Here is a 144179-nt window from a genome sequence, read left to right on the forward strand (position 1 = left end):
AAATAATGATGACAGTGAAAGGGGGTTGACAGGAAGCACATGAGGAGCGGATATGAGTTGTGCACAACCCAGACTAATTTCACTTTTTTTTTATTAATCACATGCAGGATAAACACCATACTCTTGCATATGTAGCTCACATTATAATATGATATTTGCACACTCACTTCTGCTGCTTGACTTCAGGCAGTGAGGATCATTATTATGAAATTAACATTAGTAGATGTGGATATTGTCTCGCAGCTACCTTAACATCTTCCATCCACAGATCAGCTCGCAGAGGATAACTGAAGGATGCACATCAGAGGGGATGTAGAAGTAAAATAAGTGGGTATATACATATACCTGTACATACCCTGCACTACACCACTGACCACATGTATAAAGTGATAAATGAGACTGCTTTCTAATGGTACAGCCTTTAAGAAGTGGTTGTAAGTTGTAACTAAAGTCTTAATTAATGGTAATAAGTGTTTTGGGAACGATTTTTATAAATGTTTTATGCATTAAATGATAAAAATTGCATTTTTTTAATGTTTCTTGTCAACAAAACACACAAAGAAATGACTTCCTTACCCTGCATATATAGTTTGATATTTAAAAAGAGGCTCAATAGTTTCCATAAACAGCTGGGCACTGTGGTTTATGGCAAACGTTTGTCAAACTAGAGTTAATAGTGTGTTTTTGGGGGACCGTTTGCAGCTGTGAACATGATGCACTCACAAGCATTTACAGCAGCAGGATAGTGCATTTTGGACTGATTCAAATCAAATTACAATGCTCATGTTCATCATAATGAAGGGACAGGTCACCCAGTGCAACGGTGTGGCTTACTGATGTGTTTTTAATCGTTTTTAGACAATAATAGAGGCACAGAGGAATAGGATTTATCAGGCTTTGAGTACACAGGCGATGCTTGTTAGTGGGATGAAAAAATTGTTGGTTTCTGTGTTTTCATGGGGTTTGTTGACAATAAGAAAAATATAGAATATCACAACTTTTTCTTAAATAAGAGAACAATTTGACTTGACTTGGTTGGACAGTTTGATCATCTATCAGCTGGAAACAGCCGGCTGAGAATCTGGATTCAGCAACTTATTTACACCGGTGCTATTAATGGGTTAGTGACAAACCCTAAAATGACCAAGATCTTCAACATTTATAAAAGCATTATTACAAAATAGAAATGATAAACACCAGCCAACAGAATTTGTAACAACCTGGAAACCCAAAATAAGTTCTTATAAGAGTTCAGATAAAGGTGCTTTATTCGAAACGTGGTTTATGACTTTGAGAGGGGAGGGTGCAGACCAGCGTGAGCTTCACTGCAAGCTTATCAAAAACCTTTTATTCATTTTTGAATAAAGAGCACGATAGCCAAAAAAAAAACACTCACTTAAACAAAGTGTGGTGCACTGTGACATATTTTTGTCATATATTTTCTGGACTTTACATTGTATCCTGACAGTAGAACATGAGACAGATAATCAACAATCAACTAGCTTTCTTATTCTCCAACCCAAAGCGTCTTTATGTCGTTTTGTTCAGGCCGGGTAGATTCTTGCAAACGCCATCAGGAGCACTAGGAGGAGCCAGAGGAACCTGTTTTTTTCTCAGATTATCTGTCTCATGTACTACTGTCAGGATATAGTGAAAGTTTCAGCAAATATGTGAAAAGTGACCTACTGCAGCTTTAATAAAGGACCAGTGTGTAGGATTTGAACTAACTGAACACCGCTGGCGTCTGTATTTGACAACCTGGGAGTGAGAATGGGCTGTGAAATGTGTAGGAGAAACTACGGTGGCTGAAAATCTAGAGCCAGTGTTTGGTTTGTCTGTTCTGGGCTACTGTAGAAACATGGCGGTTAAACATTGTGGACTCCATGGAAGGCGACCCCCTTCGTCTGTAGTTAAAAACTGCTCATTATAAGGTAACAAAAACACAATAATTCCTATATTCAGGTATTATACGCTAAAGAATACATACCAATGAATATTATATTACATTTCTGCCAACAGATCATCCTAAATGCTACACACTGGACCTTTAATTGTTTTTACACAGTGGTACCAGCATTATTACAAATAGCCTCCTGCATTATACTGCAGTGCACGTGCAGTTCACTGGCCCTCTGAATCTGCAAAGCTTATCAGCTTGCAAATTGTTCAGCTGTTCAGAAGGTAAAGAAGAGTTAAATGCAAACCAAATGTGATGTGGAAATATTCCTCCATCTATGTATTCCTGCGCAGTCCCCATCCCCCTATACACTCACACACAAACACATATATACTGTCTCTCTTTATCTTGCAAACACAACAACAAAAAGGGCTCACACAGCAATGTGTTATTAGTTCTTTTATGAAAACAGTATTTTCTCCTGCACACATAAACCACCGACTGCCATTCACACAACATAGGCTATAAGATTTTCAAACTGCAAAGTCATTCTTCACTCACCATTTGTCACATGCCATTGAAATCCATCCTGATCATATATGCTGTAATTACAGTAATCCACGTGCAGCACCTTTCATTACGGCACGGTTTTATTATCAGGGAACCTCCTTGTAAGACTATTAAATGATTCACTCGAGCTTTCAGTAATTACTGGTTGTATTAGATTGTTGCAAATACAATTTTCTACATCCAAATGTTAAGGACAAGAACTGGCAACACACATGATTTATGCAGAGTTGTCAAGGAGCCTACAAGCTAATATCTTAAAAAAAAAAACACTATTTGACTGACAAGCACAAGTAAACATCAGTAGGTAAGTTAATACTGTTAATATTTCAAGTTAATTCGTATGTTGTGGAAATATACTGTTATTTGTCTCAGAAAATAAAATCTTTTTCTGGAGAGAAATTAAAAGTGCCAAGTATCTGGAGTATCAGGTAAGACTAACTTCTCATTTTGTTCAGTCTGCATGGACAAGACAACCTATGACAATCATTTACACATTATTTCATCTGTATTGCATCACATTTAGTGCTGAAAACAATCATTTCTAAAACATATTTCATCATTTTGTAATCACAGACAGTCATGTTTAAATTCCTACTTACAGCACCTATGAGTCAGCCTCAGTTAAGTAAGTGTGTTTTTTTTATTATTAAGCATTTTTAAGTATTTATCATCATACTTTATTTTCTAGATGAAAAATGTAAATGGATTAAATAAACACAACGGTTCCCAACCTGGGGATCGGGACCCGAAGCGTCGTCAAAGCTTCGCTGGGGGGTCGCGAGGCCTTCTTGATTTTAAGAGGTGTAAAAAAACAACTTTAAAAATATATGCTTTAAATTTAAAATGTCAGTTAAGTACTTTTGGATTACCTCAACACTAAAGAAAACTAAAAAGACAAGAGAAAAGAAATGTCAGTAAGATGATATTCATTAATTTTATGAGACAACAGAACAATGTGACCTCAGAAAAGAAAATGGGGAAGCCACAAATGTCCTTTGCTAAGTGTAAAAACTTTTCATTAAGCAAATCCAGGCAGCAGCCTATAGATCATTTTCACATCTGAAAAGCACAACTTGCACTGTAATGTGATGTATCTTAAAAGAGTAATCCTGCTATATATACACACATATATATAAAACAGACTAAAAATATCAAGAAAACCGGAAATAATCTGCTCAAAATTCATCCAAATCGCTCATTTTACATTAACATCCTGCAGTTATTGTGTTCACTATTTGTGTTACTTGCACTGTTGTTCTGTTCTGTTATTGTTATGCATTGAATATTATACTAATTATCCATAAAATGTGTCAGGGCTTTACTCAGTGATAGAAAAAGGGGGTCCCTTAAGGAAAAAGGTTGGGAACCACTGAAATAACACATCTTAACACTGTGACAGATTAAAGGATAACCTACACATGAGAGTTAATAACAATAAATTGAATTTTGTAACAAATCCCATATCAGTGTGGATCACGAACCACAATCCTTCGTTTCCAGAGCACTCAGCACTGACAAGACCAAATACTCCCACAGTAACACGGATTCATTATCCAGCCCGAGGCAATTCATTTGCTAAGAGGCAGCGCGCTTCTTCATCTCTGATAAACGACATCTTTCTTCCTGCATTGGGAAGTGGCTCAGTGTAAATTGGACCACTTGAGGTCTGAACTGGGACCGTCTGCCAGCAGCAGAAGCAGCAGTCTCTCCCTCTCTCTCTCTCTCTCTCTCTCTCACTCTCTCTTTCTCCTCACATTTAGAGCTCCCTTTCCAAAGCCCTTTGTTATCAGAAAATGCAGCTTTCCGTCTAGTTCAGATGCACGTCATGCCTTGCTTTTGGCCATGGCTATACGCTCGGACACAGTTTTGATGGGAACTCCTTTGCGGACTTTGACGTGGATGAAGAGTGTGGCGGGGGACAGACTGGAACCATCTGCCTTCAGTAAATGAACATGTCGATAACCTGAGAAGAAATAATATATTACACATGTTACAAACAACATGCCACAGTGGCGACTGCTCTATAATATGCACAGGGAATCTTTAAAAGCACCTGTTCGTAAGCTTGTGAAAGGTATAGTGAACTGCCCCACAAAGTCATTTTTGGCAGTGTGATCGTGGTCCTCCACTACAAACCGCACCAGGGCCAGATCGGGGACCTGCAGCTGGAAGCTCAGAGTGCAGTCCCATCGTGGGTTAAAGCCTGTAGAGGGCGCACAAGAGCTGTAAATACATCATCCAGTCCTGCACCTTTCAAACAAATTAATCATGGCCTTGGAAAGGCTCCTGCTAAAATATGTCAAAGAGCTGAGCTGCTTATTGCTGCCATCTATTGCCTCATTACATCATTATAAAATCAGACAATAATTCAAAAAACTGCATAACATGATTTTACAGCATTAACATGTTTGCATAAAGCTCTCTGCTTAAAACATTCATACTGGTGATAATATAAAGTTGATGCTTTAATGAAGTCTCAGAGTTACCATTATTGTCGATGCGGTGGGTTTTGTCTCTTCTATTATCAATAGCCACCCCATGAATTTCCACCCACACTTGTGGGTCCACAATGGAGCTGGCCTTCTCTGTATTGATTTTTGGCAGCTGCTGCGCAGATATTATCTGTAAGGCAAGACCTAATCAGTCAATTTTGATCAAATTCTGATAGGGAATCTATTAAAATTATATTCAAATCAAGTCAAAACGATCAAAACATCGCAAATATCCCTCAAAGGGCCTCATAGTCTGTACAGCATACAACAGCCTTTATCTTTAGGACCTTATTTCAGATAAGAAAAGCAACAACAAAAAAAAAACAACAAACAACCTTTAACAGGAAGAAATCTCAGGAACGGTGAGAGAGGAAGGATTCCTCTTGCAGAATGAACAGACATACAAAAGATGTTGTAAAGTAAACAGAAACAACAATAGTATGTAAAAACAAAGAGACAATATTAGAGTAATAAAGTGTAAACATACATGAAGAGTATTGATCTAAATAAACAAAATATGTCAAAATTGCATTGCATTGCATCCTAAATATCAGTTATGACTCATTTGGGACAAATTTGACACCGTTACTCAATAGGTTACTACTCACTCGTATAGTCAGCTGGGTGGGGACGTGACCGGGGCCTCCTCCCGTGTTCTCTGGGTTAAAGTTGGACGTGGGACTGCACAGGAAGCTCGGTTTGAGGACGTATCCACAGCGACCGTTGGGGAGGAAGCGACCCTGGTTCAGGTCCATCTGCTCCCCGGGTGTCTGGAAGTTCAGAGCCACTGCACAGCGCAGAGAGAGGAGTCAGTTACATGGCAAGCCTGATCGCACACGTGCAAACGGAAAACATTTCAGCATCAGTGAGTGCTGAATTACATTCGGTAAATCAGTAAAAAGCCGGTGACATCGATGTGTTGTGGTGTGGCAGTAATGTGCAGAAGTGAGAGTCAGTAAAACATCTTTTTGGCTCTTAGTGACCACATAATGTTTTTCAAATGAATTGCCTTAATTTGCTCTCCATCAGAACAGCATCCTAGCCTCTAGTCTGGAGTACTAACCCATCTGGCAGCCACCGTTCCACATTTCCTGAGGATCATAGTTGGATGATTGGAGGCGCTGGCCAGAGGGGTAGATCCGGCTCAGCTGCTTGCTGTTGTGTCTCACAAAAAGCTTTCCTGCAAATGAAAAGATAGAAAACGACATGCCATGATACACCGGAGGCTGATGATATTTTTCTGTAGAATCAGCTGCAGCAAAAGCAATGTTGCAGAATCTTGTTGACTTTCTATCATCTATCGTCAACATGCAATTATTTCCTCTGTTGTACCTGAGTCTTTGATGAGCTTGAGGGCCTCATTCTCAGAGAAGGAGGATAGTTCATTTGGGAGTTTTCCAGATGCATTTTCAAACCCACGGAAGGGAACACTTCTGCAGTACACCACCAGATCTGAGAGCGCTGGGCTCAGTTTAGAACAGACCTGGGAAGCACGAACATCAAAGATAATTGGCAGATTACCTAAAAAGTTCACTTTAACAGCGTCTCAGGCTTGATGAAAGTCTTCCTGAACTGACCATTGCAGGATCTTTCTTGGGTGTGTTCTTGGTGCTGCCTGCTATTTCATCTTCAGAGCTTGAGGAGAAACTCGCACAGCTGTCATTCTTGCCCAACTGGCTCAGGTGAGAAATCTGCTTCTTCCCTTTTACCAGAATACGGCCCTTCAGCTCCTGCAGCGAAGATCATTGGAACAAATTGCTTCATTAGAAAACCAGACAGCCAGAGTTCTTAGAAAAAGGATCCAGCTGTGTGCTTTGTACCTCAGGAGAAGGCAGGTCTTTTAGCGGCTGGCCACTGAGGGGCTTGGTGAGCAGTTTGTTGCCCAGGATGGCGCGGAGGTGTTTGGCCATGACAGCCTGCTGCTCCACAGAACAGTGGTTCTCCAAGGACAGGATTAGAGGGTATGGGGACGCCTGCAGGGACAAACACAGGAAAACCCGTACGCCAAGCCCATAAAATGCAATTAGAGCACATAATAGCAGCACATGAACCCAACACTGCAATGCTATAGTATGTCAAAACCAAAATACCGCTGGGCTGCCTCTGAGCCAAGTATGCAACCACAAGAAGCAAGAAGTCAGGGATCTGGATTTGTTTACTGACTGACTACTCACTTATTTCATTAGCGGTAACGGGAAGCAGCAAGCACGCAGTCACAGCTGAGGATTTACACCATGAAATCAAGTTCCTCTTACCTTGAAGGCGTACTGGGCGATGGTTTCAATGACCTCCTTGAAAGGCACTTTGGAGGTGAGCGTGTGGCCGTGGTAGATGACAGGTTCCCCTTTATCTCCATCCCAGCAGTCCAGCTCCACACAGCGACAGCCCTGATTCAGAGCCCTGTCAGAGAGAGACACGTACCACAGGACGGGTCACAGAGAGCACTGAAAATCCAAATAGCTGTTGGATGGGTCAATGTCTGAATACCTGATGTATGGCTCAGTGCTGCTGGCACTGGTAACTTGATCCTTGGTAAGGTAAGTGTTGTGCGACGAGGAGATGAAGTAGTGGGCCAAAGGGCGGCTCATGTCCTGGTAGACTCTGGTATGGTCGGGATTAACCACATCGTTCTCCTGCGACAGCATGTACATGGTGAAACCATTCTGGGTCATGAACTGGTTCTTCTGAGCTGCAATAAATAGAAACGTGTTTCCGTCGAGTTGGTTTACCAGCAAAACTGGTGAGAATTTAATTAAAAGGGAACGGTTTACACTAAATTACAGCCTCCTTCTGTCACAGTCTAGAGGAGTCTTTTATTAATTATGTTGACAGCATTGGTTTTTAAGCTGTGATGTTTCTCTACTGGCAGTCAAACTGTGTTGAAAACATTTCACCCATTTAGCTCCTTTATCTTGGAAACCTAATAATGTTTTACAAATATGGACTTTTGTGTACAAGATAATTACAGATAATTAAAATAACCAGTAATATTAATCTAATTCTAACTAATTTAGTTATAATGACATTGTGAGACTATGTAACAATGGCAGCTAAAGTTAGCGAGGTCAAATGTAGGTAAATACTGCTGTATAAAGGATCATTACTGAGTTAGTTTACCGACTTTATGACCCGTTTTTGTGCTACTGTAGCTTAGCATTTGAACTACATGCTAAACAGTAGTTTAGTCTAATTGTCATTTGTAGCCGCTTACAGCAAGCTTTAAATAGACTGTTTTTTAAATGTCATATTGTTATACATACATATCATTGTAACACTGTGAATATTGTTTTTTAATATTTACTGAAAGCAGACGTAATGAATAAGCCCTTTTTGGCCCTTTAAAGCCTTTAATGAATGCTTTTAGGGGCCTACCCCAGTCATTGAGCTCATAGGTGAGTATGAGAGTCTGGGCGTGATTCAATGAGGCGTCTTCTCCTTGGTCTCCCAGGAAGTCTCGCAGCTCAGCGGTAGCGAGCACACAACCATTGCTTGAATAGTGTCTGAACACCGCGTCCAGCTCAGGCCGTCGCAGCAGCTCCCTGCAGAACTCCTCGATCTCTATGTGATCCAGGCGATTATCACCGGATCGGTCACACCTCTGGGATGCAGGGGATCGGGATGGGTTAAAACACACACACACACACACACACACACACACACACACACACAGAGAGAGAAAGGTAGACTTAATCAAACACAGTATGCTTTTCTTTTGGGAGTGCTTCGAATTCCCTGTGGACAAAGCATCTCGGTAACAATACAACCCAGCTGTGCACACTTACATTATAAAATATGGTTCTCTGAGGAGGGCCGGTATTGGAGATTGCAGCAGGAAGGAGCATAAAAACCAACAATTCTGCTGTAATAGAGATCCGAGGGACATAGCAGGCAGTAATCCGCCACAATAAAAAAATAACTGGCTCTTGATTTGTTATGGGAGGGGATAAAATGTGAAGGGGAGGGGGGCTGGTGGTTGGCTTGCCACTGGCTTGGTAATTGAACACAGACTGTACAGAACTGAGCTCATATAAATTACATCTAGTGACCATAAGCTGAGGGTACAGGTGCTCAGAAACTCATGTAACGTACACATGGTGACCCTGACCTTGAATAAAGAGCGGGCGTACTGCTCACTCAGGTCAATGTTGATCATCTGAAGCAGCCGCTTGACCTCATCGTAGCTCATCTTGCCGTCCTGGTTCTGATCCGCTCGCCTCAGGTATCCTCGGATCCAAGTGTGGAGGGTTAAGGAATAAACCCGGACTAAAAAGCTAAACAGTTAAGGCGGTCTTTGGATTCAAAATCTTACACTTAACTGGATTATGCTTCCTGATGTGGTGAGACATCATTTTCTACGCTCTGTGCTGTCATACTGCAGCTTTTTATTGGTTATTGAACCACTTGGCACATATCGTTTGCCCTGGAGGGGGGCACTTATAATGAGATGCCATATATGCAGGCAGAATGCAATTATTGTACGTCCCTTTGGAGAAAAAAAAGCATCTGCCAAATTAATATATAGCTGCATGAAAGAGTCGATAGCAACAAGAGACTTATTTTAGTTTGTTGTTACCTGCCTGTAACACAGAAAGCCCACACATTTAAGATACACATCACCTAGGCTACAGTATGAAACATAATAAACTACAAAATAGCATGTACAAGATAATTGTGCTGCTGTATTCATATGTTCACAAAACGAAAATGATATCAACAGCAGCACTACCTGGGATTGTAATTAACAGTGACAGTCGGACTATATTTAGACAGGGCTTTTTTATCTGGTCATTACTGCTCACCTTAGCAATGCTGTGGACGTGGGATGGCACATGTGACAGCAGAGTCAGTCACCATAGCAGTGCTGCCTCAGCCACACTATATTTATACATTTATACATATATAGGATATTGGTCCAGTTTTTCGTTCTGAGTCATGTTGGCCACGTGATCCTTTAAAGTGCGGAGCCCTCGCACCCAGCGCTTAGCTTCGTCCTCACAGGGACACAGCAGGTCCAGGCTCTTCCTGGCTCCTCTGAAGATCACTGTGAAGCACTGGTTCTCCTGCACCGACCCAGACAGACGCCTCAGCGCCTCGGACTGGCAGCCCTCACGCACACACTCCACTTCTGTCACTGCGACTGGGAGAGGAGAAGACTTCAATAAAAAAAGCTCTTGTGTTGTTGAGTAAACACAGCCATGGAGCAAAGCGGCTAAAGGTCAAACCTCATGTGTTTTTAGGGATTCATAAATCTCACCAAGCAGAGTGACTGAGCGACGTGATTGTAAAATATAACATACTTCTCAAAAGAATAATAATAATTAACTATAATAATAATAAAAATGTGTAAAGGAGGTAGAACAAGGTCTTTTAATGGGTTTTTATAGCAGTTAATATGTAAAGGTGCCGGCTGCATGGGATCATTTGGAAGGCTGATTTATGGGATATGTAATAAAAACTAGAATAAAGAGTCTACAGCATGCTTTCAATTAAAATGTAGATGTTAAGCAGGTATAATGTCAACCATGTATTTTAGACTTTAAAGAATAAATGCCCTATATTTTGACTTTGTCCACAGAGTCTCTCTTCTGTTTAAAAAACTCTTCTGTGTCAGTATGGAAAATATGATGCAGGCAATGCCTCTGCTGTGGTTAAAAGAGCGAATGTTGTCCCCTTAAAACCACCGTCTTCTCAGCCTCTCTTTCGTCCTGTTTTATTGACTCGTCAATTAATTTTGCTCACAGTGCTAACATGTAGATGTTAAGCAGGTATAATGTTTACCATGCTGGCCGTACAAGATGAACCATACGGATAACCATGCACACCCATCTTAACTTAGTCTGTTAATAGGCTAACATTTGCTAATTAGAAGTCATGAATACGTAGTAATTATAGTGTTTGCGAATTTAACAGGACCAGTAAAAACCTCTGCTGGTGGCTAGACAGGAAAAGTCAGGGAATTACCAAAATAAGTTAAATTCATCTTCTGGAAACCACATTTAGATATATATTTTTCCGTTTCTGCCAATAGATACTCTGAAATGGCACACATTTTTCTCTTAAATGTAACTTTTGTGTCAGTTACTGAACAGTTAAATCCTTTCTGCTAAAGGAAAATCATTCTTTGGTTGAATTGTTCACTACTCTGCAAATATATGTACATCCTCTAATAGGCGTTTTTAACTGTGCTGTGATTTTGTCTGAGGAGTCACGAGCCAAAAAGATTGAGATTTACAACTTAGTGTGATTTGTTTATCTCAGATTTGCAGAGCTGTGGTGAGTCCGGGCAACACTCGCTGCCCAGAAAATACAAAGCCAAACACACAAACGCACACTGGCTGCTAGCTGATCCCAACACAAATACTTTATTCAGCACAGGAGCTCATCTATTTCCACTCTGGGACGCCTGCAGTGTGGCGATCACTCAGCTGGGTTATAAGCAGTGTCTTGCCCCGACAATAGCCTTATTCTCTTCCTGGAGGTCATAAAGCCTCCGCGTCCACCTCCTCAGAATTACTCCACATTCCTCCTTTGTGGTTATCTGAGACACGGCAAAAGTGACAAGCGTGTGTGTGGTTCAGTAAAGGAACAGCAGAAGTCTTAAGTGTTATATTCTATGCCAAGTGTCATCATTGTAAGGAGCGTTACACGCTGCAACTAGACCACTCCGAGGCTATTTCTGGCGCGGCTGCAGCTCAATCAAGACGGCCTTCACCATCGGCTGACCCATAAACCCAGCCGGCCCACCCACTGGCGGGGGGTTAACATTATATTGCATTCTCACATCAGGACAGAGAGCACAAACAGAGGAGAGGCAGGAGAGCTAAAGGTCAAGCAACAAGGAAGAGAATAAAACAGGGTGAGAGAGATTGATCACATGCGAGTCAGCTGACTTCTTTTAACCTTTGCTGTAGCTCTCTTGCAGAAGATTTTCATTGCAAGAGAAAAGAAACTTTTAAGATTAAATTTTGCCTTTGCACTTTGACTTTCTCCCCACAGAGTCTAATCTCCTCTGTTTATCTTTGCTGTGTCAATATGGAAAATATGAGGCAGGTGAAACACTTCCGCCGAGGTTAAACGAGCTAATGTTGTCCTCTGAAAACCACAAACACACACCCAGATGTGGCTGCTGTTTACATTCCTCCAGATGCAAATTAAAGCCGAGATGGTGTTTTTATTGTAACTGTTGATTTTAATCTTAAACATTTCTCAGAACTGTTTCACCTAAATTCTACCAGCATGTCCACATCCTCAACAGGGGAACAAATACACGGGACCATGTTTAGACTAATATATCTGGCAGCTACAAGAGCCCTCCCCCCGTCCCCAATCTGGTCTATCAGACCCATATTTCTGTGCTTCTCATGTCTACTTTCACCCAGCAGATAAATAGGGTGAAACCATCAGTAAAAAAGGTTATGAGTGCACAGATTGAGCTACAGTAGCTCTACAGGACGACTGTGAGCTTTTAAAGAGGCTGCAACCTGAGAAATGCACACCTTCAATTACATCATACATCAACAAACGTGTTGATGACGCGGTGACAATAAAATCCTTCCCCAAACAGAAAGCTGGGATGGCCAAAATACTGCAGGTTATAAGGTAGCATACAGCACCGCCAGAGCAAGACTGAAAGCTGGCATCAAGGAGGCAAAGCAAAGACACCAGCAGAGACTGGAGAGAGAGCTCAACACCAACAACACCAAAGATATGTGGCAGGTAATCCACAACGCCGCAGGCTACAAAAGCAGGAGTGCCCCCATCATGTGTGAAGCCCTGCCACGTGTGAGCTGAACATATTTTATTCTCACTTTGATCTCCTCAACAAAGAGTGAGGTGTAAAGTCGACAGAGGACCGTCCGCTGTCAGTATCCACGGTGGATGTGAGAAAACTCCTGCTGAGAGTGAATATGAGTAAAAAGCTCAAAAACATGGGCCAATTAGCTAGTTGCTGACATTTTTGACATATCACTGTCACAGGACAGTGTCCCCACCTTCAGGACAACCACCATTATCCTTATTTATCCTAAGAAGCAGTGCCGGCCCGTGGCATAGGCAGTATAGGCAAATGCTAAGGGCGCCGTCCATCTAGGGGGCGCCACGATGGGGGAAGAAAAAAAACTTTCAATATTTTTATACTAAAACTAGTTGGTGCTATTATTTCTTAGTATGAAAAAAGCCCACATTAATTTAACTGTATAGCAAAGCCTATTAAACAATAATAATTAATTCATAATTAATTAATTTAATTTATTTTATCACTTGTTTACAGTTTTTATTTTGTAGGTAGTTACATTTTATACTTTGTGTGGGCTATTTACATTTCTTGTATTATTTATTTCTAATTTATTATTGTCTTGTTAACTGTTTTGATTGAGCAACTTGTTTCTCTAAAAAATAAAATAAAATGTCAAAGACAAAGCTATTTTCTTGCGTGAGTATATGTATGTATATAACTGGCAGTGGAATTTATTGCAATGCAAGGGGGGCACCACCTAAAATCTTGCCTAGGGTGTCAAATTGGTTAGGGCCAGGCCTGTACTAAGAAGTCTGCAATATTTAGTCTAAACGACTACCGCCCTGTGGCACTCACCCGTATTCTCAGAAGTGCTTTGAGAAACTGGTTCTGCAGCTTGTAAAGAGCAACACTTAGTCTTGAGTTATTTCAGTTCCGCATTCAGCACAATCTACTCCATGAAACTGATTAGTAAACTCAGGACTCTGGGCCTGAGTACCACACTCTGTGACTGGATATTGGACTTCCTCACAAGCAGACCCCAGAGAGTTCAGACAGGTGGTTACACCTCCTCCAACTCTCAACACCGGCGCCCCTCCTCAAGGCTGTGTGCTCAGCCCCCTCCCGTTCACACTGTACACCCCAGACTGCAAACATGGAGACAACTCCGTGGTGAAGTTTGCAGGTGACACAACCACCATTGGCTGGTTGTCAAACAATGATGAGACTTCATATCGGGAGGAAATCAACAATCTTGCAGAGTGATGCAGAGAAAATGACATCAAGGAGCTAATTGTTGATTTTAGGGGGAAAAAAGGAGGCAAAGACGCACACCAATGAACAGTTTAGGTTGCTGAGAATTAGCATCACAGAGAACCTGTCATGGTCATCTCACATTTCCACCTTAGAAAGCTCAGAAACGACTGTGTTCCTTAAGGAAACTTAAGAAGGCGAACTTCCTGTGCCTTCTTAGTCCTTCTTAACTTTTTAGGGGGGGAAAAAAACTTTTGGGGGGTGTACAGAGCCCAAAGGATACTAAAAGACAGCACCAACCCCAGCCACAGCCGACATCATCATGTCTTTTTTTGGAAGTCTTACTATTTAGTCACCTATATACTGTATAAAGAAATTTGTTTTTATGAGTAGCATAAAGGAACTATAACTTAATCTTGTATAATGTGTTGAAAAATGATGATGAACTAAATCTAGGTGGCGTTTTTTTGGGGCTATATGCAGCTCATGGGGAAGACTGTAAACTGGTTTATTAAGTCTCCCCAACTCCTCTGCATGTTTCAGTGAAAATATTAGCTGTTTAACAGAAAATTCTCCTAAAAAAGATGCCATTACTGATAATAAATCAATGATAATACACCAAAAAGACATAGTTCGCAGGGCACTGCGCTGGGAAAGACCCTGCGCTCTGACCTCACTGATGAAATGCATATGTGTGGGGGACTGTATGTATAGAAGTGATACCTTGCGTATATTGACAGTGAAGTAATCCTTCATTAAAGACCTCAAAGGTCTACGTCAGGAATTGGTTTTACACATAATTACTATTCAGCCAGGTTGCAGAGCCCATAATTGGTCTACTCACTCACCAAGGGAACATTCAACCCCTCTAATAAGGCAAAGTGGAGGCGAGGGCATGAGACAGCGCCAAGATAAAACAGCTCAACAACTCTGAACAATAAGCTGGCTGAATGAGCACGTTGACTCACATCCCAGTCTGCACTGGACTGGTGGAAGGCCCCGGCTGGTCTGTTTCTACATTACCCCCTGTAGATACGTTTCCCTCCAGGCAAAGCTCTTTCCTAATCTGATATCGCTTAAGTTTCCTCTCTTTCATAGCAGAAGACCAATTCTTATTCATGAGCACTCTCACTTTCAGAGCTCCTTTTCCTCCACTCCTCACTTCTCAGAACTAACTCCCTTTTCCACTTGGTCATTTGCCTCTTTTCCACCTTAAATCCTCTCTCTCTCTCTATGATTAGTCTGCTCAAGCCAGCCCACACACACACACACACACACACACACTGTGCTCTCCTTACCGCTCTCCCTGGCCATAAAGCCCAGGTTGCAGCAATACTTACATGTCTGCTGGGCTTTGGCTTTGCGGGAGCTCTTGGTGGACTCACACCACACGGTGAGTCCGTCCTCCAGCAGCCGCAGGTTTCGGCTCTTCTGCCACCTCGAAGAGCGAACTTTCACCATGTTGGAGCCTTGCATCATCAGGCGTATGTCGTCATTGTCCAACCCTGGAGCACACACACACACACACACACACACACACACACACACACACACACACACACACACACACACACACACACACACACACACACACACACACAAAACAAAGCAATGAAGTTTTAATGTAAAAACAAACTGTGATTCAGTTTGAGATTGGCTCACACTTTGTGCTGTTTCATTTGGACAACAGTGTATCAAAGAGTAAAGGTGTGCAAACATCATAAAAAATGTCACAAGAAAACAAACTTGATAATTGAATTTTGTAGTTATATTGTATCCTAGTTGATTTAGGTTGCTACGTCCATAGGGGCAATGTGAGGTTGTAATTAGCCACAGCACTGCTTTAAGTGTTTGGTTTGTCTATTCTGGGCTACTGTAGAAACATGGAAGGTGACCTGCAGTGTCTGTAGATATAAACATGTAACGACTCCTATATATTCAGTTGATTTTACACTAATGAAAACATACCTATATTAAATGTTAAACACTGGACCTTTAAAGGATTATTACAATTATTCCTGGGGGGGGGACCACAAATGAGAACTTCATGGTGGTACTACAGGAAACATCAGGTTGGATTCTCTTTTGGAATTCAGGATTATTACAATTATTCCTTTTTGTGATGGTGTTTCGGCTCTCTTCTCTCTGGCTGAGAGATGTGATAAGCATATGTGTTTGTTTATCTATGAGGATCACTTCCGTGCTAGAACGGTCCTTTCACTGCAAGTTCCTCCAGTTTGTACCGAGCTCAGAAGATCTGCTTTTATTTTTTATGCTTTTCCTACATGGAAATCTTTACAAAGCACCCTAAGGATCAATACTCTTGTACCCCTCTGTTTGCACTTGTTTAACTTGTTTTATATCTTGTGTGTTTTAAATTACTTGTTTTCTTTCATCTGTACTTTATTAGTCGTTTAATTGATTAATTGCTTTCTTATTTTTTTTATTTTCATATATTTTTAGTCATTTTAAAATGTTACTCGACTTCACGGTAAATGATTTTCAAGTTTAAATAAAGGTATATATAAGTCTACTTGCAGCCGGTACCTCACTACAACCCTTTGCCATCCATTGATATATACTGTACATGCACTATCATTATCTCAGCAGCGAGTACCATAGAAAACTGTATACGTCCCTTCAGGAATTCTGTAGTTTTATAGAGATTATTCATTCCTGTGAGTCAGGATAACAACATTAGAGGCCAGGGAGTGACGTATCTACCTCCTCTAAGTGCCACTTGACCCCACTTGATCATTGTTCTTTTTCTTTTTTAAGAGCTCGGCGGTGGATGTTGCTTTTAAAAATGAATAACTCTTGTATAACAGCAACATTTATACCTGACCTTGATGATGGTGTTTGTCAAGCCAACCTCACAAATATACAGTCAACACTTTTGCTTACACCCCAAACCCAAGCTCCTGTTTCCTATACAAACTTTGGAGGAAATGACCAGACGTTCATTCAGGTCATATAGAAGGTTCAGTGTGCTGAGTCAAGCTCTCATGGATCGTCATGGAAATGTGACTTGATGTTTCAAGAAAGTAATGCTTCTCTGTGTGTTTTCATCCAGTCTAGACTTTGCTCAGAATAAAGCTGAGAAAAAATTGAATGTTGAGATGTGAATCAGTCATGATAAACTGTAGATTTATTTCTCTCTTGGGGCAGTACCAAGCCAACAGACAGCAGAAAAGGAGCATGGAAAGTTTGCTTGGCTGTACCATTCACACTAAGCCTCCCTAGCTATGGAAATGTAATCAAGAAGCTAAAAAAACCAATGCAGAGCCTCAGAGATCGGATTGTTATTTGTTGGGAGCACTGAAAGGATCCGGGCGTGTTCTAGGAGAAAATAAGAGATGAAAGCAGGAAGCCTGAGTGATCTATAGACGTGGTGAACAGACAATAAAGCTTTAAGTTGAGAGTTAATTTAAAGTCATGTGACATCGCTGAATCACAGAGATTAAAACTTGCAAAAACATAAAAAAAAGAAGAAGAAAGAAACGTTTTATGATCAATCAAAAAGCCAAATGTTGGCACTAGAAACGGATCTTCTGAATTTACAATCGCAAGATCATTTTTATATGAGCTGGATTTGATTAAATAAGAACTCAAGTAGAGATGAAACAATTTAAGAGTTTGGACTGTAGAATTTAAAGATGGATGTCCTATTGGGCCTCGAAGAAAGTGTGATGTGACGTTTTACAGACCAAACATTTAAATGATTAACCCCCCCGCAAAAAAAAAAAAACAACTGCCAAAATAACCGACGATGAACACAATCGCAGCTCTAAACTGAAGCTGAATGTGATTTTGGACTGCAGGGTTGAAGCTGAAGGGACACGTAGAGTGTTTGAACATGACTCTCGTTCCAAAAGTTCAAACATGACGAGACTCAGGGAGGGGTCAGGGTGCAATCTGGTACTGTGGAGTGGACATATTTGCAACTTTTTGTGAATATTTCAACAGTTGTTTGCTTTGTAGTGGTTTTTTTCCATCCAAATTTCATGTGTAATGAAGCAGCTGTTGCTTAATTAGTTCATTATTTGAACATATTTTAGGTTCTTTAAGACAAATTTACTGACATATCTTGGTTTTTTAGGGGGTATTTTTGCCATTATTTGATAAGAAATCAAGAGGAGACAGAGAGAGTGGAGACAATGGGTATCAAAGGCTGACATTCACCCAGGAAATAGTATAAAAATATTCAGACATTCTGGCTCCAAACTGGTTTGCATTACGTAAATTTACATTTTGTAAAACCAGTGTAAAATCTTTCCCAATATTTCCTGCTCAAATCAGATTAAAGTTTTGAGTTAGGAAAACGTAGTGTTTTGTAACTTATTGTGACAAAGTAATGCAGCTACAGCTTTACAGTTCAAGTGCTGAAGGACATTCAGTTACGCCTCATTGCTTTTCTTGCAGGGGATGAATGGGACCTCTCACAGAGCTCTTTTCTAATTATTCTTCATGGCTTAGTCTCTTCTGCTCACCCCTAAAGATTTGTCCAGACTCGGTTGGCATACTTTCTTTCTCCTCCCTTTAAATCACAGTCCTCATACTGTCAGTACCAAATGGCTGAAGTTCCTCAAAGGGCCCCCAAAGCTACAGCACAACAGACACTGCTCTCAGCTCCCTACCCCCTCCTGACTAGAAACAAACTGGAGCGTTGGATTCTTCCCCATTAGGGTCGAACACAAAGAAATTCCCCTACCAGCCCTGAATCCATAACAACACTGTTTTTCCAAGCTGTTGCCACATGCAAGGCATTCCCACAAGCAGAGCACATGGACCTGATTAACTGCAGGTCATTGACCACACTAAGCTGCCCAAACAGACTTAAACTTTTGTTGCCTCTCCAGCCTCAACCACATTTCCTGTTTTGCTACCTGCATGGTTTTAATATCCAAACCCGCAACACAACAAGTGAGCACAAGTCTGCAAGTGTGGACCAATCCACAGTTTACATTTCACTTGCACATTTTGATACACTATACCGCCCCTGAATGCCTATTCATAAGGGTATAAATAGAGGGATGGGCATGGGTGATTCTTCAGGCGAGAGACATGAATCGTGTTTTCTTTTCATCGTCTCCTGCTGAAAATCCGGTTGACATCCACTTCATCAGACGGTCAAAGCCCTGCATGCCGACCTGCTAAGCGACCAGGCTGATGTGATTCTAATGCAAGCATGTCAACACGACACAGAAGGACAAGCAGACGAGCAGAAAGCAATATAAAACGAGATCAAGATCCTAAATCATGTCACGTTAAATGAATCATGCTCACAGTGACAATGTTATGTTCGCAGCTCTAATGTTTAGCTTAGCATGTTAGCATGCATTTGCTAATTGGGTGTAAACACAGCATTAGTTTTGCAGGTATTTGGTCATAAAAACAAACACAGTATTGGACAGATCCAGATTTTGACCCTAATGATGATGTTATATTTAAATCTAAGGGATTACAATTCATCCTGTGGGACCTGGTGAGACATCTTACCTAAAAATACGAATGTGAACCTATTTGTGGCACTCGGGGAAACGTAAGAGGATCAACAAACTCATTAGGATTCATCATCTGTTAAATGTTGACCTGCTGGCGGATCAGTGTTTCTTCCATTTTACACCACAGTACCAACCTCAGACAATATTAGCCTCTCCATAAACCACCATTATGACGACATTCAGCAGCGTAGACCGACTCAATTCAGCTGCAGACAGTTTGTGTATGGAGGCAGCTTTATTCCTAATAAGAAGATTATCTATTGTTAATTGTTGTTGAATCCTGAAATGAACCGGTTCCAGAGCTACACTGGGGAAAAAGGAGGCTACTCCTGGTCCATACTTCTCTTCCCAATAGTTCCCGTTTGCAGCCACGATTGCACCAACCATTAACCATTCATTTTTACCTCTGCTTACTATCTTACTATCACATTTCAGCTCCTAACTAGTCATGGATGTAAGCGTGGGCCTACGTGCATGAATGCGACTACGTAGCAGGCCGATCTTGGAACAAGAAATTACAGGATATTGATAGCTTTATATGTTTTTAATTAAGAGATTAAGAGATTCCTCTGCATACTTCTAGAGGCAGCCATAGTTTGAGAACCGGATGTGATTTAAAGTCAGGTGGTCATCGAATTATAAGGATTCATCATCTGGGAACATGAATGTGTGTATACCAAATTTTATCAATCCATCCAACATACTGTATATGTGAACAATTGGCAAAAAAAAAAAAGAGGCTGGATCAGCCGTATACAAAAACAATAAACATTCAAAATCAATCCCATAAGGGACTATTTTCCTTGAGGGTGTATCGACACTGTGAGCGGCCTCCAAACCGAGAGGAGGCTCAGAAAGAAAATAACCACATCAGCGGGGCAGTAAAAGATGGTCTGCATGAGTCCTCTTCACTCAGGCCCACATACCAGCTACTCCTGGGACATGGTTCACGTTTCTCTCAGCATAACAACTGTCACGAGAAACAGCTAGAGATAGATAGACAAGTCAGGGTGTTGTTGATATGATATGGGCGGAGGGTCAATTCAATTTTCTCCGTTCTGTCCCGCAGCTGTCCCCACGAGACGGTTGTCAGGCAGCAAGTAGGGCACTCCTCTGCATCTATTAATCCGAGGTTTTTATCAATAAGATACCCCAACGTCACAGTAAAGACACTGATCTGAGGAAAGTGTGACAAAAAGAAATGACTTTGGAGCTGTGACTCTCAGTGGCGTCGTCTTGATCTAACAGATTCCCTCCAGAAAAAAAAAAAAAAAAAAGGATTAGCAACAAACTGAGTGTTATTTTGAAATGCAATATTACTGCCAATGTGTTTTGGACGGCGCACGGTTGAATTTGAAAGCAAAGCCGCCTCTTTGTGTCGAGCTGAAAATGAAAAGCATTCAGTTCTCACATTAATTTACTCACTAATGAGAAAGATGTGGCCACACAGCGAGGAGGTGAATCTCGTGTGCAGCTTACAGAGTCGTTATAACTACCACGACTTTAATATCTGGATTGTGAAATAATTACGATTTGTTAACGTTTAACCCGGCGACAGAGAGCTTGGAAGATTCAAAAATATTCAGGAGGAAACCAGATTATGGAAAGTTAATCCCGTTTTCTTTTTGGATTATTGTTATAGTTGTTAACTTTTTAAATTACAGAGTATATGTTTTGTCAATTATTTATGAATTTAGTTATATAGGTCAATCCACCTTTTTCTTTTCATTTGATCACATTATAACCCAACATGTAGACGTAGTAGTAAAATGGTAACCTTTCTTTTTGCCACAAAACAAACCAAAAGGTTTATTTACAGAAAGAGAAAGGGCAGTACTTTCACACTGATCAAAGACACAGATGTGAGGGCCCTCTTGGTTGGCCCTGTTTTGTTCATTCTTGTAAGAATTGAGGAGTGGAAGATACAACACACCTACATAGTGACACTGACACACCCTCTTGTATTCACACTTCCTGCTGCCTTTAAGCTCTGTGCTCCAATAAAAGTTGAGCTAGCCTCGGTCCACTTGCTCCTTTTCCTGTGCTTACGTATGCTATGTGCAAGGCTAATCTATGTGGAAAAGACAACCACATTTTAAAGATAAATGCAACATAAAGCTCGCAGCCACTTTTGTGGAAACTAATGGGGATCCAATTTAGGAATTAAAGCTCGCTAATGTTAGCAATGGTGCCTTCCTTTTGTACTGGGAAGTCATAATTTCCGAGTTCCTAGTTGGAAATTTCAACTGAAAGCTGGATTTCTAACTTGGAAAGTCGGAAGAACTTCACCAACCCTGACCTCAAAATTAAAGACGGCTGCTTGTAAGCTGAATTTGGGCCATCCAATCCGTTTTATTCTGAAGATATTTCAGGCTGACTGCACACACATATACATCCAACCCATAGGTGCAACCTGTGAACCCATTGCTCCCATCTGAACCCATAAAGTCAATAGAAGTCCTGGATTTCTGTTTGTGAATCCTGATCCATGTGCATATGCAGGCTAAACTGTCTGTTCTCACAAGAAGTTAATTGCTGTCTCAGAGCTCCAGCGTTAACAACACTGCAGACAACCTTGGACCGCCTCTGAAATCAAAATCCACAACCCCTCCTCCCACCGGGGGGTGTCTGTGGCGATGAATATATTTATCCACAGTTGCACTTCCAACATACTGGTGGATTTATCTCAAAGCTGACAAATCTCAGGCCACGTTTACCTCTTTATCCGCAGAGAAAAGCCTTAAAGAAAGTGAACACACCAGAAGGTCCTGTGACACCACATGACACGAAACCCCTAAACTCACTCACAAAATGATTATGTGGTGTTTTCCATTTGATGTAAGGGACGGATTAAAGCGGCATGGTGGGGAGGGGTTGAAGGCCACCTGATTTATGTGGACACATGGCGGTAAGGGGTCGGAGGGGGAGGGTGGGCGACACTCACTGGTTTCATTATTCAGTATTAGTGGTGCATTCAAATATAGCGTTGGTGGCTGTGTATTACAATTTCAGACACAGAGATACGGTTTCATAACTCAAACATCAGCAATGCTTGAACAAGCGTCTGCATAGTGTCAGAGTTTCAACACAGTCTGCTGTGTCAAAGTCTGGACGCCTGCGCGCACACACACACACACACACACACACACACACACACACACACACACACACACACACACACACACTGCAGTAAAATCATGACAAATCAGGAGCTCAGTGTTCAAGAATTAAATGATTGTATCAGGATATCTGCAGTTATCAGAAGGCCAAAATAAACACTGGTGATATGTTGGAAGAACAGGAAAGGGATCATAAGGTTATTTTTTATTTTATGAATTTATTGGGATAATTTAATAAACTTTGTTGCGGGGAAATTACGGAAAACGATTGCCGCCACGCCAGAAAAAGGAAAATGCATCAGTATTCTGTTATAATGTGGAAAGTTTATTGTTAAAATCAGGGGTAGAGTCCAAACCTAGAGGGGTATGGGGGCATTTTTTTAAGTCAGTTTTCAGTATTAACTATTTCTGAAGCCAGTTGAGATAATAAAATGGCTAAAAGTCTGTACATAATTTCTGAAAAACAACATAGTTTCCCAGGAAATAAAATCCCCCCTGTAGTGCGTATCTCCTTTATCCTTGTGTAACCTAAACACAACACACTTTGAGGCTCACTAACTTCCACTCCTGCCACCTAAAAAGAGGCACAAATTGTCTGATATGAGTATTTCTAAGTTGTGTAGGGTGGGAATCTGGTAGGTAGAGTTCACAGAATGAGTGTTGAGCTTTTGTTATGTCTTTCATTGAGACTATAAGTCTATAAGTTAGTAAAAGTTAGCAAGTTAGCTTACTTAACGAGGTGAAACGACTGAATAAAATTAAAATATAGAAATATTTCCCAGTAATAGAGCGTTTGTTCCATTTTCTGGAATGACACAAACTTTAAGTTATTTTAAAAACCCTAAAATCTGGAGATGTTTTATCACATTATAACAAGAAACTTGTATAACTTATATTACTTTAATTGTTATAACAAAATATGTTACTATGTTATAGGTGAAACTTTTCTAGTTATAACAATAAGTTATCACCAGATGTTGGGGTGCTGGGGGGGCTGAAGACCCCCAGTTAGACTTTCTCCTTTCTTACTAGGATGTATATGCGTAGTGGTTTGTTTTTTTTAGCCGTTATATCGAAACAATCTCATTTTCAACCCCAATTAAAGTAAAGCAGGTGACATATTTCCCACGCCAACACACACTGAGGTGTTTCAGGGTCCCACTGAATCAAAGTAACCAAATACACAGAGCGTTGAATCCCGCCAGCTACAGCGAGACCACATCAGGTCCCTGCAAACTGCTTCCACTGTACAGTGACACATATATCAGCACAACAGGATGTGTGCTTTGGTTATAGAATCTAAATTATGAAATATATCTGGTAACTAGAGGTTGCGCTACTTATTTGAGATTTAATTTGTCACATAGCATTTAGTATGGCATCTTTAAATCGACTGAGTTTCCCCCAAAATCTGACTTATAAAGTTATAACATGAAACATTTCACATTATAACCAGATAAATATACATTGTATTATATTATTTCTGGCATGGCAGCAAAACACTGCCATAGAAAATACTATTAAACCGTATTTTATGTCTTTAAAACACAGTTCTCAGTATAATTGTTTACTTCTTAAGTCTTGATGTAATCCTGAATTTTCCTCTACATTAGTCGCCGCAAGCACATTTTACATTTGCTTAGTATAAATAGGTCAAATGGCATGCAGACCATCAACAGAGGTCCAGATTTCCAGACACCCAGTGTCTTTTCTGACAGGTGGCCTTGTCGCTGCTCAGCAGGTGTCTATTTTGGGGCGAGGTGTGACCGTGAGTTGGGAGGGCTTGTGTGAAGTATATCAGTGTTGGAAGTGAGAGAGAGAGGGAGAGGGAGTAAGCTGGGATGGTGAGGGAGTCTGAATCACACCAGTGGGTTAGAGAGCGCTTCAGCTCTTCATAAACACATGATCACTTCAATAACACCCCCACACACACACACACACAGTGTCAGTGAGCTGTCATTATCTGCTGATTAACGGCTCTGTCATTCTAAATAAAAGCTATTAAACATCTGTCTTATGCTGTTTTCTCTGATGAAATTACTTTGGGATTGAACCTAGACAACTAGATCACAAGCACGTGGTCAGAGAGTAAATACAGAACTGAGTAACAGTCAGAAATGTAATTTAATACTCATTACTCTTCTCAAAAGTCAGTTACTTACAGTTATTACTCATTACAGTGCTTACTTACACTACTAGTTGTATAAGCTTTTCCTCTACTCCCCATAAAATTGGTAATTGTGTCCTTTTCCCCAAAAAATTCTGACTTTTACATCAATTAAAATCCAGTTTAGTTTGTCTTTAATCAAAGTATTGTGAATATTTCCACCTTCCGAGTTAGTTTCAGTAACAACATTAAGGCTGCAACTAACTATTTTTAGGGGCTGTTCTGGAAAAGTAACTGCTGAGCAAACACACGTTTCCAGACTTTTAATTATTCCATCAGTCAGTCAGCAAGTAATTAATTATTATTATTATTATTTATAGCATAAAATAAATAAAATATCATGATAAAAGCATCTTTATGACAACAACAGTGCAACAGATGTCACTTTAACTCCTAAATACAGTGAAAAATCACTGCACACTCACTATCATATCCACAGTGTCATGAGGAGGTAACACCAGTGGAGGAACATTAAAGATATCCTCACTATACAGTCACACATGCGCACATTTAAGTCCTCTCACTGATTTAATCCCAGAAAGTTTGGAGGTTGTTCCCTTACCGAGCCTCCTGCCGGGGTCCTTCGTTTTCTCTGCCGCCTTCCTCCGCCCTCCTCTGGGGCTGCTGGCCGCTGACTTACCGCTGCCTAACATGATTCAAAACTTACGGAAACTCCAGCGACTGTACAGCTTTAACGCCTCCGTAAGTTCTGGGAGTAACAGAGTCTGAGGGTGCAGGTGTGCTGCAAGATTTGTGCTTCCCTCCTCCCCCCACAACCCCCAAAAAAAGGGAGACAGGCCCCGAGCAGAGAGACAGAGAGAGAGAGAGACAGCCGAGCGCAAAAAGTTATTCCTTTTCCACATGTAAGAGAGTCCCTCCTTCCCTCCCTCCCCGGCGCTCCTCTCCATGCCTGTGCGTAACATGACTCCAAACAAGGCGCACACTTTACGCACCACCTCCTCCTCCTCCTCCTCCTCCTCCTCCTGCCCCAAGCACAGTAAGAAAACTGATTTACTAGAATAAGGGATGGTCAATTCCGCTAAACTTTTAAACTTGACTGACCTTTAATTGAAATACAAAGAAAGCAATTAAAGTGTCCGGGAATAAGTTCAAACACGAATCAGGACAACAGTAGAATACATAAATGATGATCAATGTTTATTTATACCCATTATTAAGCTATAAACACTCAACTTTAATGACTTTAAATACACTCCTTTAACTTGAAACATCAAAAATATTATAAAAAATGACAGAAATTCTTTCATATTTCGGCTTTTAAAAGTTCTGGGACAACATTTAAGGTGAAAAAAGGCCAAGTTTAATATGATAAAAGAATGTTTTATCAAAAATAGTCCCAATGCATTTCCAATCAGTTAGAGTGCAGCGCCCCCTGTTGACCGTGCAAAGACACTGCGCACATCTCAACAAAAACAGTTCTGTTTAAAGTCAGAATTCATCTTCTACAGTACCAGGTGTATGTGCTGGATTTAATGAGGATGTGCTGCAAGAAAAGAGATTTATTTATGTATTAATTCATTCAGTGAGTGTATGTAGAGACGGGGGGTAACCCACAGCGCCGGAGCACTGGCTGGGAAAACTTAATTAAGTGTTTTGTAATGGAGTTATAACAGAGAGGGACGGCAGGGACGGCCTGAAAGTCTGCTGCTGTCGGGGAAAAAAGCATAAAATGTGGTCTTCCCTGATCCACGGCACCTCCTGGAGCACACACACACACACACAAGCAGGTTTAGTCTGGATGGGTGGAAGGTACTTAAAGTGATATGTTTCTACTCATTCAGTCTTTTAATGCAGCTGATGTTTTGCCATATTGCACAAATTCAATAAATCTGGACCTGCTGTCTCTTCGTGAAGATGCACATCAGCCATTTCTTTAATTTTTACACATCAAGGCCAATGCATAACAATTTCTATCTTTCATCTTCTCTCAACTGCAGCAACATCCATGTTAGACAGGGTGAGAGATTAAGTCATGCCCACTAATCCTCCCAAGCTGTGATCTATGCAGGAGCAGCTTTGGGTTTTTTTTTCCTGTGTAGCAGCGCCGCTCCTTGATTCGAGAATATGGGAACCCCTTGGTATGATTTCTCAATCTCCGTGGTCATTAGGTTTCATATTAACTGGAACGCATCGTCCGCTTCCTCGCAGGATTCCCGGCTCGGCCTGCTTATTTGTTTGCCAGAGCTGAAACTCTGCCTGCTTCTATTAGTAGAAACAGTAGGCCTGTGTTGTTTGTGTGGCCACTGGACTCCCAGTCTTTTTGCAGGCAGTGTTAGGAGAGACCCAGTCACCCACCGTAAGAGGTCACAGACAGAATAACCCAGTTTTCTGCCTTTTAATAGAAGTGAAATGATTTGAGGAAACTGGGAAAATTGTGTGTTTGCATGATATAGTGAAACATGCAAAAAGATTTTTTTAAAAGTCTGACCTTTTTACAGGGAGAGATATTAAGTGTTCAAACGCTCCTTTAAAATACTGTATGCATGTAAAGACTATACAAAAGAACAGAACCCTATTAAAAAAACCAATATTTGGACATTTATACTCCATATTAATGTTGCAATATGTCTTTTTTTTATATCAAACAATAAGTAATTTCATAAAAGACAGTTAGATGTAAAAGTGAATGGACAATGTGTGAGTTTATTGTTAGTTTTAAGCGTTTAAAACCCAGTTTAAAGTCAACCAGCAGTAAAATAAAGGAAGGCTTCAGTGCTGCCTTGTAAGATCGGGTACCGTCTACTTCCCGAAACTAACACAGTTCATCGAGGGGTTTATGTCGCGGATTATTGCGAACAAACGCCGTTTCTCCTGTCCTGTTTGTGTATTTCCCACAGCCTGTTGTCTGTATCGATCCGACGCAGTGTCACAGTGTAAATGTGTAAATTAATAATAAATCTGTAGTGGGAAGCTCTCACGGGAAAACCATACGCTCCAGCAATTACACCCATCCCCATATCAACACACTGGCCTAGTTAGCAGACGGCTAACGTTAGCTACTCCTGTTACCTGGCAGTATTGGCCTTTATATTTACTTTATTGCGTGTCCGCTGCAGCTATATCGATAAATATAAATATAAATATATATATTGATAAACGGTAACATTTAATCTAACATCTCATCGACCGTTGATGGTTTATAAGTTAGCGTTAGCACTAGCCTTTATTTAGCTTTATGTAGCTTTACAATATGGCGTTCAGTTACTCTTAAAAGAACTAGAAAACCGTTTGTTTTGTAAACTTAACGTTTATTTATCACTTTATTTTCGTGTGGCTTCACACTTTATACAGTGATAGTGTTATTTTTGTTTTTGTATTTTAGTTTTGGGAGCGTCACCAACCACGTAGCGGCCGTTTGCTAACCAACGTTAACGGCTTTGGCTAACGTTAGCTCGCTAGCTTATCCTTAGCTGTGACACACAAAACGGTGTAAAAAAAAAAAAAAAAAAAAAGATCGTGTATGTGTGTGTATGTGGTGGGGGGGGGGGAGGTTAAAAATTACGCTCAAATCGTAAATCTACACCACTCCGTCCAACTCGGTAGCGTGATTATCGAGCTAAGTGCGAGATCGCCTGACCCACCCTTCGACAGCGCGGGGCTCGGAGCTGTGCCCGCAGCGGCAGCCTGACTTCAACTGCCGTTTGTTTACGCTGATCCCAGAGTTCCCCCGAGCCCCTTGCCCGTTGCAACGTATCCCTCCGCACCACACACGGAGCACTCATAACGGAACGTTTAATGGGCCAACCGGCGACTAACCGACGTCTTTTTGTGCTGCTAAACCCGTGAAAGTATTTAATTTTCAGAATGGGCTGTTTTTACTTATTTTCTTGTGTGAACATTCAAAGCGGACTAGTTTCCGTGAGAGGGTTTCTTCATTTTGTTTAAAATACGGGAGGTTTTTATTGTTGTGTTTTTAACTCGGCGGCAGGCTGTGTGGTCAGCAAATAAAAATAAACCCTATTGTCTTACGTATAAAACGTGTTTAATGTGTTCTACTTGTAATATAATGTAATTCGAAAGTATTTACAATAACTTATATTTTCTAACTTTTAACCGTTACCCCTTATTTGCACATAGTAGCGTCCATAAAAATGCTCCGGACTGCTTTCTTGGTGTGGATTACGTACTTCTGATTGACTACTGGCGCGTCCAATCAGAAAATACTTTAAGCTTAGCAACAGCAAAGTTACCCTCTTGTCCAATCAGGAGAGAGAGGTGTGGACTCTACCGCGCTCACGATTGTACCATTTGATTGGCTAAACCGCCCGTCAGTTATGACGGACTTGTGGGCGATGTAGTTCGGTGCGGAGGCGTCCGCCAGCGCTTCGCCGAAATCAGAACGCCATGTCCCAGAATTCAACAGGAGTTACAAGCAGCAGCATGCGCACGGCTGGAGGCGGAGCTGCTATATAAACACGAGCTCCCTCTTCTTGAGTAGCACACTGGACACTGTTGTGACGGTGGAGCGTCGTCTCCGGGTGAACGTGAACGGTGACAGCATCGAAACAGTTAATGGTAGTTAGCGACAGTTGCTCTGACAAACCCTTGGAGGAGTAACAAGTGTTTACTTTCGGTTGGCGAGAGTTAGTCTTCTTTTAAAACGTCCAAACTCAGAACTTTCTCCCGTGATATCGGCTCGTTCTGGAGAAGTATATTTTTGTTCAAATTAACGTCTTTTAACGAACTTTTTGTAGCTGAGTTTTTTTTTTCCCCGAGGGCGTGAACAATGATCTGAAATGCGCTAAAAAAAAAAAAAAAAAAGAAAGAAAGAAAGATAAAGCAGAGCCTTATTGGAGCGGATCATCGGGATGACAGAGCCAGCGGAGCGGACCCATCATCACCTGAAAACTTCAGGCAGCCCATCAGGTGGGATCGGCGGAGACGCTATGGAGCATCTCCCAGCCAGCAACCGTGGTGGACCGGAGAACGGCGACAGGGGGCGACAGAGAGAGCAGCAGCAGCGGCAGAGGCAGCAGCGGCGGGCGGAGAACTGTGTGGATATCAACACAGACAAGTTATGGCAAACGAAAGGCGGACAGAGGGGGGTGTGCCCTGCCTTAGCAGCCGGAAACGAGCTCCCAAAGTGCCCGATTGCAGCTCAGCCTCATCCGAGAGCCGATGTCCACGCAAGGGGGGACGGTCATCACACCTCGCAGGGGGGGAAAAACGGCGACGGTGGATCGCCGGGGGAGGAGACGTTAAACCAGGTGCAAGAGGAGAGTTTGCTCATCGACTCCGACACCGGGTTGGATGCGCGTCTGGGCAAGAAGAGGCACCGGCGCAGCAAGACCTCCAAGAAGAAGCGCAACTGGAAGCCTTATTACAAACTTTCCTGGGAGGAGAGGAAAGCCCTGGAGGAGAAAGAGACAGCCAGGGCTTCCCGGGTGAGAGAGGAGATGTTCGCCAAAGGGCTCCCGGTGGCCCCTTACAACACCACCCAGTTCCTGATGGACGAGCACGACCGGGAGGAGCCCGACCTCAACACCGAGACCGGGGTCAGGCGACCCTCCGGGGTCGGTGGCCGCATGGAGGACACGGGCAGCGAGGAGGAGCTGTGCGACAACGAGGTGACCGACGATGATGACGGCAGCGGCGGAGGCAGCGACGGCATCGGGAGGCCCGGCAACGCAGGTGGGGAGTTTCTCCAGAGAGACTTTTCCGAGACCTACGAGATGTACCACGTCGAGAGCCTGCAGAATATGACCAAGCAGGAGCTGGTCCAGGAGTACCTGGAGCTGGAGAAGTGCATGTCCCGGCTGGAGGAGGAGAACAACCGGCTGAGGCGCGCCGTGGAGCCCGGGGGTCCGACCGTGGAGGGCTCCCTGGTGCGGCTCGGAGAGCTGGAGAGGGAGCTGGAGAGACTCAAGGCTCAAAACACGGAGCTCCTCCTGCAGAACCAGCCCAGTAAGGACAGGGGCCAGGTCGCTACCAATTAAAACAAACCTTTTGAAGGTAAAAATGGGACTGCTGCATTTTTTTTTTTAAATTGTCATCAGTTTTCTGTAATCAGTTTGTCATCTGGACAATGAAGTCCTCGCATTGCAATGCAATACTTGACGTTTCTTTTTTTTCTATTTGGACTGTAAAGGGTTGTCCTGTTCAAGTTATTATTATTTTTTTATTTTTTTTTCCCCAAGAAGAAAAATGTAAATATTTCAAAAATCAGATTCTTTTTATAAAGAGAATGTATTTGACAACACGACACTTTGTTTTTGTTTACCGGGTCAACATCGTAGGTATCCATTGATATATATATCGTACTGTTCCATATTTGAATTTTAAAAACAAACATGGTATGTTGCATTACCCCCCCCCCCCCAGAAAATATCAACTACAAATTACAGCTAATTGGCCCAGCTTGCAAAAGACCGTTGTTTTGTTTTTGTTTTTGCAGAAATAAACTACCAGAGTGAACATTTTAACAGTTGTGTGTTAACATAAGTTCAAATAAAATTTTGAAATTCTGCTGTCATGTGTTGTAAGTGCTGCAAGACACAGGAAGCGGCTCATCTGGAGTGCAACTGCTGTTTGTGTGTCAGCATAAATAATCACAAAGGGGAGTTTTTCTTCTCCTCTTGTAAAGGATCCTGAACTGGGCCGAAATGGGCTCTGATAGGAGGAATACACGGGGCTGTAGCCAGAGAGGGGGGAGGAGGGGGGATGCTCTTTATGAAGGTTAACACACACTGAGTTATATCTGTTCATTCCTCCTCTTCTGAAACACTTTGAGTGATTATGTAAAAAAATATTCAAAGAAGGCTGCAAAAGTTTTACTAAAGATTTTATATTTGCATAAGATTTGAATAGATTCCCAAGAAGTTACAGTTAATTTCTTTGACCGAATGCAATGATATTAAACTATTAATATGAGTTAAAATGTGAAGAGCCTCGGTGGTTTTAGATGAAGTTTCTCTCATGTTCAGAGGCAATAATCTGTGCCACTCGGCCTGGAGAGACCTTATTCATCTGCGGCCTCTAGAGGGCGTCAGCCAGCTCCATGAGCCCTCATCTTCCTCCTACAAGGTTGTGTGTGTGTGTGTGTGTGTGTGTGTGTGTGTGTGTGTGTGTGTGTCTCAAAAACAAACATGCACATTTGTTGTTGTTTTTTTTAAACATAGTTTCTGTTTATTTACATCATATAACCTTTTGCTTTAAAGCACACAGCCATAAGGGGGGGGGGGGGACTTTCTTCTTTTTTAAGTCCAGTCATTTTTCATATTAGTTATACTCAAAAAAAAAAAAAAAAAGCAAATTCCAAAATGTACACAATACAATATGTTACATATTAAAGATAGTATGTACAAAAAGTGTTTTTTAAAATACAACAATGAGACATCAGGTCAAGACAACAGGCGCCAATGATGGGAGTCGCTGGCTGTTTTTTGGGGGAGAAAGTGTGAGTCTGTTTTGACCTTAATGTAAGTTTTTAGGGTTAGGGCTTTGTGAGGTGTACCATATTCACACACTGTGGATCACTTAGGCAGAGAGAGAGAAAGAGAGAGAGAGAGAGAGAGAGAGAGAGATGACCTCCGCTGTTAACGCCTGTGTTGAAGGCAAAGAGAGAGGTGCATAGACATGTCCTTGGCTTTGAAAATGTGCTCTCAGTTAGGCCGCTTGTATTTTAAAATGTACACATCTTTGGGTCAGCGCCTTAAGTTAGTTCACACTGTCGACCACAGCAGAGGAGGGAGGGAGGGAGGGAGGGAGGGAGGAGACCCAGAAACAACAGAAGGAAACGGAGAGATAAGAACTGACATGGCACCGGAGAAAAAAAAAAAAAACATTCCAGAAAATCAGGCACTTGTAGAAACAAAAAATCTTGAGGTAAGACAAGATTATAACTTATTTATTATTATTATTATTATTATTATTTCTTCACTGGGTTATTTGGTCAGGAAAACAATGTGACACCTCCTTTTTTTGTGATACAGGCCATCATTTCCTTTAATGTACCATTTCTCCCAGCAGTCAGGGAGGATTCATTAGAGCCTGACCTTATGGAAAACTCCCCCCCTCCCCCACACCTCCCTTAAGGTTATTAAATGTGTAGACAGGTGAACCCTCAGAGGTGGAGGAGGAGATGAAAACACACCTCCACAGACTGGGGTGAACATGTAGCTGTCTGTGAAACACTTTTTCTCCGTCTCTTTTTATAAGAGAGGGGGGGGGGGATGCACTTTGTGTTGTGATCTCTGTAAGGGGGGGAGGGGGGCAACGCTCAGTAATCTGAGGCAATAATGACAAAACAAACGAGGTCAGGGCTGAGCTTGCCCCTCCGATATAAAGGAATAATTACCAGATGACACTCCCTTGCTACATGTAGTCACCAGATAGTTTGCGTAACGAGCCGATGCAACGTCGCTGGAAGTTTTGTCACCAGATAAAACTTATTCGTAAGACCTCGAAGAGATAAAGGTTTTCTGCACAGTGCTGAGAATCAGAGAGAAAAAGGCCATCTATGAGAGAGTAAGGAACAGGTATAGTCGTGTTTTATCTCGTCTCCTTTTTGAACAGGTACACCAAAAAGAGGTGAAAATCACAATAAAAGTACTTTTTTTTTTTTACTTTAATACAAAATATATATAATATATATATATTGAATATAAAACAAAAAAAAATTAATATATTAAGGGAAACATTTTCAAGTAACATCTTGAAAGAAATGACTGTGCACTTTTTTTTTGTACGCACACTTTTTGTAAACCATAAAAAAAGGAACTAAAAAAAAAGTAAAAACAAAATATGATAACATAATATTTATATTTACAAGGTTAACTTAACAAAAGGCTTTGTACAAATGTTACAAAAAATTGTTCAACACAAACACCTGCACGCTCGGACATGATCACAAATATTGTTGCGCAAAACACACATGAACATTATTGACAAGTACAGAGAGAGACGACTGTTTTTATTGAACGTGTTTGTGACCGACTGAATCCGTCGTTTGGAGTATAAATGAGAGTATTACAGTGTCTGTTGGTCTGAGGAGTGAAAAATTAGGAAGACTGATATAAAAAACAGTTGGGATCCCTCTTGAAATTGAAGCTGACCATTAACTTTGTGTAATTATAAGCGTCTCTTCTGTTAGTTAAACCCCCACTTTGATTAGAAGCACCAAGTATCTCAGGAACCAGAGGGAGATCCTTTTGTAGGGATTCAACCCGTCTAATTAACGCCGCCTGCGAGCCAGGCAGGAAAGGTAGCGGACCCGAAGGGGGGGAGAGAGGGGGGGAAGGATGCTCGGTTTCATTAATTCTTGGCTGTAACGTTGATTGTGATGAGGTCTGTTTGTGTCTCTGTATTATTTCTATAAAAGCACACATACAGGAAGAGAAAAATAAAACAACAACAAAAGCTTTGGCAACACTGGAATGCCCCCTGCCATGCAAATGGAGCTTATCGGGAAAAAAAACAGTAAAAAGGGGGGCTGGGCTGCTCTTTAAAGTTCATTGGTACACTGTGTTGCACCTGGCAACTAACCACGACCCTGTTTTTCACGCTGCTGCCGGTCTACTGACCTGCAGGGAGTCAGCAGCTCAGCCTGGACCCCCTTCCCTCCAACCCCCCAAACCGCCTTCAGAATCAGCCACTTTTCCTCAGAGTGAAGGGTGGAGGTCAGCTGACAGGGCTCACAGGTACTGGTGGAATCTAGAGGTGGGTGCTTGACGCGTAGCCGGTCCTTGCTCGAGTCCGTCTGCATCCCGAGGCAGCCCTGGTGTTTTGACCTGGTTTTGAGTGAAGGGAGACAGGGAGAAGTCATTGACAGTCATTGGGGGTCTCTTGTCGGACGTCTCAGTCGGGGAGGCCACCACGGTGTGCCTGCGCCAGGCCCGTCTCTTCCTCCTCGTCTCGGGCGACAGCGGTTTCCGCAGCCCCACGCTGCGCAGGTCGTCGGCCGAGCCCAGCAGGCGAGCGCGGACTTGCTCCGCCAGAGACCTGCCCCCTGGGCCGGTCGGGGTGAAGGAGGCGGCCTCGCTGGGCGGCAGGGCGGGCTTGGGCCGGGCCGGGCGCAGGCTCTCCTGGCTGCTGCCTGAGGAGGGGTTGGTTCTGGAGGTGTCCCTCCTCGCTCTGGGTGCGCTGTCCGGCCCAGAACTAGCCCCATCGCCCTGAGCCGCGGCCCCGGACAGCTCCAACAGGTCCAGGGAGCGAGCCTTGGCCTTCTCCGACTTCAGCTTCTTCCTGGCCAGAGTGTCACACTGGATCAACTTGTGGGAGTTGAAGGAAGGCCGCGAATGCAGTTTATGAGTGGTGGAGGAGGAGGAGAAGGAGGAGGATGAGGGCGTGGTGGAGCGCGCTCCTCCTTCACTCCTGTCCGCAGAGTCCGGCGTGTTTGTGAGGGCTGTGGGCGGGGCGAGAAGGTTCGTGGGCGAGAGAACGGGGGGCTTGTAGTGCGTGTAGAGGAAGCTGCGCGGGGCTGCTGGCGGCTGTGTGCTCGCTGGTGTTTTCGGGTGTTTATCGGGTCTCTCCTGGGTGAGGGAGCGCGAGGCGAAGCCGCTCTCGTTGTCCGTCTCGCTCACCAGCTCGCTGTGCTCGTCGTCGGCGTCGTCCCCCCTCCCCTCTGACCCCAGGCTCCGCCCTAACGTGGAGAGGGTCGAGTAACCGGAAACAATGGAGCGAGCATCCTCTGGAGCTCTCCACTGCGGCCCCTTCGCCTCCACCCGCGCCTCCTCCTCCTGCAACAACACGGCTGCCTGCCTTCCTCCTGCCTCCTCTTCCTCTTTACAGCACGGCCGACTGGGAATGACCGCCACCGCCTCCTCTTCTACCTCCTCTTTCGCTCCGCTTTCTGCAACTTCCTCGTCTTCCTCTTCCTCTTCTTCTTCCTCGTCGTCGTCCTCCTCTCCTTCTGCTCGAGGGGCAGTGTCTCCTACCGGCGACTCTGCCTCCTCTTCCTCCTCCGCCCCTAGATGTCCGGCTTTGATCGGCTCGTGCTCCGAGTCGTCGTCGGTGCTGCTGCCCACACGGCGGCCGTTATGGCGCTTCCTGCGTTTGCGACCCGTGACGGCTGACATGATGGACAGCGTCAGGAAGTCCTTGGGCGTGAGGTCTTTCTTTGACCCCCACGACCCCTGAAAAATAAACAAAACGTCACGTCATACACGGCGCTTTATACGTTTTCCACATAAGCTGAACTACCGCTGGTATCTGTGCGGTGGGAGAACAACCTGGCATCGTGTGAGGAGACGCTTACCTTTGATTTAGCTGAGTCACTGTTGGTTGAGTCTGGGGAGAAGAGGATACAAACATCAGCGGGTCAGAACCATCGGCGTTAACAAAAGGCCAGAACAGTCACGGTGGAGGACACAGAGGAAAGTTGGTGTGATCATCATTTCTTTGAAGGACACACACACAATAAATCACAGGAAACTGCTCGGCCCTTTAAACCCTGATGTCACTGCGGGTGTTTTCCCATCGGCTGCAAAGGGGGAAAACACCTGCTGTGACATCACCGATTGGGGCGTGGCCAGAGCGCAACAATGCTTGAATGCTCTCTTTGTATTGAACAGCAGTTTTATGTCCTCTTTCTGATTAATATTAAAAAAGAAATGACGAGACAAATCTTAAAGGAACTTGTCCTCCTCTGTGCCCTCCGACCTCACAAACTGAAAAACAACACAGATGTTTACACACTGGAGTATGTGGAGGAGAAACAATGATTGGGTGAAGCAGGGGTTTTTTTGGGGGGGAAGAACAGCATTAGGAAAAACCACGGCACACACCGATGACATCACCGAAAAACACTGATGACATCAATCAGTGAAAGAAGCGTTTGGAGGCGTGAAGAGCAGAAAATGAATTTCAAACACAAACACAAACACACACCAATGCGGGGGGGGTGATCTGTTTCCGTCTTTCACCGAGTGTATGAATCTAAAGCTTTTTTTGGTTTGGGGGGCATTGGGGGGGGTGGCCCGCCTCTCGAGGGGCTCTAGATGGAATAGTTTCTCACGTACCAACAACAGTGATAGTAAAACCAGTTTATTTTGTGTGCTGCCTCCAGGTGTTGGCTCTGGAAGTGGGACAAACATTAACTCTTCGTATCCTACATGCACCGCCCTTAAGTTTCCCCAAAACTGAAGCAGCCTTTCAGAGTAAAATCTCTTGGTAAACCTGAAATCTGATTGGATTGCCTGATAACTGACTAATGGTTTAAGTTAATTAAGAAGCATAAAACCAAATCCGTGTCTGGTTTTAAGCTTCTCTGATGTGAGAATTCCCAACTTTTTATTTTTATATAACTGTTAAGTGGATATTTTCGGACTAAACAAACAATTTGAAGACGACAGCTTTTTCCAGACAGGCATTTTTCACTATTTGCAGATATTTCTAGACAAACTCACTGAAAAAGAATTATTAGCTATTAATAAAATAGTTGTTAGTTGCAGTTCTACTTCTACTCTTGCCTTCAGTTTCAGCTATAAAAGTTATTAAAAATCTGAAAAGTGTAAATTTTTGGTAACAATCCATGAAAATATCATGTCTGCTCTTTTATTTTGCTATATTTCTGAGGTATTTTACTTTGAAAGACCACTTTGGATTACTCCTTTATTCGAGGGGTCTAAGGACAGCGGGTGTCATATGTTGTACGGACTGTGCTTTGGACTTTGGGCTGTGAAAGGGACTTTCTCTGTGTGCAGATTCACCAGCTGTGAGCTAACTCTGATAGCTTAGCTTGGACCATTCTGGGAAACTAAATGCTTTTACTTAGAAGTTCACCAGTGATATCAAAACTGTGGAGGAAGAGTGAAAGTCTGAGCCACCAGTGAGCCTCACACACATAAATCAAGGTAAAGGTTCATCTTTGAAATGAAAGGTCAGAAACAGCGCCATCTAGAGTCCCTTTGGAGCTAAGAGGAGTTAGGAGCCCGATGATTGGACTGCAGTGACTGAAATTGCCCGTGGGATGACAACAAGACAGGCCACACAGTGAGAGAGTTGTCTCTCAGTGACAGACCCCAGCAGCTTTAACAGGCAGAGAGCAACCAGTCATCCATTAATTCATTAGTCCGACTGGGGCGACACTGAAGTGACATGTTCTTACAGAGACCCCCGTCTGACACTGAGAGCGAGACGCCGACTTTCAGGAGGGTAATGGAGACCATGGAGACACAAACCATCACCACCACTAACAGTTTCTCTCTCTCTCTCTCTCTCTCTCTCTCTCTCTCTCACCCACACACACACACACACACATTATTTCACTTTCACAATATGATGCACTGGCTCTGTTGCGCGCACACACACACACACACACATATTGCCAGGGGAGTTCCCATCCTACCGCAGTGGCTGCTCCACAGGCTCAGCTAAGAGAAGGAAATGAGGAAACGTACAGAGAAAGTGAAAGATGAGCAACGTGGAGGGGAAAAAGAGGTCAGCTGAAAGGAGAGAAGTATAGGCACGCTATCAAACACAGAAACACTCCAAGTGCTAACGGATGTAAGGATTCATTTCTTATGCTGTGTTCCAGTTCCAGGAAAAGTAGGGAATTCTGGCTTCAAACTGGGACAAACTTCCGTGGAGGAATATCAAAGTCATTCGCTGTCACGGATTCTTAGAAATATGCTCTCAATAGAAAAATTTCAATCAAAAGTGTCTTTTACTCTCCCATTTAAAAAGAAAATCCATCCTGACAGCTGGTTTTTTTTTTGCCACCCTCAGTTTCGCTGGAACACACAAATTGTAATTATGAAGCACTAATGGGGGAATTTCCTACTTCCAGCTTTAAACGGAGAGCAACATTCAATTTTGGGGGTTGCCAATTACAGCTGCCCGAATGCTATTGGTCGGCTCGGTCAGAGCTAGCAGTCACTGGCAGTAAGCAGCTCACCTGAGGCCTCCCCGAGCAGAGCGGTCCTGCCGATGTTGGACAGCAGGTGGTCTATGTTGGGGGCGGGCTGCACGTCCTCCGTGTCCACCGGCGTCTGGACGGATCAGACATTAAAAACATTAAACAGGCTGTGATTTACTGCGACCATCTCTGCGTTGATGCATCTATCATCAACTTCCTGACACTTGTGGAGATTAAGAGGAAGATTCAAACAACGTGCAGGGAACTGAACGTTCAACCGATGTGATTTCTCTACAGATTATTGCCTTTGAATCGATGTTTAGCACATTTTTTTTTGCTTTATCTGTTTTCTTAATCACAAAGATAGAAGTACAAGAAATTTTATTTGAGTAAGTCAATCACTATGATTGCGTGCGACCTTGCAGACAGTATAATCCCTCAACTGCATGATGTAAAGAAAGATCAATACATCTTTTATTTTAACTGTACATAGCTGAATCATAGCCACAGATAATTAAGTCATTTCATCTCAGATTCAGCCTTAAATACTTGTTTTTCTTTAAACATGAAAGAAATCATACAAAATAATCCAGAATTGCATATATTATATTATATAAGAGCTGAAATTATATTATATTATATAAGAGCTTTTCTTGTTTGGGGGAAAAACACATTGGAACAAGGCAGTTTGCACACTGGCTGCTGTCAGCGCCGAGCAGTGCAGCTTCACATTTTTGTGGTTTGTTAATAAGTGTACTTACTAGTTATTTCACACCTTCACTTGAAAAGATTCTCAGATAATGAAGTCACAAAACAACATATTACTTGCGGTTGTCAGAGCTACTGTAGCTGAATCTCCCCAGTGTGTGAGTGTGAATAAGTCCTTAGTGTCTGCGTGCTATTAAACAACAATATGGGGAAACAAACCTTTTCATCCTTGTCTTGCTCATCAGCGAAAAACCAGAGGCCCTAGAAGAAACACAAAGAGATATTCAGAATAAGAAGGATTCTTTATTTTTGTGTGTGTACGTGTGTGTATGTGTGTGTTTGTGTGGCATCTCTCACATGTTGGATGAGCGTCTCGACTATCTTGTAGCGGTCGGGCATGTGTGTGACCATATCTTTCATGTTGTCCTCAGACGTCCGGACCAGCGTCGGCCCGAACACCAGAGCCAGGTTACGAGGCTCCATCTACACACACACACACACACACACACACACACACACACACACACACACACACACACACACACACACACACACACACACACACACACACAAACAAACACACACACACCAGGTAAAGACAAAGGGACGTTAATACCAAGGACATCGCACTGACACGTGATTATATTCTGATCATATTTACAAACACACCTTGTTTTTGTCGGAGCTGTCGGCTACAGTCTTCAGGTGACCGACCAGGAACTTCAGAGTGTGGTAATAATGATCGGGAAGGTCTCGGATCTACGAAAGTGGAGGAATAACAAAACTGATAAACCTGTTGAACTTGCCTGACTTCTACCACACACACACACACACACACACACACACACACACACACACACACACACACACACACACTAGCCAAGTAGGCCAACGTTCATGCTGAAATTCATTCATTCATTCATTCATTCATTCATACAAACAAACACGTACCAGTTTCTTCATGGTCTTCAGTCTTTCTGATGCATTTTCCATCCGATTGGCGTCGATGAAGTCGTTGTACTTGTCTGCGAGGGTATTAGGAATATTAAAATAAAGATAAGGTGAGTCGGTTTGACAGGAATGTGTGACGATGTGAGTTTGTGTGATGGCTTGTCCCGACATGTCTGGACTCACCGTTGGTGAAGAGCGGCTCTGGAAGTTTCCTGAAGAAGGATTTGAGTAAACTGCTCACGACGTTGAGGTCCTGCCACTTCTGTTGACAGCAGAAGACACAGAGAGGAGTCAGTGATCTCAGTGTTTTACCTTCTGCCTCTAATGACACAGTGTTGTTGTTGAGTAAACTTAAACCTGTCAGTTAAATGTGTTTTTTCTGCATCAGTTTGGATATATTTTTCCTACAGTAAGCGTACAGGTGTATTTCCTCACCTCCTCTGCGGGGTTGATGTCGACGCCCTTGTTGAGCTGATCCTGGAGCATCGACACCATGGCGTTGTTCCCGGGGACTCTGTAGATCCCGGTGTACTCCAGACCCATGTCCTCCACCAGACCGCAGCAGATCTCCACGATCAGCGGGATGAACTGAGACGGACGTAGAGACGGACAGAGACAGAGTTAATCACAAGTGAAACGTTTCAGCGCGCTCAGGTAAGACGGAGAGGATATCGAGGCTAACCTTGTTGTTCACACCCGGCTGACAATCCTCCAACCGCACACCGAAGGCTTTGGGCCCGGCCTTCTTTGTCTTCTTCATGATGTTGATTCCCCAGGGAGACTTCGGAGGGCCGCTCTCATCTAAACACAGATCAAACAAATACTTCAGAGCCTCAGTATTTATTTATTTTAAAGGCTCTCAAAAAAAGCCCGTTGAGTATTCTCACATCTGCGGCCCCGAAAAGATTTTAAAAAAGAGATAATACACCACCTGCAACTGAACCGTTATATTTTAACATACAGATTTAAAGGTAAAACAGATGTGGGCATCTTTCTTTAAACAAACTGGTTGAAGCATTATAAATAGTACAGTGAAAAGGGATGATAAGTTGCAATAATCAAAATTAGTGACATTTTGGTGCGATTATTTTCAGTCTTTCCTAAATAAAATAAGAATAGATATCATATTAGTGTTGTACCCTGGCTCTAATATAAGAGCTTGTGTCCACTATGTGTTGTACTTGTTGGCATAAATAATAAAAGCTGTAACTGTAGCTCTATAGTTACCATAAACTTCTGATATTTGATCCAAAACAAATCATACAGTTGCCAGCTTTTGAGGTAGTTATTCACTGACAGTGCCTAATTTGGTATCCTTGACTACGTAAATCTGTGAGTTTTGACTGTGGAAATTAAACTTTTTTGTTCTGTAGAGATTTTTTTACCCTGAGCTCCACTTGAAGAGATAATGGATGGCAGACTTTGTGCTCCAGTAAATTCATAACTTATTTTTTTTTGCACAGTGAGTAGAATACTGCCAGTATTGTTTCTCGTTCCCTGACACTGACCTTTGCCCTCTGGTTTGGGGGAGCGCGGTGCACCGGCAGCGTTTTCCGCCTTGGCGAGCAGGAAGGGAGGCTTCATGCGGGGCATCCTGGGAGAGGAGTCGGGTTTGCTGCCTGTCGGACTGCAGGGGGAGACAGAGAGACAGGTTTAATTCAAGCTGTCGGATGAGTGCAGTGGTGAAGGGAATCTTATCATCAGGGGACTCACCTCTGTTTTCTGTAATCATTCAGTTTCTTATTGATGAGCGCCTGTCTGGAAAAGCCGAGCTCCTGCAACAAACAAACACACCTGCGTTTATAAAACCTGCAACAGAGGAGGTTGGAATCTGACAGGTAAAGCTGCGTCCTCTGACCTCGCTGTCAGTCTTGCTGTTCTCCCTGATGACCTTGATCCAGTCCAGCATGTCCTCTCGGTCCTCGGCCTGCAGCAGGTACTCGCAGAAGTCCTGGGTGGTGAGCCGCAGAGCGTGCTTTCGTTTTGTCTCACTGTACGCGATGTCCACCAGGCAGCCTCGGATGCTGATCGGCTGCTCGTCCTCGGCCGCGCCTCCGATCGTGGCCCCGCGAAGCACCGCCTCCCTCTTGTCCTTGTAGAGGAACAGCGAATGGGAGCGAAGGACTGAAAAGACTCTCTTCCACGGACGCATGCCGCTACCCACCTTCTGTGAAGGACAGATGAGATAAGATGTGAGTCTTTAAATGGGTTTTTTCTGCCTTCATTTATTTTCTAATTAAGCCCGGTGTGCCCACCTTGCCCTTCTCCGTGAGGATTTGTTTGTAGTGCAGCCATCCTTCTCGTCGTACGTCGCTGTAAGTGATGTTTCCCAGCTCTGAGGTGGAGTGGCGTTTGGATCGAACCTCCTCTGCAGTCCCAAGGTTGTCCAGAGACTGAAACAGGAAAGGGAAAAGTTCAGCACGTACACAGGTTTGAAGGTTGAAGCACCTTGACTGCAGAAATTAAAATCACCAAAGGCACAGACAGGCCAACAGATGAACACAAGTGGATGGAAAAGACAGATATTTAAAGGTCCAGTGGGTAACATTTAGGAGGATCTATTGGCAGAAATGGAATAAGAGTTTTAATTACTGTATAATCAGCTCACAATAAGAGTTGTTCTGTTTTCGTTACCTTAAAATGAGCTGTTTTTATCTACAGAGGAAGCGAGTCGTGTTTGATTTACGAGAGTTTTGTGGCTACTGTAATTTTTCCGACATGCTTGGTTAAGTTGGTTTCAATCTGCAACTTCACCGCTAGATTCTACTAAATCCTACACACTGAACCTTTAAACCGAGACTATGCAACTATTGAAGAAAAGGTTTTATCTTAGAAATAAAAAGTTTTGTTGCTACAGACTTACTCATGGTGGATAATGTTAGCTAATGCTAGCAAACTTAAGCCAAACGTACCAGTAATGTCAGATTACTGAGACACTTCAGTGACTTTCTGTCTCTCTAATTCTTGTGCTGCTGTTACACTACATCTTAGCATGTCACAGGTTAAAAAAAAGAAAAGTAAAACATGAATTGAGACTTAAATTCTAAGGTGAAGTGAAAATGAAAATGCATGAAATGATCTGCCACCGTCTACGTTGATCACTTCTTTTACACGACTTTACAACTATAAATAAAGAAAGACACTGTTTATGTAATGGTGTCAACTGTCAGATATTCTTTTTTTAGTCTTAAAATTAAGTTTAAAGTATGTTTAATGTATCTGTTAAGCTGCAAGACCTCCATTTTAGTTTTTTTTTAAGTTTTCTTGGGTTTATTTTCTGACAAAATAACATGTGAATGCTTCAGCAGTCCACCTGACAGTAGCTGACCTCGGCCAAAATAGTGAGAAAAGAAAGACAAGAGTCAGTAAAAATGAGGCTGACGCTTTGTGTGTGAAGAACTCACCCCCTCTGTGAAGAAACTCTTCACTCTCTTTGGTAGCCTCCTTGTGAAGTAAAACAACACAACTGAGAGTTAACTGTCAAAATGTCTGCCTGCACATGTCATTCAATAGATGCCATTTTGATGTAGCTGACAGCCAACTGTCTCGGTCTGATGGTACTCACGAAAATACTCGTCCTTCCTCTCTGAACGTGTTGAGTCCTTCGTCACATGACTTGGAGCGCTCGGTGGTGATGGCTAGAAGATAGGAGGAACGGCGACTGGATTTAATACTGCCTGCTCGATGAGAGGATGAATGAGCACAGAGAGAGAGAGAGAGAGTAGAAAAGAGAAACAAAGAGAAAGAGACAGAGAGAAAGACAGAATGTTGATGTAATGCCAATCACCAGTGTGGACGGTGTTGGATTAGGAGACGGGGATAGCGAGGGAGGGTGCAGGAGGTGGTGGAGGAGGAGGTCGAGGGGGGGTATGAGTAGTGAGTGAACGGGTGGCGTGGTGAGGATGGATGGTGGGGAGGTGAGCTCGAGCGGTGGGTTAGATTCAATTATCTGTGGTCGCTTTTCTCACCACTGGCATGCAGATACATCCTCTGTACACACAGACTGACATGCGCTTGTTTAAAGAAACACATCATGCAAGTCTATTGTGCAATTTTACCTAAACACACTGAATCTACGGCTTCATGCACATCTGGAAAAAGAGACAAACACATTCTGTTTGTACAATTTTCTTTGTGTCAAACATGCGATCTACAAACGCACCATGCACAAATACTACAGCACTGCTAAAAACCTCATCTTTCCAAGGATTTGTCTTATTATTGAGTCCAAAAAGTCTAATTTTGGGAATATTTCGACCTCTTTCCCAGTAAAATCTAATGTTGTAGAAATGAATGTCAGTATTATGAAAGAAAACTGAATTATTATGCAAACTGCTGCACTAGAATCATGAAAAATGAAAATTCAAACAATTTCATTTGAATTAGACTGCAATTGGCAGATTTTTCTGCTTCAGTTGACTTTTAAGACTCAATAATTGGCAAAAAACACTTGATAAAATGTAAGGTACAGAGGACCAACAACTTTTAAATGCATGCTTCATCAACCCCTCTCTGAAGTAAAAAGAGGGATCGTCTCCATCGCAGGTAAACGCCACAAATAAGATGCTTCTCTGCTGCATGCAGTGGGGAGCGAGGGAGAGGAGAAGGGGGGAGGAGGGGGCACTCACTGCAGTCGTGTGAGAAGAGCCTAGTGAGGGGGAAGGTGAAGGTAGGGGAGGCGGGGCTGGCGACCACGGCGGGCGCCGAACTCATGCCGCTGGACACCACGGAGGACGCCGGCACGTGGCGGGCGCGCAAATCAGCGCCGGGGCTGGTCGGCTCATCTGTGGGAGGGTGGATGGGAAGGAAGGGGAGGCAGGAGGAGAAAGGAAGAGGAGATAAAGGAAGAGGGGATAGGGTTAGGTGTTAGAGAAAAAGGTCAGAAAAGGGAAAAAGAAGGAAAGTAAAAAGGGGGTTAGATTAGTGGAAGGTGTGGAAGAGGAGTTTTAAGGGAGAGGAACGGCGAGGAACCGCAGGGTTACCATCAGAGATACTAAACAAGATTTCCACTCATTTCATTCTTCCAACGGCAAAATAAACACATATAATAATCATACTCGAACAAGAGACATTTTCTTGGTTCCTGTAAGAACTGCACAAAACACTAGACCACAAACACAAGCATCCACGCTCATGTACAAATCCACAAAAAGAAGCTGAACGATCTAAAAACCTGTGCAACTGTTCCAGGTAACACACAATACAAATGCAACCTGAGCAAAGAGACAAAAAGTTACACAGGGACATGGTAGAATAGGCAAATAGTTTACGGATAACGCAGTACCTGTGCCTCCTGTTGCCATAGGAAGAGCTATTCTGCTGCTAACAGAGGTGGTTTTGTACTGTAACAGAGATCTACTGGCTCCAGGTTTCAGTTCTTTATGAGATCTACAGTAAGTATGATCTGAGACGTGTGAGGAGATATGCAAGTGAAAAGTGTCACAATCCGACGAGGACAAAAAAGAACACATATATATATATATATTATATATATCATATTTATCATATCTGAATGTAGATATTTAGTGGTAGTTTTTGCACAATGAATGAAAGCTTCAGTGTACGAGAAGACAAATGCATTTTGCAGCTTTATAGGTCAAACGAATCTTTGATAGTTTCAGCTAATGCAAAGGGATATGAAACCACAACACACACACACACACACACACACACACAAATACACACACTCACACTTCCTGACTGAGGATTAGAGAGCGGGCAGATGTTTGCATAAAGTGAGGAGTAGCTGGATTTATTGGTGATATTTTAAACTGTAGGGACTGAATTACAAGGCTTTGGTGTGTTCTCTGTGGAAACAACAGGGGGCAGCACAGCCTCGGACAGCTCTGGAAGAACTTCACAAACCACCAGTCTTTTTTTTTGCTAGAGTTTCTCCTTTCAGCTCCGATTTTCTTTTTACTCACCTCTCTGTCCCTGAAATATCCTGCAAACACCCCTCATCCTTCACCATCACTCCCATCTTTCACCCTCTTTCCTCTTTCTGTTTCTCTTTGCCTCTGGCTGTCTTCCATCGACCACTCTTTCTGTTCTGTTCCCCACTCCTGTGCATGCTAGAGCCCGACATAAGGCGGAAAACATTTCCAATCTGGGATGAGGAATCTGCCTGTTTACAGCGCTGCCCAGAAATAGCCGGGCTGTGGGTTTAACAAAGGCCGTCATTAACGGGCAGCCAGAGGAGTGAGCTCAGAGCCACGAGACAGAGACAGACCAGCAGAGGGGAGCAACAGACTACAGCACACCCTGCCCCGACTCTACAGCGTGTCCCTACAACATATGTGGAGCTCCGAATTCAGAGATTACATGTGGAGGAGAGGCGAGGAATGGACAGAGAGCAAGAGTAGAAGTAGGAAAGAAGTTAGAGAGGAAAAGAATAAAAGAGACAGCGGTTAAAAGAAGTCTAAAATAACCTTAAAAAAACACCTACATACAAGTCAGTACTGTGAAAATGCACCAGATCTTTAAGATTTTGCCTAAAATACCTTTGAAACTCATTGGATTATTTACTATTTTATTTTATATAAAAGCGGATAGCAGTCTTTACTCACTGTATTTATTTACTGAAAGTTAAATAGAACCCAAATTATACTTTTTTCAATACCTTTATTTAAGAAATGGGTTTTTCTGCAACACAATTTCCTAAAAAAACAGAGGTGACGACTTCAAATTGCATGTTTTGTTTGATTTGTCCGCAAAAATGCTGCAAATGCTGACCGTTGAGCAGCAGGGACCAGTTAATATTTACCACAATTACCACTTTTGCTTGAAAAATGACTTAAAGGATTTATTGGAGTAGCTGTCTGCTGTTCATAAAAAAAAAAAGCTTTAGATGGCAACATTTTTGGAGAGAGGATTTTACAAGAGGAGAGGAAAAAGAAGAAAAAGAATGGGATAAAAAGACAGAAAGACAGAGGAAAGAAAGGCAGCCAGTGCCTGCAAGACAAGACAGTGGGAACCAGAGGCCTTTTTGGAAGCAGGACAGAAGCCAGCACAGAAGGTCTTGGTCCTGGTCTGTTGTGCACGGGATCCGGCTTGTAAAGATAGTCATAGACTGAACCCCCCCCACCACACACACCCACACAGACACACACAAAACCCCTTCATCTTCCAGAGCAGCACAATAGCAGCATTGAGGGTCGGGCGGGAGCTGAGTGTATGGGCCCCTACTGTTCCCCACAAGGACCGCCACAAAAACCTCCTGGTAATTTACAGCTTAGATTCATGTTGAAAGACTCCCGAGTGGGCACAGAGTAAAATACGGCATCATGTTGACGTGCCACTTCCTGTTTGATTCAAAACTGTACGAGCTGCAAAAATAGAAACCCCCCCGGATCGAAGTTTTGGAAATCTTCGATCGAGACGTCATAAAAATAAAAAAAAAATACATATTCGCCGTCAGACACAGCCCTGCCTTTGTGCTCGCTACCTCACAGACGTTCGTAGACGAGAACGACAACAGCCAATTACATCACATGTTCCCCAAACAGGGCCCAGATCATATCAGCCTCTCTGTCAGAGAGATAAAGAGATGGAAGAGCACAGAAAAGCTAGTTTTTTTTTTTTTGTCCATGGGGAGAAACTAGCCTAGTTTCAGTTTATGGCCATCAGACGTGTCCCGGCCTGCAGCTCCCGACTGCCTGGTTTCTGAAGGTACGAGGCAAGAATGTGCTCTGACAGACTGACAGAGAGGCAGAGAGATGCCTCATGGTTTGCTGAACCTCTGGATTTTCTCTCTTTAAATGACTTTCTCTGGCCGAGCGTGGCTTGGCTCAAACACCGACGGCCATTCCATGTTGGGTCAGAGCTTCCAAGTCAGCTGATTTGAATCTATTCAGCATTAGGGGTTTTTTTTTTCTTCAGGCTGTGACAGGGTGATGGAGGCATGGCTCGCATGACCGACTAACTTCGTTTGCGTATGGTTTGACTTAATGGGTGCTGTAACGTGTCGAGTGATACAAGCCAACATGAAGCCTGCGGAGCCCCTTCTCTTTCGGTCTTTTCAGAGCAGGAAACAAGCCGGGACACGACCACAGTCACCTCCCACTGACACCAACATATGTAGGCCATAGCTGTACTATGTACTGTACATCACGGTCGACATAAACTCACATAGATACAGAACTGCATTATGCACAGAAGCTGTTACAGATTATTACTGTGGCAAATTTCCAGCACTGCGAGTAAATATATAATTTGATTTCATTGGATTCATTTAATCTAACTTTCATATTAATCTTGGGCAAACTTTGACATGTTCAATTTCTTTCTGTGTCTTTTAGAGCAGTGGTTCCCAACCCTTTTCCTTAAAGGAACCCTTTTCTACTGACTCAGTGACATATTTTCTGTATATTTCTTATTATATTCAAAACTGTACAATGAACTCAGACAGTGAACTCTGTAACTGCAGGAAGTTTTTGTAAAACGTGTGATTTGGATGAATTTTGAGCAGATTATTTCCTGTATAGGGAACTTTTTCATACAATTATCTGTCTGTATTATGTATTTTTAACCATTTTAAACAATCACACAGACTTAATAAGCTTCTTTCTCAGACAAATCCTCTGTTTTCTTCTCCCTGATGCTTGGTTTTTGTTCGATTCATTTATTTTCCATTTACTTTTCTTCACAGAAGTGAACCAGATGCTGTGATATAGGCCTACTGTATATCTTTTAAGGTTTTCTTGCATGCCTTAAAATCAAGAAGCCCCAGCGACCCCCCATGGAGCTGATGTTTAGCAGGTATAATATTTACAGTGTTCACCATCCTCAGTTTAGCGTGCTAACGTCAGCTGATTTGCATCAAATACAAAGTATGCAGCCGAGGTTGAAGGGGATGTTATCAGTTGTGCTGGTATTTGGTCATATGCAGAGCTGTCAGTGTGAATGGACACTGTTTCTTTTTATGTGGAGATGAAACCGTATTATCATCACTATCTGCTGCTGTTTACACTCCCCCTGACTCAAATTCAAAAGATGCACTGCATCAAGATGCATAAATAACAGTTATATTAGTTTATTTGATTTGATTTTCTATGTTATTCAGTGATTTAATTATCTTTTTCTCTGTGTGTAGTTTGAAGGAACTGGAAACTTTCATTTCGTTATACAACCTTGTGTTGTATAATGAGTAATACACTTCCTCAATTCCTCGATAAATCAAAGTTTTGGACAAATTAAAACATTCTGATCTGATGAATGGGCAAGAGGAAAAGTTAGGAGCTGATTTAAATCATTTGAATTCCTCCTCTGGGGGCCATGGATGTGTGGACCCCATAAAATGTAACGGCCCGATACTTATTGAGACCAAAAGCAGCAGACCAATCAACACTACGGCACTAGCATGGCTTAGAACCAATACAGTCACTGACTCACTAACAGAAATGGATGACGGGCAGCAATACTACAGGAATTATAGTAAATATCTTTGCTCACACACACATTCAGGAAGACTCCGCCTCATTTCCTCAGCACGGTGACCTTAGAGATCCAGAAGCAGGATTAGTGAACTACCACCAGATATGATTCAGTGAAACTACTAATGCTGCCTGTAAGACCGTCGGAAGCGCCAGAATTACCCAACGCAAAACATTCACAGACAAACACACACACACACACACACACACACACACCAGCACACACCAATGACAGAATGGAAACTGCATCTAAACAGAGCCTGGAGCCTAAATAGACAGACAAGAAGGAAATTAAGAGAACACACACATTCCCCCCAAACTCATAATTTTGTCTGAATTATAGCTTTGCATTTCCTCCCAGTTAAGCTTTCACTAACGTTCAACAAACACTCGATGTGGTTACATTTCAGAAGAGAAGCGATAAAAAACTCGAGGTCAGCTGGAGGTTTTTTTGTGCGGGGGGGGGGTTAGGGGTTTGCTTACCTATGAAGGGGATTGAGGCCAGGGAGTCATCCTCTATGGGAAGGGGGGCGAGGTTGCCGTTAGGTCTGCGTGGGGCTACGTCTCCTGTGGAACCAGGGGCAGGGGCTGAGTCTTGGGGATCAGGAGAAAACAAAGAGGGTTCTAGCCCGTCCATGGGCAGCGCGTAGTGGGGGTGACGCATACCGTAGGCGTTCCTCCGCCCGGTGGGAGGTTTCTGCCTCAGCACCACTTCCTGGGTCTGTGCCACCTCCGCCTGCCCCTCCACTGACCCTCGTTCCCTCTCGTGGTTTGTCGGCCTGTACGCTCTGTCCTGGGATTCGGGAGAGGCGGAGGCAAGAGGGGGCGCGGTAGAGGCAGTGATGGGTGCTGTTGTGCCCTCTGGGGGGCTTTTGGGTGTTGGGTTCCAGTTCAAGTGGGGGCCAGAGTACGAAGGGTCCCTGAAAGAGTGGGCTTGCTGCATGATGCGGCCAGTCTTGCGGTAAAAAGAGGGGCTGTAGCTGCGGTAGCCCACCGGCTGGTCGTCCATGCTCTGCCCGGTGGGAAGTCGTCTGCTCTGGGGGGCGGCCTGCTGGGGCTGAGACTGGGAGTGGGCCTGGGTGTGAGTCTGGGGGTGGTGTTTAGAATGTGACGGTCGAGACATCGGAGGAGCTTGTGCTGCACCGTAATGACTCCCCTGCCTCGGGTAGGCGTCAGTCCTGGGGGGTGGCTGCGGAGCCTGCTGGATCCACGAAGGCCTCTCAAACCGAGGCGAGACCAGTCCAGCTGCCGCTCGGTCCAGCATCTCTAACGAGCGGCCGTGGCGATCGTACTGGGCCAGCAGGTTTTCAGAGCGTGTTCGGGTATAGTTAGAGACTGGTTGCCCCCTATCTGGGCCCCCCTCCCAGTCTCCATAGGACCAGTAAGGCTCTCCATGGGGTCCTGGTCCTGACTGCTGTAGTAACAGCAGAGTGTCCTGGGAGGCGCTGTGCGGCCAGCCACCTGTCCGCTGCTGCTGCCTCCTGTTTTCACTGAGCCGGTCCTGAGAGTAGCTGCGGTGGCGGGTCTGCATGCTGCGTCCTGAGCGCTCAGGGTTCTGGTTGAAGTACCAGTCAGAAAGGGCCTGCTGGCAGCGCTCATTGCGGCCGTGGCTGAGCTGGGGCAGGGGGGGACTGGTCCAGGCTGAGCTGGACTTGCGCGGCTTAGCCTGGGAGGAGCTGGAAGCGTGGTGGTTTGGGTAGTGGACTTGCAGCGGGCTGGACAAGGGGCCTCCCGATGAGGAAGACGAAGAGTAGGAGCGCCCCCTGGTCTGTCCCTGAGGTTGCTGGCTGGTCATACCGTACTGGATCTCCTCTGTGCGGTGGGCCGGGCTGCTGTGACCCACACCGCCTGGCTCTCCTGCCCGCCCTTCCTGCCAGCTGGCTGGGCTGCCCACAGCGGAGCGGTTGTCCAGGGGTGAAGAGGGGCTGGAGGAACCTGGCCAGCGACTCCAGTTATCCAGCTGGTTCTGGCCCATGGGGGCTGGTGGAGGGGCTCCAGCAGGGGGCGTGTTCTTGGAGCGTGGGTAACAGAGGGGAGGCGGCGGTGGGAGGTTCTCAGCTCCCCCTGAGTAGGGTTCGTTGCCTGTCAGGTAGGCATCCTGGGAGTATGCCTGGGAGAGGGAGGGAAAAAGGGAGAAGTGAGATAAGACACACTGGAGGAAAGCTTGGAGAAAAGGTGTGTGAGGCGACTGTAAATCATTATGTGCTCATAAGTCTGATAACAACACTATAATATAACTCAACAACAAGCCTTCGAGTGGGACCGTCCCTCAGCTCAACCCCTCTGCCACAGTTTGTCCCCGGGGCCTCAGCTCTCGCAAACACATGCTAGCTAGCAAACTGCATGAACTGCCTGAAGCAAAAGCCACAATACTCACTGCACTGCAGCCAGCTGCAAATACATACCAGTGCTGTGTATACACACACACACACACACACACTATAAATACACACTGCACTGCTTTAAAGGGTAGCCATTGAAAATAAAGAAAGAAAGCGTAGAACGAACTGATTACTTTATCCATTAGTCACATTTAAAGCATCACTGACAACTTCGACTCCACTTCATAACACCAGAAGTACAAAAACACACTTGCTAACAACAATCTTTCCACTCTGACTAAAGCTAAAATCACACAGACAGACAGGTTTTTCAAGGGTTACCTAGACCGTCCAACAGAATCCAGAACCTTTCCTCAGCCTGCATGTTAAGCTTGTAGTCACCACAAACAGAAACAGAGGAGGAAGAACAGAGACTTATCCTCACCAACACTCCTGACACAACACTCCTGCTGCTAAAACCTGCCGTCCTTCAGAGTTCACGCCCTCCTCTCGCCCGGAAACATTCAATCTTTTGTTTGTTTTTCCTTTCCTCTATTACTTTTTGTCGACTATTTTTCTATCTGTTGATCTCCTTGTTGTCCCCTCTCTCGGATCCTTCCAAACTCCCTCTCTCCTCCCTCTCATTCTCTGCCTCACTCCACCCTGTGGGAGTGTGGAAGGAGGCGCAGCACTGGTGATGTCATGCTAGGAATGCAGCAGATACAGGCGTAGCAGCAAGGGGAGGAGTGTGAGTACAGAGCAGTGGGTTTATAATGTTAAAACATGGCAGTATGCTTAAATGGAGCACCCGGTTTTTTTGGTGGGGCCCTTTTGGCAGGAGCACTGGTGTTCCTGCATGTGCGAAAAGGATCGCTTAAATCCACCGATCCGGGTTTTGTGTGTTGACATGTTGCTCCAGGTTAATGGGAGGGGCGAGGGATGATGCATGTCTGATCATGTGAGCGAGCATGGAGCAACCTGTGGAGTGACAAAAATGCGCCGTACAGTACATGGGTGTGTGAACGAGCACGGAGCTGGTTTCTTATTCAAACGTAAGCTTTCCACGGTCAGGATACCAGTGGCTTTTAATGAATGCGTGTTGTAATCTAAACACAGAGTGGCGAGCCTCTGAGTCACTCTGAAGCCATTCTATGAAAATCTCTACATTCTTCGACAATGACGGGGTGAATCTAGGTTGAACTCTGCACGCGAGGACTGCAGAATATTCCTGCAGTGTCCTGGAATAATGCATTTAAATGTGTAATGCGTGATGTGTGTGTGGGTTAGTTTTGTTGATTTGGTGGGATAAGGTGCGTGAAAAATACCATACTCACACTTACCAACTGAAGCACATCTTCATCTTTTGGCATAATGGAGAGCTCCAACACACTCTCACTGCAAGTACATGTACAGGGGGAGGAAGAGGGGAGGACAGGAAGAAAAAAAGAGAGGTGAAAAACGCTCCATTCGACTAAAAGATAAACAGTTCACATTTCCTATCCTGACCTAGTGCTTGACACAAAGTGTGTGAAACAATTCTGTGTTAAACTCAGTAATTAATCCTAATTTATAGAAAGGTTTAACTGCACTAAAACACCAATCTGTATCAGGCTTCACTGACTGGTGGATCGGGTATCCGCCAGATGCACCCAATCCACATCAAATACACTTTCATTGTCATAGTCATTATAAAATGTAATGTTTCTGCTTTCATTCACATTAACTGCTCTCAGTTTCCACAGAAATCCCTTATGCCTTATGTAAGAAATTATTCTAATGAGTTTCATGCTGTGGGGTGTACAGATTTAAAAAAAAGAGAGCACTGGTATCGGATTGGAAGTCGAACAAGTTGGATCGTACATTCGTAACAGCAGCCAGCTGTGTAGCTGGCCTCTGACCTCCCTGTGGATTCTGCATTGTACATTTGGATATAAACACAGCCTGGAAAAGGTCATCAGAATAAAATTATCTACCAGATAAAACCTTACTGGTGTATGTGTTATTAAAGCCCCTCATTCCCCCACCAGAGAACCATATTATCTGGTGTGTGGAGTACGCTGCTTCAGGCTACTCTTTTTTTAAAAGCAGGAAAAAATAATACTAGTGTCTACATGTATGTCATCTCTACGGTGACTTTGCAAAGAAAAAGCAAACAGATTGCTCACTAAATCAACACGACAAAGGCTCAAAGTGCCGACAGGAGGGAGGTCTTACCTGTTCTGAATGAGGGCTATCACCTGCGAGTACGTCTTTCCGAGGACACTCTCTCCGTTCACTTTCACCAGCCGATCCCCTGCAAGACATGTTATCTCATGTTATCATATTAAACACAGGCCTGTATGTTGACCTTCTGTGATGGTGAGCTGAGACACCGAGCGTCACAATTTGAAATTCAGGGGTGGAAAAAAGTTATATTTCAACTTGCGACTAAATCTGTTTTCATTTTTCTCTTTATGTATGTTCTAATGGCCAATGTGTGTGTCTAATTTCAACAAAACCAAAACCAGGCAGGCAAAACTGTAAGTTTATTATCTGTGTCAGGCATGAGAGGTGTGCCATACAAAGTACCTCAGCCTGAGCCACTTCTAATTTATTCTTTTTATCATTATAATAAAAAGCAAGCTTGTTGTCTCAAACACGTATCAGTATCTTTTTGGTGATCTCACATAGATTAAATTCAAATATCTCTCAAATCATGAGCAATATGCTCCCAGATTAACAGCAAAGTTGTGCAGGGACGTCAGCACAGCTCCAGGAAAGGAAATGTGTTCAATGTTTGCATGAATTCATTCATGCTGACTTAAGGCAAGCCGAAACACGTAAAAATGCTCAGTGCTCGTGTGTTTTTGCATATGTTCATGCCGGCATGTGACTTTCTGGATGTGACAGCTTGTGTTAAAACAACTGGAGTACAGGTTTGGTCTGTCTGAGCTGCTGGGAGTGGACTGCTGCCCTGCTAAGGCAGCAAGACGCAACAGGAACACTTCAATAGCTCTGTCACATCCAAATGCACTTGAGAATTTGAGTTGTCATACTGGTATCTGTATTATATCACCCCCAAAAAAAACAACTTGTCTCTCTGGGCTAAAGTTTATATTTTTGGCTGCTTCGCCTCTCTGAATCTCTCCCATCTCTGTGCACCTGCTCATGTTTGCAGCGTCACATGACCGGAGTTCTTCCCAACAGATTTACAATGCAAATCAGGATGTTAATGCTCCTGCGCCTCATGTTCCCTTTTACCTGTGCACAGGCCCGCCTGGTGGGCCGGACCCTTTTCTCTCACACTCTTCACAAATATAGTGTCCATCGGCTCCATTCGACCTTTCTGATACCCTGGATGACAAAAGACAAAGAAGAAAAAAGGTGAGGGATTGTACCTGCCGAGTTGTAAAAATGTTAAATTGTTCTAACAAATCCCTGGAAACTAGAAATAAAGTTTTAGGTTGCTCCTGGTGTTTAAAGGTGATGACCTTTGAGTACCTGTGTTCATGACCTTCATGGCCAAGGGGAATATATTAATACTTAACATTTACTGGCTATCATTGTTCTCACATGAGTGTCTAAGTGCAGTTGACTTATTCAGATGCAGTGCTGCATAGTGTCCTGTAGGGGGCGCAGAAAGGCTGCAGAGCAGAGGTGACAGGAGGGAGTACAGGAGGTCCCAGCTCATTACATCATCAGTTATCCCACTGTAACACTCACCCTTTCCGTTGCCGTTCTCCTCATCCTGCAAAAGGACAGAAACAGACAGAATTAAAGCTCAAATTCAAGTTAAGTCGCTTCAAATCCAATTTATTTATAGAAAACAGAAGAGAAATGTAACTAATAATAGGTAAATAATTGCAATGGGGCTCAACTGCTCCACACAGACATAAAAAGTTTATAGCAGTCAAGAAATAAAAGCATGTAAGACACAAATGATGCTACTAATGACAGGATTTTATTTATTTGTCAAATATGACACCCAGATTTTTTGCCGTGTGTTCGGAGATGTGAAGACAAAAAACTGTCAGTCGCTCTCTTACTCTCATTTAGCTGGTCTGTCACTGCTTCCACAGGCGGGAATGTTCCCAAATGCTCATTCTGACCTGAGGATATGCTTGTGCTTGAACCTTCAACACAAAACGGGTTAAAGTCTTAACTCTTTGAACCCAGGTCTCGAACCCTTGACAAGTCTAATGCGTAAGGGGTGACTAATATCTACGTCTTCACAAACGTCCGACCACAGGAGACGTTCTGAGCGTCCTGTTTCGCCGGGAACTCGAGCCAAAACCTGGAGAGAACGACCGGTTTGTTTTCATGAGCGTTTCATGCTGGAGTGCCGCTCCAACACAGACACTGACTCTCAGGTGAGGCAGTCTGCAGGTACTCGTGACGTCACATGAGGCAAACAGGCAGCGGTGAGATTAGATAGCTGCAGGTTGTCTGATCACACACACATACACACACACATACACACACACACACATACACTAAGCTGAGTGGACAGTTTGGGGTTAGGGGCACGGTGGGCTGACTGCTGCCTGGCTTTATGCTACGCTGAGTGGGCTCATTCCTGGCTCTGCAGACAATGGTGGGGGGTTTAGAGGCAGAGAAAGGAGAGCTACCGACCCCAGAATAGAGCTCCGAGCTGGGGACGCTCGGCAACTGACCGGCCCCAGTCTGAACACATCTGGGACTGAGGAGGAGACAAGACTCAAGTCTACCTGGGTCAAATACTGTACACTGTGCACGGTCTGAAGCAACTATTTACATGTATGAAACTACCCTCATCCTCATATTTCTATATTCTACAGCAGCGTAATTGTGATCATGTACATATAACATTAAACTTTTGTAATCATAACATGCAGAATCTCTTTTACCTCTCTGCTGTCTTTTTATCTACATCTACAAAGAAGTTTTTATCCAAAGCGAAGTACAAATGAGCTCAAATCAAAGCCGTAATACTTCAAGGAGAAACCATCGGGAATAAGTGCTGCTGGGCTAAACGCAGCAACGCAAAGGTAAATACAAAATCTGACTTCTTTAAATGTTAGATTTAGTGGGAAATGCCGGAAGAGGAACATCTTCAAGCTATTTTCAAAGATGGAGAGGACCACACAGGAGAAGAGTCTTGATCTTTCTTTTAGATAATTGAACTGAAGACTCTTGAAGACTTTCAGAAACCATGAAATGAGGGCCCAGTTGGGTCATGCGCCCGGTTGGCCTCTGATAATTGGACACTATGAGGGTAATTTGGGAGACTTCCACGGATGCTCTTCAGTTAAGAACGGGCGGCTCTGTGGGTCCGATTGTCCCAAAACACCATGTGACCCTCGAGGCAGAGGAGACGAGGACAGCGCCGAGGCCAAAGGCCAGCAGTGGGCCTATTGTTCTGGGCCGGCCTGGTACGGCCTGACTGCCAGAGAGTGGTACCAGGCTAAGACAACAGATCTCATTCAATCTGCGCTCCTATCTGCAGCTGCTGGATGGTGGGGTGGTAGAATAATAATAGAGGCCTTGTTTCAGCTGGCTCACCCCACCCCAGCCTCCATATCCCTCTATTTCACATCTGGAGCCGTTTGCCCCCACACCTCAAAGAGCTAAATAACCACTCTCTCACATAGAGGCTCATTGCAAAACACCAGAACAATCTGAACTCACCAAGGACTGAAAACAACATGCAGTGATACTGAAAAACAGTTTGGAGTTTATGAACCAGTCTGTCTGGCAGGTACTCCGACCAATAAAGAGCCCTTATAGAGTCTTTATTTTGTAGTTTCTTTGCCTCCATATCTTGCTGCCGCCTCCTTTAATAACCCTTTAACAGGCTTTCGTTTGTTCAGTCGGTTGTCTCTGATCAGCTCGGCTTGTTTTCTCCTTTTGTCTGCGAGTTCATTTTGCTCAGCTCAACCTCGCTGACCCCCGGCTGCAGTGTGATTGGCTTTATCTCCGAGCTCAAATTGGCTCTGTCCCGGGGTTCAGCAAGTTAAACGTAAAAGCTTTTCCAAAAACCTTTTAAATGCCAGCTAGGATGAAATGGAGACCATGTGTGGTTTAAAAATAAACATGGCAGGACCTAATGACACTAAACACTGAAAGGAAAACAGAAAACTGTATATATTTAACATAATTCAACACCTTTCCACATCTTGAAAAACATTCTCAGGACACCTGTAGGTCTCACCTTGAGGTTGGTGTGCAGGGCCGACTCTGGAGGGTAAACGATGAAGTGCCGCAGGGTGAAACCGAAACCCTGGGAGTTCTTATGGAGAACCAGCGTCCGGGGACCCTTCCAGCCCACGCCGCCCCCCTCCCTTCCCGGCCGGGTCGCCATCGGCGGCCGAGGGTTGTCACCGGCTGAGGAGAGACCATCCCTCCGCCCCTTAGCCTGTGGACACAGACAGAGAGATTTAGTGAAATTCAAAATGATTTATAAATATGTTTTGATCAGATTAGGTGTCCAGAGTGAGCACATGTGCGCTCTTAGATTCAAACTATGCAGAAATGAATCCTCTAACATGAGTTTTATCTCAAACCCTGATGGGAATCTACTGTATTTTCCCATAATTAGCACCAACGCTGGAGAAATACTACAGTTTTCCACATGCAACACATTTTATAATTCCCCGGAGATGCACAACTCTACAGCCAGACTGCAGCAGGCGGACAGAGTGGTGACATCAACCCCGGACTGCTGGGTATTACATTAACAGCTTCCTCATGAAGTCCTGAATGCAGCTCAGAGTCAGGTCAGTCCGGCATGCCACCCAGCCTCAGAACAATAGTCCATAAACACACCTGGGGGGGTCCGCCACCAGGAAGGGTCTAGACACAGGACCAAGGAGGGAAAGTGGGACTTCACACAGTTTAACACTGACCTTGGTCTTATCACAACTAGAGAAGGTCCGTTGGGGGGGGGATCTGGAGTCCGAGCGGACAATAAAGGCAGATTTCCACCCGCTCTCTAAATATCTCATTCCTGAGGCCGAGTAAATAAGCCCCAGCTAGCTTAGCTGACAGACACACGTGAGAACTATCACCTTCATGCTGCCCCGGCGACCCACATCTGTCAGTCAAACACAATCACCTGACCAAACAGGCGGGAGGAGGAGGAGGAGGAGGAGGAGGAGGAGGAGGGAAATCCTCGTGTCAGCTCAGAAGTCGAGCTGTGGTTTAGTTATCTTGTGTTGCATGTTCTCTATCAAACTCAGTGAAACCGAACTCACTGAACTCTTTCTGACTTAAAAGAACAGATCGTGAATTTGAGAGACAGCTCGACACTGTAATCATCCATGTGTCGTCCCGACCGAGTCGCTTTAGCACACAGGATGTGTTTATAAAAAGCTGTGGCTAAATTCCACACAACTCGCTAACAATTGCATCTGGGTTTGGAGAATTCTTTGAATGCATCCACAGTAGAATAGTGATGTATATACTTGTAGATATCAGCATGCATATTAGACACTGCTGTCCCACAATGCACATGCAAATATGTACTGGTTTTCTTTTTTCTTTTCTTCTGACATCTAGATCAAAGGATTAAGTTATTAATCAAAAATAAATGGCATTATTTATTTATTTTAAAAATAAGCACTGACTGAATCTGTCGAGCATCATTTGTACAAACTAACTGCCAGAACTGTAGACTATGCAGATCAGTCCTTTATAATGTGTGTATAATGGGATTGGTACAGTTTAAGATAAACGGTAAGTGATCTCAATGACAGCTTTACGGTGCCAAAACTTTTATCGTTTGGAGGAACAAACTTATTGGTGGGCAGTGGGCCAATAGCAGACACTTATTGTATTGATTAGATGCAAAATGGTACTTGGATCCCGCGTTCCCCCTACTTGAGTGACTTCCAGCGCAAAGTGTCACTCTGCTGCTCAGATTATGAAAAACAATAAATAAGTAGCGATTGAATTGAAGAAATGGCCGACTATGGCTTCAGTACGAGCAATGGGACGAAGCATTAGCATATTTGTGTAAAGAAGATGGCCTTTGAAACAGGGGATCCTACATATTCAAATAGCATTTTTACCTCACAGAAAATAAAAATAGAACAACATAACACATATTTATTTCACTAGAATCATCTTGTGGGTCAAACTGAACCTTTAAACAGCCCTCATCTACTCGTTACACTTTCAATATGGTGAGTTTAGGGCTCAAGAACAACAAACCGAAGGATTTCACCCGTCCGTGAATGCTACAGTGACGGAGGACAATGTTGCACCTCCAATTAAATTCAGCCAAAGTAAAACTAAACGCTCCAGGCTCACTATTAAACAAACTGGGTGCACAGAGGTAGCTGCGAACATGCCCTCCAAGCCCGACAGATTCATGCATTTACTAAAAGTCTGTTGAACTCATACTATAATTTACCAGGTGAGCTAAATCTAAGCTTCTTTCTGCATGTGCTTCCATTCTGCCGACCGTTTCAAGTGTGACATTGTTTGTGTGTTTTAATGTTAGTGGGCCAGAGGTGAACATGTCTAGACTACAAGCAGCGACCCCCCCCCTTCCTCCCGCAACCCCACCACAAAATGCACACCCCATGTTTCGCTTCCTGTGCCCCCTTTCTACACACAAACACACACTGATATATAACAAACACAGGCACACACACACACACACACACACACACACACTTTGACCTGGCAGGCCACACAACAACAGGAAGCGGCAGGCTGGAGGCAGGAAGTGTGGCAGCGTTGCGGGGCGGGATAACCAGGCGCTCCTATAAATAAAACCACTCTTGAGATTCTCACTCGCCATCATGGAGAGCGCGTTCCCTCTCGTTAACTCCTCTTTCTCTCTCTCCATTTTCCCTTCAGTCACCTCACCTCCCTTCCACCTCCTCTTCCTCTCTCACCGCATGCTTTCGTGTAATGGAAATCCGGACATTACCGCACATTTTCTCCCTCTACTTTAACGTTCCATCCGAGGGAAAAAGAGGCCAAAAATACATTGGGATTTCTTTCCGAAACGTTCGGTTTGCAGATACGCGTTGGAGAAAAACTTCAATGTTCTCTTCTACTCCAAAACATCTCAGAGCTCTGAAGTGTGTATGAAGTGCATATTTTGCAGACTGATTTTAGTCTGGCAGTCTAAACAACGTAAAGTAACACCTGCTATTTTCTCAAAGAGGCGAGCATTGAGGCCTATTATGTGGCAAGAGAGCAGCACAAAGACGTACGTGAGGAAGGAGGAGTGTTTGGGGTGTCAAATAAAAATGATGAAGAAAATGAGAAGAGTTTGAAAAAAAAAAGAGGAAATGAAAGAGCAAGAGGGTGAAAGGAGGAAAAGAATTCCTCAGAGGGAGCGGTTTGGCCCGGACATGTTGAAACACACACTGTAACTGGCGGAGGAACTGAGGGAGCACAGTGAATGAGAGGAGAAGGATGAGGAGGACGAAGAGGAGGAGGAGTATCGGGCCCCAGCGAGGGACAGGCTCCAGCACGCCGGTTTCGACCGCATGGCCCCTCCCGGCGCTGGGAATACCAAACCCTGTGATTACCCAAAACACACAGGGTCTGACTGGGTCTCTGAGCCAGCGCTGTTTCCCACTCGGCTGCTCTGGACTGTGTGGGATCTGTGTCTCTGCTCGGCTATTCTGACGGGTCTACAGTCGACCACCCCCCCCCCCCCCCCCCATCCCCCCGCCGAAGCCAGAAATAAAAATCCTCTCTCTCGCACTGTTGTCACCTTGATGCAACCAGTTTGTCTTCTTCGGTTGAAAAAGCTGAAGAAAAAAAAGATGATCCAAACTTGCTGACATGCCTCTCCAGACAGTTGGACACTTAACCAACAAGGCACTTGGAAAATTTCTTCTGTGGTTTTCAGTCTAAACTTGACTTCCTATGCAGGCTTAGGGCACAGAAGAGGGAAACCTCGCTCTTGTTCTGCTGAGAAAATACGTTTTTTGGTATTTCCTACTCTCCTACTGGGATTTTATCTTTTTAGCACTCCTTTTTACCGGAAATCTGTGACACGTCCACGCAGGTTGCAGCCAATTACGTTAACAAATAAACTCTGAGTGCCCTTTGAATAATACAGAGCCTTGAGGGAATCACATTACCACCTGAAGATTATGTCATTAAAAACACACACACAAAAAAAAAGCCGCACTGGAAACAATTGCTTTTGAATATGCAGAGCAGCTTTGTAATGCCACACGACAGCTTCCTGCTTTGAGGGGGTGTTTAGTGGGTAAAGTGGTGACACACACACACACACACACACACACACACACACAGCAGCAAGCTCTTCCCTGTGGATATTTCCCCGCCTGATTTCAATTAGAGAGCGTATCATTAAGATGCATGACTGAAAAGACAGAATGTAAGTGGTGCAGGGAGAGGATGTCCTGCTGACAACTCTTCTGTTTTAGTGAAATCTGTAAGATCTTCAGATTTTAACTCGCAGTGCCAACGCTTAAAGCTCCATCAGTTTTGTTAAAATCCAAAAAAAAAAACATGTCAGTGATTATCTTTCACAAAAAGTCTGCTGAAAATGGATTTGGGGTTTGTAAGAGGCTTTTCTAGGACATGATGATATCGTCGTGTCATAATCGTCAGTAGCAGCGTACGTGGTGGTTGGCACACACTCCTCACTCCATCCAGAGGTAAAGCAGCACGTAGGAATGCATTGGCTGTCGGGGAGCCCGGGCTCCTGCTAAAACCCCAGCAGGGCAGAACAATAATGCTCTTTTAAACAGCTGAGAGCTGCAACCTGTTTGAAAAGTGGAGCTTTACGGACGTTACAAATGCTGACGAGCCTTTAATCCTGATGTCTGTCTGCACCCGCAGCCCCCTGAGCCGGGCTGCCAAGAGGAAACGGGAGAGGGACGGTGAAAAGTCAAACCCCGTCCCTGATTGTTCCCGGGACTCACCGGCCACACGTTTGGCGCGCTCCACCACCTCTGCAGGTCTAAGTGCATCCTATGCCTCCTGAAGGAGATGCATGATGAGTGTGTACGAATATCCAACCGAAGGACACAACCCTGACCGACAACCGAGGATTCAAAATAAAGATCAGAACAAGCAGCACAGGTTCAAATACAGCACATCCCTGTGTCATTTACATAACAAGGTGTTTTATCAGCCATGCTTGTGGGCCTGTGTGTGTGTGTGTGTGTGTGTGTGTGTGTGTGTGTGTGTGTGTGTGTGTGTGTGTGTTTGTGTTTGCATGCGCCCAAGTGTCAATATGAATATGGTATGTGTGCTCAAAAACCAGTTATTGTCAGTTTAACTAGGCCAACAGGTGATGATGCAATGTCAGTTAAACAGGGTTTTCTAGCTTTCTTGAACAGCGAAACATATTGTGCTTTTGTCTGACTCACACCTGACCCGCCATCTTTATAGACCTCATGGTCATTTTAAATCGTGAGCCCAGAGGGAGGAGGAGAAGTTTTAGAATAACTTTTACGGGGTGACTCGGTAGCACATCTAGTTAGTGTATGACGAGGGTTTAAATGCGGCCCTTCCTGCCTCTACTGTCTGAATGACGGGACAGGACCACAAAAAGAGCTCATTACACAACGATTCATATCGGTTTCTACGCTTGCGTGAGAAGGTTGTATCAGTTTTAGCCATTATATAGAAAAAAAGCTTCCTTGACAATCGTGTTTTTCACATTTTTGTAACCTTATTAACGTGAAATGTTGACTTGGCGATGGATTTTCCAAACTTGTGTGGTGTTTTTTCTGGTTGTGAGGGCTCCTGTAGGTAAACAAATGCAACATAAGGATCGGATTATGTATCAGTGACATGGAGCAACTTGAGTATGGTGACAAATACTCATGCCACCTCATTACCAAAAAAAATCCTCCCTGTAACAGAAAACCTCTCTCCTTAACCACAACAGTGTACAGTGTGTTTGTCTCAGCTGTGTCCGTACTGCCTCTCTCCCCCCACCCCCCCCTTTCAACACTCACATTCCTGATTGTGGCATTTCGTAACTGTGTCAACTTGTCGTGGGTCGGGGTGAGGGTGGGGAGGGGTTATAACAACCTGGAAAAGAAAAAAGGGGGATGTGATATTCCACATAAATGCCTACACTAAAATGGGATCACGTGGGGGAAGTGATGCCCTGAATTCTGAGGGCCGTTGTAGGGGCGGGGGGGAGGATGCTCAATCGCACAGCTTCCACAACACCTCGCTAAAAGTGGCACGTAGCAGCCTCCCCTTTGCATCTGTCTTCAGCCACTAATTAGAAACAACTCGGTAAAGGGTCAACGGTAAAGGGTCAATATACGGACTAAAACACACACATCAGCTGTAGGAAAAATAAGAATGAAGCAGCACAGAGAAACAGAAAAATCAACCGCTTCTACATCTTTAATGCATATCTTCAATGCATTATTCATACTATATATAGCAATGTGTTAAAAAAATAATGTGAGCTACATGAAATGGTCTTTAAAGAAGTAAAAAGCAAAGATAAAAGATATATATCTGATTTCGTTCTGCTGTGTGATCGCTGATCTCATTGTTTGCATAACTTTGTTTACCATTATGTCACAGAAAGAAACCCAGATGATTGGAGCTTATCGGTATGATATCTTTACCATCACAAAGAAAAACCTGCCAAACATCAAATAACGAGGACAATCTGATAATAAAAAAAACAGCGTATAAAGGCCATCCCAGAGAGAATAAACAAGCTCAGAAGAGAAGATGTTTAAACATTTAGAGTACAGTAATACTCTCACAGCATCTTAATCCATCAACACAAAGTGACGTCACACCGATTCCCGGACGGTCTGAGGAACACAGCGAGTGAGCGGCAAGCAGAAACAGCCCCGAAGGCAACACAACACACACAAACTACCTGCCCGGAGACACTGGAGAGGTTAAAGAATCTGTCAGCAGCTGAGTGGTTAACAGACTTCAAACAATGGGCTGACAGTTACACGGATACTTTGTTGACACTTGTGAGTGAAAAAGTCCCACACGGCGGTTTCTGGGGAGGATTCTGCTGATATCACTGTGTGCAGTTTTTATTTCTGGAGAGCCACAGAAATCCCGCGGGCAGCAAACAATACATCTGCGTCCATATCTTAGCTTGTAAAATACAGGAGGGGCAGCTTAGGTGGTCGATGGACGATCAATCCGTTAGTTAATGGGCAGAAACTCCTATGTTTAATGTGAGAGTCTGCATTTTGTTTCTATCTTATATGACAGGAAACCTTTTAAAACAGATTTATTTACTAGTAGAAGATGACACCTGAGGCTCTGGGAACTCCTGTCCTTATTTCCTGACATTTCACAGGCTATTTGCTTCTTTAGAAATACATAAACACCGTCCTTATTATCAGATTATTATTATAGCCTTCAATTAACAATCAATAAGAATCAATCAACCAATCATTAAACTGCTTTAAATCAATCACTATGTATCCGGCCACAAGAGGAAGATGGGTGACCTCTGCTTACCCTGGGCTGGTGAGAGCTCTGATTGTGCCCAGTGGGCATGGTGCGCGGCGCGGGCGGCGACACTGAACCCGTGGCACCGCGGAGCACCGCCAGCCAGATGCAGCGGGGTTCGGGGGAGCTGCAGTCCACCCCCACCGGGTTCTGGAAGCTCCAGTCAGACCCGGCCGGCGCAGGGCACGGGAGCATAGCAGCGGGCATCGGGGCGTGCAGTTTGCTCAGATCCACATCCCTCACCGCCCACATGGGCCGCTCACACACTGACACAAGGTCCAGGCGCAGAAGTACAGAAGATAGAATCAGGGGAAAGAGAAGACGGGTGGTTTTTAGTGGGGCTCGCAAATCCTCCTCTGGTCATTCAAGAGTTTGAAGTTCCCGTCTCTCGGCTCCAATCCATCGCTGTCGCTGCCGAGCCGCCAGAAAAGTTTAATCCCACAAGTTCCACATCACAGCCTATCGCTCCTGACCTCCGGGAATCAGCTCTGCGAGACTCTCTCGCACACATTCAAACACTCTCAGAGGGGTTCAGTCCAGAGGGAGGCAGAAGGCAGGCTCCTGGGCAGCAGATGGAGGAGTGTGTGTGTGTGTCTGTGTGTGTGTGTGTGTGTGTGTGTGTGTGTGTGTGTGTGTGTGGCGCAGGGATCAGAGGTAGGTCTGGTTTCACTACAGACACACACACACAGAGAACAACTGACAGCGTCCCTCCCGTTGGTGTCCGGTGATGTTCTGCATACAAAGCCACTCTGTCCACCCCCAAAACACACACTGCTGTCCCAGAGGGCTGGATCCTCTCTCTCTCTCTCTCTCTCTCTCTCTCTCCCTCCCACTGCTCTCTCTCTCTCTCTCTCTCTCTCTCTCTCTCTCTCTCTCTCTTCTTCTCCCTATATCTCTAGTGCCACACAAGTCCCTTCTCTCTCTCTCTCTCTCTCTCTCTCTCTGTCACTCTCTCTCTCTCACTCTCTCCTTACTGAGCACACTTCAGCTCCGTCACCTCCTTTTTCTCTTTTGCTTTCTTTTCTTCCTTCCTTGTTTTTGTTACTCAATCCGTATCCAAACAATCGCTCACTCCCTCCACACGAACCGGTCCGACAGTCATCAACTGGTACAGTCAACTGGAACTGTAGTTTGATCCAAAAACACTGGACATCACTGAGGCACTGGAGGAGGAGGAGGAGGAGGAGGAGGAAGGGGGTCCTGCTCCAGCAGTTAACAGTCCAGATGGAGATATCGCCTATAGGCTGCTGCTGTTAGGCTAAACCCACTGTAGATCTCTCTTGTGCCGTGTACAGAGGGAGCCTGGTTGGCCACACGTGTGCTGCATGTGTGTGTGTGTGTGTGTGTGTGAGCGACACAAACACAGCGACAAAGCTGTGATCCCGGCGCTAAACTCCACAAAAGCCGGCCCTGCCTCCGCCGCCGCCTCCCCTCCACCCAGAGGGGAGACAAACAAAAAAGAAAAAAAAGGGGAGAAAAAGAGGCCAATTTCCAGCACAAAGAGAAAAGAAAACATTTGCCTTGCTGCTGTGTTCACTGTGTTTCACTCCCTTTCTTTTTTTCGCTTAAGAGGGAAAAATATAGAGGAGGGAAGATGATAATGAGAGGAGAACATGGAAAGAGCTGAACAAGAAAGAGGAGAACGCTCTCAAAAAAAAATGACTGCTACTGGATGTCAGCATGACCGCTCTATCAAACTCCCTCACACACACACTCTCTCTCCTATTAAACAGGATCCACCGCATACAGCACAGTGACACCTAAACTCCACGCTACTAAATCAGTCAGCAAGATGACCTGCCCCCGTCCCGTCCGGTCGCCCACACACGGCAGAGTTCTCACCAAACAGCCAGGCGTCCAGAATTCGTGCGAGAGCGGCAGACAGGTGACCATGTTGTTGCAGACTTTCCCCTCCAACGCTCATCGTTGTTAACACGCCGTACATCCGTTACCAATGAGGTTAGACAGGTTTCACCTGCCGCACGACGGGGCAAGTATCAACTCGACTGCAGCAGGCCGCCATAGACACAGAGACTGTACCCTCTGGATATGCTGCGCTTTGTCTACAAGAACACACTCTGCAGGCTCGAATAGTTTGTGCAGAACGGAGGAGGTGATAAATTCATGGAAAGGTGATTTGAGGGCTCGAAGAATATCAGGAATCACAATGCAAATATCCAGCGAGCTATTAGAGGATGGTTTTAGGGTCTGACCTCATGAGTTGCATTGTTTTGATCTGTCTTTGTTGTGTTATTTCTTCCTGTTTGTTTATAAGAACAGATACAAAGAATGGGATGGTGTACAGTCTGATGTCATAACACACATTTTAGATTTGTGGAGGAGCTTTTATAGAAAGGTTTGTGCACTGCCAAGAAAGTCCTAGAAAACTCAAACAAACAATAAATCAAAATCACAATGAAAATACAAAAGATAAAAGTCGTTTCCCCAATGTGTTGTTAGCTACTTTAAAAAGGTCCAGTGTGTAACATTGAGGAAGATCTACTGGAATAGATGGAATAAAAGCATAGAAGGGACAAACACTCTCTGTAGTGTCTCCTTCTCGCTGTTAAAATATAGAAATAACAGCACATTCTCCGACTCCGTCTCAAAGATGTTCATGGTGTTACACTCGGTTACACACATTAGAAGTGACAGAAATAGACATGCAAAAAGAAGAAAGAGCAGTCCACTGTATCGGTCGAGCTCCAAATCCCTGACTCCTACACTTCCCATAATGCAACACGATAGTGTATTTCATTATTTCGAACCTCCCTGTCTGGTGAACGCCCATGCCATTAAAACTCCATGCCCCCAGTTTTCCAACACAGACTTTCCATCCAAGACCAACTCATAACAACCCTAATGACATTACTCTGGGCTTTAAAGTGCCCCTTTAAAAGACATCAGTGTTCACCAATGTGACTGAGCAAAACACAAGCAGGACTGAGAGAGAGTGCTGGTGAGGTTCGGTGTGTTTGTTTGACAGAAAACTGACTCAGTTACACAATATCACTTCAAGTTTGCTAACATCTACTGGTCATACCAGACCAAGTAAGGCTGTAGTGAGGATACTGAATGAGCAATGTATGTAAGAGGAACATTGTTTTATTTCTCTTTTCAAAAGTGAAATTGCGTCCCTTTAAAAGCACCTTTTCTGCAACAAATAACCAGGTTTAGGTGGCTCTACCCTCCACTCCATCCCTGGTTTAAATAGTTTAAAGAGTCAGCACACACTTTCACTAATGCACACACACATGCACATACCGTTTGTGTGTGAACACAAAGGCTGCTTCTCCTGTGCATTGCACATACACACAAACACACGCCACATGTCTCACTGAGTCACAGCTGAGTATAAATACACTAGGCTATGTAATTAGGGTTCCTCATAAAGTCAGAAGGCTGCGGCTGTTGGGGGGGGGTTCTCTTCTCTCTTTCTCCCTCTCTGTGGCTCAGACCAGGGTTCAGGGTTCTGGTGGAAACCACCCCTGCGGAGAGGAGACTGGATCGCCGTCGGGCACACGAGGAGGTCCGATTCTTCTCCAGGAGGGGAGAGATGTGAGAACAGACCACACCCGAGCGAACAAGGGAATCACAGACCGTCCGCCACCCCTAAGAGCAGCAGTTGGATCGTATTGTATCTCCGGTCTAAAGCCAGACAGGGGTTTAATATCTGAAAATACACAAGCGCTCCATTTCACAGTGGCAGCACTGAGTGGGGATTTCATATCACAGTTTTCACAATAACAGTTAGTTTTGGCAAGGAGGGAGCAGTGCCTAATTTGGAAACAAAAGGCCTCTGTCTGTCCAGCTCCCACTCTTTCTTTCTCCTTTTCATGAACCATGGAGGCATTTACACACCAAAAAAAAGAGGTGGATGAGCGTGAGGAGGCGGAGGAGGAGGGGAAAAAAAGAAAAAACTGAGAGGTTGACAAAAGAGAAAATGAACAAAAAGGCGTTGAGTTACAGTTTACATGGAGGACACACTTGAAGAGTTGTGACAATAGCACCCCTCCCAGCAGTGACCCGCACTGTCTACTGTTTAGCTGAAGCATGCCCGAGCAGGCAGGTAGACACACAGCCGCACATCCATCATCTGCATGTGGGCTTGATGTACATCACGGGGAGCATACCTCCCTTATCTGACATGGAATTATTAGAGTAAACACACCGCAGCCCGGAGACGACACAGACTTCATATTATATCATATTATTTCTTTTTTTAAATCATAACCTGGCAGCACAAAGCTCTTGAAGTCAGGAAATCAAAGGCCGACACGCGCTGCTAATCTCCGAGGAGCGATGCCTCGTTGCCTCCTGCGGCCTGATAACAAACAGTGGAAAAGTGAGAGGAGGGAGGGAGGGAGGGGAAGGCAGGATAGAGCGGAGCACGGTTGTCGGTGTAACGGGCAGATTAGTTTGGTGATATGTTTTAATCCCCTTAACACTCCTAACATGACTGCGGGCCAAAAGATTAACACACAGAGGCCTACCGCCACAGAGGTGTGAGGAGGAGGAATAAGCAGAGGTTTGACAGGAAATACACAGGAAAGAGAAGAATGAGGAGTTTCAGACTGCTGAATGAGCCTTTAGTCAGCGTCTTACAAACAAACCAGCCTGCAGACACGACCATGGGGTGTTTTCTCTAAACAAGGGCTGTGGCAATTCAGACAAAGTACAGAAAGGGTCAGTGGAGGACAGGCAGAAACTCCTGAAAAACTGACACAAGAAAGCCAAGAAAGAGCTTAAGGACTCCATTTATTCCCGAATCTGAAGCTCAGAAAGCCAAATAGGGGCTGAAGACTGGGCTCAGAGTGTGAATCCTGTCCCCTACTGGTGAGAGAAACACTCTCCAGACTCAACATGTGGCATCAGAGGTTTCCTGTGTCGAAGCAGCACCCACATGAATTTACTGTGTCATCACACTGTTGCTATAAATGAAAAAAAATAAGTGATGCAAACTGAACCACAAGATATGCATGATGCACAGCGGTGGTTTCCAGCCTCCCAGTGGGCTCGGGAGAATGAGTAAGGGGATCGGAGAGAATCAGAAACATTTTTTCTACAAAGAATTTGGTTCATTTTTGCTTTTTTTTAATTTTGTCACCATTAAACATTTTTTCTTGTGCAATAATAGACAGTTTTAGCCTTTAATGCCTGTAAAAAATTCAAAATAAACAATCTGTGAAGGGAAAAACACGTTTTTTTTGATATGATATTTGACATTTAATTACACTTTCAAAAACTCAATTCCACATTTTGTTCAGTCTTTACTGATGTTTGATAATCGCAGTTGGCACCCACTCATGTACAATGATGGAGTCGATATGTCCGTCTAGACAGACATTATCAGTAATCTGTTGGGGGGAAAAAAAAGTGAAAAAAGGGACGCAGCTGTTTTAAGCAGGTTAATTTTAACTTTAATCTCCAGTAAATCCCCGTTCCGCAGAACCTATGGGCCTATTTGGCTGCATTCAGAGTGTAGTTTCCACCCAGCAGCCACTAGAGGGCAGCTACAACCCAGAGTCTAACAGCAGATGGGTGGGGGGGGAAGCCCAGTGGGCAACTGGGACACAGGGGAAACAGAGCAAAAGGGTGTGGACTTATGCAGCCACATTCAACTGCTCCGCTTCTGCTGCAACGGCTGGCGGAGTGATGAGTGTGCAGGGTGATTAAGTTCAATAAATCAACCCACGAGCGAGTTATCTCTGCTCTTTGCAGTTACTAATGAATTACATCAGAGGGGTCGGGGGGGGGGGGGACCTGGAGATCAGAGGGGTCACACCTGTTGTGGACTTTCGAGGTGGAAACAGTTCCGGAGACGAGAGCAGGTGGACACGGAGACGAAATGTGCAAAGGTCAGCTACCTCATCAACCCACAGCTGAGGGGAGCAGGGTGGTCTCCCTCCCTCCCTCCCTCCGCCCCTCCCTCCCTGACTGATACAACAACAACAACAATGCAGAGACTACTCCTGCAGACCGGTGGATTAAAGCAGTGACAGCAGCCCACCTGACCCTGTGTTCCTCCTCAGGAAGCATTATGCATGCATTCTTTACACGCGCCTGTGTGTGTGTGTGTGTGTGTGTGTGTGTGTGTGTGTGTGTGTGTGTTACAGTGCAGGTCAGGCCATGTGAGTCCTATCAGCGGTGGAAACACTGGAACAAGAATTCAGTGTTAATTCACCTTCAGGTCATCCTCTCACTCACCCAAACACCACATGAAGATAATCAACAATGTGTTCCTAATTGCTTGATACGAATCACATATCAATTAACATTCATACTACTGCTCAAACAATTACTGCACGGCTGAATCAATTCTTCTTTTAATCCATGAAAATGTTAGATAAACCATCAAATGTCTTGTTTTGTCCGACCAACAGTGTAAAATCCAAAGATTTTCAGTTTACAATCACAGACGACTGAAGAAAAAAAAAACAGTGAATATTCAAACTTCAGAAGTTAAAACCAGAGAATTTAATCAACTTTCAGTGCAGATTAGTAGTCGGTTTAGATCATCAGCTGATTGTTTAAGTCTGTTATTCAGCAAAATAAATGTTTAATGAACTGATTGATTGAGTTGTTGAGATTCTAACTGATCTGACGATGTGCAGCGCGTCCGTATTGACTGAAGAGTTTAAACATTTATATTTGTGTAGGTGATCTAAGCAGCTTAGAAGTCACTAAAGCGGGCGACCGGGTGGGCTTTAAGAGGTTTTATTAATCCATAGAACTAGAATGGAGACCTGCGTTTATGTGTCAAAAAGGTGTAGCCACACCAGGCTGGTAAAGGGAACCTGCATCTAAAAAGTTTTACCGTAGTTGTAAACAATTTTAAACAATAATTTCTAAATCTTACAATCATTTAATGGTCTGGTCTGTAAAATATTTTTTAAAAAAATAGTCCAAGCTGACGTCTTTAAAAGTCTCTTTATGTCCAACAAACAGCAGAATTCAGTTTATAGTGATATAACAGAGAGAAATTCTCACTGTGGAAGCTGAAACCAGAAAATGTTGATTATGACAAATGATTCAAACAATCAGTTGATTTTCAGAATTGTTGCCAAATAACTTTCCAGTCCAGTTTGAACAGTCTGATCTGTTTCAGCTCTAAAAGACCATACAGGCCTCTATATAATGAAAATAATCAGTCCTAATTTATACGTGACCACATATACAATGTCTGTGTTGGCTCGAGTAAACTGCAAGCTCAGCAAAAAGACAAAAAAAAAAAAAATCCAGTTTTGAGATTAATAACACAAAAACCTTGTTGGCTGACTCAGGAGTGTGGATGTGTCCATCTGCCACAAGGGAACGTGGGATACATGAGTCAGCCAGCAAGCCAGCCAAGCATCTACGTAGGCAAAAAAAAGAAAAGATACAGAAGAGAGTGGGAACGAGAGCACAATAGGAGGGGCGGGGAGGTTTAACAGATGTTGGAAAGTGAACACCGGCAGGGGGAGAAAAAAACGAGGGCAGAGAGCGATCCAAAGCAGAAACGGGAGCGAGGAAGTCGGAGAGAGCAGATGGCGTTTTACACAGTGGAGCTGAGATACCAGTGACACATATTTACTCACAAATACACTCTAATTACCTCCCATACATCTTCCTCCTCGTTGTACCATCAGCGACGATCCAGGGCCAGACTGAAGGCTGAACGAGAACACACAATCACTACCGTGCTGCGTAGGTCACATTCAGCTGGATCTTGGTACGCTGATGAATTATTAAATGCTATTAGATGTGTATGCTAAAGAGGGGGGGGCGTCGCATATGAGCCTTTGACCTTGTTCCGTATAAGAGCAACATCTTATAGTCACGAGAGACTGGCGGGCCGTATTGTACGCGATCAGGACTGTGAGTGTGAGAGGCAGTGATACTGGTAGAGAGAACCACAGCTGGACGCACGCCCATTACCTTTCCCAGAGCAGTAAGTGGAGAGATGGTGCTCCACTTTAACCTATTTAGCAGGGAGTGTCTCCTCCAGCGGAGAGCCTTCTTTATGTTCAGGTCACGATCGAGACTCAAAGGAAGAGAAAGCTTCATGTTTTACCTCAGATGCTCTCTTTTTTCCCCCCCTTCCTACAGTTGCAACTATTGGTAATTTTACGTGTCTGGGTTTCAATGTATCTGCAACTAATACAATATTGATCGAGGTCGACTGGACGCTCAAAGTATTGATAAAACCAATATAGCAACATGTCTCTCCAGAAACAACACAAGATCTTGCTTTAGACAAGCTTCAGAGGAACTACCTCCTTTTACTTTAGTAAAAAAAAACCTGGTAGTTCCGGTGAAAACATCTCGGATGGATATCTCAAAACCTAAACTAATGCCAGACTGATACTGGATTTATGAGGCTGATACAAATGTTAAAACAAGACTAAGAGTCTACAGTAGGAATGTAAAGATACAAGAGAGACTAGATTCAAATCGGTGGATCAGAACTGAATCGTGGTATCACAAAGACTTCAGTTTCCCTTCATGTTTGCACAGTTTATATCCTACTTTAGAAATAAATAATAAGGTATGATGGAAATAGTTCTCCAGGTGTTTGGTCATGAACCAAAGGACTGGAGAGTTAAGGGATCAAACATTATTACAATCCAGTTAAATATCAACTTTGTGGTGGCACTGAAGGAAAAGAAGGATCATTAAGGGACCAACTTATGTACATTTTACAGCGGAAAAATATACGTCAGTTCTCTTTGGTGGAGAGACTACATAAAACACACGTCTCTGTACTGCAATCCTTTCAGCTGAAAGACACACTGATATTGATATATCAGCAATAAGCTAAAACCATCTGATGACAGCAGCTCTAACATTGTCTGCATGAAGAGATAAATGAGTGAAACACAACCCTTTTTTGGGTAAAGTCGTCTTTTCCAGTCACTCGGGCTTCTGACCAACGAATCCAGGTTGTTATGACTTCATTGTGACACCCACCTTCAACCTAATCACAGTCACCCATCACCTCCATGCTGACAGTTGCCTTGAGAACCAACAAGGTGCCTCTGTTCAAGCATGAGAAAAAACAAAAACCCTGCAGGGAGACAAGTTTGTCGGATTTTGTTCAGATCAGCTTTCACAGCTGATTCTTCTGAGTGTGAAGGTTCAGGACTTAAACCTCCTACGTTGCAAACCAGTCGGCTCCTTTTGGGCTCACCTGATACGTGTTTCAGTTGTACAACGTACAGGATGGAAATCAGAATAGAACGACCACAAAAGAGCGCCACAAAAACAATGGCGTGAGAGCTCAAAGATCGAGGTCATAAGGTCACTAAGAACGCTTAAAACAAATCTGTTCCAGTTAAAAGGTGCGATATCTTTTCACGCTGCGTTCAGTCGCCTAGCGTTGTCCTCATTGAGACAAACAACCGCTCTGCAACTGCCACATCGTGAGGCTGGCGGCTGGATTCTGTCAGGTGAACTCCCAGCTGTTGCTTCCTCTGGAGCAGATACATTTGTCTCCTGATGTGTGTGTATAGCATATATACAACATCGGGCCCAATGACGACATCTGGCAAAGAGCTAACCCTGCTCGTCTTGCACTGTACCCAACCCCCCTTGCCCTTCCCCTCCTCTCCCCTCCTCTGTACTGACCACAACCGCTGGGAGCAATCAAAGCGTCACGTCTGAGCTCCGCTGCAATAAGAGCCAACCCCCCTCTACCTCCTTCCTTTTTTTTTCTGCCTCTTCTTCTCTTTCTTTTCTGGTTGTTTTCAGGAGCAGGCAGAAAAACCACAGGGCTCCAGCAGGCCTCTCGACTCTCTCCACCACCCGCCCCCTTCGTCTACGTCTGGGGCGAAGGACAGCCATACTTGGAGCCCCCTCTTCTTGGCTGCTTCCCTCCCCCCTCTACAGGCCCAGATGTATATATTTAGCTCATCTTTGCCTCTGTGTAATTAACAGATGAAAATTATAACTTTGGGACTCGGAGATGACGTCGTCGTTCTCCTCGGCTAAAGATGGAGCTGGACCCGAGTGTGCATCTCAGCCTATGGGCCCAAAAACCGGGCAGCGGTCCAACATTTGGGGCGTGGTGGAGGCGATGCTGCTGAGCCAGGTTGGGGGGAGAAAAAAGAGGGAGAGAGAGAGAGCAGGACTGCAGAATGGAGTGTTTATTAGAGCGAGCAAGCGAGATGGCCTGCCTGCCTCCTCCTGGAGTTTCCATTTGAGGTCATCTGGTTTTTACATTCCTGCCATGCACCACCGCTCACACCGCGCTGAGGAAGTCCTCCATCGCTCCGTTCGCACAGGATCCTACAGTCCAGTGATTCCCAAAGTGGAGTCTGGGGGTTTGGAGAAGCCATTTAGGGAGCCCTCAGAGCAGCGGGGGGATAGTTTAATTTCATCAAAAATACTCCTAAATTAGGGTCCCACAGACAGAATGTAATCACCAGGGAATCCGTGTATTATGTCTGGGTACTGAGAATTGCTGGTACGTACAATGTGTTTGCAGATGTTCTCAAGCATGGACGCAGATCCCCTCCAGAGATATATTGAGACATAAAGACAAATGCTTGGAAACAATAATGTACTCTTTCTAAACTTCCACAGTATATGTATGTAAAGTTTTCCTGCTGGACACACGATGTCTCCGACCATTCTCAGTGTTTGTTCACCGGTGGCTCTGAGTTTCTTCATCTCCCCTGTATACGCTGCATACTGGACCGCTTTCAACATGGCAGCCAAACTTTTACATATTAGGGATAAAGAGTAAACTAAAATATGTTTCTGAAACATATATAGGCAATGCAGTAACAGAATCTTGGTTCGTATTTCATCAGCATTGGCTAGTTTTACAGTTTGATCTGAGTTTTGTGAGCCTGCTGGTTTGCGCAGGATATTCATGTGCAAAAAATTGAGTCGTGTTTATGTAAATTCAGATATGACAGTCAGTCAACTCCGTATCCGTCGACTTGACAACGGATCCAGTGTGTGCCATTAATGGTGTCTGCATTTGACCACCTTGGACCTCATTCTAAAAGGTAACAAAAACACAATGAGTCCTATATTCAGGTCATTTTACACTAATGAACACATCTATGAATGTTATATTCCATTTCTACCAACTGATCCTCCTAAATGAAGAAGATCAATGTCAAAACATCCTTCTAGTGTCAAACTCTGAACTTCACTGTGCAGAATGATGTAAACATCCGACTGTAAGAACAAGAAGGGGACTTTAATACAGCTCGACAAACTCACAGCATCTAAACTTTGAAGGATCCACTAAGATTTTTCCAATATTTCTCTGAGACCGTCCCGAATTCCAATCTGTTTTCCAAGCCCTCATGACTTTCTGCAGGCTCACACTGACCCCTTTAAGTGCTGACACAAACGTTGCCACTGGGCAAAAGGTATTCACACAACATAATCAATTAGTGCCTGGATTGTGAGGCTGACAAATCAAATCTTCTCTCCCCGGCAAATCACAATTTTCTCCAAGCGAGTCAAAGTCTAAAGCCCAAAGCAAAGCCGATCACGTGACACATGTAAAACGTATAAAGCGGGCTGATTTTCTCACACCGCGTGGACTGATAAAACCTGCCGATCCAGAGATTAAATCCAGAACGTTGCTGGCCTTTGAACCTCCCCCCCACCTCCTCCTCCTCCTCCTCTTAGTCATTCCCCAGCGACACAATCTGATGGTATACAGATACCGCCTGCCGTGTTTTGAATACAGCAGAATCGGCCCACGCCATCATTTCATCTGCCTGCTCCTTCCTGTTGACACACTGCAGACTGTAAAGAAGGACGTCTCCAGAGGACGGAGATGCTGCTGGTGTCTGTGTGCTCGCTGTTTTCCTGCTGATCCCAGAGGCACTGCCCTCTGTATGTTTATCATAATGATGAGATCCATATGCCAGACTGATGCTGATGCTGTTTTCTGTGTCTTTAGCCTCTGTCACTCTGCATTAGCGGCCTTTTAATGTGGGGACTCGGAGTCTGAGATTGTTGACCCCGCAGAAATAAACTGTCCTATGTGGTTTCATGACTTGGTTCACCCTAGAAAAAAAAAAGGTCATACCTCAGGGGATCATGGGTCCCGCTTGTCTCCCTGCTTTGGCAGCCCAGTGGGAAGACAGCAGAGGACTGTGACACACACATATGGTCTCATTCTGTTATTCAGATGAAAGACACATTGGCACTGCTCAGAGCAAAAGAGGAATGCTAACAGAAACATACTGTCCTGTTAGTTTTCATTCTGTAAACTGAGCGAACGGAGAAGAAAGGGGGGAGGCCACGCTAGAAACACGTCGAAACGAGCCTTTTATGGCACAAAACGAATAACTGCTGACATTTAGCTCAGAGAAAATCTTACTTAGTAAAACGTCTGATGGCTGCACATTCAGATACATCTCGAAAAAAAGAAAAAGAAAGCAACAACAGCAGCTCAAAAGCAGGAGTATCCTGAAAGGGAGATGACCAAAGAAGGTAACAGAGAGCAGACAGTAATTACTCAAAGTCACGGGGAGATGAGAGAACAAGAAAGCTGGAATTTTGAAAAAGCATAGAGGTAAAAAAAAAAAAAAAACCCATCAACAAGGATGGTGACACACAGAACAGGAGGGAGCAAAGAGAAAAGAGGAAGAGAACACTGCTCGACGTGTGCAGGGTCAGGGGATTTGCATGCGCGTAGTATTTCGGTTGAGGTGTTATTCAAGATAAGCGGTGAGTTTACCTCTTTGACAGCTCGCTTTTGAACAAACAAAAACCCACAAAATAGCCAGAGCCGCTACCTGTTTCTCTGCAATTAGCCACACATTAGCAATTATGCTGAAGACACACCAACACGTCACTTTGTAATAATGTGGAGTGAAGTGAGGCTTACTGCCATCAGACAACCCTTGATGCTGTGCAATGCAAATTGATCCGAAGCAGACCATGACAGCGACTGATACTGGATTACAGAGTGTTTATTTGTGTGTGTGTCCTGGCTGAAACCTGCAGCCGACACACACACACAACTCACAGAAGAGAAACTTAGTATTTTTAATTATTATTTGTTGTATAAATGATTCAAAATGTGTTAAGAAATCAGACTTTTCATGTGGTGATTTTATATAAACTATTTTCTCATTGAATTTACAGAAAATATGTTGTGTGGATATAAAATCACCTATATAAGGGCATGAGATTTTGGACATTGTACACTGTATATACTGCAGTTTGTACAACACAAAGCTGTGTATCTTTAAGCCCTGTGAAATCGATGTGACAACAATACAGCAAGCATTAACTCTGATCTATTGATACTATTGTAAAATGAACTTAATGTTTTAAATCAAATTGAGTCCTCATATCTGCGATGGCGGTTCAAGTTGCCCTGTGGATCCAGACAGCAAGTAATTCCCTCTAAAACCACAACTTGTTGCTTTTAAAGTGTCAGTTAATGAAATGAACAGGTTCTGGGGGTCTAGCTGTTTTCCTCTGATTCATGTCTTTATGCTATACGATAAGTTAATTGCTCTGGCTTTACGTACACATATGTGGCAAAAAAGCAAATAAACTTCTCGAAATGTCAAACTATTCCTTTAAAACTATAACCTCTGCACAAACCACTGGTACACACAAACCCCCCAAAAAAAAAAACCCAGCAGTATTATCCTTTAAGAGAATCTTAGTGAGCGTGCAAACAGGGGCGGTGTTGTGCTGGACCAGCTGGCATCAGGAAAACCACAGCGCTCTATCTCTTCCCAGCATCCACAGCTCCTCATTAGCTTCCAGATAATCTCTGTCCCATGATTTTGCCGGACTGTCAAAACAAGCTCCCCCTCCCACCTCCGAGGCTGCTTACAAATAGTGAGAAAGACATGACTGGTAAAAGTGTGTGTTGTGTGTGTGTTGGGTTGCTGCAGCACTGCGGCCGGGTTGTTTAGGAAGTAGAGATAGAGGTCAGTTCATCAGCTCGTATGCTGGCCGACTGCCATAAACAATATAAACACCCCGAGAGGAAGCTCCTGAAAAGTTGCGTCCAGCGTGCAAACATCATCTCACTGTCGCTCTCTGGCCGAGATACAAACACCAGAACATGCTGAGATTCTTCTACAACTAGCTCACTGCATGCTTAAATGTTTCCTCGCCAGTAACTTCACTGCATGACACAAATATTTGAACAGTTAACATCACAGAAAAAGTTCAGTGTGAGCACACTGTGAGTGGAGAATAAAGAAATAATGACAATAGATCTGGTTAATAAACTGTGGAATAGAGATGGGCAATAAGTCGATTCATTTGATTAACTTGAACTTAAGTTGACGCAAAAAACAGCTTAAACGTAAAATTGAGATTTAAAGGTCCGCTGTGTAGGAGGAGGAGAATCTACGGTGGCTGCAAAACACACAAAAAACATGAATTCCCCCATCTACAACCAGTGTTTGGTTTGTCCCTTCTGGGCTACCGGTGGTTAAACGTGGCGGACTCCAGAGTCTGCAGATAAAAACAGCTCATTCTCAGGTAACAAAAACACAACAATTCCTGTATTCAGTTGATTATACACTATTTCTGCTGATAGAGCCTCCTAAATGTTCCACACTGGACCTTTAAACTCCAGATGTTTTAATATACAGAGCTGCTAGGGACTGTAAAATGAGCCCCAATCCACTCAAGTCACTCATCTACGCAGAGCGTGTAGAAATATGTTCCCATATAAGAAGAAGGGGCCTCAGTGAAGACATTACAGATGCAGCAGTGTTTCACAATGTGAGAGATAGGGTGTCTTTAGTAGTGTGTTTTTATTAACATCCTAAATCGGCCGTGGTATTTTATTTTGAGGCCCCATCACCCGGCCCTGTATGAAAAACACACCACGGATGATGATTGCATTTAAAGGCGCGTGAAGATCAGTTCCCTCATGAGTATTCAGCCTGGAACAACAGTCGTATGTCTCCTGTCGTTCATCTTCTCTACCTCTCCACAATTTAATAGAAAAAGTCTACGTTGAGCTCAAACTAGGGCCTAAAAGTCAGGATTCCTCCACTTCTGTTGCTATAATTTTGACGATTCTGCTTTAATAACCAGTCAATTTTCAAGCAATAATGCCACCCAGACTCTCAGATGTGAGGATTTGCTGCTTTTCTTTTTAAAACTGCATGTCTTTGAGTTTTAGACTGATGAACACAAGAATGAATGTTTTTTTTTACCAGCTACTCAATATTTATTGGCTGGTTGCTGGTGCTAATTTTGTGCCCTACTTTACTCGTGCTTTAATAACCAGTCAATTTTCAAGCAGTAATGCCACCCAGACTCTCAGCTGTGAGGATTTGCTGCTCTTCTTTGTCACATTAGGATAGTAAAACTGAATATCTCTGGGTTGCACCTCAGGCTCAGTATGATTACTTTTATTTTATATTGAAAATGATTCATTCAGAAAACAACAGGCAGATTGATTGTATTTACATCATTTACAGTGTAACAAAGTACCTTGATTTATCAGGTATGTAAGTTAGAGTTATTTTATCTGGAAAGAGTTTCCATTTCCATTAAATTCATCACATCAGGATATTTTATGATTGTTCACTATATGCAATGACTGTGCCGTAACACATCACTCAGCACCGGTACGTCCAAGAACAGCATGTAAGTAAACACTCCCTCTCTACTCGTAGTTTACGAGAGCAGCGTGAACTCTGGCAGCTCTCCTGCAGGTTATGACAAGAGGACACGCTTTCTCTTCGCCTGTCTTCGCTCTCCAATTGCTTCATTGTGTTTTGGCTGTCACGCTGGCATCATTTTCCCCCCATGACTCATCGGGATTCAGTCTATTTTGTTATCTTCTGCCCTGCTTTTCCCTCCTTACCCCCTCCTTCCCTGTCTCTGTCTCTCCCACATTCCAGTGCAATCCCTGCTGTTTCGTTTAAAAAAAAAAACAAAAAGGCATCCACAGCTGACTGGAGCGAGACACAGTGCGCCATTCAGCTTTCTGCAAACATCCTTATCATCAGTGCAAAAATATGTAAACATGTCGAGGACGCACATTTGAAATCGAGACGTGAGAAAGACAAAACAAAACGCGGGATCCGACCCTCTGAAAGGAGATCAGTTAAACAGCGGCCCCTGCTTAACCCCCGTGGCCCCCCAGTTGCACGCAATGACAGGGGTTCCCTCCTGCCTCTTTAAGCTCTATACGTGGAGGCCAAGTGTGTGACGAGGGAGGCCCCTAACCTCTGAACCTTGACCCCGATTCAAACCCGGCCCTGCTGCCTTCAGGCCGATCCTGCAGACAGATTCAGACAGAGTCAAGTCTGCATTTCAGAACAAGACCCGAGCTGTTCTGCGTTCCTCTCGTCAACTTGAAGCCCCCTCGCGTACGGTACTTCACGACGGCCTCATATTTTTCCTGCACAGGAACAACAAGTCATCGGTGCAGCGTCTCTGCAGGCACAAACACAAAGAGGCCACTGACGCACGCCAGACCATCAACAGGCTGAATCTAATTAGCTCTCATCTGTTTCTGAGAGAGGCTTTGTTTCACACCAAACCTCCCAGAGCCTGCAAGTCAGACGCCACATGAAACCCATCAAGCTGGGAACACAAGAGGGGGACGAGTGCTCCCCGCACGAGGAGGAGCTGGCTGGGTACAAGATCTGATAGACCTGGAGACCCAAAGGCAGAATGACCTTTAGGGTGCCATCACGGTCAGTTTTAAGTGCCGCACCGATCTCTGGCCTCATCTTACTGTACATAAAAATAGTCCCAATCGGTTCTGTGAGGTCTACAGATCTTTAAATGTAGGAACAAGAACACGGTATCAGCAGATCAGGACTTAAGTTATCGGTGCAATCAGAGAAAATCCTCCCGGCATCCTTCTACTTTATCAACCACATTTGTGTGCCCTTCAAGAAACTCAATGTAATCTAGTAATGTGAACATTCCCTGTAAGCCTAAACAAAACGTATTAAACTCTTCAACCCACCAGGCACCTGGAAGAGCTGGCGTCAGCCCTTCTCTTTCTCTCCACTTTCCTGTCTCTCTGCAGCCTCTCCTGTCAAATAAAGGCAATAAAAAGCCCCAAAAATGATGTACTAGAATATAGCATTTGACAGAGCCATAAAACCACAGAGTCTAGTAAACATCATAACTTCAATAAGGAGTTGGAACAAGCTGAAGGTGATTTTTTTCCAACCTTAAAGCTACTTAGGAAGGAATAAGAGGGAAAAACTGGATTCCAAGTGGTTAAATGTCCAGTGTGTAACATTTATAAGGATCTGTTGGCAGGAATGGAATATAATATTCATGTGTTCATAAGTGTATGATCACCTAGATATAGGAATTGTTGTGTTTTTGTTACATTAGAATGAGACGTTGTTATCTACAGACGCCGCTGGTTGCCTTCAATTGAGTCCACCATGTTTCTACAGGAGCCCAGAGGGGACAAACCAAACACTGGCTGTAGATATAGAGTTTAATGGCCACCAGTTTCTCCTACACACTTCCCACCCGTTCTCATTCCCAGGTCGCCAGACGTCAGTGGTGTTCTGTTCTGCTGGATGTCACTAACTCCTACACACAATATGAAATATATATCTGAACTTTTAAATAAGCAATTCAAATTAATAATCAACAGAACCATCATAAATGTAGTTTTACATGCAATAATTTACATGCAAGTACTCAGAGAGACAGACTGACTGACTGACTGACTGACTAACAGGGGATCAATAAAGAGCCATTAGCAACAGAAACACGCCTGCTTTGCAGAGCTGCACTACAGCGGCCGCTCCCCTCTCACCACAGTAAACAAGGTCAATGATGACTGATGTCCTTCGCCCACCTAAACACTCACTGCACAATATTTGCACAGCATCAAGGACTACCTCATGCAAATACAAGCGGAGAAGGCCAAATCAGAGGAGCTCACTTTATAGCCTTAACTTTAAAACAGGACGTGTGTGTGTGTGTGTGTGTGTGTGACCATGTTTCATGCACCTGCACACAGATTATGAGTTGTGTGTGTGTGTGTGTGTGTGTGTGTGTGTGTGTGTGTGTAACTCTGACCCTTTAAGTGTGATGTAAACATGCTGGAGTGCCTGTATTTGTGAACACCTGTGCTGGGCTGTGTGTGTGTGTGTGTGTGTGTGTGTGTGTGTGTGTGTGTGTGTGTGTGTGTGTGTGTGTGATTAAAGGTTAATGATTGTGGATGTGAGGCGTGAGCGGCGTCGCAGCTGTCGTCTCAGGGCCCCCGGAGTCGAGGAATGCAGCAGGGGTGACGGCGTCGAGGCGGGAGGGTGGAGGTGTTAAGGTGTGAGAGGCGTTTGAATGGCGTTAACGGACTGGTGCAGGGCACTCTGTAACACACACTTTACTGTCTTGCTCTCTCTGTGTAGCTCATACAGTAAAAGACAGTATGTGGTCCAAAAACCAATCACCTTCAGCCTGGAGAAATTAAAACTTTATGCTGATACTGTTTGTTTTTCCCCTGTCCCACATTGTAATGTACAACAGAAGTGGAGAAGTTACTCACACCTGGCTGGAATAACAGTGAAAGCAGTGGTGGGACAGCTTTTGGTGACAACTTAGAAAGTCTTACTGGCTTTTTGTGAAGTTTCCCCAACTTAAAATTTGGCAAAAAACATGCTCCATGGTTGCAGCATGAGTAACTTTTGTTGACTTCTGACTCACTTTCTCTTTGTGCAAAAGGCTACACAATAATATCTTGTATACTGAATGTGCAGTATGAAGAACTGTGCAAAGATTATGTGTATTTATAGTATTAGTACTCTGTGTCTGCTTGAAACTCCTAGCTCACAGGCTGTATATGTCTGCGAGATGAGACTGACTTTCTGCTTCTCAGGTTGTTTTCTTGAATCATTTTTACAGGTCAAATTCAGTAATTCACATTAAAAAACCCCCAAAATTAGAGAAAATGTTTTAAAAAAGCACAATATTTGGTTGCAGAGAGTTTTTTTTTCTGTTTTTCTATCCTGCAAAACTCCCCATAACCACTCAGATTCTTCTCAGGTTCTTCCCCCCCAGAAACCACTGGTATAAAGCATCCAGTATTTACAGTGAAACTGGGATAAACTGTACAAAGATGGAAGAAAATGAAAGAATGTGACAGTTTCACATAAATTCCCAGCATTGCAGAAGTCTCTGTGCTATGTGCTCACTGAAACCATCTGCTAATGATCACAGGAATGCTTCTCCTCCGCAGCATCACGCAGCTGCTTTTAGTTAACGTTGCTGTGGCCGCGAACTGATCCTGGACCTGCTGACTGGACGGGCCTCCGTGGTCCGGCGGTTTGCAACCTTTCTTAGGTGGCTGTCCGGCGATCAGCTGGATCCAGGGAGGCGTTCGGAGGCGTTCGGAGGCGTTCGGAGCCTTTCGTCTGAAGGCTCGACTGTTACAAATGATCCTGAGGAGGCTGCTACAGGCTGGGCCTCTGGGGGTGGACACGAGTGTTAAAGACAGCTCTCTCTTATCATCGAGTGACGTCTGGGCACAATCAGTCAGGATAGTGCCGCAGTGTATCAGAGAACAAACAGACACGTAAAGCGGGGGCTTTAACATCGACCGGCTCGGCTCAAGACTTTCATAAAAGCGCTCTCATGTTTCCCATCATCAATATACTCCAGCATCACGTGGCACAATGCAGCATTAGAACATCAGGGCCCGCCGCTCGTCCTGCCCTCTGCCCCGCCCTGCCGTCCAGCGCCTCTATTGATCTCACCCATAAACCCTGCACTGCTACATAAGAGCAGCCCCCCCTCACCTGCTAACAACATTAGACCAGTCCCACTGGACATCATCATAGCTGCTCCCATCAAAACGCTCTCATCCTCTCTGATCTCCGACGCTACAACAGACACACAAAGGCTGATTTACTCTTGACAAATTAAACATTTAATCAGGTTACAGGGTCATTTCTGCGTCTCGTGGTTGGGTCTTTATCACAGATCAGAGAAAAGGGAAGAAAGGAAAAGACAGTGCAGGTTATTTATCTGCGTTCTCGGACGCATTCAGCTCCACGTGAAGAGGATCATTTGTCGTATTGTACGATATCGTAGCCATCACTAAAAGCCTCTCTTCTCCACAGAACATGTGTGAAAACATGCAGCCAGGCTAAATAAGAGCTGGGTGTTGGCTGAGACATGCAGGGGGTCACAGGTCAGGTATGAAAAAGGTCGAGGTTGAGGTCTTATGTAAAAAGAGACATACGCTAACGGTTAAGGGAGAGGATATCAGAGACTTTGAAAGCAGCTTTATGAGGTCTACATGTTCATTAAGGCAACAGTTGTTACTACAAAGTGTTTTTACTGCGTCTGATTGAGAGAATTCGTACAAGAAGAGAGGGTTCAATAGAGAGAGAAAGCACGACCACAGAGGAGGGAAACGTTATCCTGCCGCTGGAGGGAATAAAACTCAACCACCACAGATAAAAAGAGAATTAAAATACACACAAAAAAAATGCCGCATCAGATTCAAGCAGAGGAGTACGGAGCAGAGGAAATATCTCAGCAACCTTCCTCCTCCTCCTCCTCCTCACAACCACATCACACACACACACAGCCAGGATACCAAACCATATGCCTCCTCCAGCAGGCAGACCACCGCCCAGAGTGACATATCTAAACTCATGACTTCACTATGACACACACATTGAACAGGAACACATTCCTGGAGTCAGACCAGCAAAAAAAATATATATAAAACTGTTCAATAAAAAGGATCAATGCAGCTGATTATTGGGGTGTAAACCTGTTGTCAGTGTGTGTTATGAAAGAGAGGCTGAAGTCTTGTGATGCTCATTGACTTAAGGTCACACTTTTCCCATCTTTTTTCATTCACTGTTAGATCACAATCTGATTTCACACACAGCAAAACGCCAATTAACTCACTTATATGTCTTTATTGGTAATTCAAATATATTCAAATAAAAGCACTGGTGAGGAGGCTCTCCTGCTCGGGACGTCCTGCCTCGGTTTGTCCGCCTCCTGGTGCAGAGAGAGGCGGACAAAAGGAAAAAAGAAACAACCCCCCCCCCAGTTAAACGCGAGACTCCGGATCAGTTTAGTTAAATTTCACCATGTTTTCTCCCACAAAAGTAAAAAAAAACACACTGATCAAAAACAGTTCCACCACAGCACGTTGGTGTGAGTGTGTGTGTACAGTCTCTATGTAAAACTAGTGTTAATCCTCTTAGGAAATCACGCTCTCTGACCACAGCGCCCACACACACACACACACACACACACACACACACACAATAAAAGCCCCTTAGGTTATCAATACAATGGGGATCGATGAAGGCAGCTGCTGGGTACTTACATGGTTCTCAGAGTAGGGTGGTATTCCAACAAGGCAAAAAGCAACTCCATTCATTGGAGGGCAGAAACAGTTTTGCCCTGCAACAGAGAGAGAGAGGCTGGTCGGCTGCAGGAGCGGCAGCAGAGAGGAGCTGAGAGAGCCACCGAGAGTCCGGGCAAACTTTTATCTCCAGCTCTGATTTCCTTCCTTTACAAAAAAAAAAAAAAAAAAAAAAAAAGTCCTCTCTGTGTTCCCGTTGTTTTCAGTGCGCTTCCCTCCTCCTCCTCCTCTTCCTCTTCTTCTTCTTCCTCCTCTATTTCTGCTGCTACTTCTTCCGCCAGACCGCATCAGTTGTACAGAAACTAAATCCCTCTGCCTGGAAACTGACTGCGGCCGGAAGTCAGGAGGCCCCGGCCTTCAAAGTAAAGTTTGTTTGTTTTTTTTGGTTTGATTATTTCATGAGTGAGTGTGTGCAGTCAGAAAAGGCACATCCGAGTGTTTTATTTATGTATAACTATATATAAAGTCTAAATGCGTAAGAATTAACACATAAGTTGTTTTTTAATGTTAATATCTGGTTAAAGGTGGAGCTAATTCAACAGTTATTACATTTACTTTATAGCAATGCATCATAATGTACATCCTATTTTTTTATTTTAACTAAAAGAAGTAACTTCAGCTGTCTGAAATGTAGTGGAGTATAATAGAAATACTTGAGTTCAGTACTTAACTGCAGATAAACAATGAATGGAGAACTTGTTTCTTATATGTTTAGGTGAGTGTTTACACTTAGATAAATAAAAAAGGCTGTATATTATTATTATTGTTATATTATATTAAGGTTTTTGTGGGGAAAGGTTTTCAATTAGGGATGCATGATATGGATTTTTTTCGTCTGATACGATAACCAATAATGATCTGCTTCTCATGGCCGATATCAATAAAATAAAAATCAATTACACTCCTGAGGGTCAAAAAGGGTAACATATAGGCTAGTGATCAAAGATGGATTATTTAATAAATCCTATTAATTGTTTTGCATAATAATTCAAAATTGTTATCTTTATTATGTAACAATAATTTGTAGCTGCTAACTTTAAAGGATAATTCATAATAAAATATCTTTATAGAACTTGATCTGTGCTTTTATGGTGGACATCCTCCCCGGAATCACTACATCTGCACTGTGGTTAACTTGACTCTCTGGGAATTGAAGGCAGGAAAATTAGAGGAGGGCTCGTTGGGTAAATCTGTGCGCTCCGCCCTGCACGACCCGCAGCGTGCGGGCTCCCTCTGGCTGTGCCAAAACATCCGTGTGCAAGATGGGAGGGGTGACTGATGCCACCATGACAGTGAGTAAAAGGCTATAAAAAGCTATATATAAAAATATATTTAAAAATAAATAAATAAATATATAAATATATATATATATATGTATGAACAAATTCTGTAAATAAATATACAATTATTAGCAATTTATTAATGCATGTAGGACACATTAATTAAGTTTAACCAGCAAATCTGGCACCTGATGAGCTGACAGTAAGTATTTGCATCCACTATCAAAGTTAGTGTGATAATAAGTTCTGTATTCAAAACTACAGTTTTCAGTAAAATGTACTTTAAATATGAAAAGTGTGCAGGCAAAATGTTATCTGAGTGTTAGTGTATGTATATATGAGCCTAACATTGAATAATAATTACTGAAGAATTAACACAAAGGCAGATTTTAATGTTATATCTGGTTAAGGTGGAGCTATTTTTATATACTTCTGGTTAATTACATTTACTGTATAACAATGCGTCATAATTTATATCCTCATTATGTTTTTAAGACATTTTCACTTGAAAAGTTACGAGTAAAAAGTAGAAGATTTCACTCTGAAATGTAGTGGAATAGAAGAATAAAGTAATATAAAGTGGAAATACTTGAACTTAAGTAAAGTACGTGAGTAAATGCACCTAGGGTACATTCAAACATCTCAACAATTACACGAGATTGAGTAATAATAGATCTCAAATGATCATGTGTTGTAATAAGGGAGGAGAAACAGCAACTGCAGGCTGCAGTAATGATGATTATAGTCATTATCGATCAATCTGCACATTATTTTCTCATATACTGATTATAATCTATAAACTCACAGTTTAAATAAAATAATTAGCTTGTTCAAAAAGCTTGTTTTGGGCAAGAAATGATACAAAAGCCACAAATCTTAACTTTACTTTCATAGAAGACAAAAACAATCCCTGAAAATATTCACATTTGAGAAGAAACAACCACTTAATGACTTAAAAATGACTTAAACAATGAATATATCACCAGAATAGCTCTATCAATCACTGCCTTATAATTCCCAGCACTCTAAAAGCAGTAAACCACAGGCTTGTGAAATGGGATGCATTAGACATCAGTTCAGGTGTACGAACAATCTCCTAGCCAAATCATAAATTACTCCCACCAACAAAAGGCACACAAGTCCGACTGAGTGTGTATGTGTGTGCGTGTGTGTGTGTGTGTGTGTGTGTGTGTGTGTGTGTGTGTGTGTGTGTGTGACTGAAACAGATTCATGCATCAGAAAAGAGCCAAATAAAGACTGAAACTCACTGAGAGATGTCAGAATAGTTTCCACACCCAGAAAAGAATAGACTGTAATTCATACGTTCTGGGAAAAGTGACAGACTTTGTATTTTTAGCCGCTCTGGTTGCGAGATGAACGCAGCCTGTGTGAATCAATGGACCTACAGTAAAGTCAGAGGAAGCTTACTCATCAACAGGACACGAACTTCACACTGCTGCCAAGAATCGTACCCCCTTCGTCGCGCTCCACTGTGCCAACTACGTACTGTATGGTCGACGTTAGCTTTAGTCCAGATGAACGAGGGGGGAAAAAACAGTGATAACAAATGAAAAAGAAGATTAAAAAATGTGGAGAGTGAAGCTCTGGGTGCCATGTGGCTACCATTACTCTGAGGGGTGCGAGTACCCAGAGAGCCACTTCAAAAAGCCTGCCTGCCTTTTGGGGGGGAAACAGAGCAGCTTACGGGAGCCTTCCCACGGCCAAGAGCTGCAGCTGCCAACTCAGCCTTCATCTCAACATGTCTCCACTGTCTGCTCAACCCTCCAGCCTCTGGCCCCTGCTCTGAGACACACAATACCCCAGCTAAAGGCTTACAGAGGACACTCTCCAAAAAGTCCTAGTCGTGACCTTCACTCATCTCCCATTTGAGACGGATAATTACCCAAATGTGACCCAAATCCCTCCCTTTAAAGGTTAGTTCTAATGCGGCAAAAGTGGTTTCTGTGAGTTGAAAATCCACCGTGGCGGAGTGAGGCTCAGCAGCAGTGTCCTGGTCTTAAGGTGGGAGAGGAGGGCAGATGGTCTCTGAGAAAAAGGGAGGGTGATGGCAGACAGTTGGGGTTCATGGAGCTTTCTTTTCCAGGGGGTCAAGGAGCGTGAGGGCTGTCACAGCTGGACTGTTTCTATCTTCTCTGACCTTGAATCAGGATCTATCTCTGCAGCCTCTCCGTCTCCTCCTGCAGTCCATGTGTTTTTGATTCCAGCAGACGAGGGGATAAATCAGTCTGTGGCCTGACAACTCTTCTGTGGGAAGAATGATCCCATGTTAGTGAACCCCTCCTTGTGTTGGGGTTTGTCCTCATCCTTTCCCAGATTGCACGCAGATACATGCTCACGCTACGCATCAATTTGCCTGTCAGGATAGAAAAATGGTCTCTTTCTCTCTCTCTCTCTCTCTCTCTCTCTCTCTCTCTCTCTCTCTCTCTCTATATATATATATATATATATATATTACTGATGAGTGCAAGACTTTGTGTGTTTCAGGTGTCATGTGTCATATCTGAGCAGGTGGGTAAGCACATTTTAAAACGCTGATTTTGAAATACAGGAAAGAGGCTGTAACTGAATCCCCATCCAGCCAAAAGAAGTGCATCTTCTATCTCACATGCTGCACTTGATGTCTGCGTCTCTGGGTCAGCCTCAGTCACTGGCACACAGCCTCAAGCGTTGGGTATGCCCCCCCCCTTGTGACTGACTGAGTAACTCCCAATATGACGGTGATGTGAGGCGACACGCCCCGATCTCTTTCCCTCCAGGGCCGGATGGGGGCGAGCAGGGAGCATCCAGAGACTGCGAGAGGTTCTCCCATCGCTCATTACATAATCACACACACAGCCTGGCGCCTTATAGGACAAAACCCATAAACAACCATCATCCTATTTACTCGCTTGACCGCTCCCCCCCACTACCCACCTCCCTCCGCTGGCTTGTCTCAAGTGGTCCTGCCTGTGCGGACTGAAATTCCCACCCTGCTGCTGGGACTGCGGAGGCGAGGGAGTGGCGGGTGGGCATCCCTCATACCATTCTAGGCCACTTCACAGAGCGTGTGCACTGGTATGCTACAATTAATTGTGGTCACTCCATTTATTTCCACTGTTACCCCCCTCCGAGGCTTCTGCCCCCTCATTCTTTCATATCTCCTCTGTTTCACTCCACTCGCCTCAAGTTATTGAGTCTGTCCTTTCAGTAAAATGCCCGTCACCCCCCACCTCCACCCCTCTGCACACACATACTTTCAGTCTGAGGAGCGTAGTTGCCAGATCTTTTCAACATCATTTACTTTAAGCCTCTGCAGAGTGTGTAACACTACCACTATCCCTCCACTTGATACAGTTGCATTTAATGAAGGTGCTTGGAGGGTTTTCCTACTGTTAAGAGCCAAAAAGACTCAATGTGCAAGTCCTGCCATGCTATCCTCCTCCTGCTCTCTCTCTCTCTCTCTCTCTCTCTCTCTCTCTCTCTCTCTCTCTCTCTCTCAGTTGATTTAATATAAAGAGTAACTTTCTTTCTCTCCATGTCTGAAATGTAATAAGAAGCCGATTATCGCTGTCTGGGCCTGATAAAGTGAAATGTGTCCGCTGAGTGCTGTAAGCCGTCGGTCAGAGTCAGGAGCCAGAGAAATATGGACTGTGAGCTTATGGGAATATCTGCAAGTATGTTCACATATGCTCAAGCTTAAGAAGCAATGTTCAGCTGCTTATTGCTAAGCATGTATGAACACATATATGACTGTGAGCTTACGATTGAGACGTGGATGTCAGTGATGGATATTTAGGTACTTGTGAGCGAGATGCAGACGTGTGAGTGATTCTGCTGTACGTCTGACACTCTCTGGCTGCCTGTTGACACAGAGGCTCCTCTGGCACTCCTTTGAAGGGGGTTTTGCGGGAAGGTTGAGGGAGAGGGGGGGAGGGGGGCGAGCGGCGACCCCGGGCCTGCATGGAGCCATAAATTCCCCCCCCCTCTCTTCGTGACAGGAGGAGCCCTCTTTGTCTGGCCGGACAACTGGCACGAGAGGAGGAAATAGCTGACTGGTCAAGCACAGACAGGGCGGACTGGCTTTGTAACTGTACTGACACTGAAGAAACACGAGTTAGTGAAGAATTGAGTCTCAACTGCAGGCTTTACTCAGTCCCAATCTGCATCCGTTCTAACCGCTCGAACCCTTGTCCCGTTTGAACCAATTAGAGGTAAGATTTTGGTGTTTACAACACCAGAATCTTGTTGAAGATGCTTTTCAGATATTCTTTTTTCACAGATTTTAGAGTCAGATTAGAAAAAGCTCAGATTCAGTGTGATTTGTGCTGTTCACACTGTCATGAAAAAAATCTGATCTGAGTCACATATGAGTGTGTGCACAAATCTTGTATACTTTCATTTTGGGTGGGTTTTTCCCACCATTTTGGCTCGTCATTGGTTTCCGTTCATCTCCCTGGGATATGAAACATAAACTCTGGACTCTGGAAACTTGTCAGTCTTTGTTTAGTCTTTAATTTGGTTGCAACATGCATGCTAAATGCAGTTTAAGTGCAGCTTAATGTAAAAAGTCTGCACTGCATCATAATAGTTGAAGCTACACTACTCAAGCAGCTTTCAATGGTCTGGTATTAGGTTTTCATACTTCATTAAAACAAGCAGAAACCAACAGAGCTCTGGAATATGCAAAGTCACTGGTTTGGTCAACCAGACTATAACATTTCCCAACTGATTTTTAGTTTTTGTTTTTATGGTCAGGAAGGAGCGACTATCATATTGTGTAAGGATGGCATGTAGGTCCAATTTTTGATATTCAGTCTAATCTCTCCACTTTGTCTGTCATTTCGGCTCCTCTGCTGACCTGCTGACCTTAGCTTCTCTCCCCTCCTCGTCCCACATTACATTTCACTGTAATCCCTCTCCTCACTTGCAGCTGCCTCGCTCATTCTCCCGCAGGCTGCAGTAACTCAGAATACAACCACGAGCCTGTGGACACGACAGCAGAGACAGGTTGAAGTTAGAGTTTTGGATGTTGAGCTAGGATACTGGAACCTACCACCGGACTGTCCTCCTGGCATCCTGGAGCCTGCAGAGCCTCCAAGAATTATTCACCACTTTCCACTGGTTTTCACCACTGACACAGTCATTTGTATCAACAGCTACTCATTGTTAAACTGTTCCAAGGCAGTTTAAGTCATATCTTCCCGTACAAGCTGATACACTATCTCATCCCCAAACATGAACTGCTGAGCCTCCACTTCATGAAGTTTTTTTTTCTCGCCTTAACATGGCGAGAGCTGATTAGAGCGGGCCATGTGGGAGTGTTTGAGATAAAAGAACAAAGAGAAGGAAATACCCCGGGTCCAAAGAGGAGCGTTGTGGATGTTAAAGTGTCACATTTTGCACAAATGGCCACTGATTCAGCTCCCGAAAGTCTCCAGTCTGTCTCAATCAATCTATCCCTCAAAGCGCCAGAGAAACACAGACAACAACAACAACCACCGAATCACTTCCAGGGTATTCCACTGTTTCTATTAATGTTAGCTGTTACTATAAATGCTTGGCACACATTCTTCAAAGGACATCCCTGTAGTGCCCCCCCCGCACACACACACACACACACACACACACACACACACACACACACACACACACACACACACACACACACACACACACACACACCTTAGAGATAGAGAGGTAAAATAAACAGAGGCTCATAGTTCCAGTAGCGGCACAGTGAGTTTCCTTCCTGCTGCATGTCACTTCATAGAGTCCGAATGTGTCTGCAGCCTCTTTACCGTTCACAGCTCCTATTCCTGCTTCTAGCATCACTTCCTGCGGCCCAGCCGGGGAGACAATGGAAATGAGCTCCAAAGTTGATTTATGTCTTCATTTGTTTGTCTGGTATCAGCAAAAGTGTTTACATGAGAGTTTTCTGCTGGTCAGTGATGAGTCAGTGAACGTCCTGATATAACTCAAATCAAATTAGAATATTATTATTAGAGTAGGTGGCATGTTCCCTGAATATACCAGCCTGGATATACAATTTTTTTAACTCTTGGAAAAACACTGCGACTAGATTTGATCACACATCCTAAAACATGACTATTGTATGGGAGGTTCAAGGTGGCTACTTCTCTTTTAGTGCGTCAAATAGAAAGTTTTCTTTCATGCCAGCAAGGCTTCAACAAGTTTTCAGCTGTAATGAAAGTGCGTTCCCATCATGCCAAAAAGCAGAATTGAGACTCACTAAATTAATCTTCTTCCTTAATAAACATTGTTTTTACACATATAGACTACTAGAATTTGTACTGATATGATTCATGCTGCCTTCTCGGCCAGTTCTCAGAAATCAAAATATTTCTATTTGAATATGCCTCCTCTTAAAAGAAAATCATCCGGTAAATTAAGGTCCTTATGACCAGATCTCCTGAGCATTTGTCGTACAACAAAAGTATTAAGCCACACCTCTTACAGTATATACAATAAACTGAATAATCCTGTATGTGCGGGGGGATCATATCCTAATCCGAGTGTTTCCCTGGCCTTAAAACTCTGAGATAAGTTTGTCTAGACATGGCCTTAAAGCAGGGTGTTCTCCTTCTGGAGGACAGGAGGCCACACGAGAGGAACGCTCTGACAGATTTTTAACCTTCAGACCGGTTTCATCGAGCCAACCGTCGGTGCAGAAAACGCTCAGTTCACATGCCCTAAATGCTGTTGTCAGTTCCTCCGCTGGAACTGTAATTCTAGTGGTAGAGTTAATGCTCGAGGCTAAATCACAGACAGAGATAAGAACAGTGTGAACAAAAGACTGGCATTGCTCACCTCTAAAACCTTTAAATATACACTGGGGAAGCACACTTAGATATACTCAACACTCACAGAAACATGATTTTAATCACTACAGATTCTTAAAAAGTTCAAGAAAGTATAAAAAATATATATATATCTGTGAGGGAGGATATTGATTGATCAATGAGGGTGAGAGGCCACCAAGCCTGAGAGGATTATATATGTTTCCCCTTGTGGACTTAACATAAATGTGCACTGTCATCAAAAGCTAAAAAACATCTTCTTATTCTGGGTTGAATTCTGTAAAAAAAGACCACCATCTGTTCGTTTGCAGAGATTTCCCTAAATACATAATCCTCAATCCCCCCCTGAAAAGGCAGAAAACTGAGCCACAGTTGCATGTGGAGGCCACAAGGGGGCTCAGTAAACAAGGCGGGATCAGGGTGGAGCATGAAAAACTGAAGTTGTCCTCAGATACAGTCCTGTGGTGAGTTCAGTGGGATTTTACAGGATTTATGGAAGCGATACTGATGAAACCTGAGCCCTCAAAATATGGGGGAAAAATGCAGCTGACTGAGCAACATGTAAAAGAACAGCATGTTCTGTTCTGGACGTGTGAGCCACAAAATACAACGAGGGCGCCTTAACATGCAGGGTCAGTGTGGTGACTGGGTGACTGAATGAGAGGGAGATGGTGCAGGGAGGAAATATCAGCTCATACGAAGTTAAGTTTCATCTTCGTTAGTCTGGAAAATAGGCTAAGAGGTCAGTGGCTTGTTAAGCGTATAGTTCATGACTGATATGCAGCTGTGGTGCCCACTAACAGTAAGGAAGCTCTGTGGCCTGTGTAATGATCAAAGTAATGAAACAGCAGGCTGCACAGCTGCTCTTTCCAGACTCGCATCCTCATACAGAACCTGGACACCGAAGCCCAGACTCGAGGATGTAAAAAATAAAGGAGCGGGAGCTTGGAAAATGAATACAGAGAGATAGAAACAGACTGCCGGGGTCATGGGTTGGAGCTAAAAAACATGTCAAACTGAGCGCTGCGCATGCCAAACAGGCCCATTAGGTTAAATTAGACCAAGTCCATAGCAAACTCGTAATTGGATGGGCTCCTCATGCCGCTGATAAACCTCATCCCTCTGTTATGTTCCATTAACCCCTGTTCAGCTGCTCTCATCCTGTGTCATCAGCCCGCAGATCCCTGACTGATGCAAAGTGCTGCTGACAAGAAGGGCTTTAACCCCACAGGGCTAACCTCTGACCCCAGTGGGAGAACACTGCCGCCAACCCCTGCCCCGCTGCCCCTGCCATCTGCATTCATTCATTCATTCATTGCTCGCCACTGAAGTGTGCTGAGGTCCAAAGTTGTCGTCCTGTGCTGAACAGGAGCTGTTTACTTCCTGGAGATGTGTGTCCTAGTTTCTTTCACAGGACAATCTGCCCATTGTCTGCCTGCAGGCATCTAATTGGTTATCGCCCGCCTGGCAATCCAACACAGCCTGAATTAAGAACATGAACCCTGTACTAACGTCCTTCACACGCAAGGACACACATCTTATCATCTTACACTTGAGATGATGTACAAAAAAAACATAGTAAGTTGACAGTTACTTAGAAATATGTTCTGATATGTTTTTAAGAAATGCCCTAAAATGTGTGTAGACTAGAAACTTCTATTGTAATAATTTCTGTTCATTCCTTAACTTTTCATCTAGTGCTATCATCAGGTCAAAATACCAATTTGTCTAATACTTTACCATTCCCATCAGCCTCAGCTGCACTTTGTGTTTAGTCACTAGGGCTGCACAATTAATCACAATATGGCGTGCAATACACAAATCGTAGCGTGATAATGTTTTGATGAAGGTAAAATGTGTGACAGTATTATGATGAAGTACTGTATTGCTGCAGAGGTGCCCTGGTGTACAAATCTTGTTCTCCAGATTTAAGAAAATATGTTTATTTACTACAGAACCCCCCCAAAAAATATCACATTGTCATGATTTTAATAGTTTTTCTTTTGTGAAAATTCAATTTGGGATGCAAAAATGATCATTCCCACATGAAAGTGAATCCCAATATGATGTTTTTACCAATATCGTGCAGCCTTAGCTATCCCGCTAAGCTAAGCGATGCTGGAGATGCAAATGATCATTCCTGCTAAACATCTTTAGCATTTAGCTCAGTACAGCCTCACACAGCCTCTAGTCTTGTTATAGACATTATAAATAAGCTGCCAGGTTAATAAAGATATCATATGAGTGGATAAAATCTACACAAATATAAATCTACAAAATTAAGGTTTAAGGAAAGATTCTCAAGATGATAATGAATCTGCAAGCTTGCATTAAAAGTACCACACATGCATACAGGCTGCATGCTGCTACAGAGACGTTATAATGGTGACCGGGGTCGATCGAGAACTCCCACAGCTCCATGTCCCACAAATGTCCCCCGAGTCCTCTGCATGTGTTCACCACACGCACAGCCAGCTTAAAAGCTCTACTTTCCTCTTATAGCGTGGTTAGTTTTCATTGTAATCTCTCTCTTTCATGCATCGGAAGAACAAACAAACAGGTCAGAGAAACTGCAGCGGCTTTCTCAGCATGGGTGAGAAGATCGATACGTGCTTATATGTGTGTGTTTAATTTCAATTTAGATGCAAATACGCATGCAAAGTTCATTCTTTCAGGGTCTCTCTGTCTCTACCGCTCAGGACAATAGGACCAGAAATTCCTCAGAGTCCAAAGATTGGAGAGCCATAGGCAGGGGGGCTTCAGTGGTGCAATGGGTGGGGCGTCAGATTAGACCACCTGTTCCACCATGAGGCGCAGACACACACACATTCATTCTTTTCCTTTATCCTTCCCTCTCTCACACACTTGCTGTCTTCCACATTCCCCTCTCACTATCTGGTTTGTAACTTAATAAGACCCTTTTTCTTCCCCTCACACACACATACTTTCGCTCACATAAAATATCTCCCTCTACGGGCCGCTTCGCTCTGTGCTAATTTTGACTGCATTCCATTTCAGTCACATCTATGGGAAACAGACAGAACAATTTGCCAGATAACTCTGGCCGAGAGCCACAGGGACTCACACACACATACACACACACACACACAAACACACACATGTAGTACAGTTAGATATATGTCGCCTTGCCGCCCAAAACCTTGCCTCCAGGGAGTCGTGTTCAGACGGCAGCATAAACACAGCAGCGTCACCCCTGTCCACATCACTGAGGCTCATCTGGCAGCATCAGGGACTCCCTCCACTGTAAGCTTGCCTACATACAGTATATCAGAGGAGTTCATTGAGCAAAGCTGTACAGTAAAACAGAGGTTTACAGACAATGCTATCTCTGAAAGCTGCTGTTTTCTAGCCTTTTATGACCTTGCACTAACTTCTGCTCTGTGAATCACTTGTTTCTGCCTGATGGATGTGGTCAGGATGCTCCATCTGCAAACCCAGAGTTCACAGGGCGGCAGCCACCACAGCCCCGCCCATGTCCGCCTTAATGACTATTGATCGGCAAAGCACTAACAAGCCAAACTGATTTGCAGTGAGAGTCTGGCATCGTGATCGTCCTCAGGCGAGGTGTTTTTATATCGCAATGAGAACTTTCCCCGGTGTCAGTCAGTATGTTTTCTGAACACGTAACCCTCCACTGAGGATGAGTTAGATCATGTGCGGGGCATTACTCGGCTGCAGAAGAATGTAGACAGACTCTGAGAGAGAGAGGTGTCCCACTGCTGCCCTTGATTCACTCTCACAGACACTTTATGTAACCAGCCTTTTTCCTGTTCTTCCCCAAGCCACTGTGCATGTGTGTCTGAACGGTGTGTGTGTGTGTGTGTGTGTGTGTGTGTGTGTGTGTGTGTGTGTGTGTGTGTGTGTGTGTCCTTGCACAGAACAGAAAAAATGAGGGCAGAGACAAACACAGATACTGAGCGGTGATGTCCTCTAAACTTTGCAGCCTTTTTCCACGACTATAGTAAACACCGTATGCCACAGTTTACACCCACACGGCAACATTGGCGTGTGTTTACGCTGCCAAATGACAAGTAGATCCTCGGACGTCTCTCGCACACACACACACACACACACACACACACACACACACACTGCATATCCAGAATCATCTTCAAACACCAGGCTGATGAGGCCACTTTGGCCCTCGAAGCAGGAAACACAAGTAGAGATAAAGCCTCGCTTAAACGACAATGATACACAGTCACGTGATGAACAGGAAGTGCTATAATCATATTTGTTCGTTACGTCACAATGTGGTCCATCTATTAAAACGACAATGACCCAACCTTAGAGCTGCACCAAGGCCAACGCCGAGTCAGCATTTCACAGCACTGCGCAGTCTTATAAATAGTTTTGGTTTCCTGTGCTATATTGTGCTGTAAGCCACACCGTTCGCACTTTTTTGGTGCATATTGTGAACTGATACTGTGTGTGTGTGTGTGTGTGTGTGTGTGTGTGTGTGTGTGTGTGTGTGTGTGTGTGTGTGTGTGTGTGTGTGTGTGTGTGCGCGCGTGTGTGGGTGTGTGGCAACACTGAGGCCGTGATGTGGCATTCACTTGTTCTCTCAAACACACTGTATGCTCTGTGTTGTTGCCTGAGGTTTCCCATTTGGGGAAATAAGGTTAAGAGAGATAAACAAAAACACGCAGACAAGTGCAAACAAGGCGTGTTCCCCTCCCTCCCATACACACTCGAACACACACACACACACACACACACACACACACACACACACACACACACACACAGTCTGACCAGCAGCAGTGATGACATCATCTCTGCTATACTTGGGGGGGCTAACGTCACCCCAACCTGAGTGGGCAGACACAGACAGGAGATGTTACCCTCACATGCATAATTCACCCAAAGTAAGGGTTGGGCTGGGGTGTGTCACCCATACACACACACACACACTCCCCCACCTCCCCTCTAATCTCCCCCTTCCTCCTCCTTAATCACAAACCTGATGCTCACAATGCTTCTACCTCAGGACAGGGGAGGACGCAGAGGAACAGAGGAGGAGGAGGAGGGAGGAAGGGAGGGAATAGGGGGGGGATGAGGTAATCAATGACTAGGACACACACTGGCAGTGTGTTGAGGGCAGCAGAGGAGAGATATGAGGAAGGTGTCTGAGCTCTCTCCTCCACTAAACCGTTCATCACACGCTCAACTACAAGCAGCTGCTCGCCTCCAGCCTGGATGCAACACCTAATAAGAGCAGCAGCTATCACACACAGCGGCCGGCCAGCAAATATTTAAAAAACAGCACTGAACACGGTCTGTTCCTGGTGAAGCAAGCATCAGGTGCTCTCACGCTTCCGCTGTCAGAGCCAACAAAAGGAGCTGTGGATGACACTCTCTGTAAAGGCTGGTGACATGAGTACACAATGTTACAAAGCAGCCCACACACTCCTCTCAGCCTCTATGAATGAACACAGACACACGCCGCCCTGGATGCGAAACCCTGTTGCATGACATCCCGTCTCCTGACTCTAGGCGAGGGTGTCAGTGTCTACACGACACGTTAAAGGCGGATCATGAGCCGAGATGCCTGTTAACCCACCGAACTCAGCCACACCCCTCTTCCTTTTTTACGCTTTTCTTTCCATGTGTCGGTCTAACACCCGGTATCAGAGATAAGGCCGGTGAAGTTTCGGGCTGTGTCATCTCTCCAGAGGGCCTGGCACTGGCTGGTTGGCTGTTTGATCGCAGCACCTCTGCCGGCCCCCCTCCCCCAGAGTAGTTTGCCGGGGGAGAAAACACATCTGCAGGATAAGCAGCATGCTGTGCTGTTTGTTTTTGCCTTGAGGGAATAGAAAAGGGGGGTGATGATGGATGTTATGAATGCACCGGGAGCTGCTGCTGTTACTGTGTGTGTGTGTGTGTGTGTGTGTGTGTGTGTGTGTGTGTGTGTGTGTGTGTGTGTGTGTGTGTGTGTGTGTGTGTTTGCTGTCAGCAAAAGTGTGGATGTGTGAAGCGCACTGAAAAAAAAAAGGTGGTGGTCCCCTTCACTTCCCCTTCAGTCCCTCCCCGCCTCTCCTCCTCTCCATCCTCACCTGGTCCATGATTTCAGCGAGCCTCCTCCCTCCTCCTGTTCCCAGTCATGGCACGAGATCACCAGCTTCCTCCCTCGTTTCTTTTCTTGTCCTTGTTCAGTATTCCCAACAGCGATCCAATCCTGCTCCCCTCACACAGGCGAGGCAGCCTGGCAGCCGACTGCTGCTGCTGCGCCTCTCCACAGAGGCATGGCTCTGGCTCTCCTTGTGTCTCTGAGTGTGACAGTCTGACACATCCAGCCAAACGCTCCTCTCTTGTCCTCCTTCTCTTTCTTCTCTTCTTCTCCTGCTGCTCTGGGTGGAGGTTGAAGGGCGAACAGGGCGTGTTGCGTGGGATCTTCACCTCTTCTCCTTGATAGCCACACAGAGGGAAGAGACTCCCGCTCTCCGTTTTCGTTCTTCCACTCGCTCCCTGTGTAAGCTGCTGGCCCCTTGCCTCGCCTCCCCTCCCTCCCTCTCTGTCTCCACTTCCCTCCTCTCTTTCCACCTCCCCTCCCCCTCCTGCTGCAGCCGAGCAGAGTCAGAGCGAGCGAATGGGAGAGGAGAAGAGAGGAGGGCGGAAAGGCTGAGATTGGCTGCTGGGGGGGTCATGTGACTCCCGGCAGAGGACTGAGGGACCCTCTACCAGCTGTCCAGCTCATGCTTCCCTGAAAACCTCTGTTGCCATTGACAACAGCTGCCGTGCAACGCACCAACCACAGATCCCCCAGACACAAAGCCATTGGCTGGCAGGATTTATAGCCCCCGCCTCCCATTGTGGGGGGAGCATGTTGGGACGTGTAGTCCAATCTGTGGTGAGGGCGGACGGGGTGTTTAAGAGCAGACATCCCTGTGCCCCTGGGAGGAATGTTCCCCCCCCGGCACTCGCCTCTCTGCTGAAATGTTTATGCATCAGTGTAACGCTGGCTGAGGTCCAGGCTGAAAGAGAGGGACAGCAGTTGGTATCATTAGCAGAGAAACTCTTTAAACTTTTATAAAATAAAACACACATGAGGAGAGGAAAGACCTCGAGGCCCGGGCATTCTTGGTCAGCCAGGAAAAAGACATCCTCTGTCGTTTTCCTCTCGGCCGGCACAGAGGGAAACTCCCACCCCACAACAACAGGAACTCCACTGCTGAAGGCCATGGCTAAGCATATAGGCAACCCCCCCCCCCCTTCTGCCCTCCCTCCCTCTTTCTCTTTTCTTTCATTGCCTCCTTTTTCTTTATTTGCTCTGTGTCTATCCTCTCGGCCTCCCCTCCCCTTACCCCTCCCCACCTATTGTATTATTACACTCAGTTCCTCGCTGCTCTCTCCTCCCCTCTCCTCTCCTCCCCCGACCCCGACCCCGTCTCATTGGGATTCCAGAAAAGGTTGCGAGAGGTTGCGAGAGGTTACAGGTGCCACAGAGGGGAGGTGTTATTACAAGCCAGCAGCATGAGACAAAAGAGTCGCATTATGCAGCATCAATTTAAAGGATAAAATCCACAGTGGGATGATTACTTACATTTTTATACATCAGTCATTTATGAAGTTCGCTGCATTCCAGGAGTTATTATGCAATGATGTTTTGTAATGTATAATTTCTTCTTCTCCTCAGCTTGTGTTGTTTCAGTTCTAGTGATTGATTACTTCTATTTCTCAGAACGATCCCTTTATTGCTTTATTCAGCTAAAATAAAGTAAAATAATGCTGATATATTGAAGCCAATGTCTGTATCTACAGTGTGTGACAGTTAAATATGTGGGAAACCAATTGAATGTAGGAATGTCAAAGATATTTGACATTAAAGTCTGCACTGGAAACATCTGGCACTGATGTCACATTGTGTACGGCGATCATGCGACCTCAAGGAGTAAGGAAAATACAAGAAGACAACAAAAATGGGCTCAGAAATGCGAGGCATGCTGCCAGCAGCTGCGGCGGTGCCAGGGCGCTCTACTGGTGGATTTTTCTCCTTTTAAAGTAATCATAAACACTTTTAAACGTCCAGCATTAGTGCATCTACCCAAAAATACTGCTCCCGGGGAAACCCAAGGCCCCCGCAGCTGAGAAACAAAAGAGCACCTGTTCTGGCTTATTTTGATTCAATGGACACATAACATAGTTGTGACATGATCTGATATGGTAGCCAGGAGCAGTGTGACAGGCCAGGGTGTTGAGGGAGGGAGGGAGGGAGGGAGGGAGGGAGGGGGTCAGGAATGCAGGTCTAAGTTACAGCTGTGGTACAACAAGGTCATACAACACGCAGAGCAGCAAACAACCAAACAGACCTTGCCCTACTTTCTTATAGTCCAGCTTCAATGCATCCTCCTCTTCCTCCTTCCAGCCAAACACGCTCTACTGTCGACTGCTGCAGTGTCATTTGATCCAAAGATGCTGTTTGAAGTGAGATGACTCTCTCTCTCTCTCTCTCTCTCTCTGTGTGTGTGTGTGTGTGTGCTCTTGCATAGAACAGCAGGTGTATTGTAATGGTGAGAGTGGTAGATTATACTATCAGCAGAGGAATTTGGATTATTTCCCAGAGTGGGTCTGGTCTGCATACATGTGGGAGAGGAGGGCGACGCTGTGAGGCACATACACAATCACAAAACATGTGTGTGCTTTCCGGCAGAGAGGTAGATGAATGCGAGGGTCGATAGCACTCTGTGTGAGGAAATATAATATGAAGCTGCAGCCAGCAGTTGGTTTGCTTAGCTTAGCATGAAGACTGGAAACAGGGGGAAACAGCTAGCATGGCTCAGGTCTAAAGGTAACAAAATACTGTACACCTCTAAAGCTCCTGATATATCTTGTTTGTTTAATTCCTACAAAAACTTAAGTGTAAAAAAACCTTTCCCCCTGTTTCCAGTCTCTGTGGAAACCTGCGGCTAGCTGTATCATTCATCATATTCATGGTACAGACATGATAGTGTTTCTCCTTCTTTAAAGAGGGAATGCAGTGGGTTGTTAGTATGTTTAGGTTGAGGTTAGAAGATTACGATTACTTACAGGGAAAAAATCCTCAACATGTGAAAATCCTACTCTGACCTTTCACCTCGGAGAGCAGGATGGAGACTAAAGGTTTCCTTCATCTGTTGATGAAATGATAAAGTAGAAATCAGTCTTGTTTTCCAACCAGGACAGAACTGAGTTCAGGTAGACACAATACATACATAAATATATATAGCTACATGAGCATCATATCACAAGAAAAATATTGATTTTAGGTCTGACATGTTTAATAACTCTGATAACTTAAGCTTTATGTCATATATTTTCGTAATATGTATCCCAATGCGCCGTAAAACAAGAATAAATAAGTTATTAATATGATAACAACAACAAATCCTCATAAACAAAAGGCCAAACACAATAAACCTGCTGTTCTTCCATCCATTGAGACAGTTGAACTCACACTACTGCCGTCCTGTCTCACCTCACCTGTTCTTGGGCACATCTGGAAGGAGCCGAGTTTATTTACTCCATGGATGCACTGCCATCTGCTGAGCCTTCACAAGCCTACTGTAGGTAAACAGCACCATCTGCAGGACCACACAGGAGCTTGGTCCAGAAAGCAGATGATGGCTGCCCCACGCCACCACCATCGCCAGTGGTGCTTCATATGTGAGGAAACGTTGAGCAGGAGGAGTTAGTCTTTAAAATATGACAATGTAAATCAGGTTTATGCTCAGATTATTTGGTTCTGGAGTAGAAGAAGTTGTCTCTTCAAAGTCTCGCCCATATAACAAGCTTCCAATATCTTCCACTGCTCAGAGGCCAGAGGTCATAAACATATTGTTGTAGAGATTATATTATATATATATATTATAGATAGATAATCTAGCATGCATGGGGTAAACCTAGTGTGACAGAAAATAGTCCTTATTTCATTTCAAACCATCTGCACTCCTTCAAGGTCAGTGACTCTTAATTTGGATGCAGCACTTTTCAGCTGCAATTTGTTTCTCTCCACAAATATAGAAATAATATCGACCATAATAGACTTAGGCAACAGTACAGGACCTCACAGACCTAATAATGTATAAGTACAATAAGAATGCCTTTGAATTTAATCTTTTTAAGTAAAAAACAATATATTTGTGGAGGGTTGGACACCTGGTGGTTTCTTTTTTATCTCTCTAATGTCACATATATTTCCACTTAGAAATAAAGATTCACACAGACTCATTAAGGCATGAAAGGTGAGTGAAGCTGTAATGTTTCCTTTAAAAAAAAGTAATGATTTTTAAAGTAATGATAATGATTAAACTGGGATGCTAGAAGTCAGTTAGAGTTAGGTGAGCTGAGATAAAACCTTTATAAAGATGTCAAACTAAGTATTGTGCATTTATTTGGATGGTGAGGATAATTTGGCTGTTTTTATTTTGTTTTTAAAAGTAGCATAAAGGGAATTATATCTAAAATTCATTCAACAACACTGCATTTTAAATGACAATAACATAAACCTTGAATCTTTAGATAATTTAAAGCTTAAGTTTTATAACTTTTTAGTGGATAAACTGATAAAAAACAAGGCTAAAACATGTGAATCCCAGCTCCTCCTTCCAGCGTCCATGATGTCGAACTGAAGAAGCAGAAACTGTGTTTTACAGAAATCATCTTTATTTGACGTTACTTAACATTATTATTTTTTATATAACATAAGATATATGAGTGACGGTGGTGGAACTGAGAAGCAGATACAGTAGATGTATTCCTGAAATGACACCATTGCTCTCCATGCATGTCAAAAACAGATAAAACACAATCCCTCCTTCAAACCCTGACGATGGAGGGGAGCTCTGATTGTAGTGAGGAGGAGAAGATATTGGCAACACCTGAATAAAAAATAATACCAACACTGATGCCAAGGCGTCTCCGACACTGGAAATAAGCGAAGGGCCGTGAAGCTCTCCGGCTGTTTGATTGAAACACAAAAGGGTCGACCACGCAGCCACATGGATACTGTCAAACTGGACATTACATTTTAAAGCCAACAGTTACTCACTCACAGTGCTTTTTGGTTTTTTTTTTTTTATAAAACCGTCCCACATCCACGGATCTACTGGACCTGTGCAGAGGGAACATTTCTCCTCCTTTAAAGAGAAACATGCACAACGTTGAGGAGCGTAGAAAACAGGTTGGTTGCAGGGTCCAATGAGGGTTGGGAGGTTGGGAGGGGGGGGAGGATGATAAGAGTGCAAGTGGGGAGAGACAGGAAGAGTTTGGCTTCCACTTCTTCTCCATTTGCTTTCTCTCTCTCTCTCTCTCTCTTTCTGCTGGATTGTTCTTCACATCCTACATGAGATCTCCAACCAGGGGAAACCTTCATCACAGCCAGACTCTTCCTCCTGAAACACAGAGGGCAGCTGCTCTTTACAGGTTATCACTGAGGGATGAAAGGAAGCTTCTTCAGGTGGGAATAGTGGGATTATTTCCCACACATATTACAGAGATATTCCCAAAGAAAACTAAAGCTATGATATTAAAGCAAAAGGACTTTTCCTAGGAATATCCTCCCTTTAGGTTTCCTCCTTATAATATCTGCGAAACATCCCATTTATTATGTGCAATGAACCTCACCATTGTCCACGATGGAAACCAGGGATGCAGGAGAGGAAGAACACACATCCTGTGTTCGCCTGTGTCTCCTCCTCATCATCATCTTCGTCGCCACCATCGTCGTCGTCGTCGTCGTCACAGCAGGTAGATGATGTAGGAGAGGAAGACGAGGCCTACGATGGCGAAAAACATCAACATCAAAATGTCCACCATGATGGAAGCGCTGTGGAGAGGTGGACGGGTGCAGACGCGAGAAGGACACGCAGCAAGAACAGCAGCAGCAGCTCCACCGCCGGTGCGACGGGATCGGCGGAGATCGGCTGAGATCGGCGGAGATCGGCTGAGATCGGCGGAGATCGGCTGAGATCGGAAGCGTTCGGAGGACGACGGAAGAGCCGATGGGGGGGGGGCAAAACCGGAAGCGATGGTACAGGAAACTAAAGGGTTTATTTTAACCTCGTGTTTGGGCTTTCAGGTATATTTATAAACTGTTATCATTAATGAACATGAGAAATTAAACCAAAGCGTTTTATTTAAGAACAAAATTAATTTTAAATGTTGAGGAAAATACACAACCCGGAAAACACAAGTGTGACCTGACAGAATAAACCCCGGGAATAATGTTCAAAATCCTCCATTGACAGCTGATTGATCAAATATAACTTTATATTTAAATATAACACAGCACACGTTGTGTCCAGGAACTTATTACTTAATGATATTGTAGCTAATACTGAAAATATACAGATATATTTAATCTCATTTACCATTTTATGAGCTATATTTAGCTTCCACTACAATCTCCAAATAATAATACTTTGATTTATAGATTTATTTTTATAGAACCTTTAAAAATAGAAACTCAGAAGTTAATAATAACCAGGCACTGAGGCCAAATAAAGAACAAAATGGTACACGGTAGAGGGAAGACGATAATAATGAAAGAAAAGTATATATATATATAAATATATAAATACAAACAAATAAAAACATAAACAGAAAACATCACATAAAAGCAAGTCTATAAAACTCCTGAGGGGCCAAAAGAGCAGCCACCTTTACATTTAAACCTAAAGGGCCCCGCCCGTCCACAGTCTGTCTCGTCAGGGTTTAACATTTCTGCTCTGTGGCTCGGGGGCCAGTCCCAGAGGTGCTTTCAAAGGCATCCGTTCATTTGAGAGCCGTAAGAAGCTGCAAATAAAACTCACCTGTTTTGTAATCACTCATCCTGTAATACATGTTTGCCTTCTTTTGTAGTTTATTGTTTTTCTTATTGTGTGACTTTTGGTTTAAGCCAGAGAGGAGGGAGTTACAGTAATCTAATCTGGATTAAAGATATTTTTCCAGTTAATTAACACTTGTCTTAAACAGTTCCAACAATAACTTTACATTATAACCTTCATGAAGGCGGATCTATATCTCTACTGTTGTATTAGACTGCGTTAGCTTTAGCTGGGTGTCCCTAATGAAGTGGTGTAAATAAAATACATTCCTTTTAGCTGTCTTCAATCAAAGCAGCCAGAAAGAAAACATTCCCCTGGTGTTATTCTTCAAGTGACTAAGATCTTGTATGAATACATGGACAATGGAAATGTCTCACAGGATACAGAGACTAACTTACAGATGTGTCTGAAACAAGGTTTAATAACCAGCGACTGCTCTGGCACCCCAAAAGCCCCACGTTCACTGTTCACTATTAGTTTTAATTTAATCAACTGCAATTTTTGTCAGAGAAGTTGTACCACTAAATAAATACAATATTAGTTGAGAAATGTCTTGTAATAGGTCATATTATGTGTTTTGTCCTCGTCTTTGCACAGGGCCTCTTTTATTTCAGTCTATATTGATCACATGCTGCATATTCCTTAATAAATTTGTCTTAAATGAACAAAAACTGACTGAAAGACTAGTAGTGAATAGTCTGGTAGCATAGTATTATTTCAGCACAAGTGTATTTGTTTTATGGATGGAGAGTATAAACTGCAGCTGAAGATCAAAGGGGTACTTTTGGAGAGGGAGAAAGGGGCTTTACTGTACATTTTTTCCCTGAGATCCCCTAAAATGTTTCCCCCCCAGATGCCTCCATGTTTTAAAGGACACCATCAAGTGTAACTAGGATGCCCTTCCAGTGGAGAAACCTGGTAAAGTGCCCTCTAGGGTGGTAATCCTAACCCTGGCTAAACTCTTTCACCATAAATGAATCACAACTTTAAGTGCGCTGTTTTTTTTATTGCCCCTCAAACAGTCTGGGTCCGCCACTGGATCCGGTCCACGGTCTGAAGGACCTGCGGCACAACAACATAAGACGCAGCACAAAACAAACAGTCTGAGAAAAAATGACATTTTATTGAATCTGCAGAATCATAAGTACAATTTGAAGTGCTGTAACAGGGCAACAGGAGATGATATCAGGTCCTTAATTCTGAGTATGTATTCAGAATGAGCTTTGAATACACGTGTATGTCAATATGCATATGGTATCTTTATTATTTTTTTATTTAAAAAATAACAAAATTATATCAAAAACAAAAACAAATTTTTTAAAGATGGAATGCACAAAACCGGTCTGAATGCTAAACCCGATTGTGGATTACATGATTTCACTCTGCAAAGTCTACAGTATATAACCAGTATCATAGAAGCAGGGAATGATTCATCAGAAGCGCAGGAGCCTAACGATGATGATGAAGGCTGAAGGAAAAGAGGGGATCTCAGCAGACTGGCGGACAGGATACGAGACAGAAACTGAATGGAAACGAGGGGGGGGGGGTTATGATATGAGGTTACGGTTCAGTAGATGAGTGATGCCAGAAGAGCAGAAGAGCGGGCATTTGGCGCAAAAGAGGTTAACTCCTGACAAATATCCAGGTCAGACAAACAACTTGCCCTGCCTCACAGTCTGGGAGATAGAGAGCATCAGATCACTGCCCTCTGTTGCCCTCCTACCCCACGCCTACAACCCCCCAACACCCCCAACCCCCCGGCCTCGCACACTTACATCATCACACGCTCAAATTTGACTTTGCCCTTAACAAATCCATCCCGAGCCACACTTACACAACACTTTTGGCCACTTTTTCCACCCCCCAAAAAAACCCTTTAAGATGAAGAAAGTTCGGATTGGGTGTAATCTGCAGAGTAACTGAGGCTACCAGAGCGAGTAGCTTTTTGTTATTAAATTAAATCTGAGCTAACATCATCAGCACGCCAGGAACAACAATCACTTCAACCCAAAAAAAAAAAAACCCCATCAACTCTTCAGTTTGCCCGAGAGAAACGCAACCGTGAGCTCTAAAACAGCTTTTTCCGATCCAGCATCTGTTCTGCAAATAAACTTGTCCTGTTGTCAGGTAGAAGGTTAATGCAAAATACAGGCATACACATGTTCATTCATTTTGTTTGGCAACCTATAAACCGGTTCGAGGTGGTTTTATCTTTATAATTCGGATTCAGTGACCACTCTCATTGCTCACATTAGAGTTTGCGAAATGTTACGAATGTTCACCGACTTGCACCAAACTGGATTTTCTTCCACGAGTCAACTTTTTAAAATCCCCCACTAACTTCCCCTCAGCCACAAAAATATGAACCACTTTTTAAATCTGCAGGCAAGCCACTTCCCAGAGCACCATGACCTGTAAAAACATTTTCCCTAACTTACCTTTTATGATACATATACAATTGTACAATGTCATCTAGCTACATAGTGAGAGCCTTGTTTCTTTTTAATAAAGCTGAACATTTTCCGCCCCACCATCCCACCCGAGCTAAAAACACACACCGCCCTGATCGCTCATGTCTGTGACAGTCACAGTGCATCACAGGAGAATGAAACAGCAAGAAAAAAAGGGGGGTGGGGTGCACGGTCAGGGGCCAATGAGATTATTTACACCACTGAGAAATGGTCGAATATCAAACGTAATAAAAAGGCCTCACAGAAATACAGTATCTTGAGTGAAGGAATGATACAGCGTTTCTGTGTAATAGCCAGCAACTTAAATGCTTCATTTTTTATTTCCTGTTTATGAACCAACCTTTTCTTTACATCTTAGTGACCCACCAACGACCTGCCTCAGCATCAGTGCTCGGTCGTGACATAGAGGTGGACAGAGCAGCCTTTATGAACGACCAGAGCATTAACCTTCTTTTTATTTCATGTGTATTTTAATTTTGCCATTCTGTCACATTACTTTTATCAGAAGCTCCAGAATATTAAACAACACAACAGAGACCCAGAGATCAGAAACAGGCCAGCACTGTTCTGACCTGAAACTGCAGGTTTTTTCAGATTAATCCCACAGCTGATCTAATACTGCGACTGCACAAGTTCCACATAAACTCCTCTGCCTTGGTTCATAAATTGAGTTGCTGGTTTATTGATTTAATACACTTTACTTTTGTCTTTTTTTTTTTGTTGAAAACAAGCATCTTACAATAACAAGAAAGGCAAAAGAAGAACAGCATGAGAAAAAAAACGACCACAACATTTACCACAGCCAAGGATACTTCTCTCACATTAAATGGAAAAAATAAAAAGAAAAAGAAAAGAAAAGACTGGAATGTTCACAAAAACAGTGGAATAAATTTAAAATAAAAGAGATGATTCACAATGTAGAGTTGTGCTTGGCCCTCTTTTTTATCTGGGGGGAAAGGACTTGACCTATTCCCATCTCCATTCTCCAAACAGTTGATCACCATGACTTTTTTGTGATTCTCTCAGGACTGAAGGCATTCAGGCTGCAAAGAACACAGGAATAAGAGTGTATAGACTGCGCATCCACACCAACTGAGGTGATGTATTCAGTGCGGCTGCAAGAGATGGACTGATAATGTCCCCTAACTTGTCCCTGATCCCTCCTGTATCCGACACGCCCGACAAAGGCAACGACAGGAGGTGCTCTTCAGTTAGGCTACGATTCCAGTTTCACAACGCATAACCCACAATGCAGTGCTGAGCGCGAGGGGTTGCCTTCACGAGCGGACAGCGGCGAGATCGTGTGTCGATCTGTAAATGCAATTTAAAAACCTCTCCGTTGAGACTGATGACTGGCTAATTGGTGCAACAGCAACAGGGTTTAGAGGTTAAAGGAATGTACACAAGTCAAAAATATTCAAGCTTAGTTCTGATAGACTGAGATTCTACACTGTGTTTCCAGTCTGAAAAGATCACACGGCAAAAATTAAAAGAAAGGAGAAGAGGAAAAAAAAAAAAAAGGAGAAGCAGGGTTATGAAAATGCCACACACCCACCAACACTTCAAACTTATTTTATCCACAGAATAACATCTGCAGCTGTGTCGACTGACTCGTGGGGCGTGCGGGGGGGGGGGGACAAGGGAACTCTATTTTTTCTCCACGTTTTTTTTATCTTCTTTGTTTTTTGCACGATGTTGTGTCAGGTTTGGTAAGTGCTATAGCTAGGATGGAGCTGTGTGATGTGACCCCTGACATACTGCGACGAACTGTGAGTTTTCATCTTTTAAGACTTGTGATGGCACGAGAGTGGAGCCAGGATTTGGGGGCAGGTAAAGGGGATGACGAACATCCAGAGACAGAGAGACACCGACACGGACAGACTGACAAGAGAGGCAGGCAGACAGACAGACAGACGGACAGATAGGCAGAGGGTGTCTGTGGTGGAGCTGAAAAATGAGAGCAGAGCAGGGATGCAGAAGGGGGGTGGGGGGTTGGGGATTTGGGGGGTTCAGAGTCTCACAGGACAGGTTAGGGAACAAGAGTAAAATCAAGAGAAAGCGGCGTTAAGATGAGATGGCACTGGGCTTTTCCTTTCCTTCTTCCCCTCCCTTTCTCTACCTCCTCCTCCTTTCTCTCTCCCTCTTTTTCTTTCCCTCTCACTCAGATGGCCTCCACATAGTTGGCGGGCAGCATGCCCTGCTGGCCGGTGCGCTCCACGCGGCCGTACATCCAGCCCTCGTCGATCTGCTGCACGTCTACGATCACATCCCCATCCATGAAGGACACCTCGTCCTCATCGGCGGCAGCGTAGTCATACACTGCCCTGTACCGCTTCTGTGGACAACAACAGGTACTTCAGTGAGTTCCTGACAACAGCCAGCACAGGTGTGGTGTTTGAGAAAGGAGCAACAGCAGAAATCATCTCTGTGAGAATGTGATTTTTGAAAACTAAAGCAAAAAGCTGCTGAAATGTGTCTGAATGGCTCACTTGTATCTTAATGTCGGTGTTACTGTGTGTGCAGTTGTTAACTATACAAGATACCTGCCAAGTAAACAAATCAAATAACATCTTGCGGCTATTTATTATTTTCATTTTTAATTAAACAACAGGTTAGTTTTGCAGTTAATCTATTAGTCTTCAAATGTCTTGTTGTGTGCGAGCAATAGCACATTAACACAGAATTATTCATTTTACTACCATAGAAGTTTATAAGAAAACAAGCAAATATTCACATTTGACAATCTGAAGTCAGTGAACGAGTCATTGATTATCAAAATAGTTGCCGATTGACCTTTCAGCTCTACTTATAAATCCAAATTATGATATATTTGCACAATTTAAAACATGTTTTGTATGAATCAAAGTCTATTCTGGACCTACCCCAGCACTTGGTGGGGGGGCGGCCGCCGCCGGGCGCACTGGTTCAGGAGTGGGCTCATAGTGGAAGTTCTGAGAGGCTGCAGGCGGCTGGAAACCTGCAGGTTAAAACAGTGGAGGGCAAATGAATGAGCTGGAAACACATTTCCTTTTGTAACTCTGCCTCAGATACCAGACCCACTGGTATTCATACTGGGATTCAGATTCCATAAGTCTGGATTAAAATGTTTTGGGAAGAATTCAACACATAAAGCAAATACATGTTAAGGCTTGGTGTATTTACTCCAGCCTGGATGTCTGCATTGAGCGTGAGGAATTCAGAAACATGGCAAGCCAAGACGTGCATCCGATGTCTCCTGATTTCCCTGTTACACAACCTACTGCCTTTCTCTGTAAGAGTGTAAATCATGCATGTAAAATACAAACAGGTGAACTGGTCATTCAAATACTCAGCCGTTACTTTTCCTCGGACCTCCTGATGCTGCCATTTTCATACATAACGCCCATAATCTTGCTCATACTTATGACTTAAAAGTTGCTCATTCTGAGGTTCAGCAAACAATCCTTTGGCTAATGAATAATTAATAAAACTGTCTGTCAATGTATTTGAACATTTATTGTCAAATTATGCATTGTTAGAATAACAACAATACCTGCAGCGATGCAGCTTAATAGAGGAGCGAACAAGTCACAACCAAGATCCCCAAGTGGTGTGACGAGACAACACCCAGCATGCTGAGCTCATACAGCCTGTGGCAGCGATGGAGCCGAGCACAGACAAGGCAAGAAGCTTAAAGAAAAATGTACATACTTGGTTTGCTTCTACCAGAGAACCAAAAAGGCCTAATTATCAGGCGCTGAAGAGTTTAAAGGCTCAATTTCCCAATTCCCTTTGTTGTATCCAGCCATACGAATAATATGGCTCTTCTTTTACCTACTGTTGTACTTCTACTACTACATCCAGTACTGCTGCTTCTATCTAATCAGGATAACTGTAGACTGAGTGATCAGAAAAATTGTATCTACTTAGAAAAGTTAGAATGAATACCTGGGCTGGGATTGTTCGGCGGATGATGTGGGGCTTCTCCTCCCTTCCTCTTCTCAAACTCCTCATGGTACCTAATCTGCAAGAGGCAAACACAAACAGCGTAAGGTCATAGACAAAGATGGAGAAAAAGCATGCACCTACACGTAAGAGCTTCAAATCTACAGGTGCAGTCTTCGTTTCCAGGAAGCTGCCAAAGCGTGTAGTTCATTTTCTATCCACCAGAGGTCTCCCGCACGCTCTCCAGCACCCTCCGTGTCTGAGGCGATAGGTGGGGCGCGCTACGTGCAGCAAAGCCTCAGGAAGCGGCTTGACGCTGAGAGGAAATGACATCTCGGTGGCCGGAAGTAGAGTGAGCTCAGAGTTGCATAGCAACCGTCGCTGACACATCAGGAAGAACAGGTGAAGTGAAGAAGGGGAACTAACTAGAAGCTTTGGGGCGATTCAAGAGGAAACATTGAGAGGAGGAAGAAGGAGGATCTTATGACTAAGCACAGCAGAATGCAACTTAAATCATTCATCTACTACCCCCTCATGTGTGACTGAACCTTTTCCTCAGAACTTTGTTTTTAAATCCTAAAGAAGGTCATTGAGGCAGGACCGCAAAGAGGAAGCACCTGCGCTACAATTTCAGGTACAAAGCAACCTATAACCTCTCCCGCCAGCATGACAAAGGCCACATTCAGCGTTCCAACATGAAACAGGGCCACACTGATGAAACTGAAACTGAGTGACTGCTCTATGACTGCACTAAATAACCCGGCCCCCTCCCTTATTAACCAGGCTGATAACAGACTGACTCACAGTGCCTCGGTCAAGATTTACAACCCCCGATTCTGTCCCCCGCTCACACTCGCGCTCAATGAGCCCACTGTGCCCGGCAGCGTTAGCAGGGGAGTGCGTTCGCAGACTGGATGGGATGACTGAGTGTTTGTGCAAAGACAGTGAGGCGAGTGACTGAGAGAACACAGCGACTGTTCTCAAGTGCAATATGCTAAGTGAGAGTGTGTAAAGGAGATTATTTTGTTTGTTGCGATGGAGCAGGTCTAACAGATGGTGTGTGTGAATTTACAGGAAGTGGCCCAGGCTGCTGCTGCTGCTGCTGCTGAACTGAACCCTCCTCACTGCTTCTCAATCTTTGCTGCTTGACAAGAGGAAGGTGACGGGAAATGGAAGAGAGTCAGTCGACCAATGAAAAGTCATGACAAAGCAAAAACAAAACTTAACAAAACAAGAATGACAGACGAGTCTTAGACGAGTAGAAGTGAATGAAAGGCTTCACATTGCTGAGATTCTGGAGAGGGCGCCGAGTAAACTGGTTTGTTTCTGTGTCCGGGAGAAAGAGAACAAAAAGAGGGAAAGATGTAGCATTCATCTGATTCCCTTATGATGGGCTGTGAATGACACGCTGATTGCGAGCAGATGTGTTGTTTATCACTTCACGATGCGCCCAAATCCATCCCGCCATAACGCGCTTGTTGTTTTGATGTGGTCTGCGTGTGTGTGTGCGCGCCCATAAATACATTTAACATATGTGTTATCTTCCGAATTTCCTTGATCTCAGACACGCAGGATCTTTCACCACATGAAAGTGGTAATTACCCATCACCCTCCACACTAATTATGCCATTAACAAGGCCAGTGCAGAGCTAGTTACGCATGTGTGTGTGTGTGTGTGCGCGTCACATGGAAATAAAGGCCTTTACAGCTGACTTAAGCAGTCTCAGGACACAAGGTAAACACTGCATGCATTTTTACATCGCTGCTCTGTATTTACACAGAAATGGCAAATCAATGACGGGAGCTGAGGGAGAGAGGAGGGCAGAGTGGAGGAGAATGGTTTATGTGGGAAGCGATTTGAGGAGAATTCCATTACTATAAGCGAGGAGCGGTGTGAGCCGAGGAAGCCTGACATTAACTGATGTCGGTGCCTAAGTGGGAGGATAAAACATACTTAAAAAGCAACAACACGCGAAATAATATAAAGCTTGAGATCTTAAGCTGGTGACGCTCTCTCCGAGATGAAGAGGGAAATCTCAGGAGGTGAAATAAAGGAAAAAGGATCTTGCGTTTTCCACTGGTGAACTTTATTAAGTCTCCTAAGAGAGCTAACGTAGTTATTATGCAAAGTTTTTAACTGCACCAGATAAGCATGACCTGCATTAAAAAAGCTAGCCCGAAGCTGTGATATCAGGAATTCTCAAGCAGGGAAAGGACCCTTCCCAGTGCACTTCATATAGACCAATTACCCTCCTGAGCGCAAATCCTCAGTTCAATATTGGCAAAGAGATTATGGCCATATCGGGAGCAGTAGACATACATTTAGACCTCTTCCTTTAAGATTTGAAAGAAACAAACAGGTGGAGCGGAGGGTGACACTTACATTGCTGATATTTTCCTGCGTTTTCTTAATTCTCTGCAACTCCGGCGTGTCTGCGACCACGCTGAAACCTTTCCCTTTATTCTTCTCAAAATCCTCCCTGTAGCGAACCTGCAGAACAGACAAGATCACGGTTAGAAGCAAGAAAACAATGTATGAACACGCAAGGCAATTTAATAAGTGCCACATTTTTATCTGAGATTAATTACGCAGGCAGATAAAACAGTTTCAATGTGTTTGTGTGAGCAAAGTCCAACAAACGCAGCACAAATGATTATTTATAGATGCTCTGACCTAGATTCTTTCAACATATACAAATTAAAGGAGGGGGGGGGGGTGTTTTGATATTTGTCTGCATGTTTGAAATTAATTAACATCATTTCCACCTTATAAGTACTTGTACTTGTACTTGGCTTTGCAAATGGATCACTCCTGAGCTTTAATGTGGCTTAATAAAATATCTTTACAACAGGGGGGAAAATGGTTTTACTGTTGACTTTATTACAGCTCGACACCGTTTATATTAACGAAGAGGAAAATCCTGAAATGTCACCTCTAGTGAAAAGGAACATTTTTCTCATTTTTAAAGTATTTTCTTGGTTGAGGCCATAAAAGTTTAAATTACACATGTGCTACTATAAACATTTTATCACCTTTTCATTGCATTGAGTCAAATTACCAACCTACCGATCACATAACCTAAAGTGTTGAGTTCATTGTTAACAATGATTGTTTAAAACTGTGACTGAAGGAAGCATTAGCAAAAAGAAGGCTGGCACCACATATATTGCTTAGTCTTTTGTGGTGACGTTCACTTCCTGTTTGCTGGGGAGGGAAGGCCTTACATACAGGACGTGGTAGCAACCATACATGGTCATAATGAGAGGTAGTGTGAGACAAACAAGAGAGAGAGTGTGTGTGTGTGTGTGTGTGTGTGTGTGTGTGTGTGTGTGTTTTTCTAGCCTTCCCACCCTATCCTGACCCCGAGGGCCGCGGAGGAAACGTCCAACCCATGCGCCGTCAGATGTGTATCAGAAATTACAATGCACGGTGCCCCCCCCCCTCACAGCTGCCCTGTGGCTGATCTCGAAGCATTTCAAAAAGCCACAACCACTTACACCACTTAACAAACCTGAAACAGGAAGTTAGGTACAGGTTTTATTTTTTTTTAAAACTAAAAGAAAGAACAGCTCACACATTCGGGCTCTTCTCCATCTGATCTCCTCGACACGTGCTGGGACATTTCAACAATGACAAATCACTTTATTCCACCTCCCCAGCACCAACCGACAACCCCCGCCCCCCCACCCCTACTCTTGCCTCCATGGTGACTGCACCAATTTCCTGCCATACCACGAAACAAAGCTCCCCCCCCCTGACATCCACACAAACGTTTGACACCACTCAACAGACTGCTGACCAATCCTCCTCTCATCTCCCGACACCTCGTGATGACACGGCGTGGTTATGATTCACAGATAACGTGTGTGTGTGTGTGTGTGTGTGTGTGTGTGTGTGATGCAGTGTGTGATGTGTCCGTCTCTGCCGTCAGCCCCTTGGCGTGACGTCCACTGAGAAATTGGGTGGAAGCTACGGCTGATCCTCATTCCACGGGAAATTATACATGGCTCTCGAGCCTCGCGCGCTCAGATAAGTCGTGAGGAAGATTAACGTGGCCTCGGACCCATCTTTGTCATTCATTCTCGCTCTCCGCTCCCATCGCTCTCTATGAATGATCCTCCCCCTGTTTTCATTTCCCAGTCCATCTCCTTTGTCTTTTTTGGGGTCTATGCAACAGCTTCTTCTCCTCCAATCACGCCTCTGCTTCCTTTCCCCACCCACACTTCCGTCTCTCTGTGCTCCTTTTTTCATTCATTCATATTTTACTGCCTCAACAGCAACAGAGTCGTCCCATAGAGCTGGAGCTCCACCTCATTATAATCTCTCTCTCTCTCTCTGCTTCTATTTGCATTCCTCTAGCTTTTCCTTCCTCTGGGGATTTTACTTTTATCTCTTCCTCTTTCACCCTGCACTCCTCCCTCCCTCTGTCTGTTGGTGCCTTCCTGTCTCTTCCTTTTTTTTCCTCCCTCACTCATGTGCGCCTCATTGCTCTCCCTCCCCTCCTCCCCAATTCGCTCTCTCCAGTTTCTTTATTTCTCTCTCACTCTCTCAGACTTGCTTCTTTCTGTTTCCCCCCGCAAAGTCTTGTAATGAGGTGTGACAAACCTCTACCCTGCTACCATAGCAATAAGGTTCCTGTAGCAACGCGGCTGCGGCGGCGGCAGTGGTGGTGGTGAGGGGGTTAGATGGCCACAAACACCTTCAACTTCCTTTCGCTGACACAAACGGACTTAAAAAGATACAAAGAGTGCAGGAGAATTTCACTGTAGCACACAAGCATCACAGTGCAAGAGGCTCAGGTCATCTAACATATCTAAATTAACTACAAATACACGTGTGTGCATTTTATAGGAATATATATTGAATTTTTCATTTATTTGAATTTATTTGATGCATGAATGGGTATGAAATAGGATTACATTTTAAAATACCACTTGAAGTTCAAATGTACTGTAGTTTTTAACAGGAAGTTCTTTAAAAACAACCTTTTTTTTTTAATGGAGTCTGGTGCAGCATAATCAGCATTTTTTTTGTTTGACACCACTTTTTTCCCCCGACTTTCTGTAACCAAAAGCATATTTTGAGCCGTTTTTTGCCAAGAGAGGACTTAACTTCAAGCTGTGTCCTTTTTCTGACGGGAACTTTCACATCATAATATATTTGAGACCAGTCTACTTCCGTTAAAAGCCCTATTTTTGTTTTTTTTTAATGAAATCATAGTTTCCTGTCCACTGACCACTCACACAACCTGCTGTAGAGAAGAGAAAGAAAATGTCACAAAGAGTGACGCTAATCTTTATTCATGATTACACAACACACACACACACACACACACACACACACACACACACACACACACACACACACACACACACACACACACACACACACACACACAAACACACACACACACACACCTTTAGTGTAATAATCTCATTCTTAGGCTTGTGTCGATGATAAACCTTCGGTACAATGACCGTCTCTTGGTGTATGCTGGTTGGTTGTTTGTGGGGGGCTGTTAGGATGTACAATCCATGTAGAAAAACACCATTTGTCCCTCGATCCCTCGGTTATCCCTCTCCCCATATGACCGCTACCACCCCCCCCCCCCAAAATACCCCACAAAACCCCTTCTCACATGCATACACCCCGGGCTCATCTGTAGTGTTTGACATGGACACTCAGTTAAGACTTGACCGTCTTTGATAAGCCCTGCCTCAGCTCCAGGCGTTCTCCTCTACTACATGCTGAGAAAACAAGCCTCTCATTCAGCCTTTCCCCTAACGAACCTTCCCTATTCCCTTTCACTGACCACTGTCCACATTAAGTCCCTCCAGGATCTTGCAGATGTTTTTTGTGATTAAGGAGGCTCGACATGACTGAATTTGAAGGGGCTTTTCTACTTAATTGTGCTTAAACTTCCATTTAATGTGTACATTTTGCATTAAAATGCATCATGCAGCTTCTAATTTCTGTGTGGTTACTTTAGTGATCACAACTTCCTAGAATACTAAGAAACACTCCCTAGACATCAGGCATGAATAAGAGAAGTGAAACCTCGCATGACAGCCTTCAAGGTCAACAATGTCTGCCACCATAAATAAAAACATTTTATAGCCACTTTCTCTGTGATTTGTTATGCTTTCTTTAACTACATGCAGCCACTGTGGGAAAACATTAAAAGTGTGCTGGCAAGTACAATCTCTGACACTCAGAGTGTCAGTATCAGAGCCAGCTTTATTAAGGCAATAACACATGACCCAGTTCAGATGGATATTTTGGTCTGATGAGGGTTTTTTTTAAATCCTAGAATATATTTGGGTCTTTGTTATTTTAGCTTCGGCAGGAACAGACATAGTAGTGTGTTTTTCTGTGGATACAAATTAGACTGGGGACTTTTTGACGAAAAAAGGTCAAATGGCCAGTACACTTTGGGTGGCCTTGCAAATAACATACAGCAACAAAAGATGCAGAGAAAAGAACAGTGCATTAGTACTGGGCCACATCAAACATGGTATAAGTGGCACAAAATTTATTAGGCTATAATCCAGTTTGCAACCATGATAACAAAAAAAAGCATACAAGTGACAGCCAGACACATTAACACCAGTGAGAGCAGCGGTGTGAAACAACAAACCAGACTGTTCCTCAGCAGGAAGAGCGTTACAGAATATTTGGGTTATTTTGGGGCGAGTCGTACAATGAATGTGTGAACACGTCAAAAAACAAACTCCACCACTCACAGACGGTCCGATAGAGGACGCCAAAATCTACCTACTTCTGATGAAAACACCTTCATCTACACAGATTCCAGCAGGTTGAGGACCTACAGATGTGACCTTCCACAAATGTGGTCAAGCTTAGTTATCATAGAAACATTTTTCCAGACTTATTCCTATTAGGATCATTTTCAGGCTTAGCTCAAGCTTAGACAAAATTACCATACTCAACAGAAAGGCAGTGCTTTCTCCAGACTTCTGCCAGTTTATTTAAACTAAACAGGCAAATGTGACCAGTGTTAAGGGGCATCTAAGCTGCAATGGTTTCTTACGTAACAAGCTTCTTTTTTTTTTTTTTAAACTGACAATAAAAGGAAATGGAAAGTGTTGCAAAACAGATTTAAGCAAGTTTCTACTTCATAGTTCTAAACTACATTACCCTATAATGTAATTTAAGGGGTGCTAGTATTCTAGTGTACTTCTGGTGGATTCATCATTGAAAAGGCGGAACTGATATAAGGGGGATTGGGACCCAAACTCTCAATAACTGAACCAACATTCTTGTGTTAGACTTTGGCTGTGCACTCTAACCTCTACTTGGCCAGCAAGGCTTGGGTTTTTTTATTCACAGTAACTTATTCTATTTATCATTCCAATAAATGACCTTGGGCCTCCCAGCCCTCTCTTAACGTCTCTAATTTCATGCTTGACTTCTCAGGTAAGTCTTAAAGGCATTCAAGTTATCTTGACTGTTCAAACTAGCTCTGAATTAGACTGATTATGTTATCTGAAAGTTGGCTTTATGAAAGATTTTCAGGGTTAACTCAAGTCAAGCTTTACAAATTAAACATGTCTTTCTTTTGCCTCCTTTGTGGAACAATGCCAAAGTGTTTCATAGCTGGAGTTTGGTTTAGCCATGAGTAGCTGCAAGCACAAAGAGTTACCTGGCTCTGCATCTGGCTCTGCTGTTTGAGGCGGAGGTTCTCTGGAGTGTCAGCCACACAGGTGAAGTTTGTCTTGGGGTAGTGTCTGTAAAATAAACACACAAAACAGTCAGTACACAGTAAACACACCCAGGCAGATGCCAGCTTTTACTCAGACTCCCACTGTAACGTTCAAGCCCAGACGCTAAGAGAAAAAAACAGCATAACTCAAGCAGTGTGCAGTCTGTGGCCCCACAGTGGGGACATTTGTTATTCAAGGTGGTCCTGAGGTTGAGTTAGGAGCCCCTGTAGACAAAAAGCATGTCAGTGTAACACACAATGCTCTGTCAGTGGGAGCCGAGGTAGTCTGAAAAAGAGGAAGTGCAGGCAGGGGCTGTGTGGGGTGGGGGGGGGGGATGAGAGCCTCAAGGTTGCAGAGTTCTGGAGGCGAGCCATAGCAGGTGTGGAAAAAGCTTTCTAAGCTTACAAAACAGTCATACACACACACACACACACACACAACACACAAGCATGGCCCTATGGGGCATAACAGGAAGAGGAACAGCACACAACAGACACAGCAACAGGGTCAAAGAGACAGTGGGTGAGAGTGAATGATGTCATGGGTAGCCCCCTCTCAGCAGAGCATGAAGGCGAGTCTCTTTTCCGAATGGATTCTGGGAATATTCTTGACAGCCGCAGACCCATAACCACCCCGACCGCCTACTGCTCGGGGAGAGAAAAATCCTCTGCCTGAAACAAATACAACAAACATAAATATACACACGTAAGCATAAACACGCAGCTTCCACGCCGACGTGCACGCATGCAGCACACACCGAGCATCATTCCAAAAGCCATTCCTCACACACCTACTTATTGATTGCCTAAACTGCTGTCAATGGTTTTTGTTTGTGTGCAACGAATAGGTCTTTTTGAAAAAAAATTATATACACTGGAGGCTTTCTGTGCACGAGTAGCCTTCAGGTCGACAATTAATGGTGCCTGCCAGTTCAGTGTGGTCCTCAAGGCAGCAGAAAACACATGGCTTGAATCCAGAGGAAGAGCCCTCACAGCTTATATAACTGCTCATATGGACTGCAGTTCCCAGCCTGCCTCAGGGTGCTGGGTGACCTCAAAAATCTTCAACCGCTATCCGTGCCTCTGGGTAACCCATTTAGGCGATATGTTTACCGTTTCCTTGACAACATGGTAAACAAACTGAATTAGCATTCGTCCTGATGTTATTATAGGATGTAAAAGACTTCGACAAAAGGATTGTGGTTGGTGTATTTTACATCAAAATACTGTTTTAAAAAAAAAGGATACACGAGCCACTTCAAAGAAAAACCCAAGGATAATTTCGAGGTGTAGGAAGCGGAACATGAACGGATCTGAACAACAAGTTGGCATTTTTAAAAGATGTGCGACACACAATGAGCAACTTTATCCCCGTTTGCATCGATACACACCTGAGCCTTTACAACTGCTCCTTTTACTAAAATGGAGGGTAATCGGCGACATTCAGATGTAGTGGTTTGCTACGTTGGCAGCTGAGGCCGGGCAAGTTAATCCAACAAGGCAAATGAAGCTCATGTTTTATTGTTAGGAGATATCTAATCACAGAGGCAAAAAATATGTTTTCCTATGCATACACACCACGTTCGTCATATACGAGCCACTCCTGAGTGCACACCGCCAGAACTATCTGCTACAGCTTAAATTAATAGGTAAAATATGGCTGAAACAAGGCTACATGGCTAAAAATCAAATGTTTTTTTTTTCCAGGTTTGCGCAGGGCTATGACTTCATGCTCTCAGTTTCCATTCATCATTAGTAATGTAATTTCTAGAATATAGTTGCATCTGACAAATCCGTATTTGTATGGAAACAATCCAAACACAACAAACATTAACCCCTGTAAGGCCGTTTTACCAGCCGTGTATCGCTTTGTCTATTCTTGGGGAATGTCCTTTCACCATATATGTTCATTTTTCTCTGGAAATGGGTGTGTTTAGTTTGTGGTAAGACACACTTCCTTTACAAGAGCATCACTGTGCCTGAAAACCCGTGTGTGCTCGAGCCACACATCCTCTCGACCAACGTCTGCGTTAACAGTGTTCCTGTCATCTTCTATGTGGCTTTAGAAAACCGTCCTTACACTTAAGGGTCAGTAAATTGCTGTACAAACACACAACAGAGTTGCAGATATAAGCTTAGTGACTCAGTGGGATCTTGAAATGTGTGTCTGTCTGTGTGTGTGTGTTTGTGTGCAACCATGCTTGAGTCTTCGTGCCTGTTTGAGGCTATGAATGAGTCACAAGAACACTCATCTATCTGTCAGGTTGTATAACAAGGTAATAAGTCGCAGACGGGAGTGGGTGACACATGCACAAACTCAGTTAGCCCTGTGAACGCTAAAAAGGGAGTGATCAAAATGGAGGGGAGGTACTGCTGGGGTAGAGGAGTGAAGGGGGCCACGCATGTGCAATCACACACACACACAAACACTGCCTACTGTGCAGGAGGAGAGGCCTGCTTGCATTGTGGAACCAGGAGATGCTGTGGCCCGGCTTGACCCTGTGAGACCTAGGAAAGGTTGTAATGCATCATTCAGCAGGAACATTTCATCTGCATGTACAGTACATCCAACTCAACAGGTTCAATGACTGACTCAGGAGAAGGCACATTTCGAATCTGTAAACACACACACACACACACACACACACACACACACCAGTAGAGTAGTTTGTAGAGGCAGAATTGATGAAAGAGAGCAAGGGAATAACAGGCAGAGAGGTCTGCTGCACAATGACTGGCAGAATCCATTATACAGCGATGCTCATGTATCAGAGTTCATTTGATATTTTACTGACTAGGCCTTCCTGCTGGTCAGCTTCCAATAAGCCCTTTCCCAAGCTGATACAGAGGGCAGCACACGCCACAAACCAGGACCCGAACCAGCAGCGCAGTGCCACATTGTGAAAGTGGTTTTAATCTTGACATATTTATTAACAACATATTAACAAATGGCCGCAAATCAAGATTCAAGATTGTGTTAAATGGGAGAAAACTGGCAGCCGCTGTAAATGATAACACTAAATCAACACATTCGAGAAGGGCTTTAATAACACCGCATTGATGTTCAAATACATTTCGGACTATCAGCCATGAAGGCTGTGAAGCCACCAATGGCTCCAGCGGTCTCCAGGGGAAATGAAGAATTTTCCTGTCCACTTTATCTGCCCTCCTAAATCTCCCACAACCCCCCCATCTGTGATTCTAGTATCTAATATGGGATTCTCAGAGAAGAGGTGGGTGGGAATAAAGGGAAAACAAACAACGCCTATATCAATTACGAAGGACAAATATAGAGGAGTAATGATAAAGTAGTTATCCCACAGAATAATAACAGAGAACGTAGCTTGCATTCCTCTCTTGAAGCAGGAGGCTCTTCCACTGATGATGTTTACCCGAACAAGGCTTGTTTTAAACAAACGGAAAGAGGCATAATAAACAGGCTCTGAAGGGCCTCGCTCCTGCTGGCGCGGGGAGCGGAGGGAACATCGGAAGCAGGGAAGGGAAACGAAGGAGCGGCTGATAGCAGGACGACACCTGCTGTAGGTGGTTAACGCCTTGATGTAGATGTGACAGACTGGATGCAGGGGACAGGGGTTCACAGCCAGACATTAAATCTAGGGGGTGTTATTAACTTTTGTTATGCTAATAACAATGATACTTAAAATTACTATATTTTATCATCAAATATAAGCTTATAATCAGGCCCGCACGCAGGTGATAGATAATTAGACCTCTGCTCAGGTTGCGGGCTGGGTGGAGCTATGCTGGGAGTTTGCTGTAGTCATCAAACCCAATTCACTCAAATGAATCATAGAGGTGTTGTCCTGACCTGAACAAGGGTCCAAAAGTCAACACAGGGTTAGAAGGATAAGGCAGTAACCATTAAAAAACACCTTAGACTATGGGTCCTGGGCCAATAATACTCCTACTTAGCTAATCTGATTCCTGTACAGAGAAAATAAAATAAAATAAAGCAACAACAAAGCATGTTAAAAGTAGAGAAAGCACAGGTGTAAATAATAAAATATAATGATGGCTCAATTCCATACTTGAACAAAACAGAAACTGTTAGTCTTATTACTAACACGTGTGCATTTCCTACTATGACTCAACATGTCTGCTGTAATAAAAAAGGCACATTACATGACCCCCCCACCCCCCCAATACTCTCACCTGCAAGAATAAATAGAGCAATGCACTTGGTTTACATAGAAAGTATTTGCATGTATGTTTTAGGGGTTTTTGCCTATCAAATCTCGCCAGTCAAGATGTGTTTTATTTTCTCATGTTAGAATGTGACCTGTGCTAGTTGATCTTTCAGGTTTGGAAACACGAGAGAAAGAAGCGCAATTGTGGCATGACTCCATTTCATGAATGCATAGAGACACCAAAAAAAGGGGGAGTGATTTGAGAAAACAAGTTCAAAATCAAGTCACACCCTGTCAGTGACTGATTTTACCTAGCTCATGTACTTTGTGGTGATTTAATGGCTGTTTGTGGCTAATAAAACACAGGTAACAACAACATAATTTGGATGAATACAACAACAAGACAATTTGTTTTGAGTGCCTCTTTAGGCGCTGTTTCTATTTCTCTGGCAATCAAAAAAAAAAGGCAGTTCAGAAGAAATGCAAAAGAACTTGTCAGGACATGAAGCAACGCCTTTCTCTCTACATTCACTACCCTCCAACTCACACACACACACACACACACACACACACACACACACACACACACACACACACACACACACACACACACACACACACACACACACACACACACACACACACACACACACACACACACACACACACACACACACACAGAGAGAGAGAGAGGGAGAGAGGGAGAGAGAGAAAGGAGGAGAAAATCATTATAAGTAATGGCAGAGGGGGATTCCATGGATTCCTGATGAGCCTTTAGTGTGTGAGTATGTGCTGAAGCGTGAGTGGACATGCTAGTTTTCAGAGTGTCCGCCTGTGTCACTGTAGAGGAACTTTAGGAATTTCCTTTGTTGATAGCCCCCCTCCCCACTTTCCCCACTGAGGAGGAGGGAGGCACTTTCCCACACCACATATAGGGCTTTTCTGTGAGGAGGAGGAGGGAGGGGGGCTGAAACAGTCACTGATAAACAGCAGAGGAGGGACAGAGAGAGAGGGGCCTTAGTTGGGTTGCAACATGAATACACATGCATTTAAGAGGGTCCGATTTCCGTCTGTGGACAGATTAAACACTGCTGTCTTAGAGATGCAGGTGGAACCAGTTGAGTATAACACTGACATGCACAAAATGATGACTTAAGGACAACTTACGCATTGCAGTATGGTCTCTTCTCAAAGCCTTTGTAATTCTTCATGTTTAGAGTCATTTTGCAGACCTCGCAGCTGAAGCATCCTTTATGCCAGTACTGTCAACAACAAAAAAAAAGACACAAAAAGATAAGGAGGGTGATATTAGAAACATTTTTTTTTTTTTTTACCTTTCTCTGGATCCAAAAGGAGAGAGACACACACACACACACACACACACACACACACACACACACACACACACACACACACACACACACACACACACACACAGACAGACAGACAGACAGACAGAGAAAAACACCCATACATCAACTAGCACAGAAAGCTAATTTAATGAGTAAAGCCAGAACTACTTTTTGTTCCCTCAAGGTTTCACAGGGACAAGAGCTGGATACAGACAATAGAAATAGTGACTGAAATAACGTGAAGCAATGTGGAAACACAGTCGCTTGTGTATGCTGGCACTGAAACCAACATCCCCTTTCTGACAGCGAATTGTATGGCTACTATTTATAAGTAGATAGGGCTGGCTGCACTGGTGTGAACGATGAGGAAGAGCTGTCAAGCTTGTGATTGACAAGTATGTATCTGAATTTTCAAACGTATTATCTGGGGCAATCAATGTTCACACTTTTTATTTATTATTTATTACATATGTACCAACAGAAGGTGTTTTCAGTTCATGCTGCAGAGACCGTGCTTCCTCTGAAAGCCACCTATTGACTCTTATCTGTCCGTCTGCTCATCTCTGCAGGCCTGCATGTTTCTGCAGCTCCTCCATCCAGCTTCATAAGAGGCCGTGCCTCTATCTCCCTCACCACCCTTTCTCCGTTCCTCCCACCCAACCGCCCTCCCTCCCAAACGCCCTCCCTCTCGCCTCCTTTCCTTTTCTCTCCTGGCACTGGGCTGATCTGGGGCCTGAGGGTTCAAAGAGGGATTGAGGGAGGGAGGATTGGAGGAAACTGCAAGGAGGGAGGAAACATTAAAGGAAGGGAGCTGGAGAGTGCAAGAGGAAGAGCAGGGGTGGGGTGGACAAGAGAGAGAAAACGGCAGAGAGAAGTGAAGCAATGATCTGGCTGCTCCAGCTATCGTCGAGGGAAAGGAGGGAGGAGTGCAAAGACACAGAGAGAGCAAGAAAGAATGGGAGGGAAAGAAAGAGGGAGTCCTTATTAACATGGCCTCAGGGCGCTCTGTCATCCTTCTCATTCTTTCTCCCACTCTTTATCACTTTCTACACCAATTGCCCACACACACAAAACACTAATCTTCCAAACAAACAGCGCATAAAAGATTCAAAACAGAGGAGAAAACTGCAGAATCACATCAAGGTACAACATCCCTTTTTTCCTCACAGACACATGCACAATGCAAGTTTGATTCCACTCGGTCTTCTTGGGATAAGACGCGCGCATCACTGACAGGAAAATCCATAATTTCCCTGTGTGCAGTGGCAGTGACAGTTTGATAATATAGCATATGTTACAGCACTGATAAACAGCTGGCAATAAATCACAAGGATGTTGAGGTTCCCGGCTGCAGATGGACAGTAGACACAATCATGTGCTGTGCATATATAACCGAACACAAAGCACAATGGGCGTTTCACTTCCTTCCATTATTGAACAAGAATATAGCTTCAGGCGGGTATTTAAGAACAGTCTCGTCCGTTCTGTCTGGACGTGACGGACCACCCAGCGTGGTACGCCATGACAGGACAGAACAGGAAAGTGGTGTGTGTGTGTGTGTGTGTGTGTGTGTGTTTGACATGGATGTCTGTAGCAGTGGGCCAGCAATATTGCACTAAGGCATACAAAAGATGAGGCTCACAGAGGAGACCGAGCCTGGGCTCTGTTCAGTGGAGCTGTGATCCACAGCCAAATACACTGGGCCAAGCCTTCGAATGCAAACTCCTTATCCCACGACAACCCAAGACGGAGCCTGAGGGAGCTGCAGATGGACACAACGTGTTACTCTTTCCACTGCTCTCCCTCTCCATTGTTCTGGCTAGTACTGCAATGGCAAATCCCTTTACAAACAACAGCACAGTGCAGGCAGATTCCATTTCCTCTAGCTTCAGCTGATTCGCAGCTGTGGTGGCTGCCATCTTCACATGCATACCGTCTGGTTCATCGAGCCCAGCAGACCAGTATGATACCATATTCTCCACTGATTACTGTTATCCCCTTCTCATTTCCCCAAATCTGTCATAATGGTAAACCAGGGACAAACTAACAGAGTGTAATCCTAATAGAGAAGTGGGACTGCAAATGCTGTTGGGGAGAAAGGTGACACTGTCAGCTGAGCATGGACTTTGATACTCCGGCTGTTTCCCAGAGTAAATATTGACCTCTGTTTAGCAAACTGTGCTTCAGCCTCACCCAACCTGCTAACCCACATTTCACCAGAACAACCTGTGTCACCCTCCTTCAGGTGAACAGACGTCCTGCTCAAACTGTTTAAAGTAAACTACCAAACAAGCATACAGCTCTCTGGAGGTGCCTAAACGCACCGAGCTGGGATATGATCACTCACAGCACACTTGGAGGTGGTCAGGGCAAAACATATCCATTTATTTCCATAGTAAACGATAAACCCATCACTGACACATTAAAAAGGACCACCTGGTGAACTTAAAAGTTTCATTCAGTATGCATTAAGCCACTGCAGACATCTTCTCTGCTGTGTGGCTGAACGCACATTTAAATTTTGTTCTGCTCAGCAGTGGTTGCAGTTTCCCCACAGATAAAATCAAATGTGCGCAGGGGAGGTGAAATATAATCACAAGTGGTCACTCGAGACACATTTGAGACAGGCATGAACCGCTACCAATCTCATCTGAATCACAATATACAATATCTGGTTGGAATATATTAGGTCTGAGACGTATATATTATGTCTAGGATTAAGGCGAATGGATGCCAAAGGGAAAGGAAAGGGACAAACGGAGACGCGGGGGCACGAAGCATCCCAAATGTGTGTTCGAGAGGCCATGCAGCAGTTAGCCTTGTCCGGCTCCAGGAAAAACCTGGCTCTCAAGTGCCAAGGCAGGATCTGGCAGTCAGCTGGAAAATGAGGACACTGCAGAGCCGGAGCCCTAGAAATAAAACACCCATAAAAAAAAAAAATAAAAAAAACACCACTGTCTCCCTGCATCAGTGCAGCTCGGGGGCATGTGTGTATGTGTGGGTGCACATGTGTGTAGTCCTCTATGTAGGTTATATGTCTCAGTGCATGATGCATGTGTGTCAGCAGGGATCTAAAGCTCCACTCAAGAGCAAAAAAAATGCTCAGTCAGCCTCACAGATTCTCTCTTGGTGAGAACCAAATACAAGTTGGCCTGGACAAAAAACCCTGGAGCTATCTGGGAGGCCCACACAACTTACAACTTACAGACACCATGTATGCACACACATTACACACACACAGGGAGGGTTATTTAGAGTCTGACCAGGAGCGTGCTCTCACATACTAACTACAGACAATTAAGTCGCTGGCTAAAGGGCATTAAAATGCTGTGGGCCCATTGTGTCAACCACTTTCTATGTCAGTATTAGTGTGTAAATCTAAATGGGACAGATGTCTGTCGTTGTTTTGACCACTTACCACAGCAAAGCGTCTACCATCGATTCGTCATTTGATTTTAATAGAAACACTGATTGGAAACATTGGTTGGGTACCTGCCAAGTGAGACGCAGAGCGGACGAATTTACCAGAAGTTGGCTGGTTTTATTTTCTACGCTGATTAAATGATAATATCATTTTATTTCTAGAAAAGTCTCCTCAATCTATATACAGCGTTTACTGGATTTATTTTCACAGTGCAGTCTTCTGGTAATCACCAAATGAAGCATCAGAGGGAATTTAGCGCCTTCTAACACTGAAGGACATCCCTTGGGGGCCGTGATGAAATGTTTCATAACTCTTGGTCAAATCAGCAGCAATTAACTTCAATCTAAGCCCCTTTGTTTTCTGCTTTCATTGGCTGATTAGACCCACAGACTGAAAGATCCTCTGATGGCTCTTTGACTCAGATATTTATTTTAAACCAATAGTGGCTAAATAAATCCAAACACACACACACACACACACACACACACACACACACACACACACACACACACACACAAATAGTGGGCCATTATAGCAGCTTAGTCTGTGTGAGTGTGAAAGATTATTCGGGCATAAGAGAGTAAATGCCTAAAGACACAGTGCCCACATCTGGCTGGTGCTAATAGAGGAAAGTCTAACTCATTAAAGCACGCTGGTTAATTATAAGCCTACCTGATGCCATTTTTTTTTTAACCCAAGCCGAGGGCTGTGTTGCTGGCCAGCAAAGGCAGACAGTGACTTGAACAGGCGTAGTATGCTGGAGCAGAGTGTATGCACTTAACACACTTTTTCCAAACCACTCCAGACTGTGATGTGCACTTAGTAACATACTGCCGCCCCAGCAATGAGACAGCAAAACAATCCCAGCAGAAAAGCTGAGACATGAGCACGGTAAAGGTGAAATGTCAAAACACTTCAGCCTCGTCATAACTCATCTGTGTAAATTCACTTTACAAAAACGTCCAATTGTGTTACTGTGTCATGTTGTACGGCTTATATTAGATAAAGCGTCGCCTTCCTTTTCTATGAATTCTGCTTAGAGGCAGTGCAACTAATAAAGCTGAAACAAGATTGGGAAAGCAACTAGTTGCATTAGTTCCCCCTTTCTGAGAAAATGCACCAACCAGAAGTACCTGTGCACTCCGTCCGTGAAGGCAACACCTCAGCTGATTCTGACTGTAATGTGTGTTTGTCCGTGAGTCATCAAAAGGGAGGCGACTGGTTGTGGCTGAACAGATTCCTCGCCCCTTTTTTTTTTTGGCATTTGGGCAACGTGAATCAGCTCTCTCGGAATAAACGGGCTAATTATAGACAAGGCGGTAGACAAATTCCTCTAAAACTGGGGTTAGAGGAAGAGTGTTAACACTGGACCTTCAGAGAACTTCATTTGCATAATAGTGAAATACAAGTAAGTTTACATGTAGCGTGCTGTTCTATGAGTTAACAAAAGCTTTAGTGATTTCTAATTAGACCAATTTTTAGATTTGACATTACATGACTAAGCATGAGGTTAATGATGTAAGCTCCTTTATGCAGTAAAGAATGTACAGAGCTGCGCAACTCGAATACTGTACTCGTCTAACCTTTAACCCCCCCTTTTGTTGCAGCAATTTCCTGGGATTGAGAAGCAGCAGCACAATCGAGGCTCACATCTTACCCAGAAACCCCCACGCCGAAGCCAACTAACACAGCAAACCAATTTGTTAGCTAAAATAATAAAAACGGATGCGAGTCAGTCGTAAATGTGACAGAGAGACTGCAGTATGTGTCAGATACATCAGTGAGTGTGAAGCTAATGGCGTATGAAATCTGATTACTACACACACACACACACACACACACACATTAGTTAATGCCAACTGTCTGAACATTAGCGATTCATGTGAACCAAGAAGTGCAGCCACTAGTTTTGCTGCATCCTCAACTAAAACAGTAAAAACTTGACAAACTGCTTCCTGTAATTGATGATTCCCAGCATACGTATAACACCAGTGGTATTTCTTGTCTGTCGGTTGTGTAAAAGCCTTCACCGACTTGCTGATATGAAGGAAACAAACCCCCAGCTGGCTTTTTTCCCGCATTCATATTCCTTTTTTTGGGGGGGTTTTGTTTTGAGCGAGGCTGTGACGCCATGTGGGAGATCATTTGTTGTATAAAAAGCTGTGTCTGAAACAAGCAAATAGGTATTGCCTCACAAGAAAACTTGCCAATATTGTGTATAAACACATATATTACAATGTTTTGACTTTCCTGACACATTCGAGAAAGCCAAAAAACACATAATCGAGAGCCAGTAGCGAGCTTGTACTCTATACGTACTTATTAAATGATGAGCTGTCCGAGCACACGAGCGAGTTTCTCACATTATTTATAGACACTGAAATTACTACATTCGCTTAAGTAACCCACGGTTTACTCCGCGGTAAACTTCATAATCTATGACACAACGACACCCAGGTCACAGATAAATATTAACAAAGCTCAAGACGAGCTGTAGGAGGACTGTGCCTCCACAGGTAGGAACAGGCTCTGTAATTCAGACATACAGTGTGCAGACGGCACGTAGAGAGATAGTGAGCACAAAGACACTCCAGCAGAGAGGAGAGCTTTAACCACTCTACACAGATCTCTCAATTTATCTTGAAAAACGCACACTTCCTGAGTGCTGAAAACGGCTATTAATCTTCAAGTGACACACATACAAATCACTTCACACCTCCAGACACTGCATATTAACCTAAATGTGACGTTTTTGATTAGACACTGGTAAAAACTACCGTATTACTTCCTTGTTACACGTTTTACTGGCTGCAGTTCAACAAGCTCGAAACAAAAAAAAAAATAACTACTTTGATAAATACGAGGCCGGGCCAAGCGTGCAGCTCTTAAACTCCTTCCTATCAACAAACATTTGAAGTACTGAGAGGGAGAAGCCAAAACGAGGCAAAAAAAAACCCCGTCACCACCGAAAGCCTCAACCCCAAAAAAAATTCACTTCCTGTCTTTACATGTGCTCGGGCTGCCCGCTCTCCCTCTCTGCCGGGCCCAGCCCTGCTGTACTGGAATGCAGCTGACAGACAAACGAGCCTCTGTGGCCCGGCCTCTCTCTCTCTCTCTCTTCACAGAGGGATATTATAGAAAGAGGCTGTCAGGTAAAATAAAAGGTATTCATCGGCGGCTGAGTATACCAATGCAGCTGTGGGCTGAACCTTTTACCTGAGCTAGCCTAGCACATCCCCCTACCACCCAGCCACCACCCAGCCGATGTGGCCTCGGGCTGCTTTAAACAATCTAGAAAAGGGCTGTGTGTTTGTGTGTGTGTGTGTGTCACGGAGAAGGAAAAAGGGAGGTTGTTTTGGCGTGTCTGAAGGGGTGAGCGCTGATGCGGAATGGCAGCAAAGACAGGCGGCGGGCTACTCTCCTGTGCTCGGTTCAGAGCAGGGGAGAGAGAGAGAGAGACGGCACAGCGGGCCTCTGACGGAGCACGTTTTATGGGAGTGTCTGTCTGCAGGAATGCACTCCAGGCCAGATTCCACAGCACATTCAGGCTGTACTTGTGGCAATTTGGTTTCTCATCAATACCGTTTGCCCCTTTCTTGACATGATAACATGACTCGTGTTTTTTTTTAATGCACGAAGAGAGAGGGTGTGTGTGTGTGTGTGTGTGTGTCTGGATCTGAGGTAAATCAATTCCAGTCTGGAGCACTTTGGGAAAACATTAGTCATGGTGCAGGTGCATTCAAGATCACGTCCAACGCAGCGGAGCAGTAATGCATCCAATCGAGGGCTGATGTTACTTTAGATAATGTGCTTTGCGTTGCTCTTTCCCTACCTTACCCCCGTCTGTCAACCCCAACGGATAAGCAGGTCTCAACAGGGATTGATTTTCAATAGCCATTCAGACATCCATTACACAAATTATCTACTTATCTACTACTATCTACCAAGCCCCTGCTTTGGTTAAAAAAAAAACAACATATAAACAATGCCATTCATACGCCAAACACTGCAGACCGCACCCACCTGGTCAGTTCAGTGTTACATGCATGCAAAGTTAGTCTAACTGAGTGCAAGCAGCATTCAATAAACCCAAATAATCAACACCCTTACCTTCCTCAAAACTACAAGGGGTGACAGCTACAAGGTGTCTCTGCTAACTCTGAATGTGTTGCTCACATGTGATTTTTTTGGGGGGAGCTGGATGGACTCACTGTGGGTGCAGTTGATGAGATTACCACCTTGACTGAGATTAGGCTTCTGCTTTTGACTGAAAACTAAATGGAGGTGGCTCCACTAATCATCCCTGTCTTTGGATTAGCCAGTGAGCACTGAAGACCTGCAGCCCTGAACAGTGAGGGCTGGTTATGGTTGTATTATCTCTAAAATAATACAAAAAGGAACTTAGTGTCGTAAAGATTAACCCCCTTTAGACCACAAAGGCTGCTTTTCTTGGAGGAAAAAAGGGTTAACTAAACGTTTTAAATCAGTTTTTCTACCAAAAAAAAAAAAAAAAAAAAGGCCCAAACCAGCCTCGGCTGTCGGAAACTGTGTGTGACCGACGTTTTTTTTTTTTTTAAAAGGGTGAATCAATATCGCAACCTTAAGCCATTTTCTGTATAAAAAAAACACAAATAAACTATCTTCTCACAGTTGACATATTATCTGAACATGATACGTGTTTTCTTTTTGTGTCTAAAACGTCGTTTCTGGTCCGCTGAGCCTCCCCCTTCCTTCCTTTCCTCCTCCTTCCTCCTCCTCCTCCTCACCTCCTCTCCTAGACGATAAGCTAGCTGCTAGCTTCGCCTTGCTAGCCAAATACCTGTCCAGCTTCAATTCATTCAAAAAAAAAAAATACATAACGTGAAAAAGGGAGGAGGGCAGTTGGGGGAGGGAGGGGGGTATTTAACAGCTCAAATACACCTAAAAGGGCGCAACAAGAGGAGGAATAACGCACTGAAATATATACAAGAATAAAATATGCTCTCATGTTTCTTACCTTGTCCAGACAATTGACTTTTTCCGTGGGGTAAACGACTAAATTACATCTGCTACACAACGGATTCATGTTGGTAAGGAATGCCTCTTCTGAGCTAAGCTAGCACGGAAACCGCCGATGGATTTGCTGGTTGTTGTAGCTGCGCGCCGTCGAGTCTCCTCTCTTCACAGGGGGGAGAGAGAAGAGAGAGAGAGAGAGAGAGAGGAAAACAACTAGCTATATAGTCTACTGATGTGTGATCAGTGGTTTTTTAGAAAAAAAAAAAAAAAAAAACGCCACACTAATCTGTTTGTATGTAAGCAAAAAAGATCCAGGAGGTTGTTGTTGTCGTTGTAGCCGCACAGCTGGCTGTCAGTCCACTAACCAGACACGGAAAGCGCGCTCCCGCTTTCCCCCCCTCCCCTTCCAATGCGCGTGTCCGAGCAGAAAGGGAAGAGGCAGTGTGGGAGGTTCAGTTTTTAAATTACTTGGAAAGTCAGATTTTTGTGATTTCAAAAAGGGGGGGGAATACATATGCACGTATTGATCTGAGGCTCGAAGTGTTTTGTGCAGCTTTTTGTAAGGAAATTCCAGGTCGATCGTTTGTGCATGTGCAACATGTCTGTCGTCGTCCCATCTGTGCTCTTGCATAGCAAACTCGTAAGATCATCTTTTATTGTTGCATTTTGGAGTAGGGGGGTGGGGGGGGGGGGGGGGGTTTAACCAATCCAGTGATCTGAAATCACATTTTTTACACATCTGCCACGTTCACTGCATGTCCTACTTGGTGTCCGTAGTGATACATTTGGTTAGGGTGACACCTGCTGACAGAAGAGTTGTACTGCCTGTATCCTCTCCTACATAATATGTTCTTTTTTAGGTTTTTTATCCTAAAAGTGGCTGCCTGTCTCCCCCCCCCCACTACAGCATCAAATAATACTGGCATAAAACCACAAATCATAAGCCCTGCGAGCTGGAGCGCTGATGGGGAACTGTGTTAAAATGTTCTTGCAACAACAAAAAACAAAAGGTGGAACTACAAAGAATTAACTTCACCATCGAAGGCAGCAGGAACTGAAACTGAAGGACACCCACGTCTTTATTCGTTTGATGCAAAACAGCATAGTTTATGTATATTTCTAAGGCTTGTCAAACATGTGTCATGTTTTATAAAGTAAAATAAAAAAAAAAACATTTCTAATGAAATCATCCAGTATCATATAACATTCAGCAACCTCATCTTTTTCTGCAACGGAGTCACGAACAGCTTTATATAAAAAAAAAAAAAAAACAACAACCACAAACTGAATCTCTGAAATTGAACTGTTCTGACAAATGTAAATATTTGACTGTTTGTTGAAATCAGTTCAATGTAAATATCTTGTTTATCCAACTTTCCATCCCTCATTTCAACATGGCCCCGCTTCAACAATGCTGTCTTTTTCATGCCCTTCTCCTTCCACTTCTGTGTAGCCAGGTTGTTGCTTCTGAAACTTCCAGGAAGGCCAGTAGTTCTTGCGTCGCTATAAAAACAGAAAAACACAAACACAGAAAAATTATGTTTTAATGCGGACATAAGTAACTACAGTCTGGCTCTCGTCCGGGCCGGATGCACTCACCTGGATGAGGTAAAGCGGCGATGCAGTAGTAGGATGGTAGTTGATGTAAAGAGCGACAAGTATCAGAGCCAGAAGTAACACCAGCGCAGCGGCTATACCGGCTATCACTCCTGTGTTAGCCAGCCCTTCACTCTTGGTTGAAGAGTCTGCCTTCACATCTGTTTTAAAGATGAAACCCCCATAATTATATCCCTTCATAAAACCATAATGACTCTTACAAGTGTTAACTCACCTTTGCCAGTGTTAAATATATGACGTTTGGTCTCATCTGAAATAAAATAGAAAGCAGTCATTTCCACTTGTTTCACTGAGCAACAAAATGTGCCCTTACGGCCAAAGTACATTATAAAGCCCTGTAAAGTAGCTCAGCCTCACCGTAGCTTTCGCAGCCTTTCTGTAGAGGAGTTAAAGAGGTCACGTCCTCGATCTCTGGTGTGATAGAGGAATCGGTGGAGCTGTCGGCCCTGGTGTAATCCTCACAGGTTGCATCTTTGCTCTGCCCGTATACAATATAACAGATGCATGAGTACTAGCAGTGGCAAGTAAGCAGACATTCATCCTTGATATCCAGCAATACCTCGTCTGAACAGGCATAGTCCAACCATTCTTGTCTGTGTCTATCCATGCCATCTGAACACCTAAAACACACAAGATGGGAATATTTATAAGGGTTAAAGCTGCACTGTCTCAACATTTGGGCTAATGTAATGTCCCGCTCACCTCTGGAGTACATTGCACCAGCTGCAACCAGAGGTTAGGTTGGATGTGAGGCAGAGCTCACAGCTGTCGTGTTGCAGGCAAGCTGAACGGACAGACAGGGACTTGTTTGAGTGTTGGTTTAATACATTGAACATTTGAAACTTATCCTTTGATGTCTTTCTATTATTTATCATGCATATGGATTGACCGCTTACTTGGCAGTGCAGTGAACTCCACAGCAGAAAAGCTGGTGATCTTTGTAGTGTCTACCTGAACCCGATGGTACTCGTAAATCGTCCGCTGTTGGTCATCTAGGTTAGAGATGTCACAGGGTTAAACACCTGAAGACTGTCTGAACACTGAGTATGACTTTTTGGGGGTGGTGGTGCAATACATAAGTGGAAAAGCATAAAACATCATTGCTGACCTGGTGATTTAGCAGAAGGTGACGTGACCATGAAGGCATCAGACAAACCGACTGTCACGGGATGCTCAGCCGAACTGATCACATCGAATGGCAGAGGTATCTGATAAACACACAAAAAGAGGGATCACTTATACAGTGCCTGGTGGTGTGCAGTTTGAGTGTTTTTTTTTTTTTTATGAAATGGCTTTCCATAATAAGGAAGAGAACAGGTGCACAAAGCAGAGGTAAATCTCACATCTCGATAGCTGAACGTGATGGTTCCTGTTTTGTAAAGCGCAGCCTGAAATGTAAACGCTCCCTCTGACTCTTTTCCTTGGAGTCTGACCCGCTCCCACTGCACCACAAACACCTCACCTGAAGACAGTGAATGTCAAACAAGAGTCAGACAAGCAGTCAGACAATACGAGAAACCAGAACAAGCTCGTGCGGTACCTTACCATTATCCAGGTATTGTACAGTGGAATCTTTGGAGAAGCTGGGGTCAAAATTAGCCATTAGAGGGGCGATGTACTGTGTTGCGGTCAACATACGGTGAGCAATGTCCCCCATGAAGATAAACCCTGAAAAAAAAGGCCAGATGGTAAAAAAAAAAATAAGGAAGACTTGTTACCTTGCAAAACACTTTCCTGCTTTGAACATTTACAGGAAAGGTCACTCGAACATCTGCTATAAAATCAAAAAGTACCTCCTGTTGCTATGGTAATCTGCCTCAGGTAATGTCCATAAAAAGGAAAGTCAAACGACAGGGCAACCCTCTGCAAAGAAAGATAGATAGAGAGGGAATGAGATGTTTTAATACAGATTTATATGTCATTTTAAAGTCAACTAAATCCGCAGTTCACATAATGCAGCCTCTTGTTTTGAGGTTATGTTTTGGGTTGCTCTTAAAGGAGGAGGAAGAGAAAGAGCCAGTTTGTACTGCTCTGAGATGGAATAAGGAGGCTGGTAATGCTTCCTTGAAAAAAGCTATGTTTTGTTTAATTTCTCTTATTGAAAGGTCATTTTTATACATTTTAGAATACAAAACTTGCTCACTGACTAATGCCACCACCTGTATGTGCAGTCAATCTATTTATGATCAGCAGTTTCCTGCAATACACCTTCAACGCATTTACATTCTGTTGTTAGCTCTCTATACATAGTAGTTTTCTTTGGTGGTGGCGGAGTCCACCATTGTCCTACTCCATTCAAATTGCCTACCAACATAGGAGGGATTAAGCACTCCATTGTCAGCATTCAACCATTGAAGCTCTATAATGCTGACTTGGTTGACTCATTCATTACTGTCAGTTGGAGAAATCAATGTAAACTCTGACTGTGTGGTACTTAAACATAAATGAGAGGACACCCAGATTTGAACCAGGGACCTCTTGATCTGCAGTTAAATGCTCTACCACTGAGCTATATTCCCACCATTTTTCATCCTCTTATAAATATAAATTGTTTACACAGCACTTACGTACACTAGCAGGCTGCACTTCGGCCTTTACAAGCAGCCGATCTGCAATAAACATTTCTCTCAGCATGCAGTCTGATGTAACTATTTTGCAAAAATCTTAAAACATAGACACAACTTGGCTGTGTAGGAGCGGGTCATTGAGGTTACTGGGTGTGAACTTGTAAACAGATATTCTGCTAAATAACTGAGACCCACAACGCCATGATTAAATTCTAAGAATCAACAGTATCGGTCTCAAGATCTGTAGAGCAACTGGGAAAAACCAACCCTGCTGTGACCAGTGATAAAGATAATTACCCTCGAGTGCAGCTTTAGCTGTATCATAATATACTAAAGACACCTGTCTTTTGATTTCCCAAACTGCAAGGACATTTTTCTTCTTAGCTTCATCCATTTACAGTCTGAGATAAGAACTGATGCTTCCTTCAACTGCTGCTTCTCCAGCTATAGCTGTAACCTGGATTGGATGTTTCTATACAGCCAAAGTACTCTGTTTTCCACCTGGAGTTTTCCTTTCCTGTGCCTGATCCACCACATCTTTTCCATATTGAAGTGAGCTGTATAACACAGGTCCCAGATGTTAGACAATAGAGGTCAAGACTGGGCAGGTGCTGACAGCCTCTGGCAGGCCTGTAGCTCTTGGCATGTACCAACAGTCCCTGAGCTCCCCTAGCAGTGTTACCTTATGTTACAGACTGAACTTCCTGAATGTAAGGGCAACATTTCAGGATATTCTCCTTTGACAAATGCAGAGACTTTTAGTTGCAGCACTGCTGAGTGCATGGATTTCACAAGGGATATAGAAATAATGAGTATTGGATGTTTTTTTTTTTCTCTATGTCAATCATCAATTCATTGATTCAGTAAATACTCATTGCTCAGCTTAATTACCCTGTTCTGTCAATGACCATTTTAGAGAATGATAGACTACTTCAAAGACATACTGCATGGCATTGCAGGTAGGGGGCAACCAGAGTTGAACTGGGGACCTCTTTATCTGCAGTCAAATGCTCTACCACTGAGCTATACCCCCTCTGTACAGAACAGAAAGTTCCCATTGCTTATTGGTAAATGTTTCTAAATGACTGACAAATATAAGAGAGCAGGGTATTCATCAGTATGTTTTTAATGCCATAAGTTAACACTTTAAGCCTTTCTTTTTGTGGCACAGGGGGCACCCAGATTTGAGCTAGGGACCTCTTGTACTGCAGTCAAATGCTCTATCACTGAGCTATACCCCCTTACATTTTAAGCTGTTTCCCATTGCTTGTTGGTAAATGTTTCTAAATAACTAACAAATAAAAGAACAATAAGTTTTTAGTGCCATAGGGGAAAACTTTAAGCATCTCCCTTTGTGACACAGGGGGCACCCAGAGTTGAACTGGGGACCTCTTGATCTGCAGTCAAATGCTCTACCACTGAGCTATACCCCCTTACATTTTAAGCTTTTTTCCATTGCTTGTTGGTAAATGTTTCTAAATAACTAACAAATAAAAGAACAATAAGTTTTTAGTGCCATAGGGGAAAACTTTAAGCATCTCCCTTTGTGACACAGGGGGCACCCAGAGTTGAACTGGGGACCTCTTGATCTGCAGTCAAATGCTCTACCACTGAGCTATACCCCCTCTATGCATGAATGCTTTCCCATTGTTTTTTGATAAACATTTTGTATTTGTAACTTACAAATAAAAGAATAGAGTATACTTGCTGATATGTTTTAGTGTCGTAAAGGAAACATTGGTGCACATATCACCTTTTTACACAATAATAGATTAATAGGGCAAATGGGAAAACCAACCCTGCTGTGACCAGTGATAAAAAGAATTAGCCTCGAGTGCAGCTTTAGCTGTATCATAATATACTAAAGACACCTGTCTTTTGATTTCACAAACTGCAAGGACATTTTTCTTTTTAGCTTCATCCATTTATAGTCTGAGATAAGAAGTGCTGCTTTTCCAGCTATACGTGTAACCTTGGATGTTTCTATAGAGCCAAAGTTTTTCACCTGGAGTTTTCCTTTCCTGTGCCTGATCCACCACATCTTCCCATATTGAAGTGAGCTGTATGTACTGTATGACACAGGTCCCAGATGTTAGACATTAGAGGTCAAGTCTCTAAGACCACTATAAAGAGGTACTGTGCAACATTGCAGGTAGGGGGTACCCAGAGTTGAACTGGGGACCTCTTGATCTGCAGTCAAATGCTCTATTACTGAGATATACCCCCTCTGTACAGAAAGTGCCCATTGCTTATTGGTAAATGTTTCTAAATGACTGACAAATATAAGAGAGCAGGGTATTCATCAGTATGTTTTTAGTGCCATAAGGGAACGCTTTAAGCCTTTCTCTTTGTGGCACAGGGGGCACCCAGATTTGAACTAGGGACCTCTTGAACTGCAGTCAAATGCTCTACCACTGAGCTATACCCCCTTACATTTTAAGCTTTTTTCCATTGCTTGTTGGTAAATGTTTCTAAATAACTAACAAATAAAAGAACAATAAGTTTTTAGTGCCATAGGGGAAAACTTTAAGCATCTCCCTTTGTGACACAGGGGGCACCCAGAGTTGAACTGAGGACCTCTTGATCTGCAGTCAAATGCTCTACCACTGAGCTATACCCCCTCTATGTATGAATGCTTTCCCATTGCCTTTTGGTAAACATTTTGTATTTGTAACTAACAAATAAAAGAATAGAGTATACTTGCTGATATGTTTTAGTGTCGTAAAGGAAACATTGGTGCACATATCACCTTTTTACACAATAATAGATTAATAGGGCAAATGGGAAAACCAACCCTGCTGTGACCAGTGATAAAAAAAATTAGCCTCGAGTGCAGCTTTAGCTGTATCATAATATACTAAAGACACCTGTCTTTTGATTTCACAAACTGCAAGGACATTTTTCTTCTTAGCTTCATCCATTTATAGTCTGAGATAAGAAGTGCTGCTTTTCCAGCTATACGTGTAACATTGGATGTTTCTATAGAGCCAAAGTTTTTCACCTGGAGTTTTCCTTTCCTGTGCCTGATCCACCACATCTTCCCATATTGAAGTGAGCTGTATGTACTGTATGACACAGGTCCCAGATGTTAGACATTAGAGGTCAAGTCTCTAAGACCACTATAAAGCCGTACTGTGCAACATTGTAGGTAGGGGGCACCCAGAGTTGAACTGGGGACCTCTTGATCTGCAGTCAAATGCTCTACCACTGAGCTATACCCCCTTGCACATGAGCAATTTCCCATTGCTTATTGGTAAATGTTTCTAAATAACTGACAAATAAATGATCAGAGTATATTTGCTGATATGGTTTTAGTGCCATAAGGGAAAGATTGGTGTACATATTATATTTTTACACATAAGGTAAAGAATTAAACTTAACTCCTTGTTGCACAGGGAGCACCCAGAGTTGAACTGGGGACCTCTTGATCTGCAGTCAAATGCTCTACCACTGAGCTATACTCCCTGTAACAGTGGTCTCCCAATTCTGACATTCTGGCAAACAACCATTTTGAATTATGGCTTTGAGGCTTTCCTCCTGTGACAGATGAAGACTCAGTTAGTGTCTGGTTTGTAACTGCTGCAATGTTGGACTCGCTCACCAAGAACACAGGAAAAAGAGAGTTTAAGAGCATTAAGATTTCCTGGCTTCCATTATAATCCACATTTGGAAACATCCCATCCCATCCCATACACTTGCATGTGCAGTCAAATGCTCTACAATTGAGATTTGCTCTACAATTGAGATTTACCCCTTAAGAATATAGAATATAATAAAGACAAAACCAAAAACAATAAGAGAGTACAGGTATCTATTTAAGTGCGTGTATTTTTGTTTGTGTGAGACTTACCACAGCCTGCTTGTATGAATTTGACAGAATGCCATGGACTCTAACTTGGCCATGCTGGATGTCACTCATGTCTACCCATAGTTCCTGTGTGCGCTGGTCTTCTGGGCCAAAGCAACGCCATGTGTAATACTTGCCAGAGTCCTCCTTTCAGACAGAAAAAACACAGCGGACCAGAGGTTGTAATGGTGTGACTGTGTTCAGAGAGTGTGTCATATAGGCACCAAGGGTTCACTCTGCACATGGTTAAACCCATATGCTGTCATATACTTCTGAGTATAAAGAGTAAATTATACTTTCCAGAAGAGGGCAGTGTTAAACTCCAACTAAAACAAATGGAACACGTGAAAAGCCAAAAACATAATAAATGCCACAAGACATTATGGTCACTGTGGTGCAGGACTCACCACCATGTGTGTCATGTTGTCTGGCAGGGTGTCGATGGTGAGTCCTCCACCCAGGACCGCCCTGCTCATCCTAACGTGGCCTGAAGT

The 144179-nt window shown here is 43.8% G+C and overlaps 5 protein-coding genes and 8 non-coding genes across 22 annotated transcripts in view; 1 reads left to right on the forward strand and 12 right to left on the reverse strand.

Moving 5' to 3' along the window:
* Window positions 1-2343: 2343 nt before the first annotated feature.
* Window positions 2344-25512, reverse strand: plcd3a (phospholipase C, delta 3a). The gene is made up of 15 exons (XM_051387884.1): window positions 25298-25512; window positions 15286-15450; window positions 9868-10096; window positions 9065-9194; window positions 8332-8557; window positions 7447-7648; window positions 7215-7359; window positions 6780-6932; window positions 6537-6689; window positions 6292-6442; window positions 6023-6139; window positions 5568-5746; window positions 4954-5089; window positions 4521-4670; window positions 2344-4430 (listed from the first exon to the last, which is right to left on the reverse strand). The coding sequence occupies exons 1-15, from the start codon at window positions 25386-25388 to the stop codon at window positions 4291-4293; spliced, it is 2367 nt and encodes a 788-aa protein (XP_051243844.1). The 5' UTR covers window positions 25389-25512; the 3' UTR covers window positions 2344-4290.
* A 3673-nt stretch (window positions 25513-29185) lies between these two features.
* hexim1 (HEXIM P-TEFb complex subunit 1) lies at window positions 29186-31221 on the forward strand. Its single transcript, XM_051387896.1, has one exon. It carries the CDS (start codon window positions 29565-29567, stop codon window positions 30690-30692), a length of 1128 nt encoding a protein of 375 aa, XP_051243856.1. The 5' UTR covers window positions 29186-29564; the 3' UTR covers window positions 30693-31221.
* Window positions 31222-31984: 763 nt separating this feature from the next.
* On the reverse strand, window positions 31985-101010 carry arhgap23a (Rho GTPase activating protein 23a). Of its 10 annotated transcripts, none has more exons than XM_051387870.1 (24): window positions 100870-101010; window positions 58132-58335; window positions 55665-55689; window positions 55203-55295; window positions 54177-54255; window positions 53297-53357; window positions 50125-51751; window positions 44839-44994; window positions 43776-43887; window positions 43615-43654; window positions 42466-42603; window positions 42069-42377; window positions 41924-41985; window positions 41719-41837; window positions 40893-41011; window positions 40646-40798; window positions 40394-40472; window positions 40211-40284; window positions 39929-40018; window positions 39617-39742; window positions 39479-39520; window positions 38591-38684; window positions 35951-35982; window positions 31985-35828 (listed from the first exon to the last, which is right to left on the reverse strand). In XM_051387870.1, exons 1-24 carry the CDS (start codon window positions 100876-100878, stop codon window positions 34389-34391), a joined length of 5283 nt encoding a protein of 1760 aa, XP_051243830.1. In that variant the 5' UTR covers window positions 100879-101010; the 3' UTR covers window positions 31985-34388. The 10 variants fall into 10 exon arrangements, with proteins under 10 accessions (XP_051243830.1, XP_051243826.1, XP_051243827.1 ...); XM_051387866.1 differs by lacking the exon at window positions 100870-101010 and adding an exon at window positions 86656-86973; XM_051387867.1 differs by lacking the exon at window positions 100870-101010 and adding an exon at window positions 67221-67315.
* A 7708-nt stretch (window positions 101011-108718) lies between these two features.
* Window positions 108719-136038, reverse strand: lasp1 (LIM and SH3 protein 1). Its single transcript, XM_051387898.1, has 7 exons — window positions 135656-136038; window positions 127051-127145; window positions 121676-121760; window positions 116395-116502; window positions 114015-114090; window positions 112970-113064; window positions 108719-112422 (listed from the first exon to the last, which is right to left on the reverse strand). Exons 1-7 carry the CDS (start codon window positions 135722-135724, stop codon window positions 112249-112251), a joined length of 702 nt encoding a protein of 233 aa, XP_051243858.1. The 5' UTR covers window positions 135725-136038; the 3' UTR covers window positions 108719-112248.
* Window positions 136039-136694: 656 nt separating this feature from the next.
* The window catches only part of LOC127356269 (plexin domain-containing protein 1), a 16170-nt gene continuing 8685 nt past the window's right edge, over window positions 136695-144179 (reverse strand). Inside the window, exons 2-14 of the mRNA XM_051387894.1 lie at window positions 144093-144179; window positions 143689-143832; window positions 139065-139134; window positions 138817-138939; window positions 138615-138733; window positions 138380-138479; window positions 138168-138263; window positions 137974-138055; window positions 137831-137891; window positions 137629-137749; window positions 137486-137521; window positions 137254-137411; window positions 136695-137157 (exon numbers count right to left, since the gene is read on the reverse strand). The exon at window positions 144093-144179 is cut by the window's right edge and continues 80 nt beyond it. Coding sequence (XP_051243854.1) covers window positions 137044-137157; window positions 137254-137411; window positions 137486-137521; window positions 137629-137749; window positions 137831-137891; window positions 137974-138055; window positions 138168-138263; window positions 138380-138479; window positions 138615-138733; window positions 138817-138939; window positions 139065-139134; window positions 143689-143832; window positions 144093-144179 — 1311 coding nt within the window. The 3' untranslated portion in view covers window positions 136695-137043. The remainder of the gene's footprint in view (window positions 137158-137253; window positions 137412-137485; window positions 137522-137628; window positions 137750-137830; window positions 137892-137973; window positions 138056-138167; window positions 138264-138379; window positions 138480-138614; window positions 138734-138816; window positions 138940-139064; window positions 139135-143688; window positions 143833-144092) is intronic.
* trnac-gca (transfer RNA cysteine (anticodon GCA)) lies at window positions 139719-139790 on the reverse strand. The gene has a single exon. It is a non-coding gene; the product is annotated as a tRNA-Cys (tRNA).
* trnac-gca (transfer RNA cysteine (anticodon GCA)) lies at window positions 140800-140871 on the reverse strand. The gene has a single exon. It is a non-coding gene; the product is annotated as a tRNA-Cys (tRNA).
* trnac-gca (transfer RNA cysteine (anticodon GCA)) lies at window positions 141200-141271 on the reverse strand. The gene has a single exon. It is a non-coding gene; the product is annotated as a tRNA-Cys (tRNA).
* trnac-gca (transfer RNA cysteine (anticodon GCA)) lies at window positions 141392-141463 on the reverse strand. Its single transcript has one exon. It is a non-coding gene; the product is annotated as a tRNA-Cys (tRNA).
* On the reverse strand, window positions 142196-142267 carry trnac-gca (transfer RNA cysteine (anticodon GCA)). Its single transcript has one exon. It is a non-coding gene; the product is annotated as a tRNA-Cys (tRNA).
* Window positions 142388-142459, reverse strand: trnac-gca (transfer RNA cysteine (anticodon GCA)). Its single transcript has one exon. It is a non-coding gene; the product is annotated as a tRNA-Cys (tRNA).
* trnac-gca (transfer RNA cysteine (anticodon GCA)) lies at window positions 142989-143060 on the reverse strand. The gene has a single exon. It is a non-coding gene; the product is annotated as a tRNA-Cys (tRNA).
* On the reverse strand, window positions 143232-143303 carry trnac-gca (transfer RNA cysteine (anticodon GCA)). The gene has a single exon. It is a non-coding gene; the product is annotated as a tRNA-Cys (tRNA).

Source organism: Dicentrarchus labrax, unplaced genomic scaffold (assembly GCF_905237075.1).
Source record: "Dicentrarchus labrax unplaced genomic scaffold, dlabrax2021, whole genome shotgun sequence".
Taxonomy (NCBI): Eukaryota; Metazoa; Chordata; class Actinopteri; family Moronidae; genus Dicentrarchus; species Dicentrarchus labrax.

Bases quoted from the DNA above. Each gene is read 5' to 3' on its own strand.
- plcd3a (XM_051387884.1), bottom strand. From the start codon at position 25,388: ATGTTAGGCAGCGGTAAGTCAGCGGCCAGCAGCCCCAGAGGAGGGCGG. The intron at 8,558-9,064 runs GTCAGGGTCACC...CCTGCATCCCAG, and splicing joins ACGCCCGCTCTTTATTCAAG to AGGTGTGACCGATCCGGTGA. The intron at 6,690-6,779 runs GTACAAAGCACA...TCTTCGCTGCAG, and splicing joins AAGACCTGCCTTCTCCTGAG to GAGCTGAAGGGCCGTATTCT.
- hexim1 (XM_051387896.1), top strand. From the start codon at position 29,565: ATGACAGAGCCAGCGGAGCGGACCCATCATCACCTGAAAACTTCAGGC.
- arhgap23a (XM_051387862.1), bottom strand. From the start codon at position 65,630: ATGTGGGCGGTGAGGGATGTGGATCTGAGCAAACTGCACGCCCCGATG. The intron at 40,285-40,393 runs GTGAGTCCAGAC...ATACCCTCGCAG, and splicing joins AGAGCCGCTCTTCACCAACG to ACAAGTACAACGACTTCATC. The intron at 35,829-35,950 runs GTAAGCGTCTCC...TTTATTTTTCAG, and splicing joins GTGACTCAGCTAAATCAAAG to GGGTCGTGGGGGTCAAAGAA.
- lasp1 (XM_051387898.1), bottom strand. From the start codon at position 135,724: ATGAATCCGTTGTGTAGCAGATGTAATTTAGTCGTTTACCCCACGGAA. The intron at 127,146-135,655 runs GTAAGAAACATG...TGTTGTTGACAG, and splicing joins AAGTCAATTGTCTGGACAAG to TACTGGCATAAAGGATGCTT. The intron at 116,503-121,675 runs GTAACTCTTTGT...TCTGTTCTGCAG, and splicing joins AGAGCCAGATGCAGAGCCAG to GTTCGCTACAGGGAGGATTT.